The following is a 129,125-nucleotide window of genomic DNA, read 5'->3' as shown; positions in this document are numbered from 1 at the left end:
AGCTAGCTCTGAACAGTATACAGAACTGCACAGGAGAAATTTAAAGCACGTTTATCTTTAAAAATGAAGTCCGATGCAATTCCTATTACGTAGTACCCCAGTGCAGGACAAAATTCTAGCATCTGTGCGATGTATGTAAGTGACTGACATCCAAACCGGCCGTCGTATTGGCATTTCAGGAATCTATAAAATGCCAGCAGCTCTATTTCTATAGGATGTCTCAAACTTTTGTTTCCTGAGATTTCTAAGAGAGTTTTTTTCTAAAAACCTGCCCCCCACCCCCAAAAAGTGGCATCAGTGACCAGTTTTTATACTGTGGTAGCAAATAATGGCAACAACTAGGTTGGGTCCTGCCTCAAGGAGTTTACACTCTAAAAGACAACACATAATAAGACAAGCCAGAGATCCAGGTGAGTTTGGAGAGGCAGGGTTACCAACATACGTGGGAAATGCAAGTTTTTAACCAGTCAAAATGAGCAGTCACAGATCTCCACCTGCCTAGCTAATGTGTTTGACTCAAGTCATTCTGGCTACATTTTATTCATCTTTAGGCAATCTATTTTTTCCTAGCTACAAGTTTCAGGCTTTTTCTCTCTGACTAGAATGGTTCTGGGCCATACTGTAAAGTTGTTTTTTGCTTGTCTGGGTTTTAAACCTTCTTCCTGTTTTTTTGTTTTTATTATATTTTTACAGGAGTGATCTGTCTGTGAAGATTCGTGCCCTTTTAAAGATTCTTTGGACGAGAGCTGATATGTAAAACTTCAGACTTCATCTAAATACTAGTTTTCAGTCAGCCAACATTTTGATTGTCTTAAATCTATAAAGATGGGTAAAATTTTCAAGCAATTTTGACTTCCCCTACCCTGAATATAAGAGCAGTAGTACAGCACCTTTGAGGCTGGCTCTACTGAAAAGTGCTGTATGATATCTGGTTCTTAACATTATTTTTGTCATCTTGGCAGAGAGAGCAGAACGGACCCAAACACCTTCATCCCCTGCATCCAAGTAATGGCCTGTGAAAGGCCCATAAGAGGGAAAGACAAGGCAACCAGGTGATTAATGGGGGAGATGAAAGGCATTTTCAGTTTCCTGAACAGGATGCTCAACTACAGATGGACACTGCACTAAATGTGAAAAGCCCTGAGGGAGTGAACACACCATAATTAATCACGGTGGACCTGCAGTGCAGGAGCTAGGAGGTTTCTTGCAGTCACTCTTGCAACATGAGAACATCAGTTTGTTCCTAGACAGTGATGCATTCTAGTGAGTATTAGGCCACAGAAGGGAGGTGTTACATGTTGAACTTCAGCACATTTGTGATGGATGCACCTAAACCGTTTGTTCAGAGGTGGTCACATACATTGTTAGCAATAAAAGACTGGATGACACACCATGATTTTCCTTTTGATAGAGCACTACAGGGATTTTTTTTATTGGGTCCTACTGAAGTCCCCCTCCTTTTGTCTAGAGAAAGAAGGAGCTTCACCAAGCTGGGAGGAAAAAAAAGCAGTCAATGTAAATGGGAAAGAGAGAATTCATTGGAATTGCAAGAATCAGAATAGCCCTACAGACGTGAGACAATCCTGTTTCATGTTTTACATCTTCACTGACTACCAGTCTTGCATGCATAGCAGCCTCTGGCTTCTTTACTATTCATTCCATCCAGGAAGAGTGTGCACACACCAACTGCAGATGCTTCCTCAGCCTGACAAAGGGTTTTTATACCCAAAAGCTTGCAAAGAAGAATTTTTCCAACTACTTAAGATGTTCTAATAAAAAATATTATATTTACCCGAAGAACCTTGTCTGCCGTCTGTTTATGGGGCATTTTTAAGATATGCTTCAGCCCTGTTCCTAGGTGATGAGAACAGAGGTTAGCACCCATTTCTTGATACAGTGGCAGAGAGACTCTGCTCCCTGCAGAACTGTATTTACTATATTTTGAAACTTCCTTTGAAATGAAGATCTGATAAATGTCTAAGTAAAACCTCTTGATGTCTATTTACTCATCAGCATGATTATGCTTTCCATAGCTCTCCACCTGGTTCAATAGAGCTAACACTGAAACCATCCTGGATTCAGGCAGAGGGGATGATGGGTTCGGTGTTAGGTTTCTGCATAAGAAGGATGAACTGTCATCAGATTCTTAATGAGCCCTGGGATTTCTTTTTAGATCTTTGGTTAATGGCAAATGAAATCATTAGCGGGGGAGGAAGTCTCCTTTCCACCCCCTCATCCCTGATTACTTTTTGATAAAGAACAAAACCCAGCTGGAAGATGAGGGGATCGTGAGGTTAAAGAAACATGTCGGGGGAGGAAGCAAAGACAAGACAAGTGGGCACATGCGAGACAGAAACGCTTTGGTTCCAAACCGCCCCTGGCGCTGACGTGCTGAGAGCAGTCTGGCCTGACAGCTCCCAGAGGTGAGGAGTCTGGGTGTCTGAACTCTGAAGTGTGGCTAGGGGCTGACTGAATCCTAGGAATGGAGTGGGAGAAGGGTGGTTTGGGACCCTGAATTGCAGCTGCACCTATTAAACTTGCTTTGTTAAGACAGCTCTCTTGGTGGGAGCTTAGATGGACATGAGTCCAAAAGCCAAACTCATGGGAAGTGCTGTTATGTCCCTGTTAAGGGCTAGAGAGTGGAGAAAGGGGATCTCAGCTCCTGGAGCACTTCCCACCAGACCTTGTTCTTAGCAAAGTCTATAATTAAAAACTCACCGACTCCAGTGAGGTCAGTCTTAGGCCCTATTCACTGCTATTGTGCCAGCATCTTGCTGATACTGGAGTGAAGTGACAAAGCCCACCTGGCCCCAGAAATCTCATTTAAAGCGCCCAAGAAGAGACCCTGAAATATAATGGATCAAATTTGATCACTCTAAGGCCACTATAGACTGTACTGATACAAAATGGCTGTAGGAGCGTCATAAGGCAACCCCTGTCCTATCCCTAGTCAGAAGCTTGAGGCTGCTGTTACCGGCATGGCCTGCTCACACGGTGATTGGTATCAATAATCCAGCTGTAAGAATTAAAAGGCACAGAACTCTACAAAACAGAGTAAATATCTAAAAAATGATTAGAGCCCATCATGAGCCCAAAGTTCCAATCTTTGCGGAGGATTGTCTGTTAACAGACATGTTAACTTACATGATTTCTTTGCACACCTTATTTTTTCCACTATATGCAGACAAAAGTGCCTGGTCTTCTGTTAAGAATCAGGCTTTTTGTTTTACCACTCATGAAAAAAATTCCTAAAATACACTGAGGAGGTTGCCACCTCGTGCTGGAGAAGTGAATTGAAACTTGGAGCTAGGAGAATTCGTAGGCAGTTTTCAATTACTAAACTGCGTGACTGCTTCTGAATTTGCAGAAGGCTCCGTGTTTTGGGGGCATGGAACCCAGATGCAGTATTAATCTTTTTTATTATCACCATCAGCTCTAACCCATATGGGAGTCAGGAGTGATCCCTTCCATTCATGCCCTTTAATACAGTTGCACAACGGAGATCCTCAAGTCTACTTTTCCAATCACTTCTCTCTCTCTCTTTTTATAAACTGTGAAATCCATTTAAAAGCTAAAGAGATTAAAAAATATTTCTTCAAAATCAAAATAGAAAATACTGCTTACCAGACTCACAGGAGCAGAAACGCTGTTCTGGGTTTCTTAGTTGATTTCATCTCTTTCTCCTGTGACTTTTTCCTACCAATGCTATGAGGTTTTCAGGCAAAAGTTAATACTGGCCCATCAGCTATAATTTACATTAGTTTTCCCTGTCATTCACTGAGTGCCCATCCTCTTCAGGCAAGGATTATGCAATTGGTGAAGCCGAATCATTGTGTACTCTCTAATGTCACTTATCTCAGAGGTCAGCAACACCCAGGTTTCCATCAAAACCTGGCCAGAACCAGGTCACATCCATTCTTAAGTAGACCTTGAAAAAGACATGTCTAAGTCTCTTGGAGCTGACGGACAAGTTAACTACAAACATTTATCCTCTCTACCCTTCACTTGCCACATTTGTACATGTAACTAAAACCAAAACTCTGTAGGAAACAGCTTTATCATTGGTATCAATGCCACACCATGGTCTTAACAACTTTTAACTCTTGCAGTCAAAAAATCCAGCTAGAGAATAATTAAGAACCAAAAGAATTCTTAGTGCAAGTCTGCTGACGTCAATCTCCAGGGCTGTATCTCCAGGGCTAAATTTGGACCTAAAGTCAGAGATCATGTTTTTTCTAAATGGACAGCAATGTTGAGGTCCAGCTCTTTACTTCCCTCAGCCTGCTCCTAAACCTTTCCACCTTGCAGCTATTTTTCATGTTCTCTCTGCTGTGGATTCTAAGGAACATCTGTGCATCTGACTGAGGTCACAGGTACATGAATTCTTTTGGCAGGAGCTCATCAGCTTCCTCTCTCAGTTTCTGCTAGAACCAAAATAGCTAAAAGTTTGAAAATGCAAAGATGGGGGAAGAAGAAAGCCATTAGCTCTCAGTATGACATAAACAACATGCAAACCTCAAGGAGGCACTTGAGCAAAGATGAATGGGCCTGTCTCGGAGTTCATCTCTTTTGTTTGTAGAAAATTATTACTTGGAATTCATGTTTCCTGTTCATTAGATGCCAGTGGAATTTTAAGACATGGAATCCATTTTAATTTGTTACCAAAAACAAACCCTTCTCAAGTCCCATCTGGAACTTATTTTTGTTGTAACTGTTGTGTGTTCTGTAACTATTTCAAGATACAACTACCCTCACTAATTGTTTCAAGAATAAACAGATGATTTGTTTAAAGCAAGCAGCTCCCACCTTGCCCAACACAGCATGCTGATGGGTCACAGGGTGAAAATATCAGTGATGAAAGAGACTGGAGGATGGAGCAATGACCTGATTCAGCATTTACCATACTTAGTACTTGGTGCCCCCCAATCTAGTGTCTTTGTCTATGAGAGGCACCAACCTTCTGGCTTCCATACCATGTTCAGGGTGGGTCCCAGATATCAGCAGATGGCCCCTGCATTTTAAAATTAAGTTCAAAAAAGAAGTTGAAACCTAGCTGTTCCTTCTGCTCTAGTAGATGGGTGTACAGCTACTTTCATTCCCCCTCTTCAAATGAAAAATATCAAGTGCCCCAGTCCAGGTTTTTCAGCGAGAACTGGCTGACCCCTGGTACAAGACCCCAACAGCCACCATCCCACCTGGGAGTGAGAGCGATCACCATTCGAGGAAGTACTGTTGTGCACTTACTAGATTTGCTTAAAGAGTCACACCCTTCCTCCACTCATTATTAGCAAGTTAACAGCAGTCTGGGTAATGTTATACAGAGTTGTGGTTTCATATGCTCTTCATGGCTTTGGTCAGCATGGGATGGAATATATAGAGCCATGATGGATAAGACTGCCCACCTATTTTATGTTCAACATCTGCAGAGTGTGTGACCCACTGTTGTTAGTGCAATCAATAACTTCTTTACAAAGAAAAGCCCTATAATCATAAACACCTTCCTCATTTAACACTTTTATTTTTAGATGTCTAATAGCCATGCAGAAATTCTTTCCTCTTCATTAAGAGAGAATATTTTTGTAAACTCATATACATAATTAACTAAACAGCTTCATGGCTAAATATCAAAGGAAAATAAATCATGCAGGTTAGGCAATTTTTAATGCAAAAGAAAAAATAAAACTCCGGATTCAATCCCATATGGTTTGTTTACTGTTTGCTGTAGATGGAAATTAGCTTCTTACCTTATTTTATAGATTCATAAAGTTCAAAGTCCAGTTGGAACCATTAGATCATCCTCTCTGAAGTCCTACAAATCAGGCCACAGCACTGTACTCAGTTACCCCTCTATGGAATGTAATAGGTTTAGATAAAGCACATTTTCCAGAAAGACACTGGTTTGGATTTGAAGAGACCAAGAGATCTATCCCCTCTCCCACCCCCCGAGTAATCAATCCCTTACTCTTAAAGAATTTCCACTCTCTTGTAAAATCTTTATAATACAGTCCAGCTTCTATGGATGCCAACTGTCAATGTCGATCAACATCAACAAGGGATGAATAGAGCCCCTTTTTTGCAGCATGTGTTTTGCAACAGTCATGGATGAAGCATGAGAAGGACAGAAAACTAAGCAACAAGTCTATCTAATACAAGGGTTCTATCTTGGCCAACATATCAGGTGGTACAGGTAGCAAAGGGGCATTTGCCAGCTGCTAAGGGATCTGAAAGTGAGAGCAAGTAAGCAGCTATCTTGTACCACACTAGTCATATTTAAGAAGAAGTGGTGTCTCAGCAGTCTCAGGAATATATGGATTATTTTATGTGAAAAATTCCTGAAGAGTTAGTTCATCCCAATATATAGTTTACAGTTACCTATAGCAGCTGCTGCTAGACCTCATAGTTAGACTCTGACACCACAGACTTTCCTACCTTGTAGGCATGCTATATCTTGACTGAAATTTGGTGCAGTCCATATGCCTTCCCCTTGTATTCAAGAACAAAGTAGTCTGGGGAAGTAACATGGAGTATGAAATGATCAGTTCTTCCACAGCCCCTTCTAGGCTCAACTAGAAATGGACCATTGACATTGCCTCCAGGATACCTAGATTAAATTAAACCACTACAGCAGCACTAAGGCACAAAAGGGGTTAAAGTAAGCAAGGCAGCTTCTCAGCAGCTGCATTTGACTGTGTGTGGCTTGAGGCTTCAGACTGCTTGAAATATTACAGTCTTTCTAGATTTCCATGAAAAAACACCTTGCTTTTAAGATGTAAATGAAAACTAAAGGCATTTCCTTCCAGCTGTGCTCGCTTCTGCCTGCTCCAGTAGGTAACAAGTCAGGCCGCTCTTCCAATAGTTCCAAAAAAACTTTAGTTGGACAAAGAATAAGCCTTGTTGCCACTGGCAAAAAGATCCAGATTTGATCATGTTAGGCCTCATGTCTTTAGTAAACTTAGTTGTTAAATAGGTTGGTACCCTGTGCATTATGGCCCCAGCTACTTACCTGTGTACTGCAGGAGAAGATCCTTTATTATGTGAGCCCTTGCCTTGAAAAATCTTTCCAGCAAAGGCCATCTGATGCACACCTAGGTCTTATTACCAAGTCTAGCAGGCATGTAACCAGCACAGATTACTGAATTTACTTCTACTGCCCATTATGGAGCAGTGGGGATCCAGAATAATAGTAAAGCAGTAGGGGATTCATTATCTCTAAAGAAAATCCCATTTAATGACCAAATACTACAAAAGAATGCCTAAACTATCAAAAATCTCTGCTGGTTAATTCCTAAGATCTGCTTATTTGTAATTCTCCTGATATATCCATTCCTACAGCCTGAATGAACTCTGTAATGGTGATTCATACAGGCAGAGTAAATCTAAGGCATACCTCTCCTGGTTTCAATGAAGTAACATGAAGGATTAGCCTGGTATTGTATTTGCTCCATGGGCCATGTTAGTGACCCATTCAATATTTTAGCTTTGCTTTCATATACAGAACAAGGATTTTAAGTCAGGCTGGTGACTATACAACTAAAGAAGGATTGCGGATAGTTTCCAGTTTGATTTACTCTCAGTTTGGTCTGTTTCAGCTAGGAATAAAATAGTTTAGGCTTTTTTTAGCAGGTGCTTACAGTTCAGAAATGTATAATCCAATTGCAAGAATAAAAATGTTGAAATGACACCCAGTTGTGTGCAGGAGAATCTCAAGAAAGTGACTGATAATCATTCAGGGAAAAGAAAAAAGGATCTTCCAGCATCTGGTAAAATCTAAACTAGAATAGATAGGTCTGTTGCACTGAACAGGGAATCTGCACACCGTATATGGAATGATGAACTCATTTTAGTTTATTCTGCCCAAGGAACAAGGAGAGCAGAACAAATAACAGTAGTAACATTTTGCCATTTGCCTTGTTCAGTACCAAAGACATGTGTCTCTACAGTAGTGACATGCAGATTAGGCATACAGAACAAAATCCACTGAGCAGCAGCTTGTACAATACAATTAATTTATAAGCAATTTTTTTTAATGTGGATGTCATAAAGAGTTAGAAGAGAAGGCTACAGCATCTCACATTCCTATGGGACACTTGGCCATTGTTGCAACAGAAATCCATATTTACCAGTTACTGTTTCCCTTTCAACAGCTTTCAAAGATTTTCTCTGGAGAAAAAGGAGAAAGGAAAATCAAAAGTTCTTAATATCCCCATGAAATTATTCACTGTTGTGTTTCTCCAGAGTATATGCCAACTAGGGCTGTGCAAAGCTACAGTAGCCGATTCGATTCGGTGGAGATTTGGCTCGATTCAGTGGCCGAATCTCTGAATCTGAATCGAATCAGGAGACCTACTAAAAGGCCCGAATCGAATCCGAAGCCTCCAAATCAATTCAGAAAAGATTTGGCGCCGATTCAGAGATTCAGCCATAAACTAAACAGGCAGCAGTCCTCCCCACGCTGGACACAGCTGCCTCCAGCGGGCAAGTCTGTTGTGGTGGGCAGAGGGGGGATGGAAGGGACATGGGGGGAGCAGATCAACGCCCCCACAGACAGGGAGGGATTGGGACTGGGGCTGGGACAAGCTGCACAGCCAGGGCGGGGGCGCACGAGACTCAGGGAGGGAGGTTCTCACCACCATACACTGCCAATCCAGGAGGTCACGAGAGCAGCCATGTGCCCCCAGTTCTGCGCTGTGCTCCAGGAGGCTAGCCCCAGCCGCCTGCTGCCACGCTGTACTCCGCGGGGGGGTGGAGCCAGGGCCACGCTCTGGGAGGCTAGCCGCAGCCTGGAGCTCCATCCACCCTGCAGAGCGCAGTGCAGCATGGACTATTTGGGGGCTGCAGCCACCCTAAAATTCCCCATGGCCCCTGCCACTGGCCCCTCCTCTATCTGGGTGCACACGCCCTCCCCCATGCCCTGCCGCTGCTTGTCCAGCCAATGGAAAGCCACAGCTTGCTGGGGAGGTGTGGGAAGGCCAGGCGAGCAGTGGGAGGGTATAGCCCCCACTCCCAGTGCCTTCTGCCACCCATCTGGAGAGCACCCCGGCCCAGCCTGCCCCACGCAGATCCAGGGGCACACACCCATTCCCATGCCCTCCTGGACTGGCAGCACGCAGTGGCAGGAGTTCCCCCCACCCCCCGAGTCCTGCACCCCCGCCTCCAGCTGGGCAGCTTGTCCCAGCCCCAGCCCCAGCCCCTCCCTCACTGTGGGTTGCTGATCTGCTCTCCCTGCACATACCCCTTCCCTCCCCCCTCCACCCACAACAGACTTACCAGCTGGAGGCAGCTGTGTCCAGCATGGTGAGGACTGCTGCCTATTTAGTCTATGGCCAAATCTCTGAATCTTTGTATCCAAATTGACCAAATCGAATCGGGACAGTGATTCGAATCACCAAATCAAATCACTGTCCCTCTGAATCGGCCAAATCCAAAGTGAATACTTGCCGCTTCATGCAGGCCTAATGCCAACTACTGCTGCTCTTTCTTTCACCTGGGCCACTCAAGATAGCTAGGCATTGTAGGGTCAAGATAGAAAGTGGCCTGACCCTTCCTCCCCCAAGAAACATAGTTACACTTCATCAGAGGAATCCTGTCTCCTTGTAGAAATGTTCTAAAAGGTAGGAGTGGCAGCAGGGCCCAGTGGATCAAAGAGCCTCTTGCTCCAGTGAGGTATGTTCCTAATGGCAGAATTACTACTTACTCCTGCAGTTAGATAATTACAAGCACAGAAGCTGCTATTTCATTCTCCAAATAACTACTCTCCCATGCTAATAGCATCGTATTTCACCTTGATGATGACAGGATTGAGTTCAGGGGAAAAATATTTGAGAGTAGGGGCTAGGGGGGAGTAGGACAGTAAGACTGGAATCCAGCCAGGGTTTAGCATAGAACTTTTTCTAAAACCATGAATCCTAACACAATGAACATGCCAGCTCCACTCCGGCTGAGACCTTTGCTATTGATGTCCCCACACCCACTCAGACACCCTAAGAGGCCATGGGGCTAGTTCTAAGAAAGACAGTCTCAGGACTGCCCTTCTCAAGAAGCCTTTGCCATGAAAAATTTTAAGAGTAGCTAAGTAACATCTGTTTGAAGACAGACGTGCATGTAATTTTTTTTCTCCTCATAGCTCTCACAAATGATTGCTGAATTCAAACATCTGGTTGACATTCACAATTTAAAAGGCTGCCAGACTTAAATGTCTATTACAAATTTTAAAGTTTTATATAGCCCTTCATAACACAGTCTAAGAGAGTCTGTGCCCCCAGGTGCTGGCACTGAGGCCTGGGCTTGGAGCTACATGGTTGTGATGTCCCAGCACCAATGGCTATAAGGGAGATTAGTGGTCCATTGCCAGATTTACCAAATCCAACTGTAAAAGACCTGGAGAAGGACAAAGGGAATTTCATTAATAAGAGTCCTCAGGAAACTTACCTGCTAAAAAGTCTTTGCATCCAAGATTTTAATTTATTCCATCTCAGGTTAGCAGGCACTAGACACTTAGGAACCATAAGAGATCAAAGAATCATAAAATCATAGGAAAGTTGGGCTGAAAGTTGGCCAGCCCCTTAATCAAGGCAGCAGCATCCCTGATAAACCATCCCAGCCAAGTGCCTGTCTAACCTGGTCTTGCAAACTTCTAAGGACAGAGAAGCCACCATTTCTCTAGGCAACCTGTTCTAACGCTTGATCACCCTTATAATCAGAAAGTTCTTCCCAATATCCAACCTACACTTCCCCTGCTGAATCTTGAGGCCATTACTTCTAGTCCTGTCTCCTGTGGCCACAGAGAAAAGACAACAGATGACAAAGACAACAGCATTGCCAATATGGGATGTGTGCCAGACCCAGACACATCTCAGGCATATCCACTTGAATGTTGCATGCTACTAGTTTCTGATGCTGTATTTAGTAAAGTATTACAGAAAAGAGCAAAAAGTATTTTCAATGTTGCAGGGAAGGAAATTTAGAGAAGTTCCAGTTCAAAACACCACTTTAATAGGCATTATATAGTACAGCGAACTAGGGCTTTTTACTAGAAAAGATACAGAATTGCCTTTAGAAGCAAACTTCTGAAGTCAGAGGCAGATCAGGCTGCACTGCCGGTCCTGATGGCCATGCAGAGAAGTGAGATGTCCATTTTAAAACTACAGCCTTGACACAATCCAGTATGAGCATACTCCTTTGTGGCATGTCAGAGGAGCAGATAGAATCACATTATGTTGGTTGTGTTTATTTCCCCTCTCACTGACCCTTAATTGCCACCACTCTTCTTTGATATTCAAGTAAGACCAGGAGAAAAAATGAGAAGTCCTGGATGACAGTGTTATCAGTATACCAAGGACACCTAGCTTTGCCACTCTTGTGTTCAGTACTGACACTGCTGCCTCCTGCTATCACAGTGTATGAAGGGGAATAAAACTTGGAAGTTGCCAAGTTCAGGAAAGGGTTCAGGAAGGTTCAGAAGCTGTAAGCACATTACTGAGAGCATGTGCCTTCTTGCAGCCACATTTGTATGAAGCCCTGCTGGATTTTTTGGTGTTTGTGAGTCCTCAGTAAATATTTCTGACCAATAATACACTATCTTCCATTAACCCAGAATGCAAGCTTCGATTTTAGGTGCAGACTTAACCTCTATAAATCTAGATTTCATCACTGTCTGGCTGGGTTATTGCAAAAGGTTTTGTTTCTGGGGTTGACCACTAAAGCCACAGAAGACTCATGCAAGCAGGTGCTGCAAACCAGGAAGATCACATTGAATGGGTGCTCTACTTTCTTTACTGGCCCCTATCAAGATCCAGACCTAGTGCAGTATGTTGGTCCTGATCTTAAAAGCTGTAAGGGATGAGTCCCACTATAATGTAAAAGATGTCCATGACCTGGCATAGTAACTAGAACACTTGGAGACATGGGGACTGAAAATCCACAAGGTGAAATGCTTCTGTTCCAAATTCAACGGTTTCCCACATCTGTGGAATTCCCTACCAGCAGTGATTATTAGGAAAAATCTTAATTGTGTTATTTATAAGATGTTGTGTATGGGACTTCTCTTGCAGACTCTTAGTGATACATCTATAGACTGGCCAGGAATTAACCTCCAAGGAGCCATCAAATTGATCCTACTCATGGTAACAGCTACAAGGGATAGAACAGAGGGTTCAGGATCCAATTTAAAATATGTATATTGTGATTCCTGGTGATGTACATGGCATCTAAATTCCGGTTTAGATTCTTGAGCTACATATCAAACTTAGTATTCACTATCTAGAACTTTGTATTGTTTTGCCATCTAGTGGTCAAAGATTATATAGCATCAGCACAAAACTGCAATATATACATGCTTGTATGTATACCCCACTTAAGTTGACAGAGACCTTTTACAGCAGTGATTCTCAACCTTTCTTGTGCTGGGACCCATTTGTAAACGTTGATGGACAGTCCCTACCCAGTGCCCCTCACTCCCAATCTGCTGCCCCTGCCCCCAGCACTCCAATGTGTGGGGCAGGAGGGGGGGGGCGATGGGCCATGGGGTCCCTATGCCAGCCTGCAAAGGAAAAAGCCATGGTTTCCTACATTGTTTTCCTTTAAAGGAGAATCCATTTTTAAAGTTTGTTCATGGTTCTTTCATATATTCTTGCAACCCACTTTTGGGTCACGACCCATGGGTTGAGGAACACTGTTTGACAGCATCTCAAGGTCACAAATGTCTGCTATGGAGTTAGACACACGCAGAGAGGTGTGGAAATTTTAAAAATGATTAACCACTTTTTTTCTCCCTGAAGCCAGCCTATAAGACAGCATAGGTAGGAAGAGCATTTGCAATGTGTGAGAGAGATGAATTCTTTGATTGCCTAAAAATGGACTAGCTGCCACACAAACAAAATTGTAGCCTCTGCCTAGAGGGCCACACAGTCTTGATTTGGTGTGTTTGGGGTACATGTCCTCCCTGGGGGTCTTATACACTTCCAGGCAGAAAGAGGCTTTTAAAAGAGTGGTGAATGAGATGAGAGCAATAGCTTGGGTAAACAAGGATCCTCAAAAGCAGGAGCTGTCAGGTTCTAATGGTTCCCTTCCCTTTTAATTTGGTAGGAGCAAGACGTAGATCTAAACCTGTGTCTGCAGTTTTCCACCACTGTACAGTATCACTAAGGATGGTGAATGGAAAACAAAGTCAGATATCATCATCCTAACCTGGAGACACAATTCTAAACCTGTCTGATAGCCTGCATGCCCTTTCATAGCACTGGATGAAGTGAGCTGTTACTCGCAAAAGCTTATGCATTACCTATTCAGTTAATCTGTAAGGTGCACCTGTCCACACCTATACACTGTCTTCTTCTAGGCTCATCACAGCGTGTTCCAAGGTTTACCTATGAATTGTGGAATCAAAATTTTTTTTATCAGTGGCCTTTAAATTTGATCACTTGTTTCCTTCTTCTTGCATTACCATTTTCATGATGTGGGCTGTTGTTCTATCATCTGGCTAGCCACAGAGGCAAGACATTAATAAGAGAAAGGGCTCCTTTTGACCTCACAAAAATGAAACAGGTTTTGAATTATGCTGTAGGTTGCAAGTAAGAGAGAAACAGTGGGGAAAAAACCCAGTCATACCCAGTTCACTTTCCCTTTCATGATCCACTCTCTGTCCCTGTCTGACACAGGACAGGCAAGATGGACCTGTGGTCTGATCCAGTAAATGGCAGTTCTTATTATGTTACTTTTGTATGCTGACCTAATTATTGTAATTTAGGACTGATTTGGTGTTTTTAGTTTTTCTGCATTTTTAAAAGATCATATTCATTTCATTATGTGGTGCTGATTTTAAATGTTTCACTTACCTCCTCTCCCCTGTATTGAACTCTAATGCCTATGGCTGACACACCACATATTGATTAACTTTGCTCTTGTAATATGATAGATGGCAACCTCAGTGACAAAACTGACCTCTCTACACTGAGACATTTTTGGTAACTTCGCCATGTTATCTCTTTCTCATTTCTTCTCTAAACTAAATAAGCTTAATGTTATTTTTGTCTCAGACAAAAAGTTCTCCATGCCTTTGGCTTCCTTGTCCTCTTCAGAGGTTATATAAAACTAAAATCTGGACCATGCCTATTAAGAAATAATTGTAGCATCTTTGGCACAAAACAGACTGTTAGTTCTAAACTGCATCCATGTTCTAGATAGGTGGTAACAGTACATGCTGCATCCCTGCACTTTAGTGCAATCCAGACCCCTGCCAGAAAGAGCCCATCTTAGCCCCGGTTAGACTGCACTAGAAAAAAAATGTGATTTATGCTGGATCACAAAACTAAACTTCAATCTGTGCAATATGCTTACAAATAAAAATGCTACTAGCACATAGGGGAGTATTAAGAGAAACAACATCACAGCGCTTCCATTCAGCACTGGTAAGGCCTCTCTCGGAGTACTGTGTCCAGATTTGGTAATCACACTTTAATAAAAAGGTGGCCAAACTGGAACAAATCCAGAAGACAACAACAAAACTAATTATAGCTGTAGAAAATATTACATCTGAGGAATGGTTGGAAGATTAATTGTTAATCTAGAGAGGAAAAGATTGAATCTAAAAATAGGTTGTTATAAAGAGAATCACATTTCTCCGTGTCTACAGGGGAACAGGACAAGATAATCAGGCTTAAAAAATGCAAACTAAGGAGATTCAGGTTAGATATTAGGAAAACTTCTTAACCACGAGGATGGTCAAGCAGTGGAACAAATTACGTAGAGAAGTGGTAGAATCTCCGTCATCGGAAGTGTAGGACCAGGTTAGACAAACACTTTTTGGAAGGGTTTAGATAGGAATGATTCTGCCCTGAGCACAGCGTGGGTGGGTCCGTATGACCGCCTGAGGTTCTTTCCTGTCCTGTTTTTCTAATGATTCTAGAAGGAAAGCAACAACATACTTAAAGTCAGTTTAACTTTCAGATCCCAAGTGGAGTTTGCAGTTTTAACAGAGAGAACAAATATTGTTTTTCATATAATACAAGCACAGTTCACAGTAAAGTCACATGAAACACCACCACATAATTTTTACAGGATCAATTATTATCAGAGTAGTAACACTTAAGAAAGAGGTAGAAGTATTGGAGATGCTGCTCTAAAACTAATTCCATATCCAATCCATATGACAAGTTGTAAAAAGAGAACATAAGATTTGGAGGCAGTTAGAATTGTTCCGATCCTATCACTGATAAGGATGTAGTTATAGATGCAAGATAGGGGACTCCTCAAAGATCCCCCTTCATATCTCTAAGCACAGAAAAATAAAATAGCTATTTTACCTTGCTCTAGTCCCCATACTGGAAAACATAAAGCAAGACAAATCAAATGACACCTGCTACATATACATAAGGATAAATATACTTAAGGCTTAGTTAGATCCTCAAAAAAATCACTTCCATTGACTTCAAATTCAAGCTTCATTAATTTCATTGGGAGTTAGCCACAGATCCTGGAAAGTCTCCGGTGCCAATGTAAGTGTACACCAGCATGCAGGTCAAGTGTGCGCAATACTAACCAAATTTCCCCTCATCTGTCATCATGCAGGCCTCTTTTGAGCAATACAAATCTGTTGGCAAGACACCTACCAGGTCAAGTGTCCATAATGGAACATAATGGGTGACTGAATACATGCATTCCTGCATTGGAGATTTAAAATAAACCTTTAAAATTCTTCCCAGAGTACAAGAGACTTTTGGCAGATACAGACTGAGAGCAAACATATCAAGGAAGAATGAACAAGCTGCAGAAACTGGTACGTTTTTATTTTTTTAAATTTTGCTATTGCTACTGATTGATGTGAATAGGAATGTCTTTAAGTGCCACAGCACTTGAAATATTTGACTGATTGATCAAATCATGACAAGATAGACACCAAGACGCACAAAACAAGGACTGGCTAGTAGTTTTCTCCTTAGCCAGCCAAGGGACACTACTATTTGTTGTTGCATTTATTGTGTTAGGAGTTAATGCTTCATGCCACCTCTCTGGCAGTGACAGCAACTTTTCTGATGGGCTCTTGAAGGTAGATAAACACCTTCCCTCAGCTGAGGAAGAAATGCAGTATATTGCAATGGTCAGATGCTGAGTGATCTGTCTCCACTTGCAGTAGTTTCTTTGTATGCTGTGCAAAAGAGTCTTTCTCAACAAATCACATGCCAGAAGAGGGTAAAGGAAAAAAACTGATGGGGAAAGGCTGACAGCAAGAGATTGTAAATCAAAAGGAACAAAGATGAGAAAGGTATAGGTGCACTGAGGTCAACAAACCTACTACAGATTAACACTGGTGTAACTGAGAGCAAATTCCAGTCCATTATTCCCGAGTGTACAATTTTGCTATAGACAAAGAGTAGCATAATCAGGAATTAAGGCAATAAAAGCTGCTGACAGTCTGACAGACTTTTCCCACAAAGATTACTTCAAAACTGGGACTGGATTTGGAGGTACTTGAAGGAACAAAAGATTTTTCCAATGACGTGTGTGTACTGAGAGCCCACTAATGACGTTTCCGCTACATGGGGAGCAACCTGAAGTTTTCACTTGAACATGAAAGCAAATGTGCTGTTTTATGTTCTGTTTTAGCATTTAAATGAGGAATGAGCAACAAAAAGTAAAGCTGTCCCTATATTGCCTCAATGTGAGCTTTATGATCATTTCATTTGTGGAAGAAGTGGTGGCAACATTAATGTAGACAGAAAATAAGAGGCATTTTACCATTGTGCGGAGATATGTGGGGGCTGCTCTATAGAAGCTCATCACTTCAGTCTAAACACGTCTATTTAATTAAAACATGTTAAACCCATAAGCAGATGAAGTGAAACGCTTGAGCCATATATTGCTATAGCTAACCTTATAAGAGGAGGTCAGGTATCCAGCCTTGTTGGTCTAGAGGAAAAGGCAAACAGGACTGGCAGTAGAGATGATATCTTTTATTAGATAAAGATATGATTTTGCAAAAATCTTGTTGAATTAAGTCTTGCCATTAAAGACATGTTTTTGCAAAACTTTTGTTAGTCTAATAAAATATATCATCTCTACTGTGAGTCCTGATTGCCTTATAAGAGGATGGATTGATTTCAGTTATCTAAGGGTTTCTCTCTGAAGGGGCTTACCCCACAATAGCTATTCCCCTTTAAAATCCACACCTCACCTTAATCCAAAAGTGCTGTGTAGACAAGCTTGAAGGCAAATCTCATTGCAACTGGGAACGTCCACATTAGGGTTTAAGCTGCTTTAACGGATGGATATATGGCTTCGCACCCCTTTAGCCTACGGAGTTCATTTTGCCTTCACTTTCCTGACGGTGCCCTGCACTCAAGACCGCGGGGCCCAGATCACACTTCCCAGAAAGCAAAGGGCACTCGGAAACTGCCACGCGGACATTAACAACTCAGCGCTGCGAAAGGTGTTAACAGGGCTTGAAAGATTAACCAAAGTAATGTCGGAAAGTCACTCCCGACTACTACCAGAGCAGACCGTGACACTTGTCCCTTCCAAGCATTAGCATCTGCGGGCCCCAGGGCAATATTCCCGTGAGGCGACCGTGCTTTCCCCCCCGCCCTGCGCGCAGGCCCCGGCCCCGGCCAGACACACTCGTTTGCCGCAGGGCTCACTGGACAGCCCGCCCTTGTCCTTGCACGTGCAGGAGAGCGCCTCCGCGCGGCGTGAAGGGCACGGGGCAAGCAGGGCCGGAGGCGGGAGCCGCGCCGGCCCGGGACGAGAAGCCGGGGAAGGCTCCCGGGCCGCACATGATACCGTGTACGAGGCCCACAGCTCTTCGTCCGCAATGTCTCCGCTCGGCTGACACGGGGGGGAGGAGGCGCGAGGAGCCCCGCCCCGGCGGCGAGCCGGCATGGACGGGGAGGAGGAGGACGACGAGCTGGAGCGGAGCCGCGAGGGCCTCCTGGGGCAGGTGACCGCCCGCCGCGCGCCCTCTATCGGCCGGGGGGAGAAGGGCCTGGGGACAGCGTGCCTCCGGGCCCCCCTCCCCGGGCACGTGAGCCCGCAGCAGGGCGGGGATAACGCTGCGGAAGCCGGGATGGCACGAGCGAGACGCCGGTGTTGGTTTTTGTTCAGCCCAGGGGAGGCCTCAGCTGGAGTGCGGGGCCTTTGGGGGTGCGAGGAGACGGCGCCGGGGTAGAGCTCACCTGGGAGCAGGTAGCAGAGGGACTGGAGGGCGGCACGAATGAGACCGGCTTGAGAAACGGCGCCGCGAGGTCGGGCAGGGCATAAGAGAGGGTTGCAAAGGAGGCAGGAACCGGCTGTTCCCCCTGTGCGTGGAGGGGAGGAGAAATGAAGCAGGCTTGCTCTGCAGAGAAATTCAGGCCAGACACTAGGCAGGTAATATGGGGTAGTGAACTGCTGGCACAGGCCGGCGGTTTCTAAATGCAGGTCGGACAAGCGTTTGTCAGGGATGCTCTAGGTTTACTTGACCCTGCCTCTGTGCCGGGGGGTGGGTGGAGGCTCCTTCCACACCTCTATTTCTCTGAGGTCATGGAAGAATCATTGTGCTGTGGCCACATGTGTTTGGTATCAAATGTTGTGTCAGTGGCGGGTAGTGGGAGCATGCCGTATCAACTCAGATCAACTTCGGATAGGGGGAGAAAAGACAAATCCCTTTGCTTATGGACATACAAAAATGAACTTTCTGCTTCTTGTGCCATCTCAGCTAGAAAAGCACCTGCCTCCTCCACCAAACACTGAATCAGACACTGCTGCTACATAGCAGAACACAGACATCCCATGCTACCAACCTCCACAGCATATGAAGTGGTCCTTTTCAACAATAAATACTAATCAAGACACGGGATTGAAGTTGAAAAAGAGAATATAGCAGTAATGGGGGGGTACCAATTTTTAAAAGATCAAAATGAACTCATGCCTCACCACATTAAAAAGGTAAAATAAAGGCAAACCCTCACCAAACAAATCACTGATCAAATGGGACAACACAAAATATAGTGAAAACCTTCCACTGTATAGGGAGAAAGTGAAGCAGAGAAGCTATCTGATTCAATGTCTGACCTATGAAGGAGTATGGGAAAGACTCCCTCAAATTAAAGAGGAGAAAAAAATACACATAATAAAAAGGAAGAGATGGCAGAAATAGCATCCAGTGACATTTCAGTGGGCTTGAGTTCAAACCTCAGGGCTATAAAGAAGCCCTGTTCAAGGTAGATGTTTTATGTTGGGCAAATATTGTTAGCTTTACATTTGGGTAACACTTGTACAATGCATTTGTCATGTGTCTAAAAAAGATTGACTTGACTTGGTGATAGCTGTCAAGTCTGTGCAGTGATATTTATAGAAAATTGCACTGAGTTTTTAGAAAAATACATATAAAATACCAAAGCACTGACATTTCCAGGACTGTTATCCAAAACCAGCCCTGAATGAACTCTGTTACCTGCAATTTTTTATTTTTAAACTACTGTGTACAGTAATATTTTAGGCAGCAGAGGGCGCCTTAAAGTTTAAAATGTTAGTTCAGAGATGATACCTTTTGTTAGATCAGCTAAGAAGTTGCAAAAACATAAAAAGGTATCATTTTGGAACAAAGAGTTCTAGTTTTGCATTTCTTTTTGTCGCAAACCAACACACCACCAGATACATCCCTGACATCAGTTAGTGTCATTTATCTAATCTTTTGGAACTTACCATTTTAGAGCCAGCATTGTGGCCTTTTCATCTTACCATTCAAGTCCTGTCAAATAGAGTGTGGCTTTGGGTCAAGTTCCTAATGAATCATTTTAATGAAAGCAAGAAAATAATCTACATTTTCCACCCTTTTAATACTTTTATGTTTGGGGGCTTTTACAGGTTCAAAGCAGGGTGCTAATTCTAACAGTATGTGCTGCTGGGATCGGAGGGACTTTCCAGTATGGCTATAACATCTCCATCATCAATGCTCCAACTACAGTAAGTTTCTGCTGGCCTCTAACCTTCTCCGGAGATAGTGAATCTTATGACGCCCCAAACTTGTAATACCTAAAAGAGGTTCAGTGACCTCCAGTATGAGGATAAACCAGGATATGGTTTAGAAAAACCTTCAGTCAGCTAATACTGAGGCTGAATAGTGAGGACTTGGATGTGTATGTTTTTATAATTGGTAATTGAGGGGTGTCATCATGCTATTGCTAAAGGGCTTGAGGACACAAGATTTGCCAGTCAAAACCTTTTTCTGCCAGTTATACCTTTAACAAATATAATCATGAATATTTCCACACTTAAAAGACCTTTCTTTTAAATAAGGTGGCCACATTTTTCTTAATTATTTTTCAAAAGACTTTGCAAAACCTGATTAATTGCTGTAATTGGTGATGACCCATTTTCCCATTGGCCAGGTTCTCTGGGGCTCTCTAGTAGCTGTTCTAGGTGTGATTCTGAGGCACCTGGCAGAGAAAAAATAACATTAAAATGACTTATATACTCATCTTCTTGTTAAAATTGGTTCGTGGGAGCATTCAGCATCCAAGTGCTGTACACTTTCAAAATCAAGCTTTGCCTCTGATTTTAGGATCAAATTTAGAATTAGAGGTTAGAACCTAAAAACTCTACATATTTTTTAAAACACACAAGATTTCAGTGCATAAACATAATCTCTCTAATACAGCTTCTCAACAACTAGAATTCTACTGGAGTATCAAAATGATATCTTAAAACTAAATGCTTTTTTTTCAGCCTTCTCTTTAGGGTCCTGTTTGGACCATAGGCCCTAACTAAGAAGAGGAAAATCCTTGGTCTTTTTGCTTTCTTCATCTTTAACCCTTCAGTAAACCATCCTTGTCCTTTATTTACAGTACATTCAGACGTTTATGAATGAAACATGGTTGGAACGCACAGGTGCACCCCTCGAGAACAACATGATATTGCTTTTGTGGTCTTTTATTGTCTCTGTGTACCCTTTGGGGGGGCTCACTGGAGCTCTTGTTGCAGGACCTATGGCAATCAAGCTGGGAAGGTAAGAGGGCTTTGTATCTCCAACATGAGCTTTTTAGAGTGGATTTCATTAATCTGATGACTAGCATGTTTGAGTGTGAAACTAATAAGAGTCCAAATCCCAGTTACCCAATGCGACTGAAAATCACAGAGGACGCTTGTAATCAAAAGACAACAAATTAATCTCTCATTGCTACATGAGGCCAGAGGGCCCATGCCTTGAAATGGTAACCAGACACTTCTCAAAATCCAACCTAGAATGGTACTTTCTACCAATGGAAAATAGTTGGAGATGACTCTCAACTCAGTTGGCAATAGGAATCACTATTATCAATGTGATGGGGGCCCTCCTACCTCCCTAAATGTGGCTGTGCCATTGTGGCGATGTGGGAGCTCCCCGACCAGCCACAGTGCTGGTCTCCCACTGCCTCTGGGTGTGCCTCCCACCTATCTTGTCTGCCACACCTTGCTGTTGAGTAATTAAGATCTTAATTAGGCAGGTGGCTGTCCTTTCTGGGTCCTGGTGTCTAGGGCCTTGAGCACACGCTCCTACCTCCCCTTATGTGTCCCATGCCTCGCAGATGTTTCTAACAGCTGTGTAAAGCTCCAGCCTGAGGCCAGGCCCAACTCATTACAGTATTAGGCCTCTCACAACCTGCCTGTTACAGGCCACACTCGTACCACCTCTGTCTCACTGAGGCTTCACATTCCACTGTCTCTCACATGGTCTCTTCTCTCATACTGCCCTTGCTGGGCCTCACTTGTACCGCCCCTCCTTTTCCCCAGGGCCACACTCACCCTGCCATATCCCGAAAGGTTCTTGGGCCTGGTTCCCTTCGCTCCCAGGCCAGCAAGCATACAGCCTTTCGAGCATCTCCTGCTGCCCTCATCCAAATGAGCACCAGGCAGTTCGCAAAATAGGGGCAGAGTCTGCGCAGTGTCTTGTAGCTGGATAACATCCCCCAGGTGTTCTTCATACGGGGCTGCTGACTTGCCCCCTTATTTCTCCGCAGCTTCTCTGCCGCCCTCTAATCAATGTCAGGTCCACCTGCGGACTCAGGCGCCTGAAGGCTTACCTGGACCAAATTCAGTCCCTCAAGTTAACAGGGCCTCAACACAGGCCCCCTACTCACAGGGCCTCATTTGGTTCAGTCACTCAGATGCAGCCCTTCAGGTGCCTCTCTGCACCCAACTCTGCATTGTCGCCTCCCCTGAGGCACATAGATTCATAGATGCTAGGGTCGGAAGAGACATCAACAGATCATCAAGTCTGACCCCTTGCCTAGGCTTTTCTAACCTTTCCAGGTCTGCTTGCAATCATTCCCTAACCTCTGGAGTGTGCATTTCACCCCACAATTTAGCATTGTCCGCAAACTTGGACAGAGTACACTTCACACCCACATCCAAGTCACTGATGAAGATATTGAAGAGTACAAGTCCAAGGACTGAACCCTGCAGGACCCCACTACCCACCTCCTTCCAGGTTGATACCAACCCGTCTACTACCACTCACTGGGTGCGACTGCTAAGCCAATTTGCCACCCACCGGACCATGTAAACATCTATGTCACAGCCTCCTAATTTATTCATGAGAATAGGATGAGATACCGTATCGAAGGCCTTTCTAAAGTCTGAGAAAATGACATCCACCTCTACTTCTAAGCATTTTGTGACTCTGTCATAAAATGAAACCAGATTGGTCAGGCATGATCTACCTGCTACAGAACTGTGCTGGTTTCCCTACTGCATTATTTTTCCCACTGAACTCCCACAAATATGATCCTTCATAATATTTTCAAAGACCTTTCCAAGGATGCAGGTGAGACGACTGGCCTATAATTACTCAGATCCTCCTTCCTCCCCTTCTTGAAAATAGGGGTCGAACACCCCCACAGGCTCAGGGGCCCCTGCTCAGCATGCCTGCCCCACAGCTCCCCAGGGTCTTACACCTCCCTGGGCTCAGGTGGCTGCAGCCATGCCTGGCCCCACTACCCACTCTGCAGGGTGTTGCACCACACCAGGCTCAGGTCCCCCCACATGGGTATGCCTGGCTCTAACTCCTCTGATGTTGCATTACCCACCCTAAAGTGGGTGCTGGGGTTATTAAGGTGCCCCTCCTCACCTTTCACTGAGGCAGAAATTGGTCTGGCATTTCTTGAGGGCTCCTGTGCCACTAGGAGCCCCACCAAACCACCTGTCCCTGGCAAGGTGCAGTTTCATACCCAGGACCAGGAGTTTCCAAGCCACCCCATAGCTCCTGCCCTTACCTCCGTGTTGTCTCTGGAGCAGCAGCTCCACCAGGAGATATTTCTTCCTCAGCGCCAGGAACTGCTACCCCCAGCCCTACTGGCCTGAGGCTTAAGATGGCCACTTGTCAGGACTGGGCTGCACCTGACTGCTGCCTGCTGCCTGGCCCAGTTCTTCAAGTGGCAGAGCACTGGGAGTGCTCTGACACCGGCCTTCCTCCTTAAAATGGTTCCTGGGGACGGCTTTCCCTGCTGCTCAGTCAATAACTCCCACCGAACTTGCAATATCCCTAAGTGGTAAGCAACCCACTGGTGCCCCGCCACAGCCATCCTCAGCTATTGTCATTTCCAGTGGATGGGACTCTAGCTGTGTTAGACCCTTCCAACACAAAACCCAGGTTTCATAATTAATACATTAAGTCAGTGGGCATCTAAAATGAGTGTTTGGATCCCAAAGTGCCAACTGGAATGCTCTAAGATAGAAAGCCCCATCCTAACATAAGCATTTGGGTTTGGAAAACTGGACCCATTAGATATAAGCACTGAATCTGATAACTAGACCTGATACAATCTGAGCCTTTTATTGTGTTTTTATTCTCTCTGAAGGAAGACATCCTTGTTGGTGAACAATGTTTTTGTGATTATAGCTGCAATCTTGTCAGGATTCAGTCAAATGGCAAAATCTTTTGAAATGATCATGCTCAGCAGATTTTTTACTGGAATCAATGCAGGTATGGTTTCACTGGGGGATGCTACAGTGATGAGCACTATAAAAATAAATGTTTGTGTTATTAAAAATTCTGGCACCAGTCTCTCTCTTGTCTAGGTCTGCAGTCCTTGATTTTGAGTTTGGCTTTGAAAATTAAGACCCTTGGCACCAAAACAGATTGGACTAGCTGTTTTTCCATGCCCGTTTTCCATTAAGAAACTAAATAAACATAGATCGCCAAACAATATTTGTTCCATATAGCAATATGTTTCTGAAATGTAATACGCAGCATTCTGTGCCAGTAACTGTATCCAATATCTGAATAGGCCACCCCAGACACAAGAAAAGGAAATTTTAGTGATAAAAGTTGTGGCACTTGACACTTCTTTATTGCTCTGTTTACCATTAAAACTGGTTTACATATTCCCAGTCTTGAATTAGTTAATGAAAACTTTGTGACCATAGAAGAGTTGATGCACTTGAACAATTTGATGATCTATATATGCACAAATTAAAAATTCAGATTTGTAGACCTGCTTTCTAGTTTTTGTATGTGCGGACTCATGACACTGCCTATGTGCAAAGAGTATACAGCATGTACAAAATTTGTAGTTGCCAAATATATAAATACATGCATGTACAGTTTTGCATAACTCGAGTGTAAGCTGTTGAGCTTCCTCACTTTAGCCACCGCTATTTCGTCTCTAAAATTCATGAGCACCAAGGGTGAAAAATCAATGCACCTTTAATAATAATTATCTATGCATTTTATTTAGGAACTTGATTACAATATTCAACTATATATTTACATAAACCGACGTAAGGTATAAGGAAGTGAAACATATTATGGGCCTCAGTAAACAAAGTAAGCACATATAGTGTAATCTGCAGAAGGGATATAGCTAACTCACTCCACTCAGAGCTGTTTTAATTTTTCTTTTTCTCTCTTGACATTTGGAAATAAGCTAAAATCAGTGTTGGTCTATGTTGTCCACCAGGTGTGAGCATGAACATTCAGCCCATGTACCTGGGGGAAAGTGCTCCCAAGAAGATCAGAGGAGCAGTGGCATTGACTTCTGCATCATTTACAGCCTTGGGGTTGGTGCTAGGACAGGTTTTTGGAATTAGGTAATGTATAGGTACCAGGCATGGTTCTGTTTCATTAAGCCTCTTTCTGTCTTGTTCAGATGTGCACATTAACAGGGTGGGTATGGTGCTTTTTTTTTTTAGGTGGCGAATTCAGCAGTGGGGTCAATATTGACATAGGTTAGTTACACAATGTGGATCTAAATGGCAACACTGCTTTCACTGATTTGGCATTTGGTGGGCATACACAAGTGTGACCTACATCAGTGTGGTATTCTTTGTAGACCAACCCCAACCATAACATTTACTTAAGTGACAGACAGGCTTGCTTATGTAGGCCTGAATTTGGCTTTAAATCATAAGCGCAAGGGGGAGGCAAGTTAAGTTACCTTATGAGAAGAGGTTGTTTTAGTTCACACCTTTGTGTTAAATGCTTTTCCTGCTACAGTCCCACCTTTTCCACATACAAAGTATTTCTTGTTCATACCTGCTGAATATCAAAGTGATAAGAGGTACATGCCACTCCCTCCCAACTTGTAACTTATGCCATCATTGATATCACCATTGATCCAAGACCACACTGATTCTCAAACCCAGTTCTTCCCAGCGGGTTATGTTGCCACCAGTTTCCTCAACCAACATGAGAAGCTGTATTTCACTCAATGACTATTGTCTTATGAAATATTTTATCCATTTATTTTATTCTTTGTTATATTTTACTTTTCTCCAGTGAACTATTAGGAGGAGAGGAGAGCTGGCCTCTTCTTTTAGCTAGCAATGTGGTGCCTGCTCTGATCCAGATGGTAACTCTGCCCTGGCTCCCTGAAAGCCCAAGATACCTCTTGATCGACCGAGGGGACAAGGAATCCTGCATCTCTGGTGAGTGTAAAGTGACAATGTCAACCTCCCATTCAGAAGACAAGATTTACAGACAGTGCAGACAACCTGATGTCAGTTTGATTGTACATTTTTTACAAGATGCAAGAGGTAATTCCAGAATATTTAGTCCATGTGTTTTATTCTGTCCTATAGCACTGCTAGTTTCCTTTAATAAATACCAAATACTTTAGCCCAATGCAATGTCTGCGGCATTTATCTTATGATGTATTAATTGCTAACCAGGTAAGGTAATATTTCTTAAAAACACTTTTACATGCCCAGAATGCATGCAGATACATGCAGTCATGGTTGCATTGGCACTTCAGCTATCTTGTTGGTTTGGTTTGGTAATTGTACGTGCAAATGAGGATACACTTTTATCCATACTTTTTTGTGTGCAGACTTGGGTTGCCATTTTTGAGAGATGTTCTCCCTCTTCATGGTAGCCTTTCATATATTTGAAGACTGCCGCCATGTCCCTATTTAATCCCCTTTTCTCCAGGCTAAATTTGGCACATTTTGTTCTTCCAGCATTGCGGAAACTGAGAGGCAGTGATGACCTGAGTAGCGAGATAGAAGAGATACTAGCAGAACAGGCTGCCATCAAAGGTCAGAGGGCAAAGAAGCCATGGGAGCTGTTCCAGAATCCGGCTGTCAGATGGCAGCTGATCAGTATCATTGTGCTAAGCAGTGCCATGCAGCTTTGTGGGAATGACTCGGTAAGCATTGTGGGAACTGTTTCACGAGCAGTACTAGAAATGAGACCAACCTGCAAGCCACACCTTGTCACTTCTTGGGCAGATTGGCCCATGTTCAGCAGGACAAGGAAAATAGCCTGCCTCACTTACAGTGTTCTTCCTAATTGCCACAGAAAGGTGTGACTGTATCAGGGAGGGAGAAATCAGTGGAGGAGTTAAATTAAGACATGTAAAATGATGGATTATAAAGAGAGGTGGGTACAAGAGCTAGGTCCTTGCTCATATTGCTTAGCATCCGGCTTTGGTGGAAAAGAATGGTTGAGGAGACATAAGCCAGAGATGCCTAATGAACTGCAGGAAACAAGAGAATGCAAATATAAATGCATTAACTGACAAGTTTCCATTTAGCAGTCTGGAGGAGTAAGAAGTGCCTTATACTGCTTCTGAGTAGTAGTCTTATCTTATCTTGGTCATTTTATTCAGGGGAGAGCTCTATAGTTAATGGACTTCTCTTTGCTCCACTGTTGAAATACTGTGACTCCCCTGATGCCAGTTCTTTCAAAGAGCATTTTGGCACCAATATCTGAATGAAATACCAGGTGCTCAGTTGCTGAGACACTCCTACGTGTTAGGGGATGGACTGCAAATGGACGCTTTTTTTAGTGCTTTACGGGAAAGTAGCCAATTCTCTATGGGGATGTGTAACCCCAAACTGGAGAGTAGAAAGTTGTATCTGAGGGAGCAGGAAAGGCACTGGCTGGCAATTCTGCAGTATCCTTTGTTACATTTTTCTCTTCCTCTCTTTCCTTCTCAGATGTATTTTTATGCTGGCTATGTGTTCCGGGAGGCTGGAATTCCATATGACAAAATCCAGTATGTCATCATTGGCACTGGGTGCTGCGAACTCATCACAGCTGTTACTTGTGTGAGTACCTATGCACAAAATAGATGCATTTTACTAACACAAGAAAACTCCACTGACATACAACATCCAACTAATAACAATTTTCCTACTTAAAGTGCTTTTCATTCCGATGGTTACCTTGCAGATTACCAATCCATTAGTCATTTAATCAATCACTGATCATGGCCAGATAGTATAATGTCTGAATATTTTAAAAGGGAGTATATTTTTCTTGTATCTTGGCAGTTGCTGTGGATAAACCCTTTGGCTGATCTGGAATAGCACTTTTAAAGTCAGTGACTGGAGAAAACATACGGTCTATATAGAAAAGAATCCCCTCCTTCTCCCTTCCAGGTCCTGGTGATGGCTGCATTTCAAGCCCTCCAGTTCAGTTCTGTTGGGTTGCTGGCTCTTATTTTAAAGTTGTGATCTGTAGTCTTTGTACCTGTGATATCATTCATAAGGCAGCATGGTGACATACTAGGTATTCAAAAATGTTTCATGTTCTGAAACACCACCACCTTGTGGTAACCTATTGTTACAGTCACTGAAGCATTCCCGTAGGGTACTCAGACTCATACTAATATGTAGGTTTCATTCAGTTTCTTTTCCCATACAATAGACAGCAAGAGAGAAGCACTGTCTCCTTGGCTTGCTACTTTATAGTCCCAAATTACCTTCAATTTCCGACAAAATCTAGGGCATTTATATTTCTCAAGCAAGTACACAAGGTTTTTTAGAGACAGGTTTAGATTGCAGTTGTGACACACACTTGACACTTCCTCATCACCCAGCCTGCCTGAATCCCAATCAATGCCACCTAACTAAGCAGTGCCTTGGAAGGAGGGGCTGGAGGAGAGAGGCATAAATAGCTTTTGAACATCTTGTGTTGCTTTGTGCAGAATATGATTATTGAGCATGCTGGCCGGAAGTTGCTGATCCTGGGAGGATATAGCTTCATGGCAGTCTGGGCCATCGTTTTTATGGTTGCTTTATCCCAGCAGGTAACAAATTCTTTTTCATTATTTAAGTCAAGTAGAGTCTGTTTTGCCTTTTATACTGGTGGGGTATTAAATGAGAGCAAGTAACTCTAAGTGTCTTAACTTTTATTTCCTTCTCCACTATGTCTGTAGAGTCAGATTAGCTGGATGCCCTACCTCAGCATGGTCTGCATTTTTGCCTATATCCTGAGCTTTGGAATTGGGCCAGGTAAGTTTCATGAGGGTTTTCACTGATGTTTTGAAACTGCAGGGCTCCAAGACAAGTGCTGGCAAGGTGCTGGAAGTGAAGATTGCATTTGACCAGGTGACAGTTGAATAATACAAAAAATGTTAATTTTTTCACTACAGTTACCTATATTTTCATCAGCTGCAGTGCTTGCGCGCAACTGTGGTTATGTCTCAGAACTATGTAGGGGCAATCTGTGCTGCTCTCTATAGCAGGGGTAGGTAAAATACGGCTTGTGGGCCAGATCCAGCCCACCGACTGATGATCACTGTATTTCACAGTGTATATGTTGACACGGTGTATAGGTCAACCCTCATTTAAAAGTTAGGAAAGGTAGGATTCTAGGCATGGTATATAAGTTGGAGCCGGGCTTTGCCCCATCCCCTGTGAGCAGCACTGCCTGAGTTACATCAACCTAGCACTTAGCCCTGCACCACTTGCAGGGGATGGTAATATAGGGTATAAGTCGTGGTTGAATTTTAAGAGTAAAAAATTGGGCTTCAAACCTCAATTTATACACCATGAAATACAGTAGATCTGGCCCACGGGCTGGCACACAATTGATTTAATCTGGCCTGTGGCTGCCCTCAAGGGGGCTGAGCTCCATCTGCTCCCACATGGGGCAGCTGGTGCCATGCTTCTGCACACACCTGCAGGTTGGTCCCAGTTTTGACCAGCGTGCACAACTTTCTAGCAAGGCTGCTCCTGGTGTGGCTGCAGCCATCTTGGGTACTGCTTTGTTCCCTCCACCTCCAGTGGCTCCTCCTGTCCTTGCTGCGCTGCTATGGGCAACAGATAGGGTGGGGAAGCGGTGGGGGCAAGGGGAGTTGAAGCCAGGTGGCTCTTGCCCCAGCACACAGGGCTCCAGCTCTTCCTTGGGTACTGCTCAGCTTCCTCCCCCACACCCCCGCTGCCAGTATCCAGCGGTTTCTCCTCCTGTCCTAGCTGTGCTGCTATGGGCAGCAGGTAGGGTGGGGAAGCAGTGGAGGGGAATCTCAAGCCAGGCAGCTCCTGCCCCAGCACATGGCCTTCAGCTTCAGCTCCCAGCCACCTTCCACCCACTCTATTCACCCGGCATGAGCAGCCATCTACAGGCAGACAAGTGGGTGGAAGGCAGCCTTGCCAGGAAGCTGTATATGCTGGCCAAAGTCAGAGTCGGGGCTAGGGCTGGGGCTGGGGCCAGGGTGGGTGTAGGCAGGAGTGTGGCATGGGCTGCCCCAGACAGGAGTGGGAAGGGCTCAGCTCCATGTGGAGTGCTGTGAGGGTATCCGCAGGCTAGATCTGGGGGAGTAGACTGCACCTGCGCCACATCACTCAGGCAAGCTCTGCTGCATGAGCCCCCTCCCTCCCTCTACCTCCAGCCAGCTCCCAGGACCTAACACAAAGCAGTCCCAGCACACCCATGTGCACACTCTCCCCACCCACCCACACACACATCCACACATACCCCACCACTCACACACTCCCCACCTATGCCCTCTGACCCCCACAATATACAAGTAAGATTTTATTTGAGCTATTATCTCTATGTACACTACTCAAAAAAACATATATCAGGATAAAAATATTTTTGAAATAAAATTAAAATATGTTATAGTAGATGTTTGATTTTGAATATATGATTTGCTTTTAGCTATAATTTGTTTAAATGGTATCTTTTGAAAGATTTTATGTGTGTAGCCCTCCACAGATTACCAAAACTTGTTAAGTGGCCCACCAGCCAAAATAATTGCCCACCCCTGCTCTCCTCGTGCAGCTGTCTTTTTTGGGCTGGTCATGTTTGAAAGAAAACAAGAAACAAACACAAAGCTTGGGTCACTCCTGAAAGAAAAGTTCCTTTGCTTTATAGGTTCAGAGCAAAAAGAGTGACATTTTGTCTAATTTGTGACAATAGACAACAGCTCTTAGATGTGCAAATCAGTTCATTAAGCAAGTGTTCCTAATACTTCATTCCTTCTGTTTGCAGTCTTAAAGGTTCTTGAGCTCTGTTATTTTGTAATGTCTTTGCATATATATGTAAAACTTTTCCTATTTATTTTAACTGATTGACTTGTAATTTTCTCAGAACCCAACCATTTTTATGGATGTGTGCGCACATCTGAATGCATATTTAACCTAAAACTTCCTGCTGCAACTTAAGCCACATTAGCACTTGCTCTGGCTATGCTGACTAGTAAGAATTTACAAAAAAATCCATTATAAATGGTCCCTGTCCTGTTTGTATACCCCACACTTCTTTGGGCTGTTAGCATAGGTCCTGTTCATTTCCACCCTCTATTGATGAAGTTATAAATTTTCTTGCAAATTCCTTTCCTAGCTGGTGTGACAGGAATTTTGCCGACCGAGATCTTTGATCAAATGTCCCGCCCAGCTGCTTACATGATCTGTGGCTCTCTACTCTGGTTCAATCTCTTTCTGACTGGAATGGCCTTTCCATTCATTGTGGTAAGTTTGGAAGATTATATATACATCTACAGTTTTTCAGTCCATGAACAAGTGCTCTCGTACTGCTACAACCTACACTGATGCTTAGTGGAAATGACTAGGCCTGCAGTATCTCACCGGGATAGCCAGTTCTGCAGCTGTTTGGCTATAAGCTATAACTAGAGTAGCTGTGAGCTGTCTTGTAGCCAAGTGTCCAACCTGTTCCCTATAGAGAATACTACAGTACAAGAGGCTGGGATTGGAACAGTTTTGAGGCCGGACAGCCACCATTCCCATTCTGTCATCAGGTTGGAATGGTTGGGACTACGGAAGCTACTAGGTCCCTTTTAGCTCTCACAACATTCCCGTTTGTGAATCCTGCTGGGAAAGGATTGAACTGAATATACTGTGAGCTCTTCACAGCTAGCACCCTTGCAGTGTTTCCTACAGGGAATCCTAACAAGAGCAGTTGTTTTCCCATTTTCCTGTAGAGTTATATGTAGTGAGAAAGGCAGGAAAAGCTGAAATCATGTAATACTCCCCTCACCAAGCCAAGTCTCCCAAACTTTACCCTTGAGTTGCTGTAATCCATGCACATAAGATCCTTCAGGTCAGCACAGAAATATTTTATGATGGCTGCCACTATCTGTAGGAGTGGATTTCTAGTGGTTCATGGGCTCATATTTTTGTACATTTCCAACCCTTTTAAATATTTTTCTCTCCATTTAGGAAGGCCTTGCACATTTCTGCTACCTTCCATTCTTCATGGTTTGTGTCTGCACTGCTCTCTATGTTGGCTTTTTCCTTCCTGAGACAAAAGGAAAGTCCTTCCTGGAAATCTCAGAGGAATTCAGCAAGCATAACTTCAAAACTCAGACGCACGAGAATCTTTGGAAAGGGCCTGAGGAAATCAAATCCACCATGTTATAGCTTGGGAGACACAGATGAGGCTGATGCCTGGAAGATATGCTGAGAGGTTACCTTTTTCTGGTGGGGTAGACACAGAAAATATGGGGTCAGGCAGAACACACTCTTCTTGGGTCTACAGTAGAAAGCTTTTATAGTAAAGCAGAAGTTCAGTTGATCTTTCTTGCTGACTTTATTTGTAAACTCGGACTGAAACAGCTTGCTCTCTCCTTCTCTTAGAACACAAGTATTAATTTGTTCTGCAGTGCCCCTTATCACTGTTGGTGCTCCCAAGAGATGGCATGCTGTATTAACAAACCATCTTGAAAAATTACAGGTCAAGCTGTGTGTTCAGTTTTCATTTCAGAATAGTTTGCAAAGAGCTAATAGACGATTAATAAGGAGCAATAAGTAAGTTACAACCAGGTATAGCAGATGTTATCGTCACAGCTATGGAAGGTATTAGAGATGGTTAATTGTCACCTATTGACTGAACATTTAGTTAGCCATGTCTTTAAAGTGTTCATTATTCTTTATCCTTTACAAACTATTTATAAATGGAACTGTCATGGAGCGGGCCCTAGGAGCGGCCGTGATCTCCCTAGCACCCCCTACCGTACCAAGTTAACTGTTTAGCACCCTCAGTCTCGCCCGCCACGTCTTGGTGTTATATATCTTTTAAGGGAGGCTGTCTTACTGTTCCCTATGACACGGTGCTCTGTACGTCCTGGCCCCTATCCTATGAGGGGTGACCCGGTGCGCCCCAGCCTTATGGGCTACGCGTGCCTCCAACCTCCCCTTTAGCACGCCCCAAGCCTCGCAGATGTACCGGACGTTGACTGGTCAGTTTACTCTCTGCGCCCTGACTGGCGCTCTCGGGCTTGCCGCGCAACTGGTGCCTCCCGCAGGCGCTCTGGCCTTGTCACTCAACCAGCGTCCTGGCTAACGCCCCTGGGCTTGTCACGCAACCAGCGCCCTTACTGGCGCTCCCGAGCTTGTCACGCAACCAGCGCCCTCTTACCGGTTCCCTTGTATTCGCTAGCTTACTCAGGCTGGCTCACTATGCTTGCTCCTTTAAGTTTCTCGCTAAGCTCGCCCCTCTGGGCTTGTCTATACACTCGCCTGGCTGGGCTTCCCAATAGGTTTGCCCCGGCTGGGGCTTCTCCCAGATAGGTAGTTCCCCACTAGGGTCTGTCTCACCACAGTCACTGCGGGTCTCCCCCCCCAGCCCATAAGGTGTGTCTCCGCACTCCCCGCATTTTCACCCCGACTGGGCTTCTCTGCAGTCACTGCGCACTTCCCCACGGGGTGCTACCCTGCTGGGGTTTCGTCAACCGCCTCCCACAGTAAGTTCCCCTCACTGGGATCTCGTGCCCCCTCTGAGGCCTGTCCTGTCTGGGGCTTGTCCTGCACTCCTCACCCTCTCTGGGGCCTCGTAAAATACTGCCCCGCAGGGCCGGGATCACCAGGAACCCCCACACTCTTGGGTAGCGCCCCTGAAATTATCCCGCTAGCCACCCCCACATCCAGCGCTCTCTACCGCGCTAATTATCCCGATAGTCACCCCCACTGGGGTTGGGGTCAGGACACCCCAAAACACAGCACTCTTTACCATGCTGGGAGCATCCCCACCTTATTGGGGAGCTCCTAATGAGGCCTCCTCCTTCCCCTACAGCCTCACCCGGTCCTCCGGTGTAACAATAACAAACTAGCAACGTAAAGCCCTGAGCCAACCAGCTACAACCCAAAAGAAGCCGCCCAGCTATAACCTAAACCGTGCGCCTCCTAGGCGCTCCCTCACCTCTCTGCCAGGGTTCTCTTCACCCTCTCCCATCATTATACGAATGCTGGAGCGCTCTGGCTGCTCTGCTTAACTCTGGTCCACTCAGCTCTGCTGTGCAGCAGCAGAGCTCGAGCTCCTGCTCCTGCTCCTGCTCCTGCTCCTTGGGCTGCCAGAGGAGAACTAAGTCTGGTCTTGGCCTGTCTGGTTATAAAGGCCAAGCCCTGTCCCCTCCTGGTCAGCTGACCTAATCTGTCGCCCTGGCAACCGCCAGCTGTGCTGCCCTGTTGACAGACAGCTAAGCCCGCATCGCCATTACTAGTAGCGAGCACCCTAGTGCTCCGCTACGGGAACGTTAATACACAGTGGGTGCATCTACATATGCAACGAATGCACCCAATTAAACTTAAGTGCAATTTGAGCTGGAGTAAATGATTCTGACGTCACCTACACATAGGTTTAAGTGCAGTAATTTACTCTGCGGTTCGATAGTACTTGTGTCTGATGGAACTATCCAGCAATACTATAAATTAATCTACACCAGCTCAATTACCACATGTATAGATGGTGATGCTTTACTGCACAGTAAATTAGTCTATTGTGCAGTAAAGCACATGTGTAGACATGCCCAGTATGGTATTTCTGACAATCTTCCCCTCACCCTTCCCACCCTCTACCTCAATTTCTCTCTTTTCTCCTAAAAAAAAAACTCACTTTTTATATTTAGACACATGTAAAATAAATTTTAGACAAGTTTTACTTTGCGGTAACAGATGCCTTACAAGAACAAATGTAACAGTATTTATTTTTCACTGTCTTGTTTTACACAATCAGGTTTTAGTTTCCCCTAAACTCACCTAGCTAACCGTGGTTCAGATAACCTCAACCATTCAGAGACGGGGCATAGGTGCTGCCTGTGACAGCTGAAGTTATTATTTTAGTTCTTTCTCATCCTGCCAATACAGGTTCAGCACTGGGAAAGTTAAACTTTTAGGAGAAGGGTTGATTTTTAATTGAAATATATTTACTAGTTTTATAATATTGAAACCACCTGATACTTGAGAGCATGAGTTCAACTTTAAAACTCCAAGCTAAGTTACTGTTTGAGAAAATCAGCCTATTTTTTTAGGTGTCTAAATATGGATTTCAGTACCCGAGTGTAGGCACTGAAGTCTCAGAACTTGAAGCGAAACGTTCTAGAGCTCAGAAAGAGCCTTCATTTATAGATCATATAAGCAGGCCTGGACAATGGATTTTTTCAAAAATTAGTAAATGATATTTTGATAAATACAAAAGCCCACTACTGAGTTAATAGTCACCAATTGACTGAACATTTAGTTAGCCATGTCTTAAGAGAAGGCTAGATGTACACCTCGCTGGGGTCATTTGACCCCAGTACTCTTTCCTGCCATGGCAGGGGGTCGGACTTGATGATCTACTCAGTTACCTTCCAACCCTAGAAACTAGGAAACTATGAGTGCATGTTTGACAGTGACTGTACATTCATGAGAAGTATGTTGCAGGATACTGTCATGTCTTGAGCTTCAGTTTATCAAGGTGCATGTACATTGACTGCTGTGATAGTAATTATCTGGGATAAAAAACTGACATGTTGTAGTTGATAAAGCTCAGTGGAAGTGTAACGATCGGTATGTATTTTTCAAATCTAAATGATGTAGAGGTATTTGGAAAACATAAGTGAAAGTATTACAAACTGGTTATTTATTTTCTTCACCTCTGAATACCACCAGGCACACTGGTTTAGCATCCAGATGTATTTATCCTGTCTTTGTCCTTCCTTCACCCTAACAACAACTACCTCATCATAATCCCCTCAATTCTTTGCCTCTAAACCTAGCTCTCAGATAAGCTTGGTATCAATATGATTAAGTTTTGTTTTCAGAAACCAGATGAAATTCCCTGTAACTGCCCTCAGTGCTCTTGTTTTTCAGGGTATAAAAACATGTGACAGATTAGGAAGAAAAACTCCTCCTAATGCTTGTTAAGAAGTGACTTATACCACCAATACTTGGGTGTTGCTTTTACAATTATTTATTTTGAGGTGGTTTGTCTTCCTGGCTTGTTTGTAATGTTTTATGTGCATCTTACAGTTCACATAGTTCTCTTGCACTGATCCTGTACACTCCTTATGTCTCATAGGGCTTTTTTTCTCCACTCCACCTGATCTCTGCCAAGCTCAGAATAGAGACGGGAGGGCTGACGGCTGGCCAGTCATGGCTCAGTTGACCTAGTGCCAGTTAAAGTTGTTGGAGTAACAAAGAAATTCCTGGAGAATCAGGTGGAGCAGAAGCTTTGTTCCATCCTTTTCATTCTACTGTGCCTATACCCTCTTCTCCCCCATGCTGTTTGGGGTGGAAATGTTAACAGAAGACCAGTTTCTGCTAGCTTCACCCCTATAGATTCTCCCTACCTACACATCATTTTTCCAATGACAATGCCTGGCTTCTGGTAAACTTTGCAAAGTGAACTTAGTGCAGAATCTTGCTCAGACAGAAACCCCTTCTACAGCACTGAAGGTTGCTGGCACAGAAATGTTTGCTGCATAGTCTTGTTTCATATTTGAATCATTCCCTTCTTAGTGGTCAGATATAAAATGCATCATTATGTGATACCTGTAATCTTGGAACATATAAGAGCCAGAAGCTACGTCTGCCCTCTCCAAACCCATCAGGGTTGTCTCATATCTGTAATTGTGAAGTAAGGAATATGCCCTTTGCCTAAAGCAAGCCCTGTCGCTCCTGAATGTTTTAAGATGTTTATCATTGTGGTAGCTGCACACCAAACTAGATTATATGGTTGGTGATCAAGAAATAATACACTTGCAATTGCTACATGGGAAACTTAAGTTAGATATTAGGAAGAACTTTCTGGCTCATGGGGGTTACCCACTGGAACAGATGAGCCATTGGATGTTTTAAAGTGTAAGTTAGACAAATGCTTGTCTGGGTTGGTTCAGACAGGGATGATCGTGCCCCAAGCTGGGGATTAGACTAGATAACCTCCTGATGTGCCTTCCAGACCCATTTTTCTGTAATAATTCCACGAAAATAACCATATTTTCCTAACTCAGTGTGGAATGAAAAAACAAAGTAAAATGTTTCTGAAAGCAGGTGTCACCAACCAGATGTCAAAACAGTACACGCTCTGTTGGTGGCTAAAAGTGAATGAAGTGTTCCTTCGGGAAGCAGGATGTGCCCAACTAGTGGCATGCTCCTAGGTATCTCCATCATCCATACTATCCAAGGCTCCGCATATTCTAGCACGCAGCAGCTTCCCATTGTTATGTGTCTGTCAAAGTGCTTGGGCGTGCCTTAGGACTAACTCTACGTTTCCCTCCAGTTTCTGTTCATAGCCCACAAGCCATTATCGTTCCTGTGGTTCTTTTTTGCTTTGCTTGTATCCTACATTACTGCTGTTAGCAACAAAAAAAATTATTGTAAAGAGAGAGACTTGTGGCCAAACAGATACTTCTATACAATTGTAGCTTTTTAAAGAAATGCATTATTCTTGAATGAAATTAAGGTGAATATAACAGTCTGAAAATGTGTTATCATGCCGGGCATGAGTAAAAAGACAGTTGTGCTTTGCCAAAGAAGGAAGCTGCCTGAAAATTATTCTATTTTTCAGTATATACACAATGTAGAAAAAAAATAAATATGAAGTTTATTTGGGGAATGTTATGGCTGATTTTTGTTTCTCTCACATACACATGCAGATCATTTCTTTGCCTGCAAATCTTTGCTCAAAGACAGTACAAGCATTTTGCAATTATTTGGTTGTACAGAGGATGGGACAAAGTCATCCTAATTTTTTAAAAACTGCCAGGAGACTTTGAATTCTGTTTATTACTGTGTTTATTATAATAGTGCCTAAGGGTCAGCCCAGACGGCAGCCCCACTTGGCTGGTCCCTGCCCCCAAGATCTTCCATTCTAATCCAGCAAATAGCGGGTGGCAGGACACCTGCAACACACCAGCAAAGCAAATGATGTGATGGCATCAAGGTGTCACTGCCACAATATTTGAGTGGGAGCCAGAGGCACCTCAATATGAGGGGATCAGATCAGTGGAAAAAAGGGAGAGAAGTAGGATGAGGGGGTGAGAGCATGGGGGGACAGGGTAAGAGGCGCACACATAGAGCTGAGGTGAAGAAATTGGTGGCGGGAGAGGAGGAAAGGGGGGTGGAGCAAATAGCCAATCCGCTCCGAGTGGAGAAAGTCTAGCTGGAACTGCAGCAAGACCTGGGGATGACCAAAGGTCCCAGATTTTGCTGCTGCAGCTGTTCCTACTGGCTGAAATCTTTGACTCCTCTCTGCAGTTTTTTCCCAGTGGTCCCTAGGGAGGGACTTGAGGCCCAACTGCACAAGACACTATAGAGCAATAAATAACAAAAAGCAGTATCGTTACTGTGCAGAATAGACCTATTAGCCTTTACAGTCATGTCAGAGAGACCCACACTTGGTCATCTGAAATCTAACACCACTACTTCAGAGAAGAATGAAGAGGTGAAATACTGATGGGAGTTACAACGTTGTACATATATACGTATGGATAGATGAGTGTTATGCATATTAGGTACGTACAGTAAATTGAGTACGCGCTAGAAGAATGACCTTCAACTCATGTCTCACAGGCAACATGTTGCCCATTAAGCTGACATTCTTTGTGAAACCAGGAAAGCAAAAGTTAAAACTGAGGTTGAGGATAGCAAAGGTACTGCCTGTAGCACAGTACTGGTCAGCCTTGTGCCCCACATTAGCAAAGGTTGGGGAGGACGACCCTGGCCCACAGGCCAGATCCAGCCCATGAGGGCATGTCACCTGGCCCAGCGTGTTCCCCAGGGGTCTAGAAATCTGGCAGCATGAGAGAAGTGGCAGAATTACTTGCTGCTCCTCTGCTGCCAAATTTCTAGACCCATGTAGAGTCCTGCAGGCCAGACAACATGGCCCTGTGTGCCAGACCCAGGTACCCAGGATCAGGCTAGCACATAGTCAGATGAGGCTGGCCTGGGATCGAGCCAGTGTGCAGCCAGTGCAGGTCAGTTCATAATGGGATCTGGACATGAAAGACCAGGTCCACAGATTGATCCTGTGCCACTGATCCTGTGGCGTCAAAAGGCTGGGTGCCACTTAACTAAAGCACATGTGGCTTCAAGATTACAGCTACGAGTGGTACATATACTTACTGACCAAAAAATACATTGACATGTCTCTCTCTATCAGAGTTTAGTGGCTCATTTCGAATATAATTGACCCTTGGTTACAACAGAACTGGCACTGCTCCCAGTGATTAGAAATGTGTATGTGTATATGTCAGGGGTAGGCAATTATTTGAGCCCACAGTTTTAGGGAGCTCACAGGGTGTGTCAGAACTGTCTGCCCCCAAAACAGCTCACCAAACCTCCCCATTTGGGATGGAGCTGTGTGGGTGCAGGCAGGCGGCAGCTTCATCAGGGTTGCCACCAGCACCACTTCCAAGCTGCCCTTGTATCCCAAGGAGCTGCTGCCTGGCTTCAGTGGCTACCTGGGTGAAAAGGCAGTGGCCAGGCAGAAGCTATTGCTTGGCATGGGAAAGAAGGGGGAGTTGGCGGTAGGCACTGACACCTCCCCCTTACTGTTGCCATGCCCTTCTTCCTGCCACTGCCTGCAGCCAGCACCGGGGCTGCCCTGTGGCTCCTCCCGACCACCACCCTTCCAAGCAGGGGCCTGGGGCAGCCTGGAGGCAGTGCTGGTGGCAGCAGCAGGGTGGGGAGGAGCCACAGGACAGCCCGAGGGTGGCAGTAGCAGCGAAGGGGAAGCAGGCATGCCTGCCACTGAGTCCTGCTTTTTTCCCGCGCTGAGCAGCAGTTTCTGCCCAGCTACTGCTGCCACCACTCATCATGGCCAAGGCGGGCAGGTCCAGAGCAGGTGCTGCAGAGACCCCAGCCGCCCGTGCAGGGCAGGCTGGGGCTATGCACTCAGTCTGGAGCTCAGGGCCTGCTCATGCACGTCCCAGGTAGTCTGCATGGGGCTAGGGCCAGTGATGATGGCAGCTGGAAGGAGTCACTGCTACCAGGGCTGCCAGGAAATGGAGTTCAGCTGCAGAGCCACCCCAGCCCTGCTGCAGAGCTGGGGGTGGTGGGATGCCCCACAGTCTGGACAAGTGCCTGGGCCAGGCAGGACCAAGAAACCCACCATCGGCCAGATAAAGTCTCTCTGTGGGCCAGATCCAGCCCACAAACCAAATTTTGCCCACCCTGATATATATTATAGGAACTATACATGTAAATACATGTGAGCACACACACACATATAGATATGCATGTATACACACATATATTGTATTTCATTTCCTATAATAAGAACCAACCCTGTTAATATGCAGGCTATATGCTTCACTAGATAGGATAGTATAGGAAATATAGTATATTATGAATACACACATTTCTAATCATCAGTGCTGCATGGAAGATATCTATTATAGGAAATGAAATACTATATATGTGCGTGTATATATACTTTTATATATATATATCTCTACTTTCATTTCCTATAATAAAGACCAACCTGCTAATGCATAGGCTACAGAAATCACCACCATCTACCTTCCACACATTTTTCTGAATATGATTAGGAACTGTGTCGCTTTAGACTGATAAAGTGGAGGCAGATAAAAATTGTTAGGTAGTTACATTTTAATTAGAGCATTTAACAGGCCTGTTACTTGTTACTGAATTAAAACACTCTTCCATGAGCTGTAAAACTGTAAGTTACCTATTCAGATAGATATGCATACAATATGGGCTGCTAGTCAAAATTCTGAGCACAGCTTAAAAAAATACTTAATCACCAAAGTCTCACAACTTGAATTACTGTATACAAATAGCAGCAAGAACCAGTAGTTCCAAATGAATTTCCAACAGACACAGTAGAGAGTAGAGAGATAAGGTTGCAGATTTTGTGCTTGCCAGCACTCCCGACAAAACCTTAGGTAAACAGCTGAGCTTGCCCTGTATCCTGAAGATAAACAAAATCTTAGTCTTGTGAACTAACGTGCAGTCACTTCCAAAGGAATTCACCTCCAAAAACATCAGGATACAGAGTTCAGACCTGAGTCTTCTATCTATAGCAACCTGGCATATCTAAACAGCAGAGTGGCTACATAGGAACAGAGATTATCTAGATCTAAGGAAAGATAGTAAGCTATTTCTTTTATGGAAAAGCTGTACAAAATGATATTCTTCTTCATCAATATCTATCATATGCCATGTCCCTACCTCAGTAGTTCTGAACCTTTATAGACTCAACCTTTATAGACTCATCTGACTCCAGACACCTCTCCATAACTTTTGTAAATTGAGCAGCAGCTCATTTAAAAAAAAACAAAAAACCATTTATTTATTACAATGTTTACCTCCTTGCAGAGCTGCCAGGCCATGGAGGCTGGGCAGTGGTCAGCAAGGATCACCCTAAGCCTGTACTGACCTGCTTATATCTGTTTATCTCCTCACATCTCACAGCACTTTCCAAAGGATTCTGCACCTCCCCAGGGTGCCCTAGCTCCCTGGCTGGGACTCACTGCCCTACATGCTTAGCTGTTGAACTTCTCCCAGACAGGGAGTTTGAGTCTGCTATCAGTCATTCACTAGTCAATGCAAAGGCACAGAGTACACAAACTGAATTTATTATTCACACTTGTATCAAGATATCACACTAAGATAGACCAAAAAGAAGTCCATGAGCATCAATCCAGGGCAGGGGAAAACACAACTATTTTATATAAGGTGCACATCATGCTTATAGTAGAGCTCTTCTTGATACTTTACAGGAGAATTTTATCTGCTGCCCAGTGCCACAGTACTAAGAACAATAGAAAATACACATTTTTAAACACTAAAACTATATTTAAATACTATTTACATATGTGTACAAATGCACTTAGGAGAGTTCTCTCTTAGATACAACTATGTCTTCTGGTGAATTACTAAAGCCAATAATAGATGTTCAATTAAAGGCACAATCAGACCTAAGCCTCAATCCTGACAATTGGACCTCATCCCATGCTTTAAATGAAATGTGTGGCTGATGCACTTCTGGGGCTGGGAGCGCACTGAAGAGATCTCTGATGTGCTCCCATGACTCAGAGAACTCATGCACTGACCAGTGCTCCCAGCTTCAGAAGTGCACTGGAGTCTTGAAAGGCCCTGGTGTGCCACTGGTGTGCACAAATCAGCTGACTAGCACTTGCAGCCCCAGGAACACACCAGCCACACGTTCAGTTTAAGGCATGATGGGAACCAGCCACAAAATTATTACACATATTTCATGGCTTATTCCCTGTTTTATTGCATCATTAATTGCTCAAATGTGTGGCTAGGCTACCACTTCAGACATGATTAACTACTTAATCAGGGGGCCTAAGATACTAGAACTACTTTTGTCCACTTCACAGCCTGCTTGTGCTTCAGCAGTCTCATAACCTGGAGAGTTAACAACAATGTGGCAACAAGCACCTCAGTGCATATCCTTTCAGAGCACCTGAGGAAGTGAGCTCGGGCTCATGAAAGCTTCTGTTATATACATCTCTGATTTAGTCTGTTAGATGCAAATCTACCCTGCCTGCTACAAGCATATAAAATCCAGCTGTTTTTAAAGCTGAAAATAATTTCACCGTTTCTAGTATCCAATTACACTTGGGCTAGGGACAGACATTCAAAAAGCCTGCGCCTAAACTGATTCCATCTTTGTAGGTTAGTCTAACCTGCAAAGCTTGCACCAATTGCATAGTTTCATAGTTTCACAGAAGCAGGGTCAGAGGGGACCTGAGCAGATCATCTAGTCCGACCCCCTGCCCTGGGCAGGAATGACTACAGGGCTCTCATGACCCCTACTAAGTTTAAGCTCAAATGACCCCAGCTAGGCAGTTATCAAGCCTCCTTTTAAAGACTCCCAGGGTAGGAGCCAGCATCACTTCCCTTGGAAGCTGGTTCCAGATCCTAGCCACCCTGACTGTGAAGTAGCGCCTCCTGATGTCTCGTCTGACTCTCAGTCAACTTCTGGCCATTATTCCTTGTTACTCCAGGAGGTGCTGGGGGGAACAGGGTGTCACCCAATCCCCTCTGGTCTCCCCTGGTAAGTTTATATATGGCCACCAGGTCCCCTCTCAGCCTTCTCTTGTGCAGGCTGAATAGGTTCAGGTCCCGTAGCCTTCCCTTGTAGGGCCTGCCCTGCTGCCCCCTGATCATGCAAGTGGCCTCCTCTGGACCCTCTCCATGTTGTCCACATCCCTCCTGAAGTGCGGCGCCCAGAACTGGATGCAGTACTCCAGCTGTGGCCTCACCAGTGCTGCATAGAGGGGGAGGATCGCCTCCTTGGACCTGCATCTGTGGATATGTGACAAGGTGCAGTTAGCCTTCCTGACCGTGTCCTCACATTGGCAGCCCATGTTCATTTTGGAATTGACAATGACTCCAAGACCCCTTTCCATCACTGTGTTTTGGAGAAGGGAGATCCCCAGCCTGTAGGTATGCTGCTGGTTCTTACTGCCCAAGTACAGTACCCTGCACTTGTTAGTATTGAATTCCATCCTATTCTCATTTGCCCACCCCTGTAACCTGTCCAGGTGCAGTTGTATCCTGTCCCTCTCTTCCACTGTGCCCACCTCACCCCAAATCTTTATGTCATCAGCAATTTTGAACAGGGTGCTTTTCACCCCCTTGTTCAAGCCACTGATAAAGAAATTGAACAGTGTGGGCCCAAGTCCTGGGGGACTCCACTGCCCACATCCCTCCACGTCAAATATGACCCATCAACCACCACTCTCTAGGTGCAGCCCCCTAGCCAATTTACAACCCATCTGACTATGTAGGCATCAATGCCACAGTCGCCTAGCTTTTTAATGAGAATGGGGTGGGAGACAGTGTCAAAGGCCTTCCTGAAGTCCAGAAAGACTACATCCACTGCAACATCTGCGTTCAATGATTTTGTGACCTGATTGTAGAAGGCCACCAGGTTGGTCTGACAGGACCTGGCCTTAATGAACCCGTGCTGGTTGCCCTTAAGCATCATCCCCTCTACTGGCCCTTCACATATGTGCCCCTGGATAATTTTTTCAAAGACCTTCCCCAGGACCAAAGTAAGACTAATGGGCCTGTAGTTTCCCGGGTCCTCCCTCCTTCCTTTTTTGAAAATGGGGACCACATTGGCCTTCTTCCAGTCATCTGGCACCTGGCCACAGCGCCATGAGTGCTCGTAAAGCCATGCCAGGGGCCCCTTGATAACCCCTGCCAATTCCCTCAGCACCCTGGGGTGGAGAGCATCTGGACCTGCTGATTTGAACACGTCCAGCCCCTCCATAAGTTCCCTAACTCAGTCTTCCCTGACCCTAGGCCTGATGGAGTCACTCCTGAGTCCATCCTGAATCCCGGTGGGGGAGAAGTCCTGGTCCCTGCTCAAAAAAATGGATGCAAAGAATTTGTTTAAAAGGTCTGCCTTTTCCTCTGGTGAAATCAACATATTGCCAAGCACATCCTGCAGGGGCCCCACGTTGCCTAGTGCCTTCTTTTTACTCCCTATGTATTTAAAAAAGGACTTTTTGTTGCTAGCCCTAGTTCCATCTCTGCCTTAGCTTTCCTAACAGCCCACCTACAGACCCAAGCGATGGAGGTATACTCCTTTTTGTTGATAGCCCCCACATCCACTGGATGTATGCCTCCTATTTGGCTTTCAGATGTTCCTGAATGCCTTTGGTGAGCCAAGAGGCCTTTTGGGCACACTGGCCCCTTTGACTCGCGTTGGGACTGTCACCCTTTGGGCTCAGAGGCTCATCTCAAGGAACAACCACTCATCATGGACACCTAGTTCCCTTGCTCTCCGGAACTGCAGTGCCTCTCCTACCAATCTCTTCAGCTCATTGAAGTCGGCCCTCCTGAAGTCAAGGGCTACTGCCTTGCTGCAGGCCCTTGACACCCTGCGCTGGATGGTGAATTCCAGTAGGCGATGATCACTACCGCCCAGATGGTCGAGGACCTGGAGTCCCCTCACCAGGTCATCTCCTGTGGCCAGGACCAGGCCAGCAGGGCATTCCCCCTGGTGGGACTGTGCACCTCCTGGGCTAGGTGGAGGTCTTGTATCCCAGCAAGACACCTATGTGAGTCGTCAGACTGGTTGACTGCTCCTCCCAGCAGATGTCTGAGTAGTTTAGATCACCCATGATGACTACATCCCTCAACTTAACTGCCTCCACGAGCTGACCCCAGAACTCCCGGTCCAGCTCTTCCTCCTGGTTGGGTGGCCGATAGTAGACACCCACCATTAAGTCTCTTTCCCCATGACCCCCTTGTATTCTGACCCAGAGCACTTCAGCCTGCCCCTCCTCTGACCCCATCCTGTTAGTTGAGGACATGTATTGCTCTTTGACATACAGCACCACACCCCTGCCTTTCCTCCCCTTTCTGTCCTGCCTGTATAGTCTGTAGCTCCTAATGTTTACCATCCAATCGTGGGTTGCATCCCCACCAGGTTTCAGTGAGCCCTAATATGTCTGGGTTTGTACTAGCTATCTGGAGGGTAAGTTCCTCCTGTTTATTCCCCATACTTTGAGCATTAGTGTAAAGGCACTTAAGGCCTCCTGTCAGTGCAGCCCCCTCCCTCCCCCAATTCCTAGGCCTGTCTGGACCCTTGTCACTTACCTGGGTACCTCTTGTGCTCATCACCTGTCTTGGCTGGGAGGTGTTCTCATGTCCTCCTGTGGCCCTATCCCTTGGCAAAGCTGGTTTAAAGCATGTTGTACAAGATCAGCCAACCTGGAAGAGAAGACACGCTTGCCTTTAGGGGAGAGGTGAAGCCCATCCCACCCATGCATGCCCCCTGCGCAAAAATGTGGGTCATTTCCCAGGAACCTGAGGCCTCCCTGGTGGCGCCAACTCCGAAGCCTCCAGTTCACCTCATTGATGCAGGCTCTGTGACGCTGTCCGCATATGTTGCAGGTTTTATTCTTAGGAAACTTTGTAGTTGTGGAGTGTGAGAAGGATTATAACCAGAGATCCAGGTTTTCCATTTCCCATGGAAAAATGGAGAAAACCATGGATTCCCTGTTTTTATTAAAGAAGACATGGATTTCCCTTTTTAGCAGAGAAATCCGGGGATTGTCCACTTTTGCAAAGAGCTCTTGCAGGCTGGCACAGCTCCAGTTCTACATTCCCTTCCAGTTCTATGTTCCCAATAATTATTGCTTTAAAAGGTGCTGACTCATTATCCAAAGCAAGAAAACATCAGACGCAAAACCTTAGGACATCTTGCAATTAAAGTCTCAGCCAGTCTATTCCAGCTTAAACCAGTCTCTGGACTTCGCCTTTCATCAGTGCCCATTTTATTGCCCTTGATTCATTTCCTCCAATGGCTTATCGTTTGTCAGCTTTCTTTATGCCCTTAATTCCCTGGCCTGGCATGGATGCAGATGGGTCATGACCCATCAAAATTATGGGCAGTTTCATCAGTAACCACTGTGATAATGACAAACTACGAATCAAGAACTTTGTGCCGAGGTAGAGAGGGTGTGAAGAAAGGGAGAAAGAGAAACAGAAGGAGGGAGGGATGAGGCATTAAAATGTTATCTAAAACACCTCTCTATATAAAGTGTGACTGATCCCAAAGGAACTAAAGAAACCATCAAGACAGACCTGATCTACAAGCTGAGATGCCTACCTTGCCATTCAAGCCGGTATATATTTCTCTTTTTTCCCAAATATAATTTGTGCAATACATCATTTACTCCATTCTGCTCTTCTAAAAGCCTTGTTGCATAAGCTCAGTACAGGGGTAGGGAAACCAATCCACTTATCTGAAATCAAATACAGTTAAAATAACAATAGAAGTCATAAGATCAGATCTGAGAAATCAAATATATCACTGTTTTGTTTCACAGAGAATTATTAAAAGTAGTAATGAAGAATGGATTTGAGAGTGCTGTTCCATTTTAAAGCAATGAGATACAACAGATGAAGACTAGCCAGAGGTGATCAGAGAGAAAGTAACTATGTGGCCTAACTAACTGATCTATGAAGAAAACTGAAAAGGGCTAAATAACTTGGATGAGTATGAGTACCATACATTAACTTGTATGGTACAAGTTAATGATTTATACTTTACATGAAAGATCAAAACCAAAAGATGGAAAGGAATTATTTGTTTTCAGTAGCATATGAGAGCATAGCAAGAAAAAATAGGTTAAAAGTAGGAGGGGAAAAAGTGATTGTAGGATGACTATCAAGAAAAACCTTCCTTAAAATGAAATCTATTACTAGAATAGCCACCCATTATGGTATTTGTAACACAGACTGATCAAAGTTCTAGAAAATAAGCTAGAGGTAAGTTTGTAATTAAGAAGTTTCCTGCTGATGGTGGGTCTCCTGGTGAAGAGTTATTTAATTTGTGACACCAGTTGTGTGGGAGAAACTTGATGTTAGACATTATAAACCACAATCCATCCTATGTCTTTACCAACCAGGAGGGCATCAGGGTCTAATATATGAACAAAGTGCCATAATCATTCTTGATGTGACTGCACTGAAGTCAGCATTGTTACACCATGGATGAATCTGGCTCACTTCATTTTCAAGCAGAAACTTCTTCAAATTATAAATTACTTTGTGTTAGTTTTACTGCCTTTGCGGGACACTGCCATCTGCAAGGATCTGTCCTGTAAGATACAAATGCTGCATTTTATCATCAGGGCACAGGATCATGAGGACACACAATAACTGCCATCGAGAAAGAAGAGATGATACTCTTCTCACAAAACTGTATTTGAGATATTTCTTAAAACTCCTATAGCCCATCACAATCAGGAATGCCCTTCCTAACCATGAAACCAAGCTAGGCCCACTCTGACATTTTCTCCTTTCATTCAGGTTGCTGAACATAACAGTCAAGTAAGATAACAAGTGCATGAGACAGCTGCAGGAAGGGGGGGAAGAAGCTGTGTTTCAAGCCTACCCAGGGTGCCCAGCAGCTTGGGTATTGCAAAACACTCACAGCTCTGTTGACCCTTTACCAGAGTTTAAGAAACCAAAGACCAAAGCACTGAAGTGTGACATGAGGCAACATGACACCACCGAAGGCTTACTCACTTTCCTGGAGATTTTCACACACTTCTTTCTTTCCTTCAGCACCCAGCTTTACTTGCCCTGTGCTGCCTCCTGACTCCTGGCTCCTAAGGAGGGATTTCTTCTGCTGGTACTCTGTGGTCAGGGGTTACTGTAGCAGAAAGAGCCATTATTTTGAATGTGACTGAATAGCCCCACAAGCCCTATGTTTTGTATCTCCCTGACAGATGATCAGCTGGAATCTCTTGCTCTTGGCCTTTGTCCTTGGCATCGGTGGGTCTTTCCAGTATGGGTTACAAGTCTCGATCATAAACCCTCCTGCTGAGGTAAGCAAAAACTGCAAAGAAAATGAACAAATAGCTTTTCAATCCAGATTCTTTCACCGATTTCTCCTGGCCTGTCTCAGAACACTTTTGGCTTCTGCTTCCACTACTTGTGGCCCTGGTAAACATCATAGTTTTTCTGCCACTGAGCTGGAAAGTAAAGGAAGGCTCTGGGGAATTCATAGCAGTGGGCACTTTTCCATTCCTCAGCCCTGGACCAGTCCTTTAGATCAACATTTCTCACCTTTTCTAGACTCAAGGCACTCCTCAATAGACTCAAGGCACCCCTTGGAAAATGCCAGGTCTTACTTTTCACTTGGTTTTTCGCTATAGAAAGATAATAGAGCAATTCTTCTGTTGCTATGAACTCAGAAAGACCACAACAGGTGAGAGTGTTTTTAACAATATGGATTGCTATTTAAAATCTCTGGATTTATCTTATAAATTATGTTTGCACACCTAGCAATGCTAACACTGTGTGGTACCCCCATGGCACCCTTCAAAAGCTCCCAAGGGAATCACTGCTCTAGAGTGCATGGCCTTTTCCTCTCTCGTGAAGTATAAGGTCCCTTGTATCCAATTTTATTTCATCTTTTTAGCTAAGTGCTGGTCATAGGTGCAAAAAGTTTTAGGATCAGAACTGGGTATGACACTGGCATCAAGGGGCAGGAACAAGGTACTTGCCTTTGGAAAAAGAAAATTAGTGTGGTAGGTGAGACTGCGAAAGGGACTTAGAAAGATATCAACATTTAAACTTGAACTTTATTACTTATTACCAGTTTTACAGTAGCATGTAGCAACCCCAAGCAAGAAGCAGGTCCTTATTCTGCTGTGTACTGGACAGTCAAGTAATATAGAGGACAAAATTTGCCTTTAGAAAGCAAACAGTCAGGGGAAGAAATCCTGGACCCACTTCAGTTTATGGAAATGTTGCCATGGATTTCAGCACGGCCTGGATTTCATCCAAGGCGTCAGACAGAATGTAACAGGTGGATAAAACAGAGAAGCGGGAGTGGTTAGAAAGATCAGATAACAAAACAATGAGAGTTTATCAGATTAACAGAGGTCAGGTCACTGCTTGCCCAACAGCATATATAACTCATATTTAATATTGATATCTACTGCTGTTCTTTGCACTTTGTGGATGAAATGTTGGCACCACTGAAGTAAACAACAAAAGTCCCATCATTTTCACTGGGCCCATGATTTCACCCCAGGTGTCATGACTACATGAAATAAAGAGAATATGTTATTCAAAAGAAGAAAAGTTGATCGAATCCAATTCTTTCTGTTTTCATTCCAAGCATATTAAGAGCTTCATCAGTGAGATTTGGCTGGAGAGATACAGCTTTCCTCTTAGTGACAAGGGAGTCACATTACTGTGGTCCTCCATCGTGTCCATTTACAGTATCGGGGGGCTGCTGGGCTCCATGTATGCTGGATATTTTTCTATTAGATTTGGAAGGTAAGACAAATCTTTGTATGAGTCTATTTCTACTTACTCCAGTGACTGCAAAAACAAGTGACTCATGTCCTAAAGGAAACAGGCTGGCTGCAGACCCCAATGTCCTTTATCATGATTCACCCAAAGCACCGTAAGCCTCTGCCATAAAGAAAGGAAGTAGTTCAGAATGGCAATAAGGTGAAAAATATAATCTTATCCATTAGGAATATAATCTTATCCATTAGGAATTTCAATAGAAATGTTCAGAGAAGCCAGGTTAAGTTTAGGGGATAATTCAAGGGGGATCCTTATGGGAGAGTCTCACCTTTACCAATGGTTTACCAAAGTTCATCCTCCCATCTAAATATAGACTCATATTGCAGCACGGCACACATGAGCAGTGCTCTCCAAAGCTGCAGCTGGCTTTTCACTCTGTGAAAGACAGATGTCCTTTCCCCATGCCTTCTAGGCTCAAGTCGGTTGTGAGTATGGTATTATTACAGTGAAATACATCGCAGAATCTTTAGCTGATTTAAATTTCAGGTCACTGTTGTTGAATGGTCAATGAATGACATGCTCAGTATCATTATACTCAAGTTTCTTTCATACAAATTTCAGGAAGAAAGCCATGCTGTTTGTCAACATCCCTGCCCTCCTTGGTGCAGCTCTGATGGGATTCAGCAAGGTATTTGGATCCTTTGAGATGATCCTGCTGGGCAGATTCTCCTCTGGAGTCTGTACAGGTACATTTGCATACATCTTCTACTGATCTAAAAGGCACCTGACACCACCACAGTATTCCCCCATGAAGAAGTAAAGGGGCCTACCATGCCTGATTATTTGAGCCTGGGACCTTTTAAAAATCTCTCTAAGGTACCACACAAAGTTATGGTTCTATATAGACTTTAAATTAAGTAAATGATAACAGTAACAATTAATAATGTACAACCTTTGCATGTCTCCTATTCTTCTAAGTCAGAATTTAATGTATATAATATGGGCAGCAAAGCACTGAAAATGTCAAAATACGCCCAGTATTTTTAGAAACATGCTCACTCACTAGTAAACCAACCTTTGATGTAGCTTTTCATACGGAACTGCCCTGTCAGATATTCTGTTTCTATCTTTGCAGGTTTAGGTCTGAATATTCATCTCATGTATGTTGGAGAATGTGCTCCGAAGAAATTGCGTGGAGTCACTGCTATAACAGCTTCTACAGCCATCGCCACTGGAAAATTTGTAGGATTTGCCATCGGACTTGAGTAAGGAGACCTGAGGCTTATTTTTCTTTTCTTTTTTTTCTTCCTACTAAAATATAAGAACATGTTTATGTAAGGCTCCTGAAAGATAATTTAGCATCCCATGCTTCTCAGAGTATTCCAGGAAGCTAGTCTGCCAGACTGAATGAGTGTAGCCCAGGTTACTAAGTCCAAACTGAAGGGGGAATAAAAATATTATGCAACTATAAATTCCTGAAGGTCTTTGTTTCAACCACCATGAGCTTTCTAGCAAAGGAATGAAGTAGATCAATCAAGATCATCATAAACCTTACAAAAAAGAACACATTTAATAGATTTTAGTACTTATTTGGTGCAATATCTGAAATAGCTACAATACTTCTAAAATTGGATTTTGCTTTTTTCTTAGAGGGTAGAAGGTATGAACTAGACCCATCAATCTATCAAATTTTATTTCAAAAGGACACAAATATATACAAACTCACCAGCTCAGACAAATACATACTCACCTGTGCACACCCTACCTGATGCATGCTTTTTTAATAACTACCTACCCTGTACTAAGGAGCCACCATACAGGCATACCCACCTCTGTGTCAGACTCACTGCAGGTGTGAGCTGATCTATAAACTGGGTGTTAAATGGCAGACTCCATCTTTGATGGAACAGGTACATCCCTGGAATAGGAAACAGCAGATCAGCATCTCCTGTACTTCCAAATACTTGCACAGATAGTCTCTTTTGGGCCTTCAGCTCCAGGGTAACCAATCAATACTGCTATATTTACATATGCCACAAACTACCATAATTCAGGATCTCTTACTGCTGTACTTCTGTTTCAGAGAAATTCTGGGAGCAAAAGCTCTTTGGCCCATTCTCATGGGGGTCAGTGCAATCCCAGCACTAATCCAGATGGTCACACTGCCTTTTTTCCCTGACTCTCCACGTTACCTTCTAATCGACAAAAAGGACAAAGAGGGTTGTGTCAAAGGTACAAAAATATGTCCTAGGTACTATCTTTAGCAAAGTTGGGCTGTTTTCTTAACAAATCCTTGGGCTACAGTTTAAAAGTATAATTACTAGGCAAACCACACAACATGTACGGAGTGGAGAATAAAACCCTGGTTTCTTTTAGCTCCAAATCCTAAACCCTCTGTATCTGAGGTAAGGACCTCTTCTACACTAGCATTAATATTTCCCTTATTCTGTCAGACACCTGAGGGTGACATGATCACACACACATACATGTGCATATGAATGTGATGAAATTAACTTGTATTAATAAGCACTAGAGTTTATTGCTTCTGGGGGCCACATTTACACATGCTGCAGAGAAGCTGGCTGGGATCATGAAGGTGCTTCAGTGCAGGGCTACCTGGCAGGCAGCCCCCACAGTGAAACACCCTTGTGCCCCAGGCAGCTGAGGCAACATCTACATGTGTGCTGCTGTCTACATGTGTTTTTTACTCTGCAGCAGGATAGTACTTGTATTTACAAGCACTATCCTGCTGCAGAATAAATTAATTTACTCCAGCCTAATAAGGGCGCACGTTTAGATACATGGCATTTCCTGTGTAGCTAATTAATCTGCTGTGCAGTAACTATCTTGTGTAGGTGTGCCCAGAGTATATTATAAACTTCGTGTTAGCCCATGACCTTCTGTCTCATAATAGCTAGGGGCAGATACAGTATGTTCAGGACCTGTATAAGATGCCAAATTTCCACTATTTAGTTGTAACCTTTTACTATCATGCCACAGAAAACAATCCATTACGACCACTCTGCCTCTTCTGTAATACTTTAAGTGTAGTTCTGAATACAAGTAGTAATTTATATTAAAAAAACAATGCTCAAGCAGCCTTGTGCTATTATCTCTTTTTACATATTGAAAGATGAAACTCTTAAGGAAGGACCCTCTCCATGTCGACAGCATGGAGAGCGTCCAGAGGAGGCCACTCGTATGATCAGGGGGCAGCAGGGCAGGCCCTACAAGGAGAGGCTATGGGACCTGAACCTGTTCAGCCTCCACAAGAGAAGGCTGAGGGGGGATCTCCTGGCCTATTATAAACTAGTCAGGGGGGATCACCAGGCGCTACTTCACGGTCAGGGCAGCTAGGGTCTGGAACCAGCTTCCAAGAGAAGTGGTGCAGGCTCCTACCCTGGGGGTTTTAAGAGGAGGTTAGATGAACATCTTGCTGGGGTCGTTTGACTCCAGTACTCTTTCCTGCCATGGCAGGGGGTCGGACTAGATGATCTACTCAGGTCCCTTCCGACCCTAGAAACTATGAAACTATAAGAAAGATTTCTTAGTGGAAAACTCATTTTTCCAGAGCTCTGTGTTTTGGGGTTTGCATTGGCCTCCCTGATGTAGGGGGATTTCTTTGTTGAGCAGAAAAGGGCTCTGAGCAGGTCTGGTGAGAGTTCTCAGACTTAGGTTTGATTTTCACTGAAATGCCAGAAGCAGTTACTGACTTACAGGAAGACCAATATCAAGATCGTGACCAGAAGGATAAACATAAACTGAAGAAAATATCCTACTTGCTCAAAGATGCCTTTTTAAAATAATCTGTAGCTAACATGAGAAAACTACAGCCAGAGTGCAAGGAAAAGGTATTCTGAATCATCATACAATTTAATAAATGAATGTAAATGTGGAGGGACTAAATACAGTATTTTATACTAGATCTTTTCTTTTTTCCTTTGGATAGCTATGAAACAGCTTTGGGGAGACAATGACCATGTGGCTGAAATAGAGGACATGATAGCGGAACAAGAAATCATCAATGGAGAGAAGGCAAAGAGTGTTTTAGATCTCTTCAGGGACCAGTCTGTCCGCTGGCAGCTGATCACTCTCTTTCTCGTCTGTTGCTGTTTGCAATTAATTGGTGTCAATGCAGTAAGTGTACTACTTTTCTCATACTTCCTCTCATCTAGATTCCTGATGATTCATAAATTAAAAGGATGCTTTGGAAACAGTAGTGAATTGTAATTTGTGAAGCAGATATGGGTGTCATAAAAATGAAAGAAATAAATTACTTCCCAGGAAAGGCCTATGGAGGATGGGGAGTATGGAGTGGACAAAGAAAGGTAGCCCATACAATGCCATCTGAAGGCTTGTTCATGAATTGTTTATGGTGTTATCATGAAGAGTAAATGCAATCTGGGGCAGAATTCAATGATCCTTCATGTGCCTAAATAGCCTTTCCGGCACTTAGGCACAGTTTGTGATACTCATGCAGTATGGGAACAAAAGCATCCATACGGCTACTGCACATGCTCACTAGGATACGCAGTGGTTGGGCAGATATCCATGCATGGATCTGTATACCTGGGTTCAATCCTGCGTTTAGCCCCAGCAGCAGAGTGCTCAAGTCATTGGCCCAGAAAGCAGGAGACCTAAACCCCAAGGCCCCTCATCCAGGAGAGGTCTATGTTTCTCTCACTTTACAGGAATAATGATTGAACCATCTCACCACATGTTGGGCATTACCCAGGTAGTTCTTCAGTGCTCCTTTTGAAGCCAAGCCATCATACATTGCATTTAATAGTCATTAGATAAAATGAATGAAAAGGGGTAACGAAAATTTCTGCTTCTTGGGGAGCCAGAATCTAGGCTAGAACCCAAGACCCATTCATTTTGGAGGTAGTAGCCATATCATTAAGCCACACACCCTCTAGCTTGCTTAATTATTTGCCCCAGATCTCTCCCTCTCTTTATGCCCAAGGAGCCGGTTTAAAAAGCAGAGCTGAAGAAAGGAGCTGATAATGCCTGATGGAAACTCTGCTCCTTTGGTTTACTAGATTAAGGTTAGGCAGTAACAGCAAAGAGAATAATACTGCATTCTGTAAAAGTCTGGGGTTGTTTTTTCTTATGGGTCTGGCTTATTGCTTTCTCTTTTTCCAGGTTTATTTTTATGCATATGACATCTTCATGAAAGCTGGAATTCCCCTCTCTCAAATCCGTTACGTCTCTCTGGGAACTGGTATCACTGAAATTATCACCACTATTCTTTGTGTAAGTTGTTTTTGAGCAGAACTGTTTGGCAGAGATACCAATTTCATTTTATTTAATGATACTGTTTAAAGCAGTTTGGGGAAACAGATATCTATAACAAAATAATAATGTTGTCTTGCACTTGATATTGTTCATAGAAACATTACAATCTATTTAGCAAAGATGTGTATTATTAACCCTTTTATAGATGAGACATTACAGTTTTCCTCAAGGTCACAGAGCAAGTCATTGGCCAAATCAGAAATAGAATCTGAAAGTGTCCTACCTCCCAAGCACATGTACATGAAGCAAAATTCTCAGTAGCTATTACTAAGGATGTTTCTGCTTTTTATCTTTACTTTTCCTTCTGCTGCAGTGCTCTGCCTTTTCATGTTCTTTGATCCTCTATCGCTGATAATTTTTTATTGGTTCCACAGGGTTTCCTTATTGAACGTGCAGGAAGGAAGTCGTTGCTTTGGACAAGCTATGCAACTATGGCCTTGGCCTTAGGGCTTCTCACAACCACTCTCTCACTGCAGGTAAGATCCCAGCTCATCTATGCACCTGAGCAATGATTTCTACAACTGTGTTTCCTTATGTTGCCACTACTGCTTCCACCTTCAAAACACCTGCTTTTTAACTCTGATTAGAATGATGTATTTGGGTAATCACCTCACTGAAGCTGACTTGTCACAGAGCACATGAGCAACAGACTGGAGCCAATGGCTTGATTCAGCTGCAGGGCTCCCATTCATTTCTGTTCCCTGCCAGTTTCCATTTTGCTATTTCTCTATTGTTCATGATGTAGAAGAAGCTTGATTAACTGGAAATGTTCAGATGCAGTGTGGATTGAGCTTGTTTTAAAGGACTTGTATGATGCAAATTTTCTCATTTTAAGTGCTTTTGATTCCCGCTACAGGAGAGATCCTACTGGATACCGTATTGCTCTGTTGTGCTCATCTTTATTTTTATCATGAGTTTTGGAATTGGACCAGGTTGGTATTTTATGCTGAATTACCTAGGTACCTTCTTTCTTTCCTCCAGAACAACATTTAGGCTGCAAACTACAGGGCTTTTCAGACTCTGCTAATTCTGTCCTGGCCAGCATTCCCTTTAGGGCAGGGGTGTCAAATCACCTGGACACAGGGGTCAGATGAGTAGCATGGGGCCAGTCTGTGGGCCAGATGAGTAGTGGGGAGCCAGTTGGCAGGCCAAATTGGGCCCACAGACTGGTCTCACATGCTAAATCCAGCTCGGGGGGCTGTCTGATGCAGATACTGCAAGCAGTGGCACTCCACCCCTGTGTATACTGTATGCAGCGCTTGCACCGGATCTGGCCTGATCTGGCTCATGGGGCTGGTCCAGGCATGTGCTGCATACAGCATGAGGAGTCTCATCTGAGACCTGCAGGCAGTACTGCAAGCCAGATGATAAGGCTTCATGAACCAGATTCAGCCCCTAAGCCATATGTTTGACATGCTTGCTTTCACGGGTCTGATATCCGGCAAGATGTACATTCACCTTCTGAAACACCCCTAAACCATTCCTCACTCTGACTGTGACAGGCACTTAAATAATTGTAAATCCCTTTCATCTAGCATATCTATGCTAGTTTATATTGTGAATCATGTGGGTACTTGAAAACTATCTTCAGAGCATGTAAAGATGTAGGTTTTTATTGAGGTACATAAAGTAGCACATGATACAGAAATGTCTTTTTAGGTTTCTACATTTTCTTTGTTCTTTCTTTTTTTTAGCTGGAGTGTCGTGTCCCCTGCCCACAGAAATCTTCATTCAATCATACAGACCTGCTGCCTATGTTTTCTGTGGTGGCTCAAACTGGATTCAACTCTTCATCATTGGATTGGTGTTCCCTTTCATTGTGGTGAGCAAAGCAAGCATTTTTGCTTAGAAAGGGGGATAGTGCTAGAAGATGCTAATTTAGATGAAGCTTCAGCACACGAAGCTTAGAGCAAGCGTCACACAAGTGAATGGGGCTGGCTTAGATGGAATTTTACAGAGTGATGATGGTTTTTTTAAATCTTTGATACTTAGCCATTGTCCACTGGGAACCCAGGAGGCTACTCTAGGTGCCAGACGTGGTTAGAACTAGGGAGATGTAAACCTGAAAGGTGTGGTTCAGACAAGCACTCAAACACTGAGATGGCTAGCTGAATCTCCTCAAGCCCTTTCTGCTCCCCTTGTGAGAATGGATGTCAACCTATTTGTTTCTAGCAGCTCCTGCAGCACTGATAAACACGAGGCAAGCCAAGGCCACGGCCACCATGAACCCGTGCTGGAACATTTTTCATATCCCTGTGCAGATGCTATACAGGGGGAAAGGGCAGCTAGGGAGGGTCACTGGAGTATAATGTAGTACCCTGACCACTAAATCAAGCACTGACATTAGTACTGACAGTACTTTTTCCTGCCGTGGCAAGGGGTTGGATTTGATGATCTGCTCAGGTCTCTTCCAAACCTACTATGAAAAACTGCTGAACAGGCAATTTCTTTACTTAAAATGAGGAGGGAAAAATTGGTCTGAATCTTAGAAATGGGGACCAGATACTGAGCTGCCACCAATGCTGCTGTACTGATTTATACCAGCTCAGTACCTGGTCCTGGTTTTTCCAAAACTGTTTCCAAAAAGGAGAATGAACTTGAAACCATTTGTATTAACTAAAGTCTCTCTCTCTTTTTTTCCTCATGCAGGATGGTCTTGGCACTTATTGTTTCATCTTTTTCTTACTGTATAGCTTGTTCATGGCTATTTTTGTCTTTCTGGTTATGCCAGAGACTAAAGGAAAGACTGTGATACAAATCAGGGAGGATTTCAACTGTCTGAACTATCGGGGAAAGAAGAAACTTATAGATCCGGAGAAGGGTGGCCATGTGGTCCTCGCTACACAACTCTAAGATTAAATGGCCCAGAGTTATTTTGTTCTTATGTGCATTCCAGCAGTGCCCAGAAGTGTCAATCAGGGATTGGAATTCTTTTGTACTAGGCACCATATAAACATGAATTTAAAAAAAAAACAGCTCCTGCCCCCAAGGGCAAAGGATAAACTCCATTTTCCACTCCAAAAGCTCAACTTGGAGCTGAATAAAATCCTGTAGAGAATAAAATAAAAACACAACACAAAGTATAATGAAAGAAAATCTAAGCCAGTGTCAGCAAGCAGCCGTTGTGCTGTCCATACGTGTTCTGGCTAAGATCAAGTATAACATAATATACTGCCTTCATGCCTGGAAACAGGGTTAGTAAAGAACTAAGCAACAACTGTCACACAACCACTGATTACTAAACATGAATCTGGCATTGGAGAAAGATTGTAGAAATTTCAATTGTTCAGCACATTTGTAAGATAGCAACAAACAGGAAGGTAGGAGTTTCTATTTGAAACAATCTGCTGCTATTTTTCATGCTTTCTTAAGTATTGTGAACTATTGTTTATATCACCTAAGTACATATTCCCAAGAGAGGGGAACTTATAGTATTTTTATCTATCCCAGTTACAGAAAAGTATTTTGTCTGTGAGTGGTGTAGGTTGTAGCTGTGTTGGTCTGACTCTAAGGACATAGGCAGACAAGGTTCTTTGGGTAAATCCAATATCTTTTATTAGACCAAATAGTTGGAAAAATTCTTCTTAGCAAGCTTTTGGGCACAAAAACCCTTCATCAGGCTGAGTGAACATTGACTGAGCCCATAGCCACACCTGTATGTATGTATACAGCATCAGTGCCAAAGAGACAAAAACCCTCAAGCCAGGATGCTCATAGACTGCTTGTGACAACTGTCCCAGCTCAGCTAAATGGATGCTTGTACGTGTCCATGCATGTGGCAAAGGCTGATACATTTCAAAAGATCTGGTCTGAAAGAAAGAAGGAACAACTTGACTGGGCAAAGCACTGAAATACAGCCTGCTGCATCTGAACAAAAATTCCTGTTTCCAAACCAGCTGTGAAAAATGGGGATATGGCATCTGCCGTGGACCAGGCTGCAAAGCTCTAAGTGCCCTGACAGCCTCTGTGCACAGTCTGACCGAGCTGCAGAACAAAGCCACGTCAAAAGACAGGAGAATGCAAATGTGCTAGTCCACAGTAAGCAGCTTTCTCTTCACCAGAAACTATGGTAAGACTATGCCACTTCCCCTCGGACTTGAATTAATAGTTCGTGCTGACGCAGAACAGCAACAGCAAGGGATTCTGGGAGATTTAATTAATGGGACTCACTGTTACCTACAAGACTTCCTGCCGTTCAGCATCTACTGAGAAAACTCCATTCTGGAGTGTTTCCTTGTCTCTCCAATTCTCTGGATATTTTATATTCTTACTCCAAAAGAGTTGAGGGGTAGAAAACAAATGTGATTCCTTTTTACATATCCAGAAAAAGTGTACAGAAAAAGATGAAAAAAAAAAATCAGAAAAATTAAAAAAATATAACTGACTGTTGCTTTGGCAAGTGGAATTTATAACATTTAACACTTCGGGTCATTTTATGCTCAAATCTTCACAACAGAGTGTACAGCTCTCATACAATGTGCCTGACGCCCTCACAAGCACAGTGGCCCTCCCCAGCACAAGCACCTTTCCTACTAGCATGGTTTACAGGGAGCTGATGGGCAGAATACCTGAATCTCACTGCATTTTGTTCACCAGACAGACCTAATTTCTAACATAGTAGTTTTGAGCCTCTAGTTTCTGGTCCCACCCTCCTTTTCTTTTTACTGATCTTAATACAATTCTTGCATGGTCTCAAGTGCTTTATTGTTAGGCCTAATTCAATTTTATCAACTCTAATTTCTCCTTTCATAAATAACAATAATTGTAACAAGCTTTCAGACTTTTGGTATCTTGAGCAATTTGAAGTACATGCCCTGCAATAATGTTCTTTTCACATAAAAGTGTGAGCACAGCATACAGTAAAAGGAAAAATAACAAAGTGTTAGGGGCCGGATCAATGACATACTGTGGGTCTCCAGTGCTGGGGGGCCAATACTTGCTTTTGTGCCCTCCCCCAGCCCCCGTCCGTCTTGTTGCAATACTCAAAAGTCACATCACGTAATAAGAACGATGAAGGGCCCGGCCGGCGCCTGCCCCAGCCCAACTCCCAGGGGGCCATGGCCCCCACCCCCCTCAGTCTGCCACTGGGTCAGATATGTTTTGGGTGAGAAGTCTGGCCAAAGGCATCTAATTCCTATACTTCCTCTGCTAACAGTTAGAGTTAGAAAGGTATTTAGGTTCCTAGAAGATGTGGACAGACACTAAAGTAGGTTAAGAACCTAAATCTCATGGAAAGACAAGGAGAGATAGTTGCCTACCTAACTTAGGCAAATTTGCAGTGGCCAGACTTTTAAAGATCTTTAATGTCTGAAGGCCCAATTTAATGTTCAGTGGCGTTTGAGGGCGCTCATATTTCTTCGTTCACAACACTCAGAATGAAATTAACTCTCTGTCTTAGATCTTCTTTCCTCACAGTCAACCTGCACCGAATTTCACACTATGACACAACAGTCTGGTACTGACTTAGATCCTGGTCTGTCTCTCCAAACATTACAGAAAGTGACCTATCTGATCCCACTTAGTCAGCCCAACTTTTCACCTACTTCGCTCCCTTGGGTAATTTTGTCAGCAAGTGGAGCAATGTTCAGTGTAACATTAACACAACAACCAGCTAAAATGGATTTTGGAGGGCAGGTTAAGTGAGTACTTATAAGCCTGAAATACCTCTATCCAAGGAAGGTATGTATCCAAACTAGGCACTTTTCATTAATTTCCAGAGCTTGAGCAAATGGGTCATACATTAACACAATATATTTCCGACAGTTATTGATCTCAGCATCAGTTTTGTAACAATCGTCTTTCCAGCAATAGGTTAAACCCTAGCAGGATAGATCTAGCCCTTTTTTCCTTCTTAGGAAGATAAATTTATCATCATGACAGGGTTGCTGTCTTTTAGGGGTGTGCAAAGTGGGCCCTATTCAATTCGGATTCAGATTTGGCCTGAATCAGGGACAGTGATTCGATTCGTTGATTCAGATCACTGTCCCTGATTTGATTCAGTTTGGATGCTGATTCAGAGAATCAGAGATTTGGACATAGACACAGCTTTAAAAGTTTTTTCTACGTACCTCGAGGTAGCAGGATGGTTTGTGAATGCTGAGATGCTGGGGCGCATGGAGCATCCCACAGGATGATCAGCTGCAGGGGGACCCTGGGTGCCCCCCCAGGCCCAGGAGGCACTAGTTGCCGAGCCAGGGGAGCACGCTCCCCAGTGGACCTGGAAATGGATCGGAAGTGCTTCTGGTCCACTGCTGGGTCTGCTGTTGAGGGTGCTGGAGAGCCCCCCGTGCTTCTGTGGGACACTCCATGTGCCCCAGCATCACAGCACTCACGAGCTCCTGCTACCTAGAGGGAAGTAGAAAAAACATTTAAAGCTGTGTCTATGTCTGAATCTCTGAATCTTTCCGAATCTCTCTGAATCTTTCCAAATCAATTTGGAGGGTTCCAGTTGGATTTGGAAAGATTAAAGCATCCTCTGGTTCAATTCAGATTTGGAGATTCGGCCACTGAATCGAGCCAAATGTCCACTGAATTGAATCAGGAACCGAAGCTTCACAGATGAGGAAATTTATTTAGAAAACAGTACCTTGTATAAATGAAAGGAGGAAAAGATGAGATAGGTAGATGCCTGAAAGATAAAGGCTGTGATAAACCAAGGAAACACAAATATGAGGACAGGGAGTTCTGAAGTATGAACAGATAGGAAACATTTATTTTGGGCCTTCTGTAAAAGAGGAAGTGAGAAAATCTGAAAAATTATTTGATATAAGGGAAAAGACAGAAAGGGGTTAAATAAAACATGGAGATTTCATTCCTGGTTGGTGCTAAGGATGATGGAGTAATCACAAAACAAAGAACCGCAGGAGTGGGAAAGGTACGGGCAGAAAGATGAAAAGCTCAATTTTCAAGATTTTAGCATGCTATATGGCAGCAAAACATTTAGTGATATATAACCAAGATGGATTAGTAATGTGAGATCAGATGGTGAAGATGTCAAGGTATAACTCAGTACACATAGCCTGTGCTAAGGGAACACAGGTATGGTTTTCAACCCACATTTACCTAGTTAACTTGCAACTGCCCACAAATAGTGTGTCAGGTCCTATGAACCAGCACAGGAGAGCAGGGTTCTGTGACCCTGATTTACTTCATTGTAAGGTGCCTAATGCACTGAATGCAGGGTTTCTGTTTTGGTTTGTGTTTTTGTTGTTTTGCCGATTCCCTCAGGTTGGCCCTGCTAGTTCTAAGTTCAGTATGTGATGAGAGTCGATGGTGCTTTGCTGGCAGAGAGACCTCTTCCACAAAAATCCCAAAGACAGTCAAGCTCTGGAGGCAGCTTAGATGAGTGTTTATGTTACTCGTTATACCCACTAATAATATGGCCAAAGGAATAGACTATATCCAGATCATACCATTATGTGTATTCTCACTTTGGAGAGCCACATAAAACATTTTCAAAGTCTGAAAATGAAATCTGTCTCTTTGATTAACATTTTTTCCTCTCCTTAATATGAACACAGTGGTTTGCTATTGTAGACTTGCTTTCCTGTGCTGGGATACAGGCTGTGATTTTTACACTTTTATTTTTCTGGGGAATATGTTGCATTGATACTTGCATTTTAGAGAAGGAATATATATACATGACACTGGCTCCTCCACTAGTCAGCAAGGCCATGTTGTCATTTGCATGCCCAAGTGTTTGACATAGGTTTTTTTTGAAATATTAAGCTGTACTGAATTCTGTCCAATGGTTGAAAAAAAATAATTCACTGAAAAGCTAGGAAGTAAATATTTAACTCCAGTCCCATGATGTCAGTTCTGTTTTACTTAAATACCATGCTTGGTTAAAAAGTATAGAAACCAGATTACTTTTTTTTTTTTTTACTGACTTGAAAGGGATTCTAGGTTCAGTCAAGTTTTCAACAAGAAATGGCAAGTTTCTTCTCAAACCTGGTGAGTATCCAGCTTTTTCATCATATTAGATAGTAATAAGAGAGCAACTCCCACCCTAGCTCCTAATGCCAGTGCTAGGGAGCTAACTGTACAATTACAGTAAACACACTTTAAAATAGGTATAACGTACAAGATGGGAGTGAGACATTCTTTTCTGGTGAAGTTGAACAAAGGAAGAAAATGGTTTTGAGGGCATTATTTCTTTAAAAGTAATAGGGAAGGGCGCATTTAATAAGGATGAGTTGATCCTGATGAGAAACTCCCAGGAATAGCTGGAAGTTGAGTTAAAATGGCAGAAGAACAGATACGACAGAAGGGGACTGTAACGGCATGCTGAACTTCTTTGAGGGACTATTAGGAAGGCAATACTTTCAAAAATGTACTAGAGATACACTGAGTTGTAAACAGCAGAGATATGAGAGAATGACTATTTGGGAAGGCACATAAAAACAGGCCCTGTAAGATGGACACCAAACTGCTGTGTAAAATTTCAGCTTGAAAAGCATTATAGCAGAGTGCTAGATTTATTATAGTGAAGGTCGAGAGCCCCTTTCTCTTTAAAGGCTGACACTTCTAAATATTCTAAAACTCCCCTGCTTATTCAGATTGCACTGGGGATAGCACTTTGGATAGCAGGATGGGTTAATTTGTCAAATTTGGTGTCGTTAAAAGAAGGGGTTCTTTAGACACAGCCTCCGAAAAGACAGATTTTTTTTTTTTTTTACTGTTGGCAAATTCTACCAATCAAAAAGCTTAGATCTTAACTGGTTAGCATGCACCTTACCCAATCCATATTGCCTACTGTGCCTTTGGGGAACAAAATTGAACTTAGTATTCAGCAAAGAGCCAGGCTCTATACATAGTCATGAGTTAATGAACTAAGTTGCCTTGGACATTCAGCTGACCTTATAGAATTTGTCCGCCAATTTTCATGCCAAGTGGGAAGCTTAAGGAGACATGAATTCATTGTTGAATCAGTCCAATGCTAAGCCACTGTCTGAGTGAATCCAACTCTTTGCGGCATCCTTAAGAAAATGCATCTAAACAGACTCTGTTCCTGTTTGGACATCTCTTATACTGTGGAAATGTAATCTGCATAAAGCAGAATATTGAGAACACACGCAAACCATTTTTTAAATTAACCATGGTTAATTGGTTAACCATTAACCATGGAAATGGTTGCAACAGTCAGAGAGGACAAAAGAGGGGACAGAATTTCACCCAATTTCTTTCTGATTATGTTTCCAACAGTAGTTTATTCTAAACCATATTTCTCTAGTTTAAGAGAATGTCAAGATGAAAAACTTTATTCAAATCCAGGTATATCACCTCTACCGTTTTTCTCCTATTCACAAGGCCTGTTTCTGTCATACAAGGAAATTAGCTTGTGTTAACATGAATTTCCTGGCAAATTCACATTGGCTGTTACTGTAAGCACCTCATCATCTTCTAGGTGCTTACATATGGTTTATTTCTGATAGTGCCTTTCTAGGAACTGAAGTTATGTCAGTAATTCCTTAGGGTCTCCTTTTTCCTCTTTTAAAAACAGACAAGAACCCAGAGAGTTCTCATGAACGGTTCTGCATCATCCTGGCAAGAAGTGGCCAGTGGTGTCCCTTGCGGGTCTGTAGGTCAACATCTTTATTAATGAATTGGATGTGGGGGTGAAAAGCTCTCTGGCCAAGTTTGCAGATGACGCCAAGTTATGGGGGAGTGTGGCCAAGCCAGAAGATAGGTTGCAGATACAGGCAGACCCGGACAGGCTGGAGAGTTGGGAGGACTGGAACCAGGCAAACAATCCCCAACATACCTACAGGCTCAGCCATGACAATTTGACTTGCCCCACAGCCAGAAGGGACCTAGGGGTAGTGATCGACTATCGCATGAACATGAGCCAGCAATGCGATGCTGTGGCCAGCAGGGCAAACAACACATAGGCATGCATTAACTGTTGCATCTCATGCAAAACTAAGGAAGTGATACTCCACTGTACTCTGCACTGGTGAGACCACAGCTGGAGTACTGCCTCCAGTTCTGGGCACCACACTTTAACAAGGACATGGAAAAAACTTAAGAGGGTCCAGAGAAGAGCCACCCATATGATTAGGGACTTGTAAGACAAGCCATATGAGGAGAGGCTGAGGGACTTGGGCAACTTCAGACTATAGAAGAGAAGGCTGAGAAGGGACTTGGTAACGGCTTACTGCTACATCGGGGGGTACATCAAGAACTCGGTGAACAGGTGTTCAGCGGGGCACCCTCGGGGAAGACCAGGAGCAATGGATACAAACTCCTGGAAGACCGCTTCAGGCTCAATTCCAGGAAAAACTCATTCACAATCAGGGTGTCCAGACTGTGGAATAAACTCCCTCCAGTTGTGGTGCAATACCCTGGAAATCTTCAAAGGAAGACTGGATAGTCACCTCGCTAGGGTCACTTGACCCCAGTTGTCTTTTCCTGCCTAGTGCCGGGGAGCTGGACTCGATGATCTACAAGGTCCCTTCCAGCCCCTAACTATCTATGAATCTAAGATACTATGATTGCCTCTTCCAGTGTGATGAAACCTCACCCATTCTCTGTGGTTCTCAAAGATACTTGCCAATGGCTCTGACATTGCTTTGGCAATTTACTAGGTAATTTAAAGTAAAGTTCATTAGGCCCAGATGTTTTGAAGGTATCTCACTTTTCTAAGTAGTGTTTAACCTGTTCTTATTGTATTCTAGCCTAAGTTCCTGCCCCATTACCATTATTCCTAATTGTGTTAGCCATTCGATCAAAATTAACCTGTTTAGTGAGGACTGTAGCAAAAAGACTTTCTGCACCTGCCCAACAAATGCTTAGCCCACTTCTGAAAAAAATACCATCCCTGCTAAACTGCAAAACCCCTTTTACCCTTATGCATGTAATGCTATGAACATTCTACTTTCACTTACCAATCATAAACAACACAGACCTCTCATCTAACTACTGACAACTCCCTGTGTTCATTCCTGATACAACCAACACATGGGAGAATGAACTAAGGCATAATGGAGTTCTCCTTTTGATAACAGGTAATCAAACAGAAGATCTCACTCCCTTCTCTGGGCATGGCCTTCCCAGATTATCTCATATCAAAAGCATAGCTCTGCCAACCTGCTCCATCTACTCAACTGCCAGTTGCCAGTTATGCTTAGTTCCATGAATGCAGCTGTAGAGCTTGCCAATAATTTTGATTAGCTCTTGCCAGGTTTAGGAGACCAGGGATCTTAACTCTTCATTCCCAAGTTTCCTCAAAGTTTGAGTTTTGCTGCGCTCAAAATTCAGAAGGGACATAAAATATTCCTAAGCGTTCTTAACCCTTCTTTAACAAGAAAGGATGTGGACACATGGACCTGAGGAACATGCCATTCTCATGATCCGCAAACACGTTTTATCATCTTTTGACAGGTTCAGTACCAAAGGCTATTTCAAATGTTCTTTGTTCTGGGAATTGGAGGAAACCTTTTATGTGGTTTTCAGATTTCTGTGATCAACTACCCTTCCATGGTAAGCAAACCTTTAAACGAAGACAGCTCTGGGATTGGATCTCCATGGAGCTGTGTTTTGCCCAAAGGCAGCTCTAAGAAAAAGTATTTTTATTTAAACTATTCCCAGCTCCTCCACTTAATCTTCTCCAATAGGAAGAAGTAAGATAAGAATCCACATAAAGGATACAATTTCATATCATTCATGGCATTCCAGTAGCCTAACCAAAGGGTAGAGGTTGTTGGAATATGATTATTATTTTCTGTTTGGTCTAGTGCTAAACTGAAGGACTTGAGAGGAGTTTGGTGTCAATACTTTCTTCATTGTGAACCATTTTTAAGTCCCTGCAGTCATCCTCTTTGGATTAGATCATAAGAGTTTTATGTGACTTATAAAACTGGTGCAGACAGCATCCTCCCTAAAGTATAAGCATTGAAAATAATGGATGTTTATCTCTAACCTGTTATTTGGCTTTCCTCCCTTTGTACTTAGTACCTACACTCAAGAACATTTAAGTAATAAAGGAATTCATAAAAGGCCCAGTACTTGAATGGAAATTCATAGTGGGCACATCTACACACTCATTAATGCGCTGTAATTAAAGCACATTAAGTTTAGTACCTGTAATGACAGGCACTAATTTAATCCACCATAATCAGCACTACTGTGCATTAGCACAAATGAACAGGCTTTTGGGGTGTGTCTACACGTGCACACACTAAAGTGCATTAATGCAGTGAGCAGACCAACTTGGGACTAAAGTTAGTCCCAAATCCATCAACATTCAGAGCACTAATGCGCCTTAGCGCATCTACACATGCATTAAGGCAGTTTACCTATTCACACCTAAATTTGATATGTGCTTTTGCAGGTATCAAATTTAGGTGCAAATAGCCTAAAATCACTATTTTTAAGGAGCATTAAGGGTGCACATGCATAGACCCTCACCCTTAATGTGCCTTAAAAATGGCTAACGTGCCTTAAATTGGCATGTGTAGACACACCCTTTGTGATGTTAATGCGCAGTAGACTAAATCTACTGTACATTAGCACAGTTTTTGACCTCTGTGCTAATGCACAGTAGAATTAATCTACTGCACTCAAAATGGCTCATGTAGACATGCCAAGACATGTAAACAAGCTATGTTTTAGTGGACTAAATGGTGAAATTAGTTGAGGTGTGAAGATTATTTGATTATTGCATAACAAATCCATGAAAAAGTGGTGCAATTTTCAGCAGTCTTTGCTTAAGAAAGAAGCCATACACTGGAATAATAATATTAATGAATTAATTATCTTCAAGACTGTGATGGACTGGAAGAATCTGCTAGAAAAGCTTACATGCAATTTGTCTCCAGTTTTTATAATACAATCATAATGTTGCAGTAAAAGAAAATAAACATTTCCTGCACTGTTATTTAACTGCACTACAGCTATAAAAATTAATAAACATCAATTTGAAGTGGATTGTACAAAACACAGCTTGATAATAATAAGAATTGTGTCCATGGTGTTTAGGGCTTATCCTAAATCTGACTTTGCAAAGGACTTCCCTTTTGCCCTTCTTTAACTAATAACTACCAGTTGAAATGATTAAAAAACCCCAACTTTATAGACAATAAAGAATGATGTGAGTTATGCATTGGAGTAATGAAAATCCCCTTTTCCTTCCCAGCACATTAAGAGGTTTATCAACGAAACCTGGCTGGAACGATACAGTTCTCCCCTCCATCAGGAGTCCCTCACATTGCTGTGGTCCCTCATTGTGTCTATCTACTGTGTAGGGGGACTGGTAGGGTGTCTGTGTATCGGATACCTGTCTGAAAAATATGGAAAGTATGTATTTTTTTTGAACAGCTTGCTAATCAGGAATTGCAACAAGGGAGCAAACTTAACTAGAAAAATAGCTAATACAGTATAGTGAATGTGGGCATTGTTCATGCACCTAGCTAGTGAAAATAGCAGCATATAATAATATAAATGTGCATATTAAAATAGACTGATAAAAATATACAATCGTTGCCATTTCCCTACTGCTTTCTTCATGTTTTTTTAAATACAACATATAGCGCTCTATTTTTTTGCAAACAATTGTGATAGATTGCCTTAAAAAAAAAAGATTTTATTTTTTAATTGTTTGGGTATGTTTTAAGAACCTTTCAAGTTCATGCTTCTGTGAATAGAGTCTGGGCTTTAGAGAAATGAAGCAAAAGCCACTATGGGATAATTTACTACTCCTGTCTTTGAAGATGAAGAAAGGAGAAAGGAGTTGTAATTCTCTCTTGTCTGATGTGGCTACTTACCACAGCTCTTTATAAAGCTGAGCTTTATTGTTTCTTTTCTTTAAATTCTGGGGTATATGCTCAATAGGCTATGAAATCCCAAGAAGGAAACAATGAATACTAATTCCCCCAGCCTTTAACATGTCAGGAAACCACATCAGCTTCAGGACAGTGCCCCCACACATGTGGTGGCAGGGAAAAGACAGGTCTGGTTTAACTTACACCACCTTGGTATCAAACATATCCCTACCTAACTGGAACTGATGTGCCCTTCAAGTGCTAGATTTAATGGCAGCCATTAGCAGGAGGACAATCATTAAAAAAAGGAGGCACTCTGGGAAAACCTGATCCATGTCTGTATTTAATTTGCTCTTGCAGAAAGAAATGTCTATTGTTCAACTGTCTGCTTATAATAGTAGCTGCATTACACGTGGGTTTCAGTAAGCCAGCTAAGTCTTTTGAGATGATTTTGATTGGACGTGCTCTCTATGGCCTGAGTGCAGGTAAGACCTCACACTACTCTATGTAGACAAGTTAACAGGAATTCTCTTGTGATACCATAGGGACTACTTCCTCTGGGAGTTTCTTGTGGTGCACGGCACCCCAAACAGAGCAACGAGTAGGGAAAAGGTGAAGTCTAACTCACCTAATATAAGGAGCAGCAAGCTGCCCAAACCTATAGTGGACTAGCTGGGGAGGGATTATATAATAATAAAATGTAGCAAATCATCCTACACATAAGATCTCAGCTGAAAAAATGTTGGAGATGGGGAATAATGACTTGTTAAATGTCTTTGTTGTTTTTGGATAAGATTTACCAATAATTTTTCTGTTTGGCTACTTATTGTAGAAGGTACTTATGGAACAGAAAGAGGAAGAGTGCACTACCCTTTAGCAAAACATGATTTGAAAAATGAGAATTTGTTTTTCTATAAATAAGCCTGTCCAATTTTTACTTCCCATTCTAGGAGTATGTTTGAATGTACACATCCAATACGCAGGAGAAATTTCACCCAAGAAGCTGCGTGGATTTGCAAACACTCTTCCCCTAGTGTTTTTTACACTAGGAAAAGCCTTAGGGCAAATTATGGGACTAAGGTATCTATCACCATAGTTTTAAAGTGCCTTACAATGTTTCATGCATTTAGGAAGTGTCTACATGTCATCCTATGGTGATGTAGCAATGGGCTACATTGCTGTATGGCACGCTACGGTGACGTAGTGATCATGTGTGTCTACATATATGATTGGCAGCTACATTGCTATAGTGGCACGCTCATTGGGTATAGCATGCTGCTACAGTGACATAGTGGTGAAATCTAACCATGCACCAGGTGCACAGCACAGTAACCACCCATACTGCGCTGTGCTTTAGTACTTCTTTTTGGAAGCAGCAATATCACCATACGGCAGTGTATAGATTCACCCTTATACTCATACCTTTGTGAGTCAGGGAAGCTGTGTAAGCCCCATTTTGCCTATGGACACCTGAGGCACAGAAGAAGCTAAGTGACATGGTCACATAGGGGCTCTCTACACATTACAGGAATTGCACAGTTAACCAGTTAATTGCAGTTACCTTAAGACCAGCTACACATGCAAACAAGCTATCACATGCTAAAAAGCTCCAACCAGGTATAAAGTTAGACCTCAAAAATGTGTGCTAACTACAGCTGGTTGCTGGCCAGGTTTAATTTGCATGTGTAGCAGGATCTCCTCAGCAGGTGGGAGCCCCAGTAGCTGACCGGGCTCCCAGCCTCAAGGGCGCAACTTGCCCAACATGAAACCCCACTGGGGATCACAGCTGCCATGATCCCCAAGGCTCAGGGATACCTGAAACCCACAGCCCACACAGGGCTCTTGGTCCCAGCTACACCATGCAGAGCCCCACAATTAAGGGGGCTCTCAGCTGCACCTCACATGCAGCCAGGACCTAGAGTTCCCAAAACTGAGGGGCTGCTCAGCCCCATCTACCAGAATCAGGCTCCCCCTGCAATAGCAATAAGGCATGATTGTATCCAAAGTGCAATCCCACAATCACACCTCCTGCCATGCACATGTGGCACGACAGGAGGCACAATTGTATGGATCACGCATTAGATTTAATTGCACGCTTTTACCTGCATGCATAGAAGGGGCCATAGGAAGTCAGTGGTAGAGCAGGCCAGGGAAATTTGCTCCCCCACATATTAGGCTAATATCCTAATACTAATCATCCTTATTGTAGCATGCATATACTTATCCACAAATGAAGTAGTAGAGATACTAGCTCTTTTCATCCCCTTCTTTCCATCATCATTTATACAGCATCAGTCTCTCTATCATTTCAAAAAGAATTTATAGCATTTAATATTAAGTTCTTGCATATAACCATTTTGGAGAAGATTCGTCCTTTCTTGACAGCTTAATGTAAATTTCAGCTTTGGTTCAGATAGCTCCTGTATTTAACAAATTCCCCACTTCCCACTGCCACCACCTTTTAAACAATGGAAAACCTCAGAACATACTATAGAACTAAGTTACTTAACTATTTTTCTTTCTACTTGTACAAATACCTTCTTTTATTTCAACATATTTTCCCCATTTCCAGTTATACATTGTTTTTGCAGTTTTAGTCCTTGCTCCAGAACACAACTCATCGAATTTATTTTTTGTTATCCCATAAGTATATTGTATCTGCTTTCTACAGAGAACTTTTAGGAACAGAGTCCCTGTGGCATTTGTTGTTGGCCTCCTGTGGAATTGGGGCATTGTTCCAGCTGATTTTTTTGCCATTCTTTCCTGAATCCCCACCCTATCTTCTGATACAAAAGGGAGACAAAGAAGGCTGCTTAAAAGGTAAAATCAGCTCTCAGTTTTGTTATATTGAGAACCACTGAAGAAAAGGACCTGCTAGATAGAAACAAGTTTCCTACTATATAGCCCCAAGCTTTTTTAATAATTCTATATTATAAGGACTTAATGGAGATACTTGCGCAGAGTCCATTTAGTATAGACAAAAACCAGTCAGAAATTATAGAAGCTCTCCAATTAAATATTAGTTTTACCCAAGCAATCCAGCAGTCACCCACCAGCTAATATCAATGTCTGAGCATTACCAATAAAACTTTGACTTCTTTGCTCAGGGACTGAGGGCTGAATGTATGGATTTAATGATTAATGAACAATCTGGTCACTAATTCATTAAATGTCTGAAAAATAAAATGTGTGGATGGATCATCTGATGGATTTCCATGCTTTGCTCCTTCTCTTCAATAGCCATGAAGCAGCTTTGGGGTGAGGGGGACCATCAAGAGGACATTGATGACCTGATGAAGGAGAAGGCAGCATTGAAAAGCACCAAAACCATGGGCGTCCTGGAATTGATAAAAGAACCATCCTTGCGCTGGCAAATGAATATCCTCATTCTCCTTGTAATGACTCTACAGCTTAGTGGTTTGAATGCAGTTGAGTGTTCTTCCTTTCTAACCTAAGAATTAATAGTAGGTAGCATTAAGAATGCCACAAAACCATGGTTCCTGTTGGTTACCTTTTCTTGATCCCCGTTAATCCCACAGACAGCTCTCTGTCAAAGGCAGATTGTTATACATACTCACATTCTGACTCCAGGATCTCAACAGCTCCTCATCCAGATTTGTATTTCAGTTTTCCTTATGTTCCCATATCAGGTAGCAGTAGATATTTATTGCCATCTCCTCTTTATTCTGCCTGATGCCCGAGATTCATCTGGCAAGGATCTCCTTCTCTGTGTCTAACCTTCTATGTTTCTCTTTATAAACCTCACTGTACATCATGCTTGTGCACGTGGTGCTTCCCCAGCAGCACAGGTAGAAGAAAGACAAAACTGATGGTAATTTGAGACAGTGTGCAGTCTTCTACTGCAGGGAAGTGGCACCTACTGGTTTAGGAACTCTGCAGGCTTTTGATGAGTAACTGTAAAACCATTACAGAATTAGCAGTTGTGTTTGGAAAAGCCCTGAAAATTGCATGCTAACTGCTATTTTGATATATCCTTTCTTTCTCTCTTCTCTCCCTCCCAATGCTGTTTTTCTGCTGCAACCAGATCCTTCCTCGTGGTCCTTTATTTATTCCCTCTGCCTTCCTAACACAATGCTTCTTTCAGCACCATCCTTTTCTCGACTGTCAAATCCTTTCCCTTAATCCCCAAAAGACCCTTGAATTTCAGATGTCAAACTGGTGTCCCCACTTCTCTCTGTACAAAGAGAATCCAAGGCCCTCAGTTTCCTCTTGTGGGTCCCACTAAGGCCCACCTGGTGACAATACTGGTGAAAGATCTAGATCTGAGAAGCACTACACAAGGACACTTCATATATCTTGACTGCATTTCATTTTCTAATGTTTTCTAAATGCATTTTCCAGATCTACTTTTACACCTTTGAAGTGTTCCGCACAGCCAGGCTGGATGAAGACCTCATTCCATATATATCATTAGGAGTGGGGATCTGTGAACTCTTCTCCATGATCCTGTGTGTAAGTCATACCTAGTGGAGGCTGGAAAAATGAAATGTGATGACAGCCAGTTTTCTCTTAGAAAGAATGGGAACTTCACTATGTAAACTGAATAATCTTTCTATATCACTGCACAACTCTGCAAAACAGTATTTCCAGCCCCACTGGAAGATTTCCCATCTTCTGGGAGCTCACAATCTATGTTTTTTCATAAACATCCAAGCTTATATTATTTCAGGCTGGAGCTCATATCATGCTCCCTTGATTATTATGTTTAAATAACTGCTAGGTTACTTAAGACAGTAGACGCAGTAAAGCCAGACAGGAGCAATGGCATGGTGGTAAGATCGGGCTTGATGATGGGTAAACTGCATGGAATAGTTGATTCTTAATCAAATTTTCAGAAGTGTACTCACACATCTGAAAAATGGTTTTTAGCATGTGCAGTCTGGAACATTTTAAAGTGTAGTACATGGAAAATCTCTGAGATTAAAATGTCATGTATAGAAGGTATCAACAACCTTAAATTATAATCTCATGACAACTCATGAATTAAGTCAGATGAAGGAAAATAGGGAAAAACATGGTGCTGAAGAAAGTGATGCAATTCAGCTGAGGGCATTCAAAATTAGGACTGATCTAACTCTATCATATGATGCTAGAGGTCACTCACACTGCTACCATCTTTGGAATTAAATGCAACTGGGAAACCCCACTTAGCTCTACATTATTACTATTATTATTATTATTATACACGTTTCTTATGTCTTATAAATCTATACATTACACCTCTGAGGTAACTGCATTTCAGAGGCTGGTGAGGCTAAGTAAAGTCTGACCACCGCTTTCATGACTAATTTTACAAAGTCAAGTGTATAGTGATTAGCAAAGGGCTTCAGTTGAACAGTTCGTCTGAAGGACAGAAGTCTAATAATATAGCTCCTCAGTGTACTGAATTATCAGCACATGGCATAAAACTCAACCTCTAAATCAGGATTTATATCGATGATCATGCAGATCATGCTTGTGTATCCAGCAAGGCCATATTGTGATTATACCCCAAAATTTGTCTTATTTGATACGGCTATAAAAAGCTTTAGGTAACAACTAGCAACTATTAAAACGTTTTCCCATCCCAACACACTAGTACAGTATATGATCGTGGACAGGCAGACATTTTTTTTCTGAAATCCAATTTGCTGTGTGTGATTCTACTCACAAATCAACTCAAAGCAGCAGTAGCAGTTTACTGCACAGTACGTGTGCACATCTGCACATGCACACGCTTACTGCACAGTAAAATTGGCTACACATGAATAAATTTGCTACCTGCAAATGCAAGTAGAAAATGTACTTGCAAGTAGTTACTGCATAATAGCACATGTGTAGACGACAACTGGGAACATTTATAGGCAAGTAGTTTACTCGCAAGTAAACTGCTCCCACATCAGATGTACATGTAGACATACCCAGTGACAATTAGAGCACCCACAAATCTTTAGCCCCAGATACAATGCCTGGATCCTTGGGATCCATTTGCAATAATGGCCATATATTACTCCTCCTCCCACCACCACCAGCACTGACATCAATGAAGGAACTAGCACAGGTGAGTTAATCATATAAAATGTATGGCAATTGCTTTACACACACGAAGAGTCAATGAATATTTTAGAATTGTTCATCCAATTAACTCTGTCTCTATAGTAGAGATGCACAAGCCATTCTCAGGCTATGCATGTTGTAATAAACAGACACAGCATATAAAAGACTAAGTAAACAGATGCGACTACAATCAAAGAATATACTTAGTATGCTCATGGTTCTTAGGGAAATGCATTCAAATGGAAGAATTTTACTTACAAAGAAGATGAGCTCTAAGTAAAGAATAATCATTCAAAAAATAAAACCTGCCCTTTCTGGCCCCAAATAGCAGTGTCCATCCTAAGTACTGCATCATAACACCCATGGAATTAATCAAACTCACACTTGACAGTGCCTTGGTGGGTGACATAGCTAAGAGAAGTCATATAATGACACCTATTCCTGGACTGTAAGAGAAAAAGACCAAAGGAAAAAAGGAAGTGGGTATGAAAACCAAGTTCATTCAGAATTTGCTGTGCTTCCAGTGATATCAGTCTTTTTTCTGTCCCCTAGAGCTCCATCATTGACCGTTTTGGCAGGCGGATACTGTTATGGGGTGGTTATTGGCTGATGGCACTGGTCCTGGTACTCCTAGTAGCAACTCTCTTGCTGAAGGTAAGAAAGCCTCTACTACTAGGACATCCTCCTTCTACAAAAGCTGCAGTTTCTGTAGTTCTCATATTAAACCTAGATCACTACAGGGGATCACACAGCCAGCCTTCGTTCTGTTCTCTCAACAATGCAGGGCTGAATTTCATGCGAATGCAATCTTATGGCACCTTCCATAAGGTCTTTATCTCTGTGCTCTCTAGGAGAAATCTCTGTGCTCTCTCTTCCTAAGTTAGCTTCATACTCTTTTCAGCAGCCAAAGTAAGTGTCTCATAAACAAGGTACCCTGACCTAGTCATTCCCCAAGTACCTTGCTACATAGCCCCATCAACCCTTTTCTACAATTGATGCATCTTGCCTTCCTCTTGTCACCATCCCTGAGCATCCCAGCACCTGTGTGCATTCTTCTCTCCCTACCTATGGCTGTGGCACTTTGCCTAGCCATCATCCTTGCTGCAGAAAATCTCATTTCCCAGTGGCAAGCACCTTTGCGGTTTCCCAAACTTTTCTGCTACCCTTGTCTCCAACAATAAAAATGGCTGACCCATTTATTCTGATAACTACTGACCTCTCCTCTAACTCACCCATTAATACATATGATTTGATTCCCAGTATGCAAAGCAATTCCATAGCAATCTTGTAACCCAATGGAGAAAAATAGTCAGTATATTATTGCACCACAGTAATAATTTGCATTTCCTCTCCTTACTTTCCCCTCTAGGATCAAGTCTTCTGGATGTCATATTGTAGTGTAATTCTCATCTTCTTGTTCATTGTCGCATATGGAACTGGGCCAGGTGAGTACATCAGCACAGGTGATTACTGAAAACCTGTGGGCTGTACCATATACATGGTGAGACCTCCTCTCCTGGAGTACTGTGTACAGTTTTGAACTTCCTATTTCAAGAAAAATGTAGACAAATTAGAATCCAATAAATAATTGTAAAAATAATTAGACACTTGAGAAACAAGACTTACAAAGACAGGCTGAAAGAACTAGAATTATTTAGTTTGGAGAAGAGAAGATTGACAGATGATTTGATAACAGTCTTCAAATACCTGAAGAATAGTTATACAGAGAGTAGAGCTAAACTATTTGTGGTAGCAAGGGACAGGATGTGGAACAATGGTCTTAAATTGCAACAAGGGAAATATAAGTTGGATATTAGGAAGAACTTTCTTACTGAGGGTAGTTAAGCATTGAAACAGTCTACCTAGAGAGGCTGTGGAATCTCCACTATTAAACATTTTTAAGAGCAGGTTAAACAAACACTTGATTAGGATGGTTTAGTCAGGGATGATCCTGCCCTGAGCAAGGGTTGATCTAGATGACCTCTAGGAGTCCCTTTTCACCCTGCCGTTCTATGATTCTGTATGAACACATTAATATTGATAAATATATGGAAATGGAAATGTGTGTAAGTGCTGTATTTACTTGAAACCAAGACAAAGTTTTTTCCCCCCATTCAATTTGGAGGGGGGGAGGGTGCCTCTCTTCTTAGATTTGAATACAAGGTACAGAGGGCAGGCACTGTGAGGGGCAGGCACAGTGGGGAAAGCAGGTAGAAGAGGGGGCTAAATGATGTGGGGGACAGGGGACAGAGACATTGTGAGAGTGACACAGGTGGCTGCGGGGGACAGGTAGCAGAAGGTAAGGAGCAGGGATCAGGCCACCTACCCGTGTGCCACTGATTGCCTCGCTGCTGATTGACTGCTGCAGCAGTGGAGGGAGAATTTAAGAGAACCCTCTAATAATTCGATTCTATATATGGAAAATTATAACATGACTCTGCATTGTCCATGTATGGAATCTAATAACTGGGGACATCATCTTAAATTCAAAGTTGTCTTGGTTTTGGGTAAATATGGTACATCTTCATAGGTCAATGTCATAGGCAAGAATGGAAACAAGGGTGAACCCCAATTTATAATGGATGATCAAGATGGAGGGAGTCCAGTGGAGGGATGATCTATGATTCTATCACAACAGAAGTCTGATGTCACAGAAAATCATTTATATTGCAAAGTATTTAAAACTAAACTCTAAGTACATTAAACATTGTCTCTGTTTATCCCTTCAGGATACATAAGAGAAAGTTTATTAATTAATTTAAACTTGACATTCACACAGGTTCAGATTTGGGCGAGCATGGGCACTAATTAGGTAGGCTATCCCCAGACCCATCAGTAGCTATGTTCTTGTCAAAGATGAGAAAGGGAAACAGGACCCCAGACCTTCCTCAGCTCACATGTGAAAACCCAGACTCATTAAGGACTATGAAGGATTATTAACTGATGACAAGCTTTTTCTCTTAGCATCATCTCAAGCTCTCTTTTTTAAAATTGAATTCTGAATCAACTACAGCACAACCACCAGAGCCAGCTCACTCCTGTAGTCGCTGCTAGAATGTTTCCACAGGACCCCACCTGGGACCAAAACTTACTCCGGTTTCTTGACTAAAAGCTACTCTCAGTTATTGCAAGCTCAGTAGCATCACATACTAGTACTGTGCGTCACCAATTTCTGTTCAGATATTTATATCGCAGCCATGGGCGAGTGGTGCCTCCCAAGTCTGGGGGTGGGGCACCAGATCGCCGAGCCCAGAACTACCACCAGCGGTGAAACCAGCAAAACCAGAAGTGCACTTCCACCGGCACTTCCAGTTTCTTAGCTGGCACTTCCAGGGGGTGCACAGTCAATCTCAGGGGGTTCACGCCTCACCAATGATCACAGCCATCATCACAGTGTAGAATACCCTGGAAGCCCATCTTGGTCCTAGCCCCCACATACAAGCAAAAACTACATACGTTGGGAAATGGGGACAGAGTGTGACACTCTGGGCCTCCATCTGACCAAGCGCTGCTCCTAAATTATGAATTTTAATTTTGTTGCTTTGGAAAAAAGGTAACTAAAATTCCTATGGGAATAAAATTCATAGGCATTTCTTATTGCCTTTTCATGTTTCCTCTTCAGCTGGAGCAAGCATATCTGTCATGATTGAAATCTTCAACCAGTCAGCCAGATCAGCTGCCTTGGTAATTAGTGGGACCATCTGCTGGGTTGGCCTTATAATGATTGGAATGATCTTCCCATTTATTGTGGTAAGTGATTCAATTTGGGTCTCTTTCTTGATGCTCCCAATTAAATCAGCTTTCAAGGTTGACCTGGGTAGCAAGGCAACTGCTAGTAAATCATAATGCCTTGTAGGTGATCAGTGTTCTGAAATAACCTCTAACACTACTCTATGGAGGTCGGCTGGGCAAAAGACCTGGCTTTTACAGACATCATCCCACAGAGGCATGGCAAGCTCCTTTGACGCCTGGGGCAGGTGTGTAGGGGTAAGAGGAAGGGAATTCTGACCTGCCTTGGCAGCTTCTACTGCTGCTGTAGCAGTGCCAGTTTAAGCAGCAGCAGCCCCATGCCATGACACTCCCTGGGAGTTGCCCCTTGTGCCTCATTTACTTCCTCCTACCACATATGCTAGTGGGCACAGGGCTGTGCCTGCAGTGGCAAGGACTCTAGGAGACAGAAGAGCGCCATTCAACTCACTCCCCAACCCAGATGCACTGCTGGGTGCTGGGCTGCACCTGCCCAACTCCTACTGCTGTGAACTGTAGGGCTGCCCCTGTCATGGGAAAGACTCCTCTGGGAGCCATTCTGGTGCCCCCTTCACAGTCAACACCTGGGGCAATTCCCCACTTGCCCTCCCCCTTCCCCCAGGTATACAACTGTTCTCTGCTGTTTTAGGGATTTAAAAAAAATCAAATAAACATATAATCTGAGAATCACCATTTTTCCCATTCCTGGGGTGCAAAGCTACAACATACAAGAACCTAAGAGAGCAAGTGTCATTTGGCGATTTGCTCATATTTCTCTCTCTTATTTTCATTTTCAGGAGGCTCTTGGTCCCTTCTGCTTCCTCATCTTTACAGGGGTCCTTGTCATCTCAGGGATCTTAACCTACTTGTTCCTCCCAGAGACAAAGGGGAAGTCAGTCATGGAAATCACAGAGGAATTCAGCACATTGCATTTTGGGAAAAATGCTCTGCAGATTGTAGGGAGGAAATCTTATAAAGAATATACCTGCACCAAGCTCTGACCAGCCAGAATAGGCCATTTTTATTGGCTGAAGGTGCTTTCTAGATCACAACAGAAGCTAATGGTAACATTGAACCTTATTTAATAAAAATCTCTTTGAATCATAATCCACAATGAAGTTGTTTCTTACTCTAAGTAACCCCATTTTATATCTGTATTTGCTTTACATGCATGCAGGCAGTATCTTTACAGATGGTTCCCCTCCTACTACAGCTCTGTACCATAAGGGTGTTTGTTAATGATTAACAGAGATCTGTCCCAGGACTGGAATGTGTGAGCATTCAAATATCATGAGACACATCAGTTTTACAGCATTTCCTTCTCTTATCAGCCATTTCAAATTAGTGGCCCATGAAAATATGCATGTTAATCTATCAAATGACTCTCCCTTGGTTTAAGAGGAAGAGAATGAACTATAATCAAAAGGTCTCTCAAAGTTTTGGTTGTGTGCTTAAAATACAGTAGTGCAAATAGCCCACTACTGCTAAAAACTACACTTTTTTCTATGCAACTATGGGCATATCTACACGTTGCCCTATGGCGATGTTGTTACTGCATCACAATTTTGTATTTCCTTTTGGAAGTACTAAAGCACAGAGCAGTAACTGCCTGTACTGCACGATACACTTGTTGCATGGTTACTTTTAACGGTTATTTGGCCATAGTGGCACACTATAACAGGAAAGTGTGCTGCTGAAGTGAAGTAGTTCCTGGTCATGTGTAGATACCTGTGGACATTATGTCACCATAGCACATCACTACGGTGACACAGCATCACACGTAAATGCACCCTATAAGTAGAACTGGACGTGCCCTATAAGTAGAATTGGACAGGAAACTGAGTTTTAGTGGCACATCTACACATGCATTTGATCTGGGCTCAGTTTACTCAGGAGTAAACTTCTGCAGATTAAGCACTCCCAGGCAGGCATCTACACATGCAAGGACTAGGCAGCAGATTTGCTGCTCTTAGCACCAAACTTTCTGCAGCCCTGCTATGGGCCTCTGCCACCACTGGGAAAAGCTCTAGGCTCCCCCTGGGTGCTAGCCAAGGGGCTGGCAGGAAGTACCAGGCCAAGAGACAGCTGTCACCTGGCCCTGGGAGGGGTGGGCTGTCTGCTCCTGGGGCTGGGACAATGTTCCCCTGCCCCGGCAGCAGGGAGCTCCTGGTACTAGCTTCCCAATTAGGGGAAGAGGACTTGGAAAGAGCTGCAGAGAAGGGGCAGGTCGCAGCCCCCTACCCCTGCCCAGTGAGGCAGCTAGCAGCTAGCTCATTGCTAGCTGCCCCACCAGCAAATTGGGGCAGGGGGATGGGACCTACCCCACACCTGCAGCTCTTTCCAAGCCCCGTGCCTTGATCACCTGATCAGGGCATGGGGCTGGGACCTGCAGAGTGCTGAAGGCTGGGGAACTTGTTTCCCACCCAGCTCCATGAGCACAGAACTGGGTGGAGATTAGGCTGCCAGTGCCAGCCCCCTGGTCATGGAGCCAGTACTGGAGGTCCCTGGTGGTGGGGGCTAGGGAACCTGTTCCCCACCCAGCACCATGAGCTTGAAGCTGCGGGGGAACAGGCTGGGGAGCTTGTTCTCTGCTCAGTTCTGTGAGTGCAGAGCTGGGGGGGAAGGGGAAGGGGAAGGGAGGGGAGAGGAACAGGCTGAGGACCTTGTTCCTTGCTCAGCTCCATGACCACAGAGCTGGGAGGGGAATAAGCTGTGTAGCTTGTTACCTGCCCAGATCCATGAGTACAGACCTGGGCAGGGAACAGGCTCCTCAGCCAATTTTCTCACCCAGCTCCATGCTTACGGAGCTGAGCAGGGAATAAGCTCCTTAGCTTGCCCTCCCCCACCAGCTCCGCGCTCATGGTGCCGGGTGGAGAACAGTATCCCCAGCCCCTGCCACCAGGAAGCTCCCAGCACTGGCTCCACAAGCACAGCCCTGGCAGATCCTTAACTCCCATGGACTCCCAGTCATGGAACTGGCACTGGGAGATAATTGTCTCCCAGCCTACCACTCCCTGATTGTGACAGTGGAGCAGGAGCTGAGAGATATGGATGTCCCAGCTCCCACCCCCCAATCAAACTCAGAGCAGGAGGCTTGGAGCTCCCTGCTGCTGGGGCAGGGAAACATAGTCCCTACCCAGGCTCCTCCGGCAGAGCCCTCCCCAGCAACAGGCAGTTCCCAGAGGCAGGGAGCAATCTCCCACCCCCTGGTGGATGGCTAGCTGCTCCTGGTGAGACAAATTTGTTCCTGGTGAGTTGTCTACATGAGCGCTATTGCGCCATTATTAACTCGAGTAAATTTGCGACTTGTATTTGCAGGTAGCAAATTTACTCATGATTAGGGAGGTTTATTGCATAGTAAGCATGTGCACGTGTAGAAGCACATGCTTACTTTGCAGTAAACTATGCTACTGCACACTTAAGCATCTAATGTAGATGTGCCCACTGTCTTATTCTTTTTGTCTTAACTTAGTGTTGGGAAACTAAAAAAATCTTGACCTGCATCATAAAAGGTTAACAGGTCAGAAGGAAAAACAGGAGTTGGGACGGTAGGACATTTTAAATGCACACTGGAAAACAAGGTAGTGAAATGCTAGTTTAGAACAGCCTCCTGCAGAGAACTCTTCTCAAGTCACATTGACTCACACATAAATATAAGCTGTATGTCTGTCATTCTTTATGGTGAATAAGTAGATGGCTCAATTATCACAACATTTTCTGTTTTCCTGCCCTGAACCATCATTTGTAACTTCTAATAGGATGCCTAGATATTATGTCTCTATATTTTGCCATAAGTTAAATTGGTATTTCACATACCCATACAGTAAAGTGCGCAATCCCATTCTACTCTGTCCCAAAATTAAATGTAAACCTCCACAACTCACCCAATCCAATTTGGATTACCAGTTTTCCTAGTGATTTCAGGTACTCTTTAAGCCTGCCCTTCTTCAGAAAAGACATGTTTTCTCACCACAGAAGGATAATTAATCACAGAAATCTGAAAAACAATTGTGAGGCAACCATCAATTCTCAACATGAAGATGACTTGGAATAGCTTCTGGTACGTCAATCAAGGATATAGACGTCTAACCCAGAAATAAGACACATCACACATTATTCTATCACCTAAGCAAAGCTATTGTTATAAAAAAATAGATGTTTCCTAGGCACCAAACTTAAGTATAGAAACAGAAAATTTGTGTTGAAGGGTCCTCAGGAGGTCATCTAGTCCAACCCTCAGCTCAGAGTAGGACCATCCCCAACTAGATCATCCCAGCCAAGGGTTTGTCAAGCCAGGCCTTAAAAACCTCCAAGAATGGAGATCCCATCACCTCTGTAGGTAATCTGCTCCAGCGCTTCACCACCCTCCTAGTGAGAGAAGTTTTCCTAATATCCAACCTAAACTTCCCTTACTGCAGCTAGAGACCATTGCTCCTTGTTCTGTCATCTGTCACCACTGAGAACAGTCCAGCTCCATCCTCTCTGGAACCGTCCTCCAGGTAGTTAAATGCCCCCTCCAGGTAGTTAAATCCCCCCTCAGTCTTCTCTTCTGCAGACTAAATAAGCCCAGCTTCCTCAGACTGTCCTCATAAGTCATGTGCCCCATCCCCCTCACCATTTGTGTTCCCCTCTGCTGGACTCTCTCCAACTTGTTCACATCCCTTCTGTACTGGGGGGGCCCAAAACAATATTCCAGATACAGCCTCCCCAGTGCTGAATAATCACTTCTCTTGATAGAATGGGGAGTAATCACTTTCTGGCAACATTCCTACTGATGCAGCCCAGTATGCCGTTACCCTTCTTGGCAACAAGGGCACACTGTTGACTCATATCCAGCTTTTTATCCACTGTAACCCCCAATTCATTTTCTCCAGAGCTACTGCTTAGCCAGTTGATCCCAAACCTGTAGCGGTCCATGGGATTGTTCCATCCCAAGTGCAAGACTTTGCACTTGTCCTTGTTGAACCTCATGAGATTTCTTTTGGCCCAATCCTCCAATTTGTCTAGGTCACCCTGAACCCTAGCCCTACCCTCCAGCATATCTACTACTCCCCCCAGCTTGGTGTCATCCACGCACTTGCTGAAGGTGCTCTCCATCCCACCTTCCACTTCATGTTAGAACCACTTCATGTTAATAATGCAATACCAGACTTTTAAAGTGACATAGAATCTTTTAAATAAAAATATATTTATTTGTAAATTTTCTACACAAAATGAGGATATGTTGGGAGATAAATCCTTTGGCCATGTACCTCTCAGGGCCTGAGATAATAAGATTTTTATGTTTCTGCTGTAATAACTGAGAATTTCATTAATATCCTAGGTGCAGAAGTACCCATTGCTATAATGCTTTCACAAACGGGCACCTTTTGGAAAATTACCTGCTGAGCTCAATGTGATTGTATTTGTAGACTGGCAATTTGTTAGGATAGATCTCTTCTGATGAATTAAGATGATCAGGATGAAACAACACTTTCCTCCCAAAGGCTGTAACAAGAGTAGCAGCTGACTGAGGCTCTGAAAGGCATTAGACTGGTAAAACGCTTCATCAGCCTTAACATGATTACACTGCAAGATGGCTCATTCACTTGCACTTTATAATTCTTTGCCCTAGTATACTAATTCCATAGTATAATAATGGTATTATGCACTCACTATTTCTGAAACAAGTAACCAAATAAGAATACTTCCTTGTATTAGAAAAATCACCTCATCTTCTAGCAACTGAAACATGTAGAAACTATTTTCATCTCTCCCAAATCAAAATCAATGAGCGCACACATCCTATAAAGTGTGCCCACTCAAGGGGACTTCCTCTCCTGTTGAACAGTTAAAATGATTAAACCAGCATTACTAAACCTCATCCAATTGCTGCAAAGGACGTAATTCAATGAAAGCGATATAAAGTAAAAATTAACTTTAGTTCTGTGATGTCAGTTTCTGATTACCTAGGTAACATGTGTGAGTGAGGAAACATAAAGCAAGAGTTCCTCCATGTAGCAGGGATCTATCAGTGACTGGAAACAGCTACCCTGTTGATATAAGATGGATAGACTTTTCTCTGACCTGGTGAGTACCACAAGGTTTATGTACATTAGATGATGGCTTCTGCTATTATCAAGGTTTCAAGAGGGCAGAATTAAATTTAAAATGGGGTCTGTTTCCTATGCTATCAAGACAAAGAAAATTGCTACACCTCTGCAGTAATCACTTTCAAAACGATGTACACAGGGGGCTCTTATAGATGCTTCTAGTTTAGTAGCAGGAAAGTTTTCAGAGACATTTCCTCTGCTTCAAACAGTAAAGCATCAATAGAAATGTAACAAACTTTCTGGATGGAAACACTCTGACTTAATTCTCTTTCTTGAGAAGGTGGAAGGCATACTGCAACCAGAAGGAGATTCGGGGTCAGAAGGGACAGGGAAAAAACAGAATTAGACAGTGATAATGAGGAGGTGTTTGTACCTCTGGGCTTCCCCTGCAACATAGTAATTATATTATTAAGTAACAGAATTTCCCTGATCTGTCCCTTGAAATTGATATAGAAATTGTGCTTGAGGTGGAGTGTGATTTAGAAAGCAAAGCCCCATGTTGGTCAACTAATATTCCAGTGAGAAAAAGAAACAAAATCCTTATTCCGGGGTCTGTCTGATGGATCTCTTTTGAGTAGGAATCCTGCATTCTTTGACAAGTTTTCTGATAAGTGCCAATGGCAAAAAGTTATTATTCTGGAAATATAAAGATGGTGACATATGACTACATGTTTCTTGATTTTTTCACAACCTTCTTCATTGTTTAATGGTTCTTCACAGGTTCAGTACCAGAAGCTATTCCAAATGATCTTCATGTTGGGAATTGGAGGATGCTTCACAATTGGTTTTCAGATTTCTATGATCAACTATCCTTCTGTGGTAAGAAAGCCCTTACACAGACACAGTCTCCTTAGGATCATGAGTGATGTGTCCAGGTTGTAAAGACGCTCTTCAAAATAAACTCCCAAGTGTTTCTACTGACATTGTGCTCCCAGCTCCTTCCATTCCCATTCTGTCTAGAAAAGAAAAATGAGGGCTAGGCTGTGGCTGGACAAAAATAGTAGTGCTGTGCAAGGCTTCGGACCCTGCTTCGGATCTGGAGAAGCTTTGGATGCTTCGGTGTCTGAAGCAGCATGTCCAGATCAAAGCACTGGCTTTGTTAGGCTTTCTGAACCCATTTGGAGCTTCTGAACTGCTTTCAAAAAGCTTCGGAGCCACCTCAGAGATCCGGCCATAGGATATAATGGGGAATCAATTAAATATCTATAATGTTGTTGTTTTTTGTCTGATTTAGATGACATTCGCAGGAGTGGTAGCCTCTGCTGAGAGCATGAAGCCTGCTGAGTTTCAAGAAGATTGGTGCAGGGGCTCGGGGGGGAACTGCACCCCAAATTCTTGAAAGCAAAACTCGTGTCACGTCTATGCATTACAGCACAGTGAAAACTGCAGGCATGGTAGCCCCTGCTGAGGCCACAAAGCCTGCCAAGTTTCAAGAAGATCAGTGCAGGGGTTTGGGGGGAACTGCACCTCAAGCTGCAGACAAGCAAAACTCATGGCATGGGTGACCCTGTGTGTGTTAAGGTGCAGCAGGATGAAAGCTGCAGGGATGGTGGCCCCTGCTGAGGCCGCAAAGCCTGCCAGCTGTCGAGGAGATCGGTGCAGGGGGGTTTTGGGTCCCTGCACCTCTAGCTACCTGACAGGCAAAACTTGTGACATGGGTGCTTGTGGGACTGACTGTGTCAGTCTTGGGGGGGAACTACTGCAGGCCTGGCTGCTAAGCTACTGTGTTACCAGTTACCAATCAATCATGATTCACTCAGGGACCAGCTCAATACACAGGACCTAGCTACTACATAATGACTTAACAAGCATGGATTAACACCTACAAAACCACAGACAGACTAAGGAGAGGAAATACTCAATAGAGACACTCAGCTTCCCCAAGATAGAGACAGTCAGTTGCACACACACCCATGTCACGAGTCCCTATGGGGGGACATTTGGGCAGGGACAAGACTGAAGCCTGTATTCAAGCAAGGTTTTTTTGGCCAGGACTGTTGCGGGAAGTGGCGAAGTATCACGCTTCATGTCCTGTGTGCCAAAAAGTGAATCCAAGACCACCCCCCAAAGGCTCCTTTAGTTCCAATACCTTTGGTGGAGGTTCCCTTTGAGCGGGTGGCACTGGACATCGTGTGCCCACTCCCCCGAAGTAGCACTGGGAACCAATATATACTAGTTCTACTGGATTATGCCACAAGGTATCTAAAAGCTGTGCTGATGCGGACCGTATCTGCCCCGAAGGTGGCAAATGAGCTGGGGAAGATATTTTCTCATGTTGGACTCCCTAAAGAACTGCTGACGGATCAGGGAATGAATTTCACATTGCAGGTGTTTGAGGGGGGTGAGCAAAGCTTTAGGAATTAAACACCTGAGAACAGCAGTGTACCACCCACAAATGGATGGGCTCATAGAACGTTTCAACCAGATGCTGAAACAGATGTTAAAGAAGTTTGTGGTCAAGAGACCTCATGAGTGGGATAAAATGATACCATTGGTTTTGTTTGTGATAAGGGAGGCACCACAAGCTTCAACTGGGTTTTCACCCTTTGAATTATTATATGGCCGCCAACCAAGAGGGATCCTGGATCTGATTAAAGAAAGCTGGAGGAACAGCAGAGTAAAGACTAGAACTTGATCCAATATGTAATACACCTGCGGGAACATCTGGAAGCAGCCCGAAGTATGGTCCTAGGAAATCTCAGGGAGGCACAACAACGTCAAATGAGATATTACAACCGAGGTGCACGGACAAGGAAATTTGATGCAGGAGATCACGTGTTGGTTCTATTGCCAGACCAGGAGAGTAAGTTACTTATGCTGTGGCAGGGACCCTACAAAGTGATACGCCAAGTGGGGCCTGTAGACTACAAGGTGTACCAGACAGATAAACAGAAAAAGAAGCAGGTATACCACGTTAATATGCTAAAGAAGTGGGAGGACCAAGAATGCATGTACCTATCCCTCCATTCCGAGGGATTAGAATTGGGACCCTCATTGACCGAGGAGAGTGGACTGGGTGACATGGAATTGGCCCTGTGACTATCAAAAGCACAGAGAAGACAGGCCACCGAGCTAATCAAGGAGTACGGAGACATATTCCAGGAAACACCCGCGGAAGCTTGGGCTGTGGTACATTGAATAAGAACTCCTCCAGGCCACGTGGTCCGTGAACACTGGCGACGGATTCCTCAACAACTGCAAAGCCAAATAAAGACAGAAATAACAATGATGCTAGAGAAGGGCATCATATGCGAATCACACAGTGACTGGTGGAGCCCCATCGTGGCAGTACCTAAGCCCAATGGGAAAATTCGTGTCTGTATTGATTTCCGGAAGGTGAATGCAGTAGCTAGGTTCGATGCATACCCAATGCCAAGAATAGACGAGCTGATAAAGAACATCGGGCAAGCTCGCTATATCTCCACCCTAGACCTGACAAAAGGTTACTGGCAGATCCCAGTGGCTCCTGAGGATCAAGAAAAGACAGCATTCGCCACCCCTTAGGGTCTTTTCCAATTCCAACACATGCCATTCAGATTACATGGAGCTGCAGCTACATTTCAACGCCTAATGGACAGAATTTTGGCTCCCCATGGGGGCTACACTGCGGCTTACATTGATGATATTATAATCTACACCACAAGCTGGGCGGAACACCTCACCGCACTGAGAGCGGTAGTGCAAGACTTGAGAAGGGCTGGGTTGATGGCCAATCTGAAGAAATGCATGGTAGAGAAAAAGGAGACACAATATCTGGGATTCCTAGTAGGAAGCGGACAGGTGAGACCATTGTTAAGCAAGGTGAAGGCCTTACAGAAGTATCAAGCTCCTCATACTAAAAGGCAAGTGAGAGCCTTTTTGGGGTTAGCCAACTATTATAGGAGGTTTGTACCTCATTTTGCGGAGGTGGTGGAGCTTTTGACAGATGACAAAGGCGGAAGCTCCTACCAAGGTGAGATGGACACTGGTGGCGGAAGAGGCTTTCCGAGCAGTGAAGGATGCACTGTGCTTGCAACCCCTATTATATACACCCGACTTTAATAAATCGTTCCAAGTACAGACCGATGCCTCAAAAGTAGCTATTGGAATGGTGTTGATGCAGAGAGAGGGAGAAGAAGAGCGCCCTATAGCCTGCATAAGTAGGAAATTATATCCACCAGAATGGAATTACACCACGATAGAAAAGGAGAGTTTGGCAATTAAATGGGTTATCGAAACGTTCCAGTACTATCTATTAGGACATCAGTTCACACTGATCACTGATCATGAGCCCTTATGCTGGCTACAAAATGAAAACAGACAATGCTAGGCTGATAAGGTGGGCCCTTATTCTACAGCCGTATTGTTTTGAGATAAAACATCACCTGGGGACCCTGAATATAAATGCTGACTTCTTCTCAAGGCAATACAAGGAGGAAGAGGAGCCTGGGGAACCGGGAGGATCCCAGACAAAAAAGAAGAAGAGGGGTTGTGTGACAGGGAAACCTAACCCTGTTACTGGGAGGCAGGATGACTTCTCTAAATATCGACCCTTCCAGTCAGGGCTGGCCTGTCAGAGGACAGGAGAAGGAAGGTCAGCGCCTTGTGAAGGAAGGGAAGAAAAAGAAAAAAAGGGGGCCTCAGAGAGACAGCCCCCCCCCCATAGCTACGATACAGTGTCTAACATCTCAGTCGAAGAATACATTGAGCCTGGGGCCCTACAGGCCTAGGTGCACCCTACCAAGGCTGTCTAATGTGGGGGGACTACCTGTGGCAGGTAACTCCCAACAAATCCCACAAGGTGCGCCTTTGGGGAAAAGGCAAGTAGGAGGCACCTGAAAACCTCCACCTCCTACATCCGGGTTGTCGGGTGCCAGAAGAAAGGCCCAGAAAGGAGCCCAAGTGGAGGCAACACCAGCAAGAATGAAGATCGGCTCGGTGAGTCTGGAGTTGAAGGGGGGGAGGTATGTCGTAGAGTACTCAGGTGCCCTGTGACTGAGAGCAGAAACAGCTCGGGAGAGACCCCTCGTGGTGGGAAGGGGGAGGCTTAGATGCCAGTCACCAGGACTGCGCAGGTGCTGGTTGCTACAGCAACCAGTGAACCCTAGTGACAGGAAGGGGCAGGGCTTAGCCTTTCTTAAGCCCAGGCAGGAGGCCAGGAGGGCAGTTACCCTCCGGCACCTGAGGGAGGAGGAACTCAGCTAGTGCAGACGAAGGGGAGAACTCCAATGGTGGGAACATCCCCTGGTTGCTACTGGGGTTGGGGTGCTCTCTCTCTGGTAGGGATTGAATCTTGTTTGACCAGACAGTCTAGCTTTTATGTTGTAGCCCAGGGGCTTTGTGTTCGTGTGTTTATTGTTTTTTTACCAGAGGATCAGGTGAAGCTATCACAGGTTGGAGGTGGCCTCATAGGAGCCCCATGGTAGTGTGGGGACCCTGGTCCCAGAGAGAGTGCAGCATTTTGGGGGTGCATTGACCCCAGCCCCGGAGCAGGAGGGGGGCAGTGAGGAGCCCCAGAAGTAAAAGAGAGGGCTAAGGCATAACAGGGCCCAGGTCAAAAGACGTCCATACCATCTGCGAGGCTTGGGCTGCAGTGTAAGGGGAGGAAAGGAGCCACAGATAGTACCCCACATGCTGAGACAAAAAATGGGCAGCCTCCCACTCGAGTAATATCTTCCAATCAAACAAATAACAACAAGGCGTGGCAGACGAGAAGGTGGGCAGTCGGCCCTTAATCAGTGTTGCAGGGGACTAGTAGACGGACCAAGGAAGCACCACTGTCACATGCCCCTACCCACCTTTCACCAGGGTGGTAACTGGCCTGGCATTTCCTGGGGGCTCCTGCGCCACTGAGAGCCCCACCAGGTCACCCACTCCCAGCAAGGTGCAGTTTTAGGTCATGCCCAGGAGCCTCCACACCATCCTCTACAGCTCCTGCCCTTACCTCCAGGATGTTGCATGGAGACTTGCAGCCAGGCAATGTTAGTGCCTGGCCTGCCAGCAGTGACCTGCTGTGTTTATATAGGCAGCCAAAGATCTAAAATGGCCACCATGATCAAGCACCTGCTGGCTGCTTGGCTCTGCTTTTAAAGTGGCAGGCACCAGCAGTGCCCTGCCACAATATTAAACTAAGCAGCCCCCTAGGCAAAACAGCAAAGAGACCTTGAGGGCATCATCATAATGGTTTTGATGAAATAAGGAAATCCAAGCAGGACATTATGCTGGATAAGGCTTTGGTTTAATATTAAAAAGGAGATCACATCAAATTTCAAATTCAGAGAAAAAATAAAATAATACAAATGATGCCAATACTTGAATACTTTAGGATTCTGGGTGCTGGGATAGAGATTTCTTAATAACAGTTGTTGCAGTCTATATTGTCCCTTCCAATGTAGAGGGGAAGAAAGGGACATACAAATGTCATGTGAATATATGTATATACATGGTGATTATTTATCAGTGTTTTTAATTTTGGGAATTTATTTACAGAAATAAATGTCAGTGTGAGGGTGTATTTTCATTAATTTTATACTGCATATGGATTTTCCAAGGATTAAGATTACAGTATGTTCATTCATTAGCCTTTCACCTCAATTTAAATACTGCTCAAATAAAAAATGTCTCATCCATCACAATCTGACAGGTTTGGCAATATAAGAGAACTTTAAGACTAATATATCAAGCACATATTGAGCTATATGGGCAACACTTTACAGAAAAAGTGCATGTTATACCTGGCTCAAGTCAGCACTGCAATATTAGCTTGAGTTTTGAAGGTAATACCTTCTTTTTTTCTTTTTGGGAAAAACGACAAGTATTTCTTGCAATATCAGTTATTAATTCTGCTATAGATGTAAAATACCTTGACTTCCTTTAGGCTCATACCACCAGTGTACAATGGTATAAGAGAATTGCAAAGATGATATTATAGGACACAAGGAGCAGAAATTGCAAGAAAACTTTGGTGCTAGCCACTGGGGAACATTTTTTTGCTAAACAGCTATTTACTAACAGATCACTCATTTGTAACACCTCTTATAAAGTAACTAGCAACAGCTGAAAATTTTTAAAAACCTATTAATTAAATGAAGAATTACTGTGAGCAATGCACTGTCTTCTTGATTATTGATAATGAAAATCCTCTTTTTCCTACCAGCATGTTAAGAGATTTATCAATGAAACTTGGTTGGAACGATATGGCTCTCCCCTCCATCAAAAGACCCTTACGTTGATATGGTCATCCATTGTATCAATCTACGGCATTGGCGGACTGCTGGGGTGTCTTTGCAGTGGATACCTAACTACTAAATATGGAAAGTGTGTATATTTGAAAAGAGTTTGTTGATCAAAACTTGTAAACAAAAGGAACTTGGTAGAAAGTGGGGGGAAAAAACAGTATCATAACTCCTTATGTATTAGTCTTACCTGCCATGTTTGGGAAACAGCTATTTGAGTCCTAAGAATGATCATTTTTCATAGTGGAAAAAACCCCATGATGAATCCAGGCAGGAACAGCACATTCACATTAAATTGACAACAACTCAATAAAATAATCTGATGACCAACACAGTGATTAGTATTAACCCTGATCCTCTGAATTGGTTCATCAGGATCTATAAAATTAAGTACCCAAACAGATAATGATATTTGGCATCAATACAGCATTTCCTACTTTCAAAGTGGGAAAAATATTAATATTAATAAATTAATCTTCATAGTGTTCTACAAGAAAGCTAAGTAACTATCATTATTATCCACTGCACTATTTCTGAAATGGAATAATGAGGCACAGAGGGCTTTAGAGACTTGCTCAAAGCGACAGAGGGAAGTGGTGACTTAGTTAGATTTCACAATCTTTTGACTTTGAGTCTCTGTACAAAGGACTTAAATATTTCAGTTATTCGCTACAATTGGCAGATTTTACTACCTACACTGGTTCCTACCTGAGTGGAGCTCCAACACTCCTCTCAGGTTCGAGGGGTGTTCTTCTCTCATCTGTAATAAATATCCTTTGATGGCAACCACTCCTCTCAGGGGATGCTGCATCTGCTTCTCCCTGATACAACCCCCCAGCCTCTCTTGCTCCTTCCAGGGCTCTGCTTGCCTTGTTCTCATCAACTCACTACTACTTCACTGTCTGTACTACTACACTTCTCAGCTTTTCCCTACAGCCATTTCTACCACCTGTTTCTTCAAGCCACAATTAAGTCATATCTCTGGCAGTACAGTTTGGGAAGGAGATGTGTAGCCAACAGTGGCAGAAGAACAGGTTAGGGACTATTTAAAAAACTGGACATATACAAATCCATGGGGCTGGATGGGATGCACTCATGGGTGCTAAGGTAGTTGGCTGATGTGACTGCAGAGCCACTAGCCATCATCTTCCAAAACTCATGGCGATTGGGAAATGTCCCAGATGATTGGAAAAGGACAAATATAGTGCCCATATTTAAGAAAGGGAAAAGGAGGATCCAGGGAATTACAGACTAGTAAGCCTCACCTCAGTTGTTGGCAAAGTCATGGAGCAATTCCTCAAGGAATACATTTCTAAGCACTTGGAGGAAAAGAAGGTGATTAGGAACAGTCGGCATGGATTCACCAGGGGCAAGTCGTATCTGACCAACCTGATTGCCTTCTACGATGAAATGACTGGCTCTGGATGCAGGGAGACCAGTGGATACCTTGACTTTAGCAAGGCTTTTGATATGGTCTCCCACAACATCCTTGCAGGCAAGCTAAGGAAGTGTGGGTTGGATGAATGGACCATAAGGTAGATAGAAAACTGGCTGGAGCATTGGGCTCAGAGGGTAGTAGTCAGTGGCTTGATGTCTAGTTGGCAGCTGGTATCAACCGGAGTCCCCAGGGGTTGGTTCTGGGGCTGGTTTTGTTCAATGTCTTCATCAATGGCCTGAAAGATGGCTCACAGTGTGTCCTCAACAAGTCTGCAGATGACACCAAGATGGTGGGAGCAGTAGATACACTGGAGGGTAGGGCTAAGATTCAGAGAGACCTAGACAAATTAGAGGATTAGACCAAAAGAAATATCATGAGGTTCAATAAGGATAAGTGCAAAGTCCTGCACTTAAGACAAAACAATCTCATATACTGGTATAGACTGGGGACTGACTGGCTAGGCAGCAGCCCTGCAGAAAATGACCTGGGAATCACAGTGGACAATAAGCTGAATATAAGCCAACAGTGTGCCCTTATTGCCAAGAAGGCTAACAGCATACGGGGCTCCTCTGGTAAGAGTGTTGCCAGCAGATCAAGAGAAGTGATTATTCCCCTTTATTCAGCAGTAGTGAGGCCACATCTGCAGTACTATGTCCAATCTTGGGAGCCCACACTACAAAAAGGATATGGACAAGTTGGAGAGATTCCAGCGAAGGGCAACAAAAATGATTAGAGGGCAAGGACATGTGACTTATGAGAAAAGGCTGAGGTAACCGGGCTTATTTAGTCTGAAGAAGAGAAAGACTGAGAGGGGATTTCAAAGCAGCCTTCAACCACCTGTTCCAAAAAGGATGGAGCTGGACTGTTCTCAGCAGTGGCAGATGATAGAACAAGGAGCAGTGGTCTCAAGTTGTACCAAGGGAAGTTTAGGTTAGATATTAGGAAAAAAACTCTCTAACTAGGATGGTAGTAAAACACTGGAACAGGTTACCCTGAGAAGTTATGGAAACTCCATCTTGGGAGGTTTTTAAGACCTGGCTAGACAAAGCCTTCCTTGGTTGGATGATATAGTTAAGGATGGTCCTGCTTTAAGCAGGATGTTGAACTAGATGAGATGACCTCCTGAGGTCCCTTCCAACCCTAATTTTCTGTGAGTCTATGATCTCACCAAATATACATTGATAAATCCATACAGTGTAGACACGTGTAGCAAAATCTAATGCATTATCTAATACAGCATCAAGAATGCTGATGCCTTGCTGGCCCAATACAGAATCATCACTTTCTACTGAATTTTAGTTCTAGTCCTTTATTTAAGGGCCCCCAAATCAGTACTGGAGGGTAGTGTTGTCGAACCCTATATTGCTCACATATGTGCAGCACACAAAGAGGACCTTCTACTACCCTTGGCATCTACTTAAACCAATTTAAGCCACGCAACATAAAAGGACTTAATGAACCCCATCTTTTTGGACTCAATGATAATCTTGGATTGGACAATACAGCAAAAGGAAGACATTAGCAGATGGCATAAAAAGTGATATACATTGACAAGCACTTTCATACAAGTTTCTTGTGCACCGTTACAGGAAGAACTGTCTAATGTACAACAATCTACTCATCATAGCAACTGCATTTCTCATGGGCTTCAGTAAGATGGCCAAGTCTTTTGAGATGGTTCTGTCTGGACGCTTCTTCTATGGCATCAGTGCAGGTAGGACATCACATTACCCTTTATATACACTGCAGCAGGACTCCCCTCCCTGTTTCAAAATGTTCCATCTTCTTACATAGTAAGTTTTCCCTTCCCTAAGAATAGTTTAAGATTATAGAATATACAAATACACCATTCTGGAAATGTGGCAAGATATAATCCATCCTGGTTTCAAAACAAACGTACGTATCAATTATGCTAGTTCTACTGATGAGGAATTAAGTTACCTTCACAGAGAAAAGGCAAAGACACATTATAAAAGTAGATGTGCTAACAGTTTTTCAAGGACTCAAGCAGGTAAAATAAGACCCTAGTGAGATGTTCAAGAACTATTTAGGCATCTAAGAGGTGTGTAATAGGATCTGGCCCTAATTTAGAAAGATATTTTTTTCCTTATGAATGTAATTATCCTGTCTCTTCACCTCCTTCCCCACTTTCATCCCTATTCAAGGCTTCTGTATGACTATACACCCTCAGTATGCAGGAGAAGTTTCCCCCAAGAAACTGCGAGGATTTGCAAACTCTTCTGCTGGTCTCTTTTGGTCACTAGGAAAAGTCTTAGGGCAAATTATGGGACTAAGGTAAACTAAATATATATTTCACTTATTTACTCATTTTTCTATATTTTCTTCTCTCTTTCTCTCTCTCCCCAAAAACAAACTGAATTAAAATTTTATCATATACATGTTTTCCTTGTACTCTCTAGTGAATTTCTAGGAACTGAATCCTTGTGGCCATTGCTGATGGCTTTCATAGGAATTGCAGCACTGATCCAGCTGGTCACTCTGCCGTTCTTTCCTGAATCTCCACCCTACCTGTTAATTCAAAAGGATGATGAGGAAGGCTGCTTGAAGGGTAATATGAGCAGATTTTACCTCTCTGCTTTTATTTTAGTTCTGTCTAAGAGAGATCTGTCCATGGTGATCCAAGAATTTGTGACAAACGAGTATGATGATTGTAATCCATTAAATCAAGGTATAAGCTACATGTCTTATAAAAAGTGCAGTCCTCAGAACTTGGTCTGCTTCATAGCACAGGTCATATTACTCCAGTACTTGACTGGCTGTTCTGGCTCTATATGGTATACAGAGTCCAATTCAAGGTCTGCACCCTGATATCAAAACCCCTCCATGTGATTGAGCTGACCTCCTTGGGAAACCAGCTCTCTTACTCTGACCCTGTATGACAGCTATGGTCCAGTGAAACAATACAAATGTGGAACAATGGGTAGAAGCTCATGAATCTGAGAAATCAAATATTCATAGAAGATGATCACAGAATAAGGAATTCACCCTCCATGAGTTAGAAGTAACCAACAATAACCTCACCACCCTGATATTAAATGCAAAATCCATTTCTTAAAATTCAGCTTTCTTTCAGCAAATTCTTGGCACACAACATGCCCAATAACATAGAAGTAAATGCAGGTAAGTATGCAATATGCATATTCATACATGCATATGTATCAATGCATGTATATTCATGTATCTGCCTCTAGCTGTATATAAACAGATACATATAAAGCCCTGTAAGATCATCAAGATGCTTCTCCTATAGGGAAAGCAAGGGAGACTTACTGAAATGACTATGTTTAAACAATAGGAACACAGATTCTACAGTGATAAGGGCCATATAGACAGCAGGAATAAAACAAAAAAAAGAGGAAAATATAGACAGAATTCAGTGCTGAGACATGTAACATGCTAAATATGTACTGAATACTAATGACTGGCAAATAACATGACCTAATTTGTTAAGATGCACCTATTACTTTCACTGATTTCAACTGTGATTGTGGGTGGTCTGCATTTCAGGGCATGGACACCTACATGTGCAGCACATTGGTATGGACACATATATGGGATAAAGTAGTGTTAAAGTTGGAGTGGTTTTGCTGCATCTGTATTGTTCCCATGTAACAATTATACTGTAACAGCTGCTGCCCTTTTGAAATAGGTCCAAATGCACGTGTCCCATACCCTTCGAAAATCAGAATTATAAGGCATGGTAATAATAATTGACATGTCTAAGAGACTGCTTCACTCAATGATTGATGGAGCTATATATGGAGTGAACAATTAGTGAATACTCTAAAAATATGATTGTATCAACTAAAGATAGAAGGATGGGTAAACAGGGGAATTATTATGTTTTACCCTTTCTTTCATGCAGCCATGGATAAACTGTGGGGTGAGATGGACCATCAAGCAGAACTTAATGATATGAAGGAAGAAAAGGCTGCAACTAAAAGCATCAAATCCATGAGCATCCTGCAAGTCATGAAAGATCCATCCTTGCGCTGGCAGTTGTACATTTTAGTTACTGTTATCATAGTGATGCAGCTTTGTGGCATCAATGCAGTTAGGTATCTTCCCTACTTAAAATGTTAGTGTTCTTCACAGGCATTAATGTGGGAGGCTCTACATAAACACTGCAGTGTCCCCCGCAGGACTTCGCAGTTGGGTGAAAATCATGAGGATTTTAGCTCTATGCCTTGCTCAGCAACTCTTTCACTGTACAGCTTTGAGCCTCATTGTGCCTCCGTTTTCTCTTCCCTGACTATAGAATGAAGTATAATAAGTACTCACCTCTCAAGCAAGAATCTTTTAAGACTAATTAATTAATGTAACCATAGTATTTCAAATCTGTAAAACATTGTAAATGTTACGGATTATTAGGAAAGGGTATATAGGGAATATAAAGGGTAATCTTTGTGAGACTTTGCTTAAGGATATTTCTCCTGAATTATTGCTGGAGACAGCCTGTGATGTCCCACTGCAGCTGATAACAGCTTTCAGGTCCTCAGGATAACAGCTTTCAGGCAACAGGCCAACAAGATGCTAACAGCCATTCATACTGAAGTAGTGTGTGGTACTGTGTACTGTTACCCCACTCTGACCCTTTGGCAGCGCTTCTATGCAGCCTGAGGCTTCCCAAATGACAGTCTTTAAAAGGGACAACCTACCAAAAATTGAAGTCTTGGCCAGGTAGGGGTCATGTGTACCATTCATCTTCTCTCCCACTCCTTCCTGGTTTCTCAAAAGCTGTATAAAAGCAATTTATTTGATAGCTTTAAGATATAATACTTCTGAGTTATGCAATACAGTCAAATCATCTTTATGATAAGAGCAGCCTCCAGTACTATGTTATAGCTATATACATCACTGGGTAACTGATGTGGCTCCCATTTTTTCTGTCAGTTCCTTTCCATCTGTTTCATTCTTTGCCTCTTTTATTTATATCTGCTTTTCATCCTCACCATTTTCCAAGCCCTCCTGTAGGATTAGATCTGTGCCAATGTGTCAGTGACTTCAGAGTGAAACTGTGAAGAATGAAACCAATGTAATCCTAGGCAAGCAGTGTCCTCGTGTTGTCCCATACAGTCACTCTGCTTAAGTTCTCCACTTGCTCTACCATCATTTCAGCTTCACTCATGAATGGGACTGCAGATGTCAATATAAGGACCATGACACCTAACCTAACCCATTACCAATCTGCATATCAAGGTTACAGTGCTACCAGGAACCAGCCATTTGTGAACAGCAGTTTTATAACAGAGCTGAAAAAGGTGGTGGCAACAGTGAAAAGCAGTCAAAATAGTCCAGTGTAAACATACCCCCAAAAATCCCCATATATTAAAATCCAGATTTTCACATTAGTGGATCAGGTATTCAACTGGTGAAGGAAAAAAAAAATCAGCATAACTCCACTGAAATCAGTAGACTTATTCTGATTTTCCCCAGGTGAAATCTTGCCCCAATAAATGTAAATACAAGGATGATCCCTCCACACTACAGTTGAGTTTTGTTGGCAGACCAGTGTGTTGACATTTGCAGATACCAGTGCCCATGTTTTATCTATTTTGTTGATACAAGCCAACAGTTACATTCTGGGCCTGACAAAAGATCAGACGTATCACAGATATGTAGAAATACCTCTTATTAAGAACTCTAGCAACAGGCAAAAAGTACAGGATTGATCACTGGTAAAATATCATCGCATTTATCTGATGCCCACCTCTTTTCTCAGTAATAATATACCTCACCAGAGACTGTGGTATAAAGTGCCGGGTTTTTTTTTTCTTCCATTGGATTTTATAGGTCTACTTCTACACATTTGAGGTGCTGTGCACAGCTGGGTTTGAAGAAGGCCGTATCCCATATATATCACTGGGTGTTGGACTCTGTGAACTCTTCTCCACTATACTCTGTGTAAGTCGCATCACACTGAGGGTTGCTCAGAATTTGCCAGGTTTATAGTGAAGTCACTGTATGTTTTGCCCTCCAGACCTTTACCATTGAGCGGTTTGGCAGGAAGACACTCCTGTGGAAAGGCTATGCAATGATGGCTTTAGTGCTGGTTCTTCTCACAATAACTCTCTCCCTGCAGGTAAGGAAGACATTTTTAATGGGTCCTTTTGAAGGTCCATTTTATTGCTGACTTTCCCATGCACAGAGAAAAGCTGTATGTTATACAGCAAACATTTTCTGATTTCACAAAATGAAGTTTGGTCAGCACGGTGGCAGATCCAACAAGTCCCTCTGTAACAACACTCACAGTCAGCCTCATGTGCTCCTTTGTTACAACTTCTTTCCTAGATTTCAAACTTTTTGTTACCCGTCTTGTGGTTAGTGTCCCAATCTAACTTTATCAGCTCTACCTAACCCCTTCCAACATCCTATAAGCATAAACCACAGCTTTAACTCCACACCTTTGTTTCACAAGTTCTTAGGAACCTCCTCAAAGTTAATCTGTTGTGCGCCATCCAGAAAGAAGTGTCCTACATTTTCAATACCTCCATCCACCAGCAAAACTGCTCCTGTACAGTGAGAGTTATCTATGATATACCTGTGGAGTCTCACACATTTAAAGCTGTGCTATTTAAGAGCTCTGTAACAGAAATCAAAGAAGCTTGCGTTCCCACTGTGTTATTAGCAAACATCTGCTCTCACTGTATTTTTCCCTCTAGAATAAATATAACTGGACGTCCTATTGCAGTGTCATTCTGATCTTCCTATTTGTTTTCTTCTTTGGAATTGGACCATGTGAGTAGATCAATATGTACAGGAACAAACTATCCAATGGTGCATATTACCTGGGTAGAATAACATTGGACTGTGGGGAATGAAAGAGATACATACACAGAGATCAAGTCAAATTATATAGGTATACCCCTATAAAGGGAGGCCTTTTTACCTCAGCACATTGGGTGCCTATACACATGCTGGGGAGGAGAGGGCCTTTTAATTAGACCATTTCCCAGAGTGCACTCTAATTAAAAAGCCACAGCATCACATGTATTAAGCCCCCACACACTTAAAAATGGCCACGGGATGCCTTAACTAAAGCTCATACGATGGGCTTTAGTTACAGAACCCCAGCAGCCATTTTTCGGCTCACAGGGGCTTATACACAAGATGCTGCGGCAATGCTAGAGCATTCTAATTGAAACGCATCAGAGCACATGTATATAGGCACCCATTAACACTGGAATAGAGAAGAGGTTAATGAAGAAAGGGGTTAATCAAGAAAGAAACTGGGACTGATTATTTAGCAGTGTCCCAGTTAACAAAGAATATTAGATTATAATGTTTAGCAACCATAGGGGCCTTTGGCCCTATGCCTTCTCAAATCAGGCCCTGAAGTTACTAAAATAACTCTGTTTTGCCTTTTCATCAGGAAAAAAATGGAAAAGGGGAAAAAGGAATGCTGCTGAACTTTTTCTTCTTTGTTATTATTTATTCTTCAGGTGGAGCCACCATGTCCATCATGGCTGAAATATTCAACCAGTCATCTCGATCCTCAGCCTTTGTGATTGGAGGATGCCTCAACTGGGTGGGACTTTTCGTGATTGGAATGATTTTCCCATTCATTGTTGTAAGTGATTTCATTCAAATCAGTTTCTGATTGTTTCCTAATTGAAGCCCCCATTGCAACTTTGACTGGGCTCAGTAGGACAGAAATACATTTCCAATACAAGTTTCCAATCAAAGTGTTTAGAACCACCTTAAAATGTCCACTGCACTAATTTCCAAGACACAACACCCGCATTAAGGGGCAATGAAGGGAAAAGTCAAAATAAAATATACTCATTTCTCATTTTTAATTTCTGTTTCTAGGAAAGCCTTGGTCCCTTCTGCTTTCTCATATTCATGGGGGTTGTTGTTGGCTCAGGGATCTTCATCTACCTCTTCCTTCCAGAGACAAAGGGGAAGTCAGTCACAGAAATAACAGAGGAATTCACCAAGTTATATTCTGGGAACAAACTTTCTTCTATTGTGAGAAGGAACTTCCTTGAGGAACACATGTCCTACACCAGCTTCTAATGGCCAATGGAAAGACCTTTTACTATTTAAAATTGAAGATATTGATTCTTACAGAAAGAAGAACAAAAGAAAGCTACACTATTCATTTGCATTATAACTTTGTTTTTTTCTTCATACACAAAGACAACATCTTTGCATGTAACGCTCATTCCTATGAAGCTCTAAAATATGATGATGTCAAGTTTAACATGCTGTGATAAATTGGTAGACTCATAGACATTTAGGGCTGGAAGGGACCTTGTGAGATCAAGTCTAGCCCCCTGCTCTGGGCAAGAAAGACTACTCGGGTCAAATAACCCCAACAAGGTAGGTGTCCAGTCCCCTTTTGAAGATTTCCAGAGTACAGGCCTGCACACACACCCCCTCCCCAATTCTATTCCAGAGTCTGGTCAAACGAACCGTGAAGAAGTCACTTTACAAGTCTTTTTTTTGCAAAAACATTTTCATTAGTCAAGATTGACATAGGTCTTCTACGCTGAATTTCACTTTGAGCTTCAAGTTAGAACTAATCCAAAATCTCAAATCAAGCTCAAGCAGAAATCAGTGAGTTCCTCAGTATAACAATTTCAGATGACTTCACTAAAAAATTCACAACCTGCATTATGGTCTCTCAAAAAAGACCAAGTTTCTGAACTTTAAATCATTGGACAAAGATGGTCTGTCAAATCTGCAACACCACTCAGAAAGGCAAGCTTCATGTGTTTTCTCATTTAATTGCAAGCATTTCACATAGTTTTATGAGTATGTTTCAAAGTTTTGTTTTAATGATACTTGACATTGGATGATGCAGAAATATATCAATTTATTGCAGCTTTTTATAAAATACAGCATCAATGATGGAAAAAGATCCATTTTTTATTTATTATGTGTTATAAAAATAAGAGATAAATATTTTAAATTAAAGGAAAGGGGCAGCATCTTTTCATTTAATTGTAGAAGTGAGGTTGTGGACATATACAGAGCTAAGTTAAGTGGTTCAATACTTCCCTCTTCTTGTTTATGGGAACTACTGTATTTCAGGTTTGTGACAGGGGCAAGCTAGGGGCCAAATCCCATGCCGGCCCGCCCACCTGCCTCTATGGGGCAATCTGCCCTGTCTCACTTGCCATGACTTTGGTGTTCCCATAAATGGACGGTAAATGTGGGAGGCTGCCTATTACATGCCCTGATGCCAGGGGGCGCTATCTGTGGCTCTGACCTCCCCTACACCACAACTCATGCCTTTCAGATAGCATCCACATGATGTTCTTAACCCACACCACAGCTGGTGCTCCAGGGTCTCACAGGGACTCTCACCGCCCCCACCAAGCAGCAGGTCATTGTGCTCAACTGTAGGTCTTACTTTTGACCCACACTCAGCCTCCTAGCAGTGCAGGACTTACTGGGGTCAGGAATCCTCTTCACGCACTGGCTAAGCCCCCTACTCAGCCTCTGGCCCAACTAAAGTCTCAGGCATCTGAAGACCTACCTTGGCCTACTCCCCTCACATGGGGCTCCTACCATGCCCACTCTACGGCCTCTGCACCACACCCCACCCTGGGGTCTTCACATCATCTTTCCAATCAACTACTCACAGGACTGGTCCTTCCACTACTCTTCAGGCTTACTCCCAGTTCAGCCCTATTCAACATGCTCCTGGGACTGATCTTCAGACCTACTCCTATTCAGCCCTACTCAGCCCAACCTCACGCACAACCCTTCAGGTCTACTCCCATTCAGCCCTAGTCTGTGCGTAGCCACACAGCTCCTCCCTCTTCCCTTGGGCTTCACTACACTGCCCTATCTCTCAGGGCCTCAGGGTCGACCATCCCTACAGGCTCAGGTGGCACTCCATTTACCGAGCCTGGCCCCACTACACTCACTTCCTGGGGTCTTACACCCCCCTCCTGGGTTCAGGTGGCTGCAGCCATGCCTGGCCCCACTACTGCCTCCAAAGCCCACCTGAAGATGGGGGCTGGGGTTAAGGTGCCCCCCGCTCACCTTTCACTGGGGAGGTGTCTGGCCTGGCATTTCCTGGGGACTCCTGGACCCCCAGGAGCCCCACCAGGCTACCCTTCCCCAGCAGGGTGCAGTTTTAGGTCATGCCCAGGACCAAGAGCCTCCAGCTCCTACCTGTTAGATGCTCCATGCAGCTCAGCCAGGTGATGATTCTGCTTGGGCCAGCAGCAGCAAACTGCTATGTTTATGTAGGCATCCAGTGTTCTAAAATGGCTGCCGCTATCAAGCACCTGCTGGCTGCCTGACTCGACCCTTAAAGTGGCAGGCACTGCAAGTGCACTGCCATAAGGTTCTTAATCAAACCATACCTAGGTGCTTACTTTGGTTTTTGCCAGTGGGTGCTTTTCTGTGAGGGGGGATGGGGCATTAAAAAGGAGCTTTACTTTAATAGCTGATTGAATCAGCTTTAGCTAAAAGTGCCAAAAAGCCCTGCTGAAGCTCCCAGTCTTTATAGATACTGCCGAGCTAGATTGAAGTAATGCACTGCTTCTTCTGGTAAAGCACGTTTTGGGTTTTTTTCTAAAGTCTGGAAACAGCCACAGGGAGATCTAACATGTAAAACCAAAGCAGTCATGGCTCATGGGTGCTGAGCACCTGTTGATTTTTTTCAGTGGATGTTTGAGCCCTAGAGCACCTATGGAGTTGGCACCTATAAAACCATGAGGTTCCCAAGTACAAAAACCATAAGTCTAAGGAAGAGGGAACAGCAACCCTTTGAGGAAATTTTAATATCAAAATATTCAGTAAAAAGGACATGCATATATAAAACATTAAGTTTCTGATTGCCTCTATATTAAATATTCCACAGTGGTTACTTCTGAAAATGATTTAAACCACCCAGTAAAAGGTACGGAAAAGGTTGAGAAAAGTCATGAGGTTGGTATACACATTACGGGTGTGCAAAGCGGACCCTATTCGATTTGGATTTGGCCCAAATCAGGGACACTGATTTGATACATTGATTTGGATCACTGTCCCTGATTCGATTTGGCCTAACCCAAATCTGAACATTAGATGCTGATTCAGAGAATCAGCGATTTGGACATAAACACAGCTTTAAACATTTTTCCGACATGCCTTGATGTAGCAGGCGTGGCTTGTGATTGCTGCAATGCTAGGGTACATGGAGCGTTCCACAGGAGTGCGGGGGGGGAGGCTGCACGTGCTTGGCAGCAAACCCAGAAGTGGACTGGAAGTACTTCTGGTCCACTTCCGGGTCTGTCAGGGAGCACACTGGAGGGCCCCCCTGCTCCTTCCCAGCTCAGCGATTAGCCACAGGGGGACCCCAGGTGACCCTCCCCCAGACCCAGGAGGCACCAGTCGCTGAGCCAGGGAGGCATGGGGAGGTCCCGGCATGCTCCCTGGAGGACCCAGAAGTGGACCAGAAGTGCTTCTGGTCCACTTCTGGGCCTGCTGCAGAGCACACTGGGAAGCCCCGTGCACTTCTGTGGGACACTCCATGCACCCCAGAATCGCAGCGTTCACGAGCCCCTGCTTCCTAGAGGTATGTAGAAAAAACATTTCAAGTTGTCTCTATGTCTAAATCTCCGAATCTCTCCGAATCAATTCAGAGGGTTCCGATTCGATTTAGAGAGATTAAAGGGTTCTCTGATTCTATTCAGATTCAGAGATTCAGCCACCGAATCGGGCTGAATCTGTGCCGAATCGAATCAGGGACCAAAGCTTTGCACAGCCCTAACACACATCCATCACATTTCCAATCAAGGTTTAGTGAGTGGCTGAATGCACTGCCACTTTTCTTCCACTGTTCCAAGGATGTAATCATGAGACAACCATTCAGACACACATCATGATGTCCTGGGGCAAACTGTGAGCACTTCTCCTGCAAACCCTTTCAAGGGTTTGTTTTGGAACAACAAACATAGATTTCTCAACAATTACACTTTGACCTGATTGAAAATATTTTCTCCCAGGAAAACTGTGCTGTCTGTTTGTAGCCTAGGACTCCTTTAATATCTCAATTGCCTGTCACTGCCCAAGAATATGTTCTAATAAAACAGTGAATCATCAGGTTAAGAGTGGATTCACAAAAGCTGTGCATCAGGATGAATTATCTAAGGCAGCTAAGAACAATAACACAACCCAAAATAATGTGAGGAAAAGGAATTGTAAAAGATATCTGGTGTGTTATAGCCATGCATTTACCAAAATAACTTTGTCTGCCTTTGTAAAAGATACGGCCTTAACGACAGGTTTCTTGTGAGCTGCATAAAAAAAAAATTAAGTCTTTGTATTTAGGATGCAGCAGAAACATCTGTATCAAGATTCCCTTTTTCTCTCTGTGGTCCACATCAAATTTCAAGATACAATACAGCAGTTTTATGCTGAATCAGAGCCCATATTGTATCTCAATACAGTAGAGCACGTGACCTTCAGAATCTTAAGTTACTTATTTGGTGCTCCTGACTTTTCACCTCGAAGTTTCCCTTCTACAAACCTGACCAGTTTGTAAAAAATGCTCTGTATAACATTAAACACCACCCACTAAATAGAATGAATTTGGGAGCAGAGGTTAAGGCCTTTATCCAACTTCTGTTAAAGCTGCCACTGAGGCCAAAAGGAGTCTTTTGCTGACTTCAATATAAGCAGGACTGGTTCCTGAGCGCTACTTTATCCTGAACTTATTTCATGGCAAAGATCAAAACTATGTGTTTTTTATGCTTATGTTTAAATAAATGTATTGTCATCATCAGCCATAAATCACCTCTGCATTTCTACCCATATGCTATACATTCACCCCCATCAAGTACAGTGCTACCAATCGCGCTACTACCATGCCTTGCTATTTGTACACCTCAGTCTCTTCACCTTGCTTCCGTTACACCTCTGTGAAACAACACTTAATGGCAGATCTATATCCACCATACCTGTATAACTGGTAGGAAAATGTGAAGGTCCCTTCATAGGTGGTAGAGAAGTGAGACCCTACACATCTTCTTTCATATAAATCCTATAGCCATTTATATCAAAGGCAACTACTTCTGAAATACTGCCATGCAACATCTGCTCATTTTTCATGCTAAAAATATTTTATGATTCACTATATATAAAGCACATGCAAAGGCACTCTTCCTTAATGCTCTACAAATATTTTCACTCAGTGTTTACGATAAATAACTGCAAACTTGAAAGAGTTTTGTTTCTTCATCATGGCTTTTTCCTTCTACTACACATGCACGTGCTTCGTCATTGCTGGACTGTTTGTTAATTATGGCCTGCTGGCATCAGTTTTTTGTTTTTAAACGACACGGGCAAAGAATTTGTGAAAAGCACGCGACAAGGAAAAAAGCAGATCAAATTTACACCTCCCCCATGATTCATTATCACCACATACACTACAACTTGAATATGGTTCCAAAGGAGAACTTGAAGGGGTTGCATGTTGTCATATAATAAGGGACAAATCTTGGCTGGCTTTTGTACAACCACACAGGGGAGGAAGAGGACAAGGAGGTAAGGGTCTTCTTTGTGTTTCGTCATCATTCCACATGTAGGGCCAGGCACAGTCAGTGTCCCTTTGCTCCACCCAGCACAATGCCTCCTGATATTTCTACCAAAGTGGGGCAGTTCCAGATTAAGAGCCATAACAGACCTAACAGCCCAGATTATATAGGAAAACCGGTAACTACCCTTAGCAAAAAATCATGGTTAGGTACTATTAGGATACTGTAAATCCATTACGTAATATGTAATAATGTTATCCAAAATCCATTATGTAAAAATGTGTAATATTCACCATGGCCTTAAAATAATGTATTAAAGGAAACTGTTTAAAATTCAAAAATAATAAAATAACAGGTGCTTTCAGTAGTGACTAAGCTTACACATTACCCATTCCTGCACACCTAGAAAGCCACTGGTGCTTAGCAGGAGCAGAGTGTAAAACCTCAAACCATTCCAAGTAGGTAAAACATTGAGCTGGCGGTGCTTTGACATTCCCAAGGACCAGGCATCATCACTCAAGTCCATCAGTTATATAAAAAGTGACTCTAGTAGTTACACAAGTAACCAAAGCTTTACTATTAATGGACACTCTCTCACTTCTTTTGACTTAACTCACAGCTAGTTGCAGGAAGCCTCTCCATAAATAAGAATATTTCGTTTGCTTCAAGTGCAGGTTCTGAGGGCCAGGTCCAAGGCTGTAGCTGAGGGTCACACTGTGCAGGTTAGGAGTGAATGTAATGGTGGTGTGAAGCTTACCTGTGCCCTCCCCCAATAATTGCTGTAGCAAGGAAAGTCTCAGGCAACTGGAAGGCAACAGAAAGAGATCAATCAGGCATAAAGGGGGGTCTGATCATACCTATTCCCTTTCCCTCCCCCTGTCATGCCTCTGGCATAGGCTACAGGAGGGAGTGTAGGAGCTACTACTCTAGTATTATGCCACAATAGGACACATAAACAGTTATGTGACCATCTCACAGCTGGAGACTGTTTTTAAGAACTTTTTTGTGCCTACAGCATGATGTAAAGGAGTCACAATACAGCCTGAGTTCTGGCCTTAATAATTAAAGTCCCAGCTGTACAATCTTCTCTCACCTTTGGGAGCACTTACTACCTTTGGCTTCAGCTGGCCTGCTCTCATGAGTAAGCAGGTCCTAGGTTAGTATGGGTTGCACAACTATGGACTAAATTACAAGGAGAAAACAAATACATTCTTATTTCACAATGACATAAGTTAGTGTACAAATGCCTTCTAATTTAGGTAGAGATCACTCCAGATCACTCCAGAAACATTAGAGAACTTACAGCCAAGAATGAAAGTAGTCCACCATCCCTGAAACAACGTTTAGGTTGTTATGTCCCAACTATTTGTCTCCTTCCCCTCCCAAATCAATGAGCGCCCTTCAAATGAAACCTATTTGTCTCTTTCCCCTCCCTGGGCAGGGAAAACTTTTCTCTTTTTGGATTGGGCTGGACACATCCCTTGCTGAAATATTTAACCCAGCAGTTTTAGACCTTGTTCAATTACTGAAAAGAACATAATTCCATCAAAATAAAACAAAGTTAAAATGTAACTTTTGTTCCATGGTGCCAGTTCCCATTGTCATACCAGCACACAAGGGTGAAGAAACACGGGAATCTCTGACAACAGAGATCTGTCAGGGACAGGACACAGCAGCCCTTTTAAACAGAGATGGCCGACTTCCCCTCTGACCTGGTGAGTACCCTGAGGTTCCTTATAGTACCTGGTGTTTTTAATACTATCAGCACTTCAAAAAGGACAAAAAATCAATATTTCAGTATGCAGAATCAATAAAAGTTAACGCTTACCAAAGCTTGACTTTGCAAGACATTTTGAAATCTTATAACTGGTTCCATTTTACTGGATGTGAAATTTCCTCTCTCACTTGTTTTTTTATGATATTTTAATCAAAAGTCTGAATTCTTATCAAAATGTCTTCCTTTACTGAAAACATCAGGGAGCTTCTTGGGTTCCTTTAAAATGCTGAAAAATGTAAAATGCGCATGAAGTTGACAATGTGCCTGTAATAAATTTTCACTAAGACACCTTTAAAACTATTGTGTGTAATGCAATACAACCTCCTTCAGTAACATTTTTTCTGTTCTGCAGTTAGGATGGCTGAAAAAGCAAAAATGTATGCTTTTAGTGATGTTTTTAAAAAGGAAAAGAGAAAGAGCACTAGTGCAAGAAAAATCCCTAGGGGTTCCTTGATAGCTAAGAAGAACTGAGAAACAAATGAGGGTTTGGCAGAGTATTGAATGTTTGTTCCTTAGCTCCTGGCAGGAGAGGAAATGCCCACAAAACAGTTGAAAGTACAATCCAGTGACAGAGAAGAATAATAATGCCCCAAGAAATATAGAAGACAACCATGCTGATGAATGGAAAAGAAACAGAGTGACTGAGTGCCCTTACTGAAATAGAAATGTGTCACTAGAGGAGAGCCTCAGAAACTGACAGGTCATTGGTTCAAACTGACCTCAGAATTTTTTCCCACCAAAATACAGTCCCAGTGGAATGTATGTTTTTCACTAAAAATGTGAGTTCCAATAAAAATCAGTTTTGTTTCATACAAATATTAGTTAAATCAACTTAAAATATCATTTAATTTCAGTTTTCCAGGTTAAGAAAATGAAACAACATAAATTAAAAATGAAACTATTCTTGTTTAATTTCAAAACATCATTTCAAAACAAAAACAAAAAATGTGTTCAGAATCAATTTGGAATCTAGAGAAAAATCTTTCCTTTTTAGCAAACAAATCACAGAAAAAGATTTTTTTCCTCCCAACTAGCTACATTCCAGAAATGACTGTTGAAGTCAGGGTGAGATGAGAGAGTTGCCAGATGAACAGCTATAAAGTTATACAGGCAGTCCTCAGACTTACGACACAATTGGTTCCTGAGGACTGCCTGTATAACTTTATACAGAACCGTGTCTTAAGTCAAACCGTTGTAACTCGGAACCGATTTTCCCATAGGAAACAATGTTATAAATGGGGGTTTGGTTCCTGAACCAAGGCCCAATACCCTATTTGCACCAAAAATAACCCAGAATTTTGTACTTAATCAATTATAGATGAGTAATATAGCTACATTAATGTATTTATCTTGTAAATAGCAATCATATAGATTTGGAAGGACTTCTTTGAGGAGATTTTGCTGGACGTTTTGAAAGGCTCTTGGATGGACTTTTTGAAGGGTTCTTGGCTGGAGTCTTCTCAGCAGTCTTGGCTGCAGGTTTTTCTGGAGTCTTGTCTACTTCTTAAAGAAAGTGTCCAAGGAAGTTTGGACAGATGTTCTCCAGGGAGATGGGTGATGCAGCGAACTTGTTCGCTGGCGTGGCTTGGCATCAGATCAAGTATTATAAAGTCAAAACTGACACCAGAAAGTTGAAACAGGGTGTCAATTTATAACCATTGTGAGTGTGAAATGTTGTAACTCTAAACGTTGTAAGTCAAGGACTGCCTGTACTACCTGGTCTTGGCTGGGTGGCCCACCTAGCAGTACCATCATCATAGATCACTGTACTTACAGCCTTATTTTTTCTATCCCATAGACTGAAACATTCTGATAAGGACAACTCACTCTGATCTAAGACAAAAGTAGACATCAGTGATCTGACAGGAGTTCATTTTGTTGCCAGTGATTTTATGTCATATGTTTTCTACGTCTGCCCCATTTTGCTTCAAATGCGCCACTGCTCTCTGGGGTGTATTCTGCTTGAAAAGGGCATCCTGTACACTGAAAAGACCTATTATAGTAGTGTTAGGAGATCGTGTCAGAAGACACTAGCAAAAGATATCTCCAAAATATACAAAAACTCCAAGGGGCTGCCATCTACAAGGAGAGCAAGCTGATGCTCCCTTCAAGGGAACATCCCTTATTTTTGCTACTGTCAAAACCTTGGAGCTTTATTTTTGTCTTCTGGAATCACAGAGGCTAGGATCAACTGGGTGGAGAAACTGCCTACCATTTTTCAAGGCGGCACCAGAACACCTGAATCTCTGGACACTTCTTTATCCATTTGACCATCAAAGCATATACCATCTCATAGCCTCTTCTACCCAAAGTCTTCCCAGATATCTATATTCCCAGAAAGGTTATAGTTCCTTTCTTTCAGAACACGGAAATCCTGCAGGAGCTCTCCAGGGATAAGCTTGTCCTCATATAAGAAAAAAATGAGAGCTGTTGTCAGTTGTCACAGTTCTGGATCATGCCCATCTCCACCTCTCAGGGCATGTCTACATGTCGCCCTATGGCAAAATAACGGCATGCTTTGTCACTGTACAACGCGCTACGGCAACGTCGCGATCATGAGGTCTATACGAGATTACCTGCTATGTCACCGTAGCGGTGCGTTCCCCACTTACAGTGCGCCACTCCAACAATGTAGCAGGGAAATGGAAGTGTGCATCGCCCATACTGCGTTGTGCTTTAGTACTTCCAAAAGGAAGTACTAAAGCATGGCACCATAGCAACATCGCCATACAGTGACATGCAGATATACCCTCTATGTATTAGTTCATGATATATTGACTTAAAGGCTTCTACAGACTAAGTCTTCATATCCTCTTCACTAAATTAACTTCCAGATCCAGCATCAACCAGAAAAGAATCATAAACAACATGATGACAAATCACAAAGATCCTGAGAAGCTAAGATGCCTAAAGGTGGTAGACTCAGAGAACTGTGTAGGCCTGACCACAGAAACAGTAATACTAATTAACCAGAAATTATACCTGTCTGTGAAGGTGCAGAAGTAATCAAAGCCTAGCAACAGAGCCTGCAAATGCCTTCCACCCTGCTCCCTATTTTTCTGGTGCCAGTAGGACACATAGTAGCAAACAAAGTGTATCTCTGGAAAATGAAACACATGTTTACAAATGGCCTGGTGTTATCACAAACTTAAAGAGCACTTTTTTCTTCTGTGCAGGTTCAGTACCAGAAATTCTTTCAAATGATATTTGTGCTGGGAATTGGTGGGACCTTCCAAATAGGCTTTCAAGTTTCTATGATCACCTATACTTCCATGGTAAGCAGAGCTGCTAAAATTCCTGTGGTTAAGTGTGTATTGGGTCTACACCTGGCTCAACAATGCTATTTTAGGGGTGCATCTACACATGTGCCCAACAGTGCAGTTGTTACTGTGCAGTCATTTAATACTTGCTTTAGCAAGCACTAAATGACTGCATAGTAACCACTGTTACTACGCAGTCTTGGTGGCGCATAAGTCATTTCCAACCCTGCTGTGCAGCAGCAACAAGGTACTACAGAGTAGGCCTGTGCGAAGTGGCTAGATTTTGCTTCTGATTCAGATTTGGATGATTTTGGGGACAGTGGTTTGGTTCGGTGATTCAAATCACAGTCCCCGAATCGATTCTGCCGAATCTGATTCGGGGATTTGGCTGCTGCTGAATCAGTCTAATCCCTGAATCACACAGCCCTGCCCACCCCAGCTCCTGGCTCTTTGGAAAAAAAAATGCCGCACATACCGAATGCTGCCAGGCAGGGGGGTGATTCCCCACTGCGCCATGCTGCGTGAGGGGCTCTGCCATAAGCTTCCTGGCCCCCTCCCACTGTCCCAGCCCCCCAACCCAAGGCTGTCCTTTAAAACAAAAAACAAAAAAAGGCCTGATGTGCCAGTTCCTGCCTGGCAGGGGGCAACCCTCACTGCCTTGCACTGCATGGGGGGCTCTGCACGAGCCCCCAAGAAGCCACAAGGCCACTGCAGGAGCCAGTGAGTCCAGGGCTGGTTTTGGGGAGGTTTTTTCTTAAAGGGCTAGAGCTGGGGCAGGCGGGGCAGCCATGGGGGTACTGGGACAGCAGGTGGGGATCAGGGGGCTCATGGCAGAACCCAACCATGGCGTGGGGTTGTGGGGGGCAGCAGGGATCACCCCTCTGCCCAGCAATACCCAGTGAATCCAGGTTTTGTTTTAAGGGGCTGGGAGCTGGGGCAGGTGGACCAGCCATGGAGGGGTGGGGGGTCAGGGGCACTCAGGGGAGTGGAGCAAGCAGGGGATGGGGTCTGGCAGGAGTCCCCCCATGGTCCCCTCCCCCCTTCCTCCAGCTTCTCCTCCTCCGCCCCCTACTTACCAGCTCAGAGTCCAGGTCCAGCTCCTTGCTATGCTGAGTGGGGACTGCCCAAATCGCTAAAGCTCTCCAAATCTTTTCCAAATCAATTTGGAGAGCTTTGAATTGATTCAGACCTTTTAATTGGTCTCCTGATTCGATTCAGATTCAGAAATTCACCCACTGAATCAGGCCAAATCTCCTCCAAATCAAATCGGCACCTGAAGCTTCGCACAGCCCTACTACACAGTAGCTCATTGCTACTGCACAGTAGCGTCGGCGTCATGGTTCATGCCTGCGAATACTACATGGCTGTAGTGATAAGCTACATTGCCATAACTCGTCACTATGGTGACACAGAGTCTCGTGTAGACGCGCACTAGGACAATGTTTCCATTGCAGTCCAGGGAAGAACCAGAGGAGGTGCAGTGGCACAGTCATCCCCCACTTACCCAACATGCTGAAGGAGCGGCAGCCAAGAACTTTAAGTCCCCAAGGAAAGAAAGCCCCGCCCTTCCCCTTCATGCTGAGGCGCACATCCTCTCCCATTTCCACCCCCTGCTCACCACTATCCCCAGCTTCTCCCCTGCTCCAGCTGGGCTGCTCAGTGAGAAAGGGGGATGCCAGCAGCAGTGGCAGCAAGCAAGTTCCCTGTCTCTGCTGCTTGGTCCCCCCAGGTGTTTCCGATGAACCTGAAAGCAGGTGCAGCAGGAGGAAACCACCTGCCATTGCCCTGGCTCCTGTCCCAGCCAAGCCCAGCACCCCGTGCAGTCACTCCCCACAGTTCTGGCTGGGGTGGAGCAGAAGCAGATGAGACAGTAGGAATGGCAGGCAGATTTCCCTGATCCCTTCCTGCCCCCAGAGGCATAAGTAGAAGGGGAAAGGGGAAGAGGAGGTCCCGTAAGCACAGAGAAGGGAGGGGGTACCAAGAGCAGGGTGAACAGCAGAGACGCATATCACATCCTGATTAAACAGGTCCCCATTTGCCACTTACACAGCTTGGTCTGCCCATCCTGGGGTGGGAGGTTGGGGTTTGGTCACGCCCGGAGCGCAAGTCCGCCCACCTTTTTAAAGGCTGGATTTGCTTATAATTGCAATTATCTTCAGCACATCCCATTTCTACTCAATCCTGTAAGTTTGTCAAAATATGGAAGATAATACAGTGGGGCAAAGGAGAGAAAGTTGTTTTATAGTTTAGGCAGCTTCTCTGGGGAGACGTGATGCAGGTGGCTGGTCAGTACAGTAAGGCTGTACATTTCCTTACTGCTTACTCCAGAAGCCATAAAGTTGATATGCAACAGATTTTCCAAAAGCTGGGATCGTGCTTAACTTTACCTTTTTATGATATATGAAGAAAATTGTTAGTTTTGGTATAGGAGAGGATTAACCTTCTGTTTGGTTTCTTTATACTGGAAATGTTAGAAATGTCAAGCCTGGTCTTCTCTAGTTTTGCTGACACCACGTGCGGATTTGAGAACATGGATGCTATGAGCAGTCATTGTGAATGGGTAGTAGTATGGAACCTTTAACATAGAATATTACATACAACTTTTGGCCTATTTTCTTTTTCTCAAATGCTCATTAGTCACTGGAGTTAAACAGTTGTTAATATAAATCAAGGAACCAGTTCATGCCTGCTTTGTTCCACAGTGCCTGGAGTCCATGGTAGAGGAGAAGACAAAGACAGAGTATGCTTAAAGTGGCCTAGATGGGACACTCATCATCTCTCCTCTGTCACAACTATTAATACAGCTCCAGGCAGCATTATTTTTTCTGCGTTGTCTCTTTACCCTTTTGTCCCTGGGAGCTTCATGAGCTGTCCAAGGGGGAGAAGAGACAGGTACCTTAAGTCAGGCTCCCCTCTGAGGCCCTTGGCATATATTCATTGAATGCTGTGATCTGATCTGATCCCCAACCACGACAATCACACCTCCTGCCATGCCATATATGCTAAGAAAAGACATATGTGAATTTTTCAGACAGATCTGAATTTTGCAATATAAAAAACAAAAAAATCCAAATGAACTAAAGCTGGGACCCCACTCAGCTTACCCCTGCTCCTGCCTCTGTGGCACTGTCCCTCACCATGGGGCCTCGATCTAGCCCCTGCCCCTTCCCTCCCCCATGGACTGACCTGCGGGGCTGGGGCGCATGAGGGCACTCAGCCCCACACCCCAGCCTTGGATCAACTCCAAAATCTGCTGCAAGAGGCTCCAAGATCTACCAGTGGATCCAGATCCACTGGTTGGTGACCACTGAACTATAAAAAGAAAAAAACCGCTCCAATATATTATATTTAAATTCAGCATCTTTCTCTGTAACCTCACTGCTACTCAATGGAATTTACCTCTAAGTTACAAATTAAAATAAGTTTGGTGATGTCTTTGAAAAAGCACCACATAATCTAGCACACTCCTGAGGGACTGTTTAAGAACGGTTCAGGATTGATCTGCACTGCTTTTATAAGAACTTATGGCTGTAATACAATAGTACTAGCTTTATATGTAATGAAAAACAATTATTGCTATTGATAACAATCCCTATTACTGTTAACGGAAATCTCCCTTTCTTTCCTAGCATGTTAAGAGTTTTATCAATGAAACTTGGCTGGAACGATATGATTCTCCCATTCAGTCTGAGAACCTCTTGTTGCTCTGGTCATTCATCGTATCCATCTTTGGTATTGGGGGAATCTTGGCATCTATGAGCAGTGGATACCTGAGTGTAAAATATGGCAAGTATGTATCTGAAAAAATAATTTTCTAAACAAAAAGTTATAAAGTAATGAAATAGTGATTGAAGCCCTTAAGTGCAAGCCAGCCTTACATATCCAAGTCCCGTAATATTGAGTCCCATAAAAATAAGGACTGAAACATTTAACTTGACATGACATTCTATAGGAAGCAGCTGGATAGTGAGAACTACTGGAGTGAAGTGCTAATGAAGTGAACAACAGCATCCTGCCTCAGCTACAGCTGTCCTGGCTGAGCCCCTCAATCCTTATGAATTCTATTGCTACAGACTTGCTGCATCTACATGAGACACTGACTGCACAGTCATTACTGCACAGTCATTTAGTACTTATATTAAGAAGTACTAAATGACTGTGCAGTAACCAGTTACTGTGCAACAGCATCACCAAATGGCTTTTAGGTGCCACTGACTGTGCAGTAGCTCGTTATTACTCCGCAGTAGCATTGCATCATGCTTCCTGCTATGTGATGCTACTGTGCAGTAGTATTGAATTGTGCTTCCTGCTATGTGATGCTGCTGTGCAGTAGTAACGAGCTACTATGCAGTTAGCATCTCACGTAGATGTGGCCACCAGGTGGGAACTCACAAAGGCACATGTGATTGAGCCCATGTTACCATCAGCAAGGATGGTAGGCAGTCTCCTAGCCAATGACAAAATGGACTTTCTGAACATGCCTCTAAGAGCTCAGCATCATGGAGAAGGGCTATATCACCGATTCTCAACCACGGTGCCCTGAACATAGGATTTCACAAAGAAACTATAGTGTTAAAAACATTCTAACCTGTTCATACAATTCTGTTGTACCCTGTTCCAGAAAGAAATGTCTAATGGGCAACAATTTGCTCATGTTAGTGTCTGCACTTTTCCTGGGCTTCAGCAGGATGGCCAGGTCCTTTGAGATGATTCTTATAGGACGCTTGCTATGTGGCATGAGTGCAGGTAAGACTTTTCACACAAGATAACAGGTATTTTCACTTCAATCCCAAAACTTTATGTCTCTTCACATAAGATCTCCCTTTGCTAAGAAAGTAAAATGCTATAATCCATGATCTAATGTGCCTTTCATTCATAAGAACATGCCTTTTTATTTTGTCTCTGTAAATTCTTTAGGATACTTTGTTTAGCTGTCTTTAACTTATAAAACCCTTAGGATTGGAATGATGAGCTGGGCTAATTGGTCACACTCATTTCTGGCAGAAGGCCCAGATTTCAAAATATCTCAGGCTAATGTCAGTATGTATGGTATTTATTACATGAGCTACAACAGGTAGCTCATGTCCCATTCAGTAAGAGGACCCCTTTCTAATTCTTTATACTGGAAAGGAATCTGCTTCTAAAAACAATACATTTTGTAATTTTGTGAGACTGCACAGTGCTGAATGGCAAAATAATTTTCTTAAGTCTACCTGCCCATACACTGGGAGGCCTGTACCAGAGAGCAAGGGCTCCTGCTATTTTAAGGGAAAGCACCCAGACGGAAGCTAGATAAGGTGACTCCTTAGCTGCAGGTAATTACTTGGGAGCTAGCTGCATGACACTAAGCCAGTAAGGCAAAGCTTTGAGCAGGCAGGAGGGAAGCAAAGGTAGTTCAGATAGACCAGTGTCCACAAAGAAAAGCACGTTGCCTGTTGGGCTGATGTAATGAGTTACACATACTGCTCATCAGAGAGGCCCTGATGGGAAGGGGCTGAACTCAGGCAGTATAAACTCTGGTTCCTGGATCAGAACAAGCAGAAGGGTCCAGACCTCTGGGAAGACAGGAGTTCCTGCCAGTAGGCTGAGAGGGAGAAGAAGCTATAGACTGAGAAAAGCAACCTAAAGGCTGGGAGGGGGCCAGCAGATTGGGACAAAGCCTGTGCAGGTGGTTTAAGCATGTTAGCGGGTAGCAGCTTGCTGGGGTTTTGTGGATCCAGGTGTGGGGATGGAAGCATTTTAGTTGACAGCAGTTTGTTGGTGTTTATGTTCATGACTGGAGGTTTGGATCATAGCCGTAAGGGGGAATAAAAGGAGTAAGGTGCCCAGGGTACTCTGGGTGTGCCTACATGTGCTATTATTGTGCCTGAATTTTCTGCACAGAAAGTTCAGCTGCATTAAACTGCAGCCCTACACTCATCTGAACACGTATCCATCGGAAGCAAATTTGTTCCTGACAGGAGCAATTCAGTCTAGGGCTGCTCCTGCCCTGCTCTGCCCCCTACAACAGCCAGGGGGGACTCCAGGCTCCCTGAGATGCCAGGCCCAGGCTAGCAGGAAATATGGGTGCTGGTCCTGATATCAATGGGGCAGGAAAGAGCTAAGAGCTTCCTGTTCTCATCTCCACAGAGCTAGGAAGCAGCTGCCTGGCAGCTGGGACAGCTCTCCCCGTCCAACAGAAATCAGGACAAGTCCCTATCTCCATGGGACTAGTAGGCAGCTGCCCACCAGCCAGGACAGCTCTCCTGGCTGAGTGGAGATTAGGACCTGTCCCAATTTCCACTCGGCTGGCAAACACCTGCCTGGAGCCAAGACAGTTTTCCCAGCCAGTCTTCCCAGCACATAGTTGGCAGGCAGCATCCTGCTGAGCCAGGACAGCTCTCCCTGTCCCCTGTGGCCCCCTGCTGCCTAAGCTGACTGGGAGCTTTTTGCTCCCAGCCAGCATCTACACATGCACTTCAGCACATTAGTTTAATGCAGCCATTTCTAGCACCTGTATCTACAGGTGCTAGAAAATGGCGCATTAGATTAATATACTGCACAGTAATTGCTGTGCATGTGTAGACACTGGTGCTTTATTGTCCATTAGATTAGTCTAATGCACATGCCCAATAAAGCACCATGTATAGAGGGCTAAATCCCATGCAGAAGCGTGCTTCAATGCTCTTCAGTTAGAACTCCCAGAAGAGGCAGGATCATATGGGGGCTGAGACTGAGGAGCTGAATACTGAGCCAGTGGGCCAGGGTTGAGGGTCTCAGCTAGAGTAGTGGTTCTCAACCTTTTTTGTACCAAGACCCATTTGTAAACTTTGATGTCCAGTCCTAACCCAGTGTCCCTCACTCTTGACCCACTGTTCTCCACCCGCAGGCCCACAGTGTTTGGGGCAGGAGGTGGGTGTGTGGGGCATGGGAGCCTCAAGCAGGCCTTTACAGGCTGGAACTCTGCCAGCCTGCAAGGGAAAAGCCATGATTTCCCACACTTTTTTATCCTTTAAAGGAGAATCCATTTTTAAAGTTTGTTGATCCATTTTTAAAGTTTGTTCATGACCCTTTCGTTTATTCTTCCAGCCCCCTTTTGGGTCATGACCCACGGGTTGTGAAATGATGACAAGAGAAAATGGGGTCAAATGGGAAATGGGGCCTTATAAACTGAAGCCTGAACAAGAGATTAAGGCCTGAGAGGCTGAGTTCACAGGCTGAGTTCACTGGCTAGGCCAGGAGGCTCCAGGGAATTGTGACTGTGACATCTGTGAGGTATGGGTGTGGCTATGGGGGAAGTTGGAGGCCATGATTAAGGCCTATAGGCTGTGCTGTATGCCACTGAGGCATGGAACCCTCAGGGGCTGAGTTAGCCAAAGAACTAGGGGAAGAGAGGCAGGACTGGCTGAATGATCTGATCTTGGAATTGTGCTAGAGTCCCATGGCACCACATTCACTTTTCCCACCCAAGGGGTTTACAAGTGACCTCCTACAACATTAAGATTCCATCAAGATGTCACAAGCAAGCAAAAGGAAGTAAACCCTAGGATAGGGATGTTCAACCTTTTTTGAGTAGTGTACCCCGCCTAGTGGGTACCCCTTCTGGATGTGGAGTGGGGGGAGGGGGGGTCCCTCGGTGGCCAAACACAAAGCGGCATATCATGTACCCCCTGGGGCCTTCCCAAGTACCTCCAGTTGACAACCCCTGCCCTAGGGTCTGCAGGGTTAGTCTACCACAAAGGGTACACTCAAGCCCTTTCTAGGCAGGACCTACTTACAAGGCCCTATGGTGATTTCCGTCGCTTCTCTTGGGGATAGGGGGAGCCCCGTCTTCATGCACAAACCTAATTTCAGTTAATTTAATAGTATCAGGCCTTTGTCACTTTTTCCACCATATACAGAGAAGCTATTCAATGCATGCAGCAGCTAAACTCTTGTAGAAACTAATTTTAATATGCAGTGTTAATTCCTATTATTATAACTTTTTTGTTTCTTCTTTTCCATGATTCCACCCCAATTCAAGGTTTTGCTTTGCTTCTACATCCTCAGTATATTGGGGAAATTTCCCCCAAGAAGCTACGTGGATTTGGAAACTCTACTACTGCTGTTTTTTGGGCACTAGGAAAATCCATAGGGCAAGTTATGGGACAAAGGTAGAATATACTTATTTCCTTACTTGCCTTCATTTCCATATATTCTTTTTAACCCCCTTCTTTTCCAATTTTGCACTTGGTTCTCCAAAGCCAACATCTGATGAACTTCCATTCTATAATATGTAATATATTTTTATGATTCCTAGAGAGCTTTTAGGAAGTAAATCCTTGTGGCCTATGCTGATGGCCTTGGGTGGAATTCCAGCATTGGCTCAACTGGTCACTCTGCCATTCTTTCCTGAGTCCCCACCCTACTTCCTGATACATAAAGGAGATGAGGAAGGATGCATGAAAGGTAATATAGATATTTTCCCCCTAGGTTTTATTTCTTTTGATTTAGCTAATTCTGCAAAATTAATATTCCCCTAAGAGTTAAGTAGGAATGAAGTTCCCTAGTGCCCATTTCTGAACTGATTCTGTAAACACTGACCAGCTACAAATCTTGATACTAGTCTAAATTAGCAAAAGTAATTGCCTTCCTGGAAAATTCTGTATTAGGCACATATTTGACTTTCTATAGATACTAATTAATTTCACAGTTGTACAAAGCCTTCTGAAAAATAATGTTTGAGTCAGTCAATTCAATAGAGGAATCAAAGCATGCATGTATTGCATGGCTCACAAATCATTTACTCAAAATATTCCTTATGTCAACTTAACAAAAAGAGATGGACTAATATGATGACTTTTGCTCTCCTTATCTTGCACAGCCATGAACCAGCTTTGGGGTGAAGGGCATCATCAGGTTGAGATTGATGAAATGCTGAAAGAGAAAAGTGCAATGAAAAATACAAAGGTCATGAGCATCTTGGAACTATTGAAAGAAGCTTCTTTTCGTTGGCAGCTGTACACCTTAATTTCCCTTTCATTTACAATACAGCTTTCTGGCATCAATGCAGTTGCGTATCTTCCACCCTTCAAGTCTCAAAACAATCAATGGGCTACAAATTCAGAATTGTCTTCTTGGTCTCTCTTAACCTTTTTGTATTTCAGTCTGTTTCTTCCAGGGTTTGTATAACAGCCAGTTGTGTAACTGCTACAGGGCTGCAATGAACTTTTCTTTAGTTGAGCCATGCCTGTCATCAAAACTTGCAACAGGTTTTATATTAATGCTTCTTTTAGTTGCTGCCACCTTCATTTTGGCATTTGCCTGGATTCAACTTGAGGCAACTGCTTTGCCTCTATTGGCATGATTCTTCCAGCCATTGAAACATTGAGGTGATAGCAGAGGCAGAAGCCGAAATACAGCCAAGTTTAACACTGCAGTCCAAATACTGATTTCAGTGTCTCTTGAACAATCTCAAATATATCATGAAAAGAAAGGGAGATAATTCCAAGCCCTGGAGAATTCCACATAGGTTGTTGGAAAGAAAAAACATCTTCTACCATGATTTTTTTGGATCTGTGTCTACAATGCCTGCATGCACAGCTGTTTATGAAAGCTAGTAGAGACTAGCAGAGCAATGAGTAGTTATGCTAATTTCCCCATAAGTCAAGGTGTGTTGTGACTTGCTAACCAATAAGGAAAGACAGGTAACTCAGTGACAAGCTAACATCTGCATAATCAAGGATGACAAGTAAGGCAGAAGGCAGAGTAGAGATGCACTTTACATACTAAACTAAATCAGAGATGCATAACCTTTCATGAGCTTGAGCTCATTTCAACAGAAAGAAAACAAACTTCAACAAGTAGAGAGGGGTGATGTGGCCAAGTGGACAGCAGCCTGGCCTGGGGGCTCAGGAGATCTGAACTCTGTTTTTAGATCTAGGATGGGTCTACTAGGTTACCCTCAGCAAGTCTTTGTGACTCAGTATCCTGACCTATGAAATGGTGGTTAGGATAATACTATTGACCTACTGATGAAAAACACAGTCAGAGAGGTAGATATATAATTAATGTAATATTATTACATAATAGGTTTAAAAAGTGAATCCTAATCTACTTGGAGTTGAAAACACTACACCCCTGCTCCATTCATATTATAATATACAACAAATCCACATGCCCCTCAGTACTGGCAGCAGAGGAAAGCTGATATAAACCAAACCATCTTCTTTTGGAAAGACTGAGGAAGAGCAGCCCAGCTCAGTTTTGCAGCTTTTCGGGGGGGAGGGGAACCCAGAAAACCATATTCTATTCCTGCAGAAAAGGCTGAATTTTTAAGCCATAAGGTTGTAAGCATCTTTAAAAAAAAGCACTTAATGATAAAGGTCTATGATGAACTAATGGCAGACAAGGTTCTTTGGGTAAATCTTGTATCTTTTATTAAACCAGCTCAAATAGTTGGGAAAATTCTTCTCAACAAGCTTTCAGGCACAAATACCCTTCATCAGATATGATGAACTAATGACACTTCAACAGGTGAAGATACTATTAATTTTAGTTAAATTACTGTTAAGAACATTTTACAAGGTTTTATCTGCCAAGAATATAAAACCTCACAAATACTACAAAAATGATGAACAACTGTACCTTACTATAATGCTAAAGAGCAGGCAGACTAATCAGAATAGTCATTGTTGAATAGCAGCTACTTGTCTCTTCTGTCTGCCCAGTTACTCAGGATCAGTATCACAGAGATATGTATGCTGTTTTTTTTCTAGATCTACTTTTATGCACTTGATGTGCTCCACACAGCTGGGTTTGATCAAGACACTATCTCCTACATGTCACTGGGAATTGGTTTCTGTGAACTTATCTCTGCTATATTCTGTGTAAGTATTAGCGCATTGAGAACTGGTTAAATTTGCTCCACTTGCAGTGATGTTAATATAATTTCTGTCCTTCAGACTGTCATCATTGAGCGGTGTGGCAGAAAGGTACTGCTTTGGTGTGGCTACTGGATCATGGCTTTCTTAGCGGCAATCCTCACGGTGACAATCTCACTGCAGGTAAAGAAACTCTTTTCAGTGGTGGTTCCTTTTTTAGTATCCATCCCACTTTTAAGCTCTCCTCAAAGGCAGGATGACCTATAGAAAAAGGCCAGCCGGATTTAGAATCCCCAAAATAACTTAGATCACATGGATTCTCACATTTGTCAAATGACTCCACCAGCCTTGCACTCTGTGCAGGCAGAGCTGAACCTCATGTGAAGTCAATCCTGTAACTGCTTAACCCAGGCATCCTGTGACTGTGGCTTCTCTTGGCACAGCTTCTTGTAATCTTCCCTTCTTTTCCATTTGCCCCACTTAAGATGAATAAAAGCTAAGCCTTGGAGCAGGCTTTTTTTTTTTTTTTTTTTTATACAAATAACTGTAGGGGCAGGACATTGGTCATTGTAAAGTTGTTTCCTTTTAACAGGTGCAGTTTTGAACATGGTATAAAAGTAAAGTGCATGGTAACAAAGAAAAAGTGCACCTTAACATTAGTTCTGCTGCTAGATACATTGAAAAGTGAATAGGGCTGCTCAAAACGGGGAATGAGCCTGCCAGTTAACTTCTATGATACTAACAGCAGTTCTGGTACCACTGCCAAATCTTTTCAGGGACAGGGCTCTTATGATACTAGAGCTCTGGAAAGAGGATCTATACTTTGCAGCAAGGTAATAGCACTCTCCCAGCATTGTTTTATTCATGCTGGACTTGCTTAACCACAGAATCACTTGTCCCTTCTGTCCTTCCTTCCACCAACAGCATCTTGTGCACTGGAGCACACTGACTCTTCTCTACATGGCAAGGTGCTCCATGAAGGAGGTTCAGACAGGGTGACCATACGTCCCATTTTCACCAGCTACTCTTGTTTTAAACCCTTGTCCTGTTTGCTTGGTCACATGAATGCTTTTAGTCAAAAGTGGTATAAGAAGGGGTCGCCAGTCTTTCCCCTGCCCAGCTCCTCAGTGCTCAAGACCCTTACCCCTTCAGGCAAGGCCTGAGATGGTTCCCATTCTACATGTGTTATTTTAGCTGCCATCCAACAAAAACAAACAAGAAGAGAATTGGCAGACCTCATATTTCTAAAAGTTAAGGGGAGGCCAGAGTGAAAGAGAAATACTCTCTCAGGCCCTTTCTAACCTAAAGCTTCTGAAGTCTGCAGTTGCTCTATGCTATCAAACCTCTTTCTCTTGTCCTGCACTCATCTAATGAACACTTTCCCATGCCTCCCACAATCACAAAATCCTGCATTTACCAGTCAAGTGCACTGTACTTTACTTGAAAGGACTTTGGCAGAAAATAGGAAGTGCTTCTACATCCTAAAACTTGTTTTCTCCCTTAGGATTGGTTCTTCTGGGTGCCGTACTGCAGCCTTGGTTTGATTATCATATATGTGAGTTGCTTCGCAATTGGGCCAGGTGAATAATTCCTTCATACAAGAGAAAGAAACCATACTACCTAACTACATCAACACGGCTGGGGGATGGGGAGAATACACCTTATACCAGGGGTTTGCAACCTCCAGCCCAAGGGCTGCATTCAGCCCACAGACCCATTTGATCCAGCCTACAGACATATAACTCTGCTGGCATTCAGTGGCAGGGGGGCTTTGGCAGCAGTCATTTTCCCCTGCTGCTATGGAGAAAAAAGCAGTGGCAGTGGATACTTTCCGCCTTCTGCTGCTGAGAAAAGTCCCCACCCACTGTCCATTGCTCTGGGACCCTGTCGAATGCAATGCCTGTTCCTATGCACATCCACTGCATGCTGAATCCAGTGCATGTCCCAGGGTGGGCACCATGTGTGGCATATGCCCCAGAGCAGCTGGTCTAGTACTGCACTGCACATGGCACCCACTCCAAGACTGCTGTATGCAGCACCTGCCCTGACGGCTCCAGGACGTGCTGGAGCAGGCACCATGTAGATGAATACAGGATGGGGGCACGGTCCCAGGGCAGCCAGAGTGGGTGCAGTGTGCAGTGGATGAGGCCATCCAGTGCATCCCACCTGCTGCCTATGGGTCCACTTGAGACCCACAGACAGCACCAGGGGCCAGATTACAGGGCTCTGCAGGCCAGATCCAGCCTGCGGCCCCTATCTTTGACACAGTTCTGACACACTTAGTACACTGTTTGAAGCAAGTATTGGCCTTGCACACTGCATAGTATTAGTCACAGTCAAACTCATTTCACCTAAATTGGAACTCAAGTGAAAAATCTTGATTTCAGTAAACTGATGGACACTTAGAATGTTACTGGGCTTGACTGAGACCAAAAGAGGCCAGAAGGAAGGGGGAAAATATCCACTGGAAAAGAAAATAGGGTGATAAACAAAGCAAACAGCAGGAATAGAGAAAAACAAATACAGAAAGTCTGAATAAAGAAAGTTTTACAACTCTGTGTTAAATAAAAGTGAGTGTGCATGCACTCACACACTCATACTCTTCATCTGTCCCAGGCAGAGGTTCTTCTTTCCCTAATGTATACCATATAATTTCATTTAGCTTTAAATGACTTTCCAGTTGGCATACCTTCTCCTGGCAGAGCAGTGAGGGTTGGTTTACTAACACAAAGTTATTTTAAATACGCTTGGGACCTAAAAACTAGGGCTGTGCAAAACAGCACCATTCCGCTTCGACTTCTGTTTCAACTGAACAGTGTTTCGTTTCAAGTTTCAAGTTCGTTCCAGACCCCGATTGCCTGGAGGCTGATGCTGCCACCTGGGACCAGCAGCAGCCAGGGCCGTCCCTAGGGGGGGTAGAAATCGGAGTGACCACCCTGGGCCGCACACTTTGGGGGGCCCCGCGGAGCCAGACGGAGTGGCCGTGGGGACTCTGTGCTGCCGCTGCCAGCTTCACATCTGGTCACCCATTAACTCCCCTCCTCCCCGCCCCCACCGCTGCTGCTAATGATGGTGGTAGTTTCTTTGCATTCAGGGCACAGCAGATCGAGGCAGGGGCAGGTCCCCACACAAACTGATTTGCCCTGAGCCCTGCACCCTCCTCTGTTCGGCTCTGGCAGCAGCCCAATTGGTGCTGCCAGAGCGGACCCAAGGAGGGTGTGGGGCCCAAGGAAAATCAGTTTGGCAGCGGCTTCTTTGCATCCAGGGCACACGGGATCAGGCCCAGGGCAAATCAGTTTGCACAGGGACCTGTTCCTGCTCCAATTCTGTGAGCCCTGGATGCGAAGAAACTGCCACCATCCGTGGCGGTACCATGGGAGGGTAGCAAATGGCCAGATGAAGCCAGCAGCTGTGGCAGCAGTGCAAAGTCCCCATGGCCATTCTGCCTGGCTCCACAGGGCCCCCAAAGCACAAGGCCCAGGGCAGTCACCCTGATTCGCTCCCCCAGGGACCATGCTGGCTGAAACTGGCCTCAGGTAGCAGAACCAGCCTCCTGTCCATCCAGCAGCCAGATCCAGGTATCCCGGTGGGCCCCCTGAGGGCTGCAGGGGCCGTGCCGGAGTCCTCCCAGGGGTGCAGGTCTCCTATCTGCCTGCCGAATGACAGGAGGCAGCCAGGTGCTGCCACCTGGGGCCAGCAGCAGCACTGATCTTCCTGGTGCTGGGTGTGAGCTGCGCCCAGCACCAGTCTGTCATCTGGCAGGCAGATCAGGGGCCCACAGCCCCAGGAGGACACTGGCACAGCCCCTGCAGCCCTCCCGGGGGTGCAGGCGAGATTGCAATCTGCCTGCCAGATGAGAGGAGGTGAGTGCTGCCGGCTGGAACCGGTGCCGAAGCCAGTAAGCCTGGCTTTGGAACTCAAAATGTTTCGAGTTCCCTTGTTTTGTTTTGAAGCTGTTTTGAAGGCTTTTGCTTCATTTCAATTTCGCTGTTTTGAGCTCAAAATGCATTGAAACAGCTTTGAAACAAAATGCCAGGCAAAATTTCACATAACCCTACTAAAAACATAGTATGAAATATCACTAAAATCTAAATTCTATAGAACTTACCTATCTCTAGTATAGGTGTAGCCTAATACTACTATATATACTACATTGGGTTATTAAAAATGCAGGCTTCTGTAGTTGCAACAACAAAAGACCTGGGACTTTCAATCAGAATCTCTTATGCCAGGACCTGAGAGTCCCCAAAGCAATTGCTAATCAATATTTGCATTTTTCAAGTGAGTTAACTGAAGAATGATTTAAAATGTCAACTTTTGCCATATGGTAGCATGAGATACACCATGGACATTCCCTCTTCTAGACGTGGAGAAATGCCATACTCTCTCAAATACCAATGTGTCCTATCCGTGCATGTTTGCTAGTTGTCTTATGATGACATTCCCTGAAAACCAAGGCAGGGAGATTTAAACCTTTAATTCAGTAATGCATTAAAGATTACCTAACTTCCAAGTACAATATGCCCTGTGACCTAGATGAGATTACAACAGTGCTTGCTACACTGGTGCCTCAGTGACTGGTCCGCAGGCATACAGCAACTCAGCAGAGAAGAAATTAGAACCAAACACCCTAGCTTTCCACTGCATACACAAATTACAACTTATCCAAACTTTTACCTTGGCCTTGAAATTAATGAAGCTGTTGTTCTCTACTTTCACCAACACAATTGGTTGGGTATTTTGTCACAGGGTGGTGGAGAGAAGAGACAGAAGAAAGAGAAGGGAACCAGAACAACTGAAAACAGCACAGCATGTGGTGCTTATTTATGTCTCATCTTCCTTTCAGCTGGTGCTACATCATCCGTTAGGGTTGAAATCTTTGATCAGTCATCCAGACCACCTGCCTTTGTAATTGGTGGGTCTCTCAACTGGACAGGACTTTTTGTGATTGGCATGACTTTCCCATTTATTGTGGTAAGTGACACAAACTGAAACATTTCCCAACTGTTCCCAATTCCAAACAATATTGGACCCTGTCAAGGAAGTGGGAAAAGGGACATAGAAAAAGCAATAGACCACAATATCATGTCAACCTGAAACTTTTTGGCAAGCACACTATGGAGGGCGCGTATATTAAAGGTGGTGTGTTTGATTTGGAGATTGAATCTGAAATCAGCTTAAAGAGCATATGCCAAAGGTCAAAACATAAAGGCTTTATCTTTAAGTTATTGAGTCCAAAGATCCAAAAATGACACTGCAGATATTGAAAAGTCAGAGAATATAGTCATCTTTCTTTCTTCTTTTTTCCTTTGTTCCAGGAGAGCCTTGGCCCATTCTGTTTCCTTATCTTTATGGGAGTGCTTTTCATCTCAGGGATTTCTATCTACCTGTTCCTTCCAGAAACAAAGGGAAAATCTGTCATGGAAATCAGAGAAGAATTCAACAAGTTAAATTTTAGGAAGAAGTGTGTCCCAGACATTGAAAAGAACTTCACTGAGGATTATACTTTCTGTACCAAGCTCTGATTTACCATCAGGGAAGTCAGCATCTCTTAAAAAGCAAGGGAAAAGAAAGACTTCTCGCTTTCAGACTGGCAAGTAAACCAAAATGGACTTTTGATTTTAATCTGTCGTTTACTATTCCCATTTTGCCTAAACATCACATGTTTTCAGACATGGTGTTCTCTGGACAACACAAAAGCAAGATGATGTCTGTGAGTACTGGATACAGAATTCAAGACTGTTATGGCAAAGCATGCTGGTTTCACTCAATGAAATGTGTATCTTATTTCATAATTTCCATCAATGAAGCAAAAATTCAAATTTTGCTTAAGTTTTTAAACAATTTTCTGATGAACCATAAGGAAGAGAAGGCATGCAGACTCACTTCTTCTAAAGGAATTTCAACTTATATTTCACAACAAAAAACCTGGAATATTTAAGTTATTGATTTGCTGCCTCAGGCTGGTTAAGTACAGTCTGTGATGGACCCAGGAAAAGTTAAATGCTATATGAAATAAAATCCAATGTTGCTTTAAACTCTACAACACAGAACTGGAAAATTTTAGGTCTACATTATTCAGTTCTTACATGAACTGCTTTCAGACCTGTGCAAGATTTTTTTTTTGGTTGAAAATCCAGTAGCCTTGGTAGTCCGAGTTCCTCTATGCTTCCTGCTTGTTCTATTTCTAGATGATGCTTGGTCTCTCTGCATCTTCCTCCCTGTCCTGGGTCTCACTAATCTGACTGCTGCCTTCATATTACATGTACCAGTTGCTGGGTAACAATACTTCTAAAACTAAACTAGTTTTTTATTAAGATAACTATTTATAGCGATGCTGAAACTACAAGTCTCATTCTTTCCACGTGCACAGACTGGCTCCTTGGTGCCGCTTCAAAACTTTTCCTCCCCATAATGTGGTACTTGTGAAGCATAGGTTTTGAAGGGACAAATACCACA

General features: G+C 43.5%; 5 protein-coding genes across 11 annotated transcripts; all 5 read left to right on the top strand.

The window, feature by feature from the left end:
* Positions 1-15,377: 15,377 nt before the first annotated feature.
* On the top strand, positions 15,378-37,503 carry LOC149857672 (solute carrier family 2, facilitated glucose transporter member 11-like). Of its 4 annotated transcripts, none has more exons than XM_090063140.1 (12): positions 15,378-15,772; positions 19,837-19,935; positions 20,817-20,977; positions 23,808-23,932; positions 24,909-25,038; positions 25,727-25,875; positions 26,407-26,594; positions 27,388-27,498; positions 28,380-28,481; positions 28,611-28,686; positions 31,022-31,149; positions 31,858-37,503. In XM_090063140.1, the coding sequence occupies exons 1-12, from the start codon at positions 15,752-15,754 to the stop codon at positions 32,056-32,058; spliced, it is 1,491 nt and encodes a 496-aa protein (XP_089919266.1). In that variant the 5' UTR covers positions 15,378-15,751; the 3' UTR covers positions 32,059-37,503. The 4 variants fall into 4 exon arrangements, with proteins under 4 accessions (XP_089919266.1, XP_089919267.1, XP_089919264.1 ...); XM_090063141.1 differs by lacking the exon at positions 15,378-15,772 and adding an exon at positions 15,807-17,929 and having other exon boundaries at positions 35,975-37,503; XM_090063138.1 differs by lacking the exon at positions 15,378-15,772 and adding an exon at positions 15,808-17,929.
* An 8,983-nt stretch (positions 37,504-46,486) lies between these two features.
* Positions 46,487-59,357, top strand: LOC149857671 (solute carrier family 2, facilitated glucose transporter member 5-like). 2 transcript variants are annotated; one of them, XM_090063146.1, is made up of 12 exons: positions 46,487-46,532; positions 48,144-48,242; positions 49,544-49,704; positions 50,302-50,426; positions 50,816-50,945; positions 51,764-51,912; positions 53,630-53,817; positions 54,826-54,936; positions 55,353-55,454; positions 55,835-55,910; positions 56,673-56,800; positions 57,628-59,357. In XM_090063146.1, exons 1-12 carry the CDS (start codon positions 46,509-46,511, stop codon positions 57,829-57,831), a joined length of 1,497 nt encoding a protein of 498 aa, XP_089919272.1. In that variant the 5' UTR covers positions 46,487-46,508; the 3' UTR covers positions 57,832-59,357. The 2 variants fall into 2 exon arrangements, with proteins under 2 accessions (XP_089919272.1, XP_089919273.1); XM_090063147.1 differs by lacking the exon at positions 46,487-46,532 and adding an exon at positions 47,982-48,046.
* Positions 59,358-62,798: 3,441 nt separating this feature from the next.
* On the top strand, positions 62,799-79,649 carry LOC149857670 (solute carrier family 2, facilitated glucose transporter member 11-like). Its single transcript, XM_090063144.1, has 12 exons — positions 62,799-62,931; positions 66,361-66,459; positions 68,114-68,274; positions 69,099-69,223; positions 69,689-69,818; positions 71,410-71,558; positions 71,979-72,166; positions 73,101-73,211; positions 75,348-75,449; positions 76,165-76,240; positions 78,418-78,545; positions 79,340-79,649. The coding sequence occupies exons 1-12, from the start codon at positions 62,908-62,910 to the stop codon at positions 79,541-79,543; spliced, it is 1,497 nt and encodes a 498-aa protein (XP_089919270.1). The 5' UTR covers positions 62,799-62,907; the 3' UTR covers positions 79,544-79,649.
* Positions 79,650-84,484: 4,835 nt separating this feature from the next.
* LOC149857669 (solute carrier family 2, facilitated glucose transporter member 11-like) lies at positions 84,485-102,173 on the top strand. Of its 3 annotated transcripts, XM_090062564.1 has the most exons (12): positions 84,485-84,611; positions 85,355-85,453; positions 91,770-91,930; positions 94,876-95,000; positions 95,452-95,581; positions 95,707-95,855; positions 97,173-97,360; positions 99,101-99,211; positions 99,288-99,389; positions 99,970-100,045; positions 100,750-100,877; positions 101,120-102,173. In XM_090062564.1, exons 1-12 carry the CDS (start codon positions 84,588-84,590, stop codon positions 101,324-101,326), a joined length of 1,500 nt encoding a protein of 499 aa, XP_089918690.1. In that variant the 5' UTR covers positions 84,485-84,587; the 3' UTR covers positions 101,327-102,173. The 3 variants fall into 3 exon arrangements, with proteins under 3 accessions (XP_089918690.1, XP_089918691.1, XP_089918692.1); XM_090062565.1 differs by lacking the exons at positions 84,485-84,611; positions 85,355-85,453 and adding an exon at positions 86,684-89,551; XM_090062566.1 differs by lacking the exons at positions 84,485-84,611; positions 85,355-85,453 and having other exon boundaries at positions 89,564-91,930; positions 94,880-95,000.
* A 6,207-nt stretch (positions 102,174-108,380) lies between these two features.
* On the top strand, positions 108,381-128,809 carry LOC149857668 (solute carrier family 2, facilitated glucose transporter member 11-like). The gene is made up of 12 exons (XM_090062567.1): positions 108,381-108,503; positions 111,742-111,840; positions 115,455-115,615; positions 116,447-116,571; positions 119,828-119,957; positions 120,104-120,252; positions 120,668-120,855; positions 122,562-122,672; positions 122,748-122,849; positions 124,171-124,246; positions 127,513-127,640; positions 127,985-128,809. The coding sequence occupies exons 1-12, from the start codon at positions 108,480-108,482 to the stop codon at positions 128,189-128,191; spliced, it is 1,500 nt and encodes a 499-aa protein (XP_089918693.1). The 5' UTR covers positions 108,381-108,479; the 3' UTR covers positions 128,192-128,809.
* The last annotated feature ends 316 nt before the right edge of the window (positions 128,810-129,125 follow it).

The sequence above is a fragment of the Crocodylus siamensis genome, chromosome 9, assembly GCF_052110815.1.
Source record: "Crocodylus siamensis isolate JL-2025a chromosome 9, ASM5211081v1, whole genome shotgun sequence".
NCBI lineage: Eukaryota > Metazoa > Chordata > Crocodylia > Crocodylidae > Crocodylus > Crocodylus siamensis.
This window is presented reverse-complemented; position numbering and strand designations above follow the sequence as displayed.

Coding starts and splice junctions, on each gene's coding strand:
- LOC149857672 (XM_090063138.1), top strand. CDS start 17,870: ATGGACGGGGAGGAGGAGGACGACGAGCTGGAGCGGAGCCGCGAGGGC. Junction 19,936..20,816: donor TCATCAATGCTCCAACTACA/GTAAGTTTCTGC, acceptor CTTTATTTACAG/TACATTCAGACGTTTATGAA. Junction 31,150..31,857: donor TGGCCTTTCCATTCATTGTG/GTAAGTTTGGAA, acceptor CTCTCCATTTAG/GAAGGCCTTGCACATTTCTG.
- LOC149857671 (XM_090063146.1), top strand. CDS start 46,509: ATGCCTACCTTGCCATTCAAGCCG. Junction 46,533..48,143: donor CTACCTTGCCATTCAAGCCG/GTATATATTTCT, acceptor TCTCCCTGACAG/ATGATCAGCTGGAATCTCTT. Junction 53,818..54,825: donor AATTAATTGGTGTCAATGCA/GTAAGTGTACTA, acceptor CTCTTTTTCCAG/GTTTATTTTTATGCATATGA.
- LOC149857670 (XM_090063144.1), top strand. CDS start 62,908: ATGGCAAGTTTCTTCTCAAACCTG. Junction 68,275..69,098: donor CTGTCTGAAAAATATGGAAA/GTATGTATTTTT, acceptor TTGCTCTTGCAG/AAAGAAATGTCTATTGTTCA. Junction 76,241..78,417: donor CGCATATGGAACTGGGCCAG/GTGAGTACATCA, acceptor TTTCCTCTTCAG/CTGGAGCAAGCATATCTGTC.
- LOC149857669 (XM_090062564.1), top strand. CDS start 84,588: ATGGATAGACTTTTCTCTGACCTG. Junction 85,454..91,769: donor TGATCAACTATCCTTCTGTG/GTAAGAAAGCCC, acceptor TTTTCCTACCAG/CATGTTAAGAGATTTATCAA. Junction 95,001..95,451: donor CTTCTATGGCATCAGTGCAG/GTAGGACATCAC, acceptor TCCCTATTCAAG/GCTTCTGTATGACTATACAC.
- LOC149857668 (XM_090062567.1), top strand. CDS start 108,480: ATGGCCGACTTCCCCTCTGACCTG. Junction 115,616..116,446: donor CTGAGTGTAAAATATGGCAA/GTATGTATCTGA, acceptor ACCCTGTTCCAG/AAAGAAATGTCTAATGGGCA. Junction 127,641..127,984: donor TGACTTTCCCATTTATTGTG/GTAAGTGACACA, acceptor CCTTTGTTCCAG/GAGAGCCTTGGCCCATTCTG.